Here is a 144,179-nt window from a genome sequence, read left to right as displayed (position 1 = left end):
AAATCTAACCTCTCAAGGACACATGCATAGGGAAACAGATGGCATGCAACAGACTGTTTAATCCCAAATCAAATAACCGAATCAGCATTTCAGAATGACTGCTAATACAGACACTTCTGTTAGAAAGTGTGGCCTAGACAGAGAGCTTATGCAACAAGATGGCCAGGAAAGCTTACACGACATACTAACAAAATCTAAAACTTCAATATTTTAAAAAAATATTTATAACAATTTGTTATAAACAAATCACTTGGTCTTTTCTGGGACAAATACCTTCATTTTATAAAACATCTTTATTTAGTATAAATAATATTTTAAAATGCATAAGTAATAAGTATTTTGTCATTATGCTTCAAAACTTGTCATTTTTATCATCTTCTAAAACCAGTAAAAAATTGGGTGATAGAAAGTAATCAAGGAACAAACTAAAAAGAATGGGCTTACTTAACATTTAAAAGAATTTTATGTCACAACATGGTACACTAGGAAGTCCAGAAAGTGTGAGCACAAGAATAGCTCAAGAAGCAATATCCTCGAGAAAAACAACAACTTCACCACCATGTGAAACCCACTATCTCTGAAATTACTGAATATCATCTTAGAAACACACCAAGGGAATTAGCTGCTTGCTCACATGGATATCAGAGGAGGAAAAGTCCTCATTTTACATCCTGGTATTAGATGTTGATATTGAAATGTTTTAAAATATTTATTTGACTACTAAAATAATTATTAAATTCTCAAAGACCCCCAGGTCACTTGCTGTATAACTGCTCACCAACAAAGCCAACTCACCTGAGCTTTTGTGAGCACCTCACCAGCTGCACACAATTGCACCAGGCTCTGTATCTGCCTTTATCCAACACACCTTCAGTTCTAAATACCATTTTGAGAAGCATCTCAGCCTTAAATATTACGAGTCTTACCACAGCTCTTATCTTCTACAACATGAAGTCAGCCTGTTGCCTAGTAGAAATCTTGAGAAACTAAGAAACATTTTAAAAGCAGGCCAATAGGACCAACAGCTGTGTTATGCTGCTGTTGAATTGCAACTTACTTGGTGTTGAACATAATAAAGGAATAGCTCTTATCCCCAGAACCCTATACCTTCAATTTAAGGGGCAGGGAGATGCTTTTTTAATCTTGAGATCAAGTCCATAACTTATTGTGTTATAATTCAGTGAAGGCACAAGGTAGAAGTGTGGGTGATACATGTCTGGGATGACCTTTTTAGTCAGCTGGCAGATGTAATCTAAATATCTTTAAAATAGTTTAGTGTACAAGGAATCCAGTATCTGGTAGCCACCAGCAAACTGAATCCCACATCTCTCCAAATAAGCATTGACCCAATTTGTCCAGCTGCAGTGATTTCATGATGTCAACAAATTATTGTAGCATACCATGTATAAAACAGACATTCATTAATAATTTTTGGGGATTTTATCATTAATGGCAAGAAGAAGGTCTTGATTCCTGAATTGTGGAAACATTTTATTGATCTAAACCTCTCCTTTTAAGGGCTACATTTTCTTTTTCCAGTTCCTTCCTGAAAACTATTGCATGGTGTTACTGAGTCATCTCAAAAGCAGGAACACATCAGCACTGAACAAGTCATATATAAATAATGTAGATCAATAGTTTTCAACATGTGGTCTGCAGACTCTTTGGGTTCACACAACCTCGCTGTGAAAAGGAAGCCTACTGCAGTAAGTTAACCTTTGCTGCAGAGATACATGCCTCTGCTGAAAAGTACTTGGGGATCCACAAATCAAAAAGGTTATAAGCCACTGATGTAAGTAATCTGTAAGCAGTTTTAATGCTTTGTAGATTTTAAATGCCATTTCCGTTCACTATTTAAACAAAACGTAGTGATTTAGGACCTGGATAATTTACACAACAGAGATATTGAAAAAAATCAGAGTATGATTGTACCAAACTCCCAGCAGAGCAAACATCAAGTGATTTAACAGAATAACGTTTTGATGAAGTAAAAACCTAAAATTTTGTACCTGTTCTAGTTTCATACAGCCAGCCCTTTATAGCTTATCTCCCTTGGTACGTGTAGTTCTTTGTTCTTGCTTACCGACAAACAAAAGCAGCAGAGCAAAAAAAAAAATTGGCACAGCTGGAAATAAGATGTTATCTTTGGAGAAATCAGTAGAATTAAACTCTAACAAAAAGCATACGGAATCAGTGAGACTGTTAAATATACACAACACAGACAAAAAAATAGTCTACATTTGTTTGAAGAGCTTATGGGCTCCCCCCACTCCGCTCCTGCCCAGAACTATTGAAAAGATGTCCTTATCTCAAGTACTTTTCACATATCAGAGAAGTGGCAAATTTCACAAAGCCTGCACTAATGTTTTGCATTTCCATTCCAAGTGAAATGCACTTCAGTAGGTAAACATGAGGATTCAAATAAAACTGTTGCTAGAGACAATGGAAAAAAAACCCAAAACAATGCCATTTCAAAATGCACTGATAAGTAAATCATTCTAAAAGCATTGGATAATGCCGTGGAACACGGAAGAACCAAGGCACTCAAAGCTAAGAATAGGGTTAGAACCATTTTTAGTGCTTAGATTCGGGGTTTGCTTTTGTGGGTTCCTCCCCCCCCAAATCTGCATTGTCCTTGACAAACAGAAAACAAGATGTTTGTATTATAATATTCTATAATTCTGTAGGTAATTAAGAGCATCTATGGAGAATAATCGCATCCCTCTTACAGTCTGAGAGCACGCTAAACAGCATGCACATATTCCGTTTCAAATTTTTCACACAGTTGAGGGGTGGGGGAGGTGGGGGGTGACTTGCTTAAGGAATATTTTGCCTTATTTTGCAAGCCCTGAAATTCAAAGTGTGTTGGGTTTGAGCACCTCAGGATTTCTATTCACAGAACTTATTAGAAATTCATAGACAAAGTAACTTCTCCTCTTACTGGAGTACAGCACAAGGGGTCACCATTGAGAACCACAGCCTCTGTATCCTAGTCACTAATTTAAAAATATGTCATGACTTCGCAAATGATGTATGCGCATGCCTAACTTCATATACTACCAGATAGTCTCGCTGGATTCAGCAGGGCCATCTACACTAAGTTAAAAGCAAGCAAGCTTTTAAGGCTTGGTGCTGTAAAGACCTACATATTCTCTAAGATGATGCAAATGAAAAGAAAAAAAACCAAACAAATAAGCAAGGTGAATAGTGTTAATTCATTCGTTAGAATGTTAATTTGTCTTCTAACCTATATCTACCCTTTCTTCACTAAGACTATTTTGAAAAATCTGTCAAGAAACTTAGACAGTGAATATTTTAAAATGAAATTATCTGAAAATCTCTGCATAATTGTTCCATACAGTGGGGGAAAAGCTTCTGATGGCAGTGCCTTACCAGAAACTAAGAACAGCCTGGGCTTGTTCAGTGATTGTGTGCTGTTTTCTGGAACAAGCACTTAGTTCCTGTGTTTCACTTCTGATCTGTCCCTCTGAATGGGACTTTTATTCTTGACCTTTTCACTGTAAAGTTCCCAATAAGTTATATGTGGTGGGTAGGCAGGAAAGAAGAGCCCTTAGAGTAAAATTAATTTTAAACATATAAAAAAAAAAATTAACCAAAAGAGATGACAAATGCAGTTTGCTGAGCACCAACACCATGCTTTTCTCTCATATAATCATGTCCTGCATCGTACTTCTGCATGCTGCCTCAGCTTCTGCTGCTGAGACACCACCATCTCCAGCCCTTGGCAAAATAATGTGTTGAAGTGGTCCATGTTTTTACTTCAGCAAAGTCCTCAACCATAAAATTACAGGTTAACCCAAGATAATAAAAACAAGATGTAATGTGTGTCCTGGGGTAGACAGAAGTTGGGCAGAATATCATTGTAATATTCAATTTTAAAAATCTACTTTTTACAAAAGTTCTTTTCAAATCTCAACTTACATATAAATGAACTTTGGTTCTGTTGGAGGTTGGTTGGCAAAATTCTCTATAGCCATATTGCTCTTGCCTGTATCATAATTTCTACAATTCAGCCTATTCTAGATTTTTTCAACAAATTTACTCTGCATTGTCAAAACCAACTGCTGTGTACTATTCTCAGCTACCTTGAACTGTGAGTACCATTGACTTTCAGCTTCCTCAGAAAATACATTCTCATTCTTCAGCCCTTGTCATAGTAACATTTTTGTTTGCCTTTTACTGTAAACAGGTGTTTCACTTTTTTTTTTTTTCAAACTGCCAAAAATAATAATGAAAATTTTATCATAAAGCTCTGGTTACCAAGTAAGTCTTAAAATAGTAGGGGTAAAAAGTATTTTTTTGCTCTCTTCATCCTTTTAAATAGCAGTGGGGGGTGGGGTGGGTAGAAAGATAATAGGAATAACACAGGAATGCTTGGCATTCAGGTTGCTTGTTTTTCTAAAATTGTTTACTTAATGCTACTCCCCCACCCCTTGGGTATACTTCTTGCCAAGACATAAACATTTATATTCACTCTATTTTCCAGTGGAACTTTTACAAAGCTAACACATACAGTATGCACTAAGAGCCACTTCTAAGCTGCAGGCAGAATAAAACAAATCCAAAAAGTAAATGTACCTTCGCAGAAAATTGTTGAGTAGATTTAAGATACAACAATAAACAATAAATAATAAAGCCTTTCTGAAAGCTAGAGAAGCACATGTGTCCTCTTCATTGATTTTATCACTTCATCACACACAACAAATCTGTGTCAACATGAGTGGCAAGTCTCTGAGGTAAAAATGTACAAGTCAAGGCCATAAAAGCAGACCACATGCTTAGGAATTTGTCTATTGTAACCATAATGAGGTGGCCTGCTGTCTCTAAGGAGACAATTCATGATCCAGCAAATGCCCAGAGAGAAGTGAAAGACTATTTTATGAATCCGATACAGTCAGCTGTAAGTCAATGAAGATTCAATTTCTTAAAGAGATAGAGAGGAAGGGAGAATTCATGTGAAAGTTGAGTTGTGAATAACCTGTTTATATGTAACTAGATATTGCCACGCAACAAGACTGTAACCTACTGGAATCAGCTCAGCTACTCATGTAAGTAAAGATTAATCATGTAGTTCTTCAAGAGGAGGTCTTCGATGCATAACACGATCTACCCTATTTACATAAATAGCATTTTTCATCACTCTATTAATCCTGGCAGTACTTCAGAGAGGTTGCCAGTATTAAAACCCATTTTCTGGAACATACTGAGAAATAAAAATGCAAAGCAATTTCTTCATATTTATACTGTGCCTTACTACTCTCCCACAATATAAAACTCACATTGGATGACCAAGCTATGCTATGACCACTGTATAAAGCGTGTAGCATTAAACTACAGAAGGAAGCTGCAGCCTAAAACCAACTGAAAATTAGGGTAACTGTGACTGTCATCAAAAGTATTATTTATAGAAGTCTGTTCAGAGAGTTGTAAACTCTCCCATTTCACTACAATAATTGCTAATAATACAGGAAAAACAAAACAAAACTTTTTGTAGAATTGCCAATAATCTGAAATGACATAGTGTGGGTTTAACAGAGCCAGTAGGGGACAGAGAACTGAATATAGTGTTTTAACAGACCTCCTACTTTGGACACAAGGAAACAGGAAGGGAAGAGCTGATTTAAGAGAACTGCAGAATAAAGAACAGAAAATGTGGGGTGTTTGAACATCCTATGGAAAGGGAATACACAGTAGAAATTAACATAGTTTGTTACTACCTACAACTGACAAAAGGGAGTCTTCTTTAAAAGGAAGACAATGCTGGAAGGGGTTTTTAATAATTCTTTTTCCTACCATAAGTTAAGCAATAATGAAAGAATTTTGTACACGCATTTGGAGATTTTGTTTCAAATCCTGTGAATACAGTTCACTGGCATAACTGACTCACAGAAGTTCACATGAAGTATCTCATGTCTTTAGCCAGCCCTCTACTTTCCTTTTTCTCCTTGTTGGTAGAGTGTTACATGAAACATTTCAGACTCTTCAGTAGTCATTCATGTAAGCACATTTAGTATAAAGGTTATTTTCAAATGCTTTCTTTCATACAGGCAGCTGAGAGAAGCAATACCAATATCAACAGAGTAGTTGATCATGAATTTATAGCCTATAAATGTGAGGGCATATGGTGAGACTCTAAAATGAATATCAAATGTTCACACAGCCTAACACAGATCATGAAGTGAAGTGTAAAATAGGACACAAGTGACTTAGATACAGTCATTTAGCATCTGCTCCAGCTGCATTAATTCAGGTTGGACATTATACAGTAGCATGATACAGACACAGACAAGCAACTGCACACATAAGACAGCTTGATTATGTCCTAGCCAACAATGAACTCTCATGGAGCAATCCTGAGTTGCCAGGCAGACATTCCCTCTCCATTATGTCAGTATTAGGTGGAACAAAAGCAGGTCTTTTAGTTATATCACTTCTGACTGTTATCCATAGTCCTCTGTCTTTCCTTCCTTACAAGAAGGCGAAAAGTTGTTTTCCAGGCATCACACCCAGTGCAATGTATGTAGCAACAGTAATTCAAGGTACTGCTTGTTGAGAGATACAGTTGATGGTAAAATGCAAATCAAAGCAGAGTCGAGAGAAGGTACCTTAAACCCCTGAAATTTTAATCGCTTCACCTAGACACTAGAACTGTGCCTTTGAAAAGTACAATCACTTTCTTGGAAAAGGACACATTGACAGCAAATCCAATTTGAAGATCTGGAGCCTTCACATCAGAAACAATCATCAGTCAAAATACACTGAGAAGGATAGGAGATGCTGTTTTCTGATGTACTTTTACCTTAGGGCTCATTATGAAGAAACTAGAAGCAAAGGAAGAATTGATTTCATGGTGCAAAGGTAGCAGTATCAGTACTGTCTTGACAGAGAGTAGACAGTAATCATTAACATAATTTACATGAACTGTCTGGGGGTCTGTCTTTCTGCAGCTTACAAAACTAGATGGCACAAAATAATGCTAAATAGAAGTGCTGGTTCTTGAGGGGACCATTTTAGTATGCTGCATGTTTGTTCACATTAGTCTCTGTAGTCCAAGCAGATGGATGTCACTCTGTCTCTCTCTCACACACACACACCCCCCACCACATTAGCAAGGCAGAAAAAAAGAATATTTTAATTTAGCACTACAAAGTTACTCTTGCCACCATTACCAATTAAAATTGATTGTTTTCACATCACAGGTAAGTAATAACTTTGTTGCTTTGGATCTACTCTCTCAAATCATCTAAACTCGGGGATTGAGTAATTTGTCAAGTCAAAACAAGTATCAATAAAAGTGTACAGAAGAATTCATGGAACTCCAAAACACAGGACCAGTACTGCTAGGCTTGACTAAAGAAATCCTCCTTGCCTTGTGATAACTAGCTTTTTGCATTTCTTCTCTTTTCATCTCCTATTCTTTTGTTTCACTGTTTTCCAATTTTCTCCTTTTTGCTTCTATTCTTTTAGGTTTTGAATAGTTGTGTAGTTCCCACTCCTGTTTCTTCATCCAGGACAAGTTAAATGGTTCTGTTTTTCAGCACTCTTTGAGCTGATACAAAGTCAGCTCAGAGTGTTGTCACAATTTACGGGATTAGCAACAAAAAGAGGAGAGTGGTCACAAGCACTGCTGCCTAGCCCTGTGGATATATGGCACTCCCTTGTGAACACCACAATCAGCTTTAAAGCCCAAAGAACCACTATTAATCTGAATCACAAGAATACACTTTCACTGTTGAAAAAAATGCTGTCTTCACCTTTGTGCATCTGCTCTCCATGCTCCAATATTGGCCAGGTTGCAGATGCAGAAAACACCATCTTATTCTAGATACAATGTAACTGATCCATAATTCTTGGTTATGACAAATATATAGAACTCAATCCTCAGCTATCTCCAGCCTTTAACAAAGGTTTTCAAAGAGTCATCAGAACAAAATAACTGAAATGTAGGTGTCAGGGACCTATCCAGTTTCATTAAGGAATATTAATCAAAATAGTAAAATACTTGGCAATATCAGTAGATTTTCTAGTATCTTACAGGTTGGTTTTGAATAGTTGAACTACTGATGGATATTAATGAAAAACTTTGAATTGCAGAAGTTTCATTATTCTTATTGTGAATTAAATTTTATTCTATTAAATAATGTAATTTTTTACTTGTTAAACTGAAACATTTCAAACTAGTCCATTACAGTGCAGAAAAGGTATCACATGGCTTCACTGAACATTCATGCAGTATGAGAGCATAAAGCTCAAGTGAACAATTTACAGAAAGCTGAAATTTGTTCAGTCACTTTTTGTTAATTTGTTAATTTATTTATTGCATACTTTTAGAATAGTTGTATAATCAACTTGTTTGATAGATAAGCATTTAACTATGTAACGCAATCGTTCTCTACATACAGAAATTTTATTAAATAAGCTAGTAGAGTTGGAGTGCCACGGATTTTACATTACAAAATTATGAAGAAGTTGGAAGCTTCAATGTTGTTTGCTTAGCAGTGCATCTTCATTATATCCAATATTGTTAAAAGCAAGTTTTGCTCTCTAATTAAGCTCCATCCTTGGCTATCCCATTGCATTTGCTCATGGCTACATACCAATTTGTATAGTATAAAGAATCTCCTATTGATTCTACAAAGTTGACAATTTGCCTAATGGAGGGCAGGAATAATTTGTGACTGACTTCCCTTCCTTTCCAAAGTGTGCCTCTACAGAATTTGCAGATGATGTACGATCAGTGCACATTAAGTTCAGAATGAAAACATTTGTCAGCCAGATATCTAATGGTCCATTTCGCAGTGAATAGATGATGTTCAAAATATGCCAATTTTCATGGGTCTTTTAATTACAGCTTTGATGGGAATGGTTTAGTTTACCTCATATATTTACCTAACAGGTACAAAAGACCTGAAATCTTCTTTACTCTCACATTCACCTTAAAAAGCTTAAATTTGTGGAAGCTAATCAAATGTATTTCCTTTCCAATGAGACTGAGAACTAAGGTCAGAACTTCAATACCTAAAATTTGAAATATTAGACTGAATTGAACACCTAAAAAAACAAAGGACTGGATTAAATGTAGAGAAAAGACAAATTTTCTCTCAGCTGTTTAGAAAGGCAGACTCACTCCTCAGCAACAAATGATACAAATATAAGTCTGCATCCATTTAGTTTTCAGCACTACTGAGTACCATATTAAAAACCAACACCTCTAATTCTAGTTACTTTTTTCCCCCACATTTTTATCCATAAAGAGGATTTTAAATGAATTCAACACTATTGTAGAATGTCCTGGTTTGGATGCTATTTATTAATTTCTGAAAACAACGTGCTAAAAAAAAAAAGTTCTTTTTAGAGAGATGAGAAGGCAATTCACATCCCTTGCCCAATTTTTTAATTCAGAACAATTAATCTGTTTGCTGCTTAAGCAAATTTAAAATCTCAGCATTTAATTTGCTCCAATATCTATGAAGTATCTTCACAAAGATTCAACCATTTGTGTTTCTCTCTACCTTACAAAAAACGTTTCAAAAATGGAAACACAGAAGCAGAGATTTCATGTTGTGTTAGATGCTGTCAAAGAGGTCTCTTTTTCTCTCCCTCTCTGTTGTTTCCAGCCATCCTTCTCTCCATTCTCCTTTGTTTGCTAAAGTAGCTTACTGACTGTAATAAAGGGAGCCCAAGTGTCAGCTTGAGACTGCCATGAAAACTAACATTCACATAAACCATTTTTTCCACTTTTGTTAAGCTTCTTATCAAAAGAACTCTTCGTCTCTCTCGCTCTCTTTTACTCTCTCTCGTCTTCTGTCCTTTTTAGGATATCTTTCTAATTTTATTGAGACTCCTCTGTTAAGGTACAGCACTATAGTTCAGTAACTATAGGAAAGTGAACCCAAAAGAGCCAGCTTGAGACTACCACAAACCATTTTCACTTCTTATGTTAACATTTCATCTCAAAGGACTCTTTTCTCTCTCTGTCAGTTGCAAGGCATCTCTTTGTCTCTATTGTGCTTACTGCGCTAAGGTGCCTCATTGACTGGAGTGAAGTGAACTCAAGCGTGCCAACTTGAGGCTGGCACACATTTTTTAATTTGGTTGAAGATGACACCCTAAAGGACTCAGTTTCTGAGCAGCAACGTTCCTCTCCCCCCTATCCCATGCCCGCTCCACTGAGGTAACTCCAAGACATATTTGTTATCATAGTGTTTTCTATGTTATGTATTTAATTTGACAGAATTTAATCGATCGTAACCCTGAAGACCATTGAAAGACACTTTTTTTTTCCCTCAGACCTTGTAGAGAACCTGGGGTACTGAAACAAAGTGAATACCAAATTGCCAAACACACACGGTTCCGTACCTGCCAAAAAGCTTAGAAAAACTTAAAGCCTGCTTTTAAAAGACATACCTCTGAAAATTAGAGACTGGGAAAAAGAAAAAAAAAAAACAAAACCAAACCAAACAAACAACTATCCAATCCCCCCACCTTACCCTGCAAAGTTTTCTGTCAAATGAAAAAATCAGTATACATTTCTAAGGTAAGTCCTAATCACTTTGGTTTGACCTTTTTATAATATTTCTCATTCCCTGGAGGACTTACTTTTGGTGATAATCTAATGATTAAATATAAAACAACTACCCTTAAATATAAAACAACTACCCTTAAATGAATTATGGCAACTAAACTCTTATCCCCGAGTGGAAATATGCAAGTTGAAAGACAAGGACCAAAACTGATTAGACTGCAAATTCCCAGGACAGTCAGCTGCTGTCGACACTTAGAACCAGCAATCCTTCAGAACCAAAATGTTGCACTTGAATAAAAACACACAAGAAATAATCCAGTATGCAGTATTTCCCATCTTGTTTGTTTTCAGTGATGTCCTTCACCTACTTTCTATGTCTTTCACAATTCCTGACAATATTCAGTTAACTCAATTCAACATTTTTCTATCTCTTCTGTACTGCTACAATCAGTCATACAGTTTTGAACTGGAAAACAACAAAAGAAATTTTGGATAACACTGAGTGTATCCTTCAGTGTTTCAGAGCCAAGCCCCCACACGTTGCAACAAGGAAGATCTATGAGTTTTAATTCCAAAATGCAGTCAAAAGAAGCCTGTTTATTTTTGCATAAATCTGAGATTAGCTATGAAGTTGCCCTATGACAAAACTGACCTGCAAAATTAAAACTCAATAATATTACTCAAAAATCTGCACTACTAATTTTCATTTTTTCTTTTTTGAACACCTGTGGATTCCACGAGAATTTCAGGAACACATCTGATGTTGACAAAAACCACCATAAGCAAAAAAGCGATCTTAAAAACATGCCAGTTAATTGTGAACACAGCAGAAGCTTTACATAGATGTTTTACAAGCTTTCATATACAGTTTGTCTCTGATAAAAGAAAACAAAACAACAAAAACACCTTTCTAAAAAGCCCTAGAGGAAATATGAAAAAGTTGTGGTTTCAGGACACACAAAATTTAATACTACATCTTGTCCATTATACCCCAATGCAGCACTGAGTTATTTGATTTCTAACATTGCCAGTAAAAGCCTTAATCTTGGTTGCTACACTCAGGGCCTTTCCTGCTCACTACCGTGCAGTAGTGCCAGATTCACTGAACATTCCCCAAGAGAGCACCATTCTAAAAAGTAAGTTCTGCCATATCAAAAGGCCTTTGTTTTTCCATTTGGGAATCATTCTAGTTGTCTTCTCACTTCTGAAACTTTAGAGTTCAGTCAAGTCTACATTTTTTAGGTTTTACAGTGCCACAGCCAAAAGATGGAAAACATGCAAGTTACCCTAAGGAAAAGGATCAGCAGAAAGGTGTAAGTTTAGAGCACAGAATCTAAAAATTAATAATGGAGAAGAGAGTAAATATGGTTTGTAAACTTTCAGAAAGCTTCATTTTCACACCGTGCTCTAATTGCAAACACTCTGACACATCAGTGCTTATTAATGAAACCAAATACCACAATTTCCTGAATAGTCAAGGTCAGGAATACACAAAAAAACAAACAAAACCTCAGAAAACCCATACCCAGACATGACCAAGCAGTGAATAACAAGAGAGCTGGTGATGATTTTCTAGAAAACTGACCTAACGTGATCCAGGTCCATTAAAACACAAGTCTGAGAGCAGAATTTCAAGAATGTAGCTAACGTTGCCAACAACCAGTTAAAAATAGTAAATTAACTGTAATAAACCCACATCACACCTGATTGTAAACAGAATAGTCATTTTGTATCGACATCTCATTAATTTTAATAATTAAGTCTTCATTTCTTATATGACTACCAACATACACAAAGTCACTAGTCTTCAGTCAATTCTTATGAAGAAAAATAATAAATAAACATCACAATTACTGTTAAGTCTGTGGGCATTCTGCCATTGTTGTTGGTAGAATTCCCTTTTCTTTAGAGCTTTGGGAGACTCTTAGAAGCAGAGACAGGTGTTTCCTGATTTTGGAGTAAAGGAATGTTTACTTCACATTGCACCAGTAGAAAAGCCAAGTTTCACAAGCTGTGACCAGGTAAATTAACTGTGGATATTCCTTGTGACAAAGCAAATGAGTCTCCTGGGGAAATGATTGGATGTGCTGTAAGCAACATCTTGTGTAAATTCACAGAACACAGGAAGTTTTCTGAGAACTTTCCTAGCCCCTTTTCTTCTTAAAAATCAGTTAATAATCAATAACTACTTGCCAGCAGGAAGCTAAATAAAATGTCAAAATGCTCTAAGCTTACAAACTTGACTCCAGTAAACAGCAAAATAAATACAACTGACCAATTTCGACCAGATTTCTTTGGCATTTTTCCAAAGATGTGAAGAAGCATGACACGAGTACTCTGCCAGGCCTCATGTGTCTGTGAATATTCTGTAAACAAAAGCACTTCAGCGCATCCCCAATCAAAGTCATACCAGCTGTTGTTCTTCCTGCACTTATTCTCTGCAGTAGAAATGAAGAAAAAAAAAATCACACTGCCTGGACAAGAAAGAAAAAAAAAAAAAAAGAAAAAATACCAGGCAAAACAACACATAGCAGGAAAAAGGGATATTAATGGTTGTTTCAAGAAGAAAAATTTGCTTTTCAGGAGGCATTTTGATACCCTCATAAAAGAGGGCCATGATGATGATGATGCCATAAAAAATAAAACTGTATCAAGGTAGGAATTTCATTTCCTTTTGACTCATGTAATTTTACCAGATTTGTGTTAAGTTCACAGTGCTTCAAGAAACAACAGAAAGACACATTAACTCTGCAGTAGTTCATAGAAACTTTCTGTGAGATAGAAAATGTATTCATGTTGAAAATATTGAGTCACTAAGCCCTCAGACTGCATTCCAAAAGTCTACCAGAAACATTTCAATCAAGAAGTGAGTATGTGACAGCCAGGCCATTTGGGCTAAAAAGCATTGTGCAGAATTATGTTGGGTGAATCTAGTGCCCTCTAAATGACCTCATATTACAGCCATGGTATTAAGTCACAAAGAAACCTGTAAGTAAGATGAATAATTTTTCTTCCCTTAAAAGATAAAATTTAAAAAAAAAAAAAGGAAAAAAAAGAAAGGAAAGGGAAAACTCTTAAGTTCCCAGTAAGAATGTTAAATTACCCCCTCTCCCAATGGAATGCTTCACTTTCATTTCGAAGTAGCAGTAAGCCTATTGACCCCCATGGTGTTATCCTTTTCACTGCTCTTACAGTACTTTCTTTAATCTCTTGGATCAAAGATTGGTCAATAAAAATCATCTCTGCTTTTGTGGGGAGCAAACAAACTGCACCGAATCCTATGATAATTTTAAATCTTCACTAAAATCCCTGAGAAACAAAACAAAAAAAAAATAAAAAGCAGCAACAACAACAAAAAAAGCTTGTATTTTGAATGATTTTCTTTTGAATCAATGCAAATAAAGCAATGTTATTGTTTTATACTTTTTCACACATATTGCAATAAGTAGTTTTAGGCCTTGAAAAACTAAACTATATTTAAAACCATTACACAATATTTCCAATCAAATGGTTTAAGTTCTACTTGTAGAAAAATCTCTGGGTCCTCCACAAAGGTTAAAAGAGTGGACAGTATTTTCACAACAGAAATATTTCTTGAAACAGTTTTCTATCGCAAGAAAACAAACAGCCTTCAGACTATATGGCGTCCAAGGGCTTTGTGTTACACCTTAGGTATCAAATCTAATGAGAATTTGAGCCAGGAAAAAAAAAAAAACAAAAAACAAAAAAAAAAAAAAAAACCACACAAATACCTCAATAGAGGTTTTTTGTTGGTAAAAAAATAAAACCCACAATATCCAGAGGTATTGTCTCTATGCTAATTTAGCTTGTAATCTAACTGATTTTTAATTCCTTTTCAACTTTAATCTATATCATCCATGCACAGCATCCATATTCTGACCTTATTATTCCAGAAGATATTTCTAATATCCATGAGTTTCCCTGTTGTCTAAACTGAAAGGAAGTGATTTCTATTTAGCTGAAACTCCTTAAAGTCATTCAAAATCACTGATTACTGCATCTTCTTCTACTCTGGGCTCCCTGATCAATGTTGAGCATTTCCCTCTTCCTGGATCTCAAGAAAAACACAGACTGTGGATGGTCCTTGTGATCTGGCTGTGACACAAGTACAACTTTGAATGTGTCCCCTAAGATATAGTGCCTGGAGGTCTTACAGCATGCCTTGTAGACAATCTCTTGCCATCACATTCTTATTGTCACCACCGAACTGTCCTTACTTCATTCATGAGCTGTTCAAACACACATTGCTCCCAAAAAGTTTCCCCATTTCACCCACAGTGTTTGCCTGGCCCTCAAAACAGGTTGTCTGCAAAGCTGCTAAGAGATTCTTTGTCAAGCACTCTTCTCACAATCACTAGTAACTCCAGTTAAAAACAACACATGTACGTGCCCAGAACATTTTAGTAATAATAAACAAGAATTTCCATCATACTGGGCTACATCTTTTCAAAGTAGAGATCCCAAACTTGGACCATGATTTCAGCAGACTTGAACCAAGTCTTAACAGTGCTATAAATGTCCTTACTTAGTAACAATTTCCAACTTGATTTTAGAGCTCTATGCCATTTTTTAGGTCACATTGAAAATGGATCTGAAGATTCAAAGGTAAAGGGGAATGTCTTCTTATTTGTTCAGTGTGGTGCCTTGTATGCACTGCAGAGTGATGTAAAATAACACATCAGGCTAAACACCACCCATAATTACTGAACTATAATCATTTTCTCACACATTTATTGCAAGGTCAAGAGTTATTCCGCTAGTGCTTTAATTTCAAATAACAGAACTTCACTTCCAAATCCACATCCCTCAACTCAAGATGCCAAAGCTGAGAGAACAGTTGGTGTCCACACACCCCAACCCTGTGTTAGATATTATGGAGTTGCACTCTGCATATCAAGTTCGGTCCTTCAAGTCTCTGGGAGAGCCAAAGATGTTCAGAAGGCAGATAAAAGTTAGGTAAATCCAGATTAGCCTAAAACATAAAGGGGAATCTTGCATTTGCTGCATGAACAAATTCCCCATGACTTTATTTAAAACTTTGAGCATAAAAGCAAAATACACTCCAAATCCTGAACAGTTGTGTGTATGTGCCCTCACCACACCTCCCACCGCCCCCCATCAGGGAACATTGTGTCACTTAGAAAACAGGTGAAAAAGTAGTTTTTAAGAAACTTAGGAATTAACAGGTTGTTACTGAAGAAACAATCTCTTGTTCCATGTTGTAGAAAGGGATACTGCTGCATGTTTCCACAGTAGTATCAGTGATATTAGTGCACAGAGAGGCTAACAAAAGGCAGCCATGCTGTCTGCTGCAGCACTAAAAATGGAGCAAAATACAGTAAGGTGAGAGGGAAAAAGCTTAACAAGCTAACTTCAAGATAAATTTTAATAGCAGATTTAGAAATATGAAAGTAGAATTTGATACTTTTTTGACAGGCTAACCTCACATTGATTCAATTACTTTGTTATAGTAACGCCAGGAAAACCTTCCTTTGTTTAGAGGTACTTCATCATGATTCAAAAAATATAATACATATATGTAATTGATAGTTTTTCCTAAATCTCAGTGCATTGGACAAATACATCACATACAGCAAGAAAGACAGACACACACATCTATCAATACATTCTTACTGTTACACCACTTATGAGATTTCCCACGCATGATAAAAGTAACTCACTTAAAATATCATGGTTTGGTTTTGTTTTTTAAATAAAGCACTCATACTAAAGATACTTCATACAGAAAATAGGTTGCTATTCTCTAAAATTGACTCTAATGTTAGCTGAATATTAATAAAATCCATAAACCATTAGTACATTATAGCTGCTTTGTTCTGAATTACATAGACCTTTTATGTTTATTCCTCAGTGAAAATGCATAAAAAAATTGAAATCCTCTCTAATTGTGCTCTCTGAAGATAGCTAGTAAAATCATTTCTAGCAGCAATAAATCAATTGTAGTATTAAAATGACCTGCCAGGTGCATCTTCTGGGTATCAGACTAATTAAGGGAATGTATTAATTGCAACTATTCATCAACACCACCAATGTTAGGTAACCCTTACAATGAATCTTTTTACCATATTATCCAGCAATGAAACTGCAGTTTGACAAAATATAGGGGGATTGAACAAAAAAAATGAAAGCTTAAAAAAAAAAGAGAACTATGCACAGATTTATTTATCACTTTGTTCCCAATTCTTTGCTGGTAAATAAACCAAACAGAAGAAGATATATGTATATATGTAATTTATACTTACACATACCTGTATCTCAGGAGAGATTTTTACAAGGTTTCAGATACTGATGTGTGTTTTTTCCCCTCCACCAAAATCTAATTCAGATATAAACTCATATGCATTTTCTGTAGCTATGACCCAAATTTGGATCATTAGGTCTTCACTGGAAATGACCATTTACTTCTGAAAGTAGGTTTAGTAGCATCTTCATTATTTTTTCACCAGCACTTATTTATCACTTTATGCATTCTTATAAATGCAGATAACCTAATTCCAGTCTATAGTTTTTATTGTTTGCTGATTCGCCCAGTGTTATTTTCCTGGCTAAAAATAAAAGCTCTTCTTCAAAACTTCTGATATGTTTTATCATCACCTTCTACAAACAAAAATTCTGGATTGCACAACAACTTCAGACATTTCAGGCAAAACACTGAAAGTTGCAGGATGAAGTAAAACTCCTACAATACCAATTTCTCTGCAAGCTTTTTAGTATAGAAGGTTAGGAAAGAGGGGGGGAAAAGCATACGCGTCTAAGTTCAATTAGTAAAATACACAAAGAATAGTAAATATATAGACCAAATCCAAAAGACACAAGGACAAAATTTGGCCCACAGTTTCAAAGTTCGCCTTACTCCCCTTCAGTGTGCTGTAAACACTCCTATCTGAGAGACTGATTCTTGTTGACTCACTATCTACATGTTGTAGGTATTTTTAAGCAACCCTGGTATTTCAGCACTAAAAATAGTTATATCTAACTATGGCTTTTCCATTGCCACCCCTCACACCCATGACCATCATTCTCTGTCCCAGGTGAACCAGAAAGTAAGTAGCACCTGTAGATCCACAGAAAGACATGTTCGTGCCTGGGCAAAATTTACCTTCACTTCTGTCTGTTTATCCATAGATGGTCAATAAGATACAAAAACTGGTCATACTTATGGACTGGTGCATGTACAGTTATATTAGAACATGTATCTCTTGGTTTTATTCAAAAGAAGAGGAGCTGGGGGAAGCTTCACAACCCTGTGGCTCCTGCTTGTGCTTTTGAAAAATTACTCTAAGTCCCCTTTCTGCAGAAAACACAGAGAATTATGCACTTTGTCCCAAAGGCCACGGTATTAGATACCAGCAGTCAAAGCTAGCACGTGAGACTTGGACATCAGCATTACAGTGCAGATGCACTGGTAGCAGCTTCCCAGATGACTTTAACCCAAGTGCCCAGTGCCAGGCAGAGTGTGCCAGGCCCTGGGGCTCGTGGCAGGCAGCCTGTCCAGCACCCACAGCCCCTCACACCACAGTCAGGTTGCTTCTCCTTCGCACACAGCTCTACAAACACACTGCAGTCCTGACCTCCAACACTGCTTATTGTGGGTTTGAATGTTTCTTGAACACCTACTGCCAGGAATTGTCAAAATGAATAAAATTGAAAAAAAGCGGTCTCACAGTGAAAAACAATTCATTTTTATTCATGACTCACAAGAATATACACCTTCCTACTTTTAAAGACTGTCAAATATAGAAATCTTAAAACTATATATAAGATCCACAATCAGCAATGAATTTTAAAGCTAGTCACCTGTCTCCAGCTTGTGTCAATATGACTGAAGAAATGCTCTCGATTGCCTTTGGTATTCAAAGAGTTAGAAATAGAAGTTCACAAGTAAGATATTGTTCCTGTCTCTCCCTTCACTACCCAGACTGCTTTCTGATCTTCCTTTTGTCCTCAATCCTTTCCTTATCCCTTTCACCTCTCTTTCTCACTCTCACTCCGTCCCCTTGATCCATCAGACACAGCCAAGCTATCTGACACCAATGCCTTAAAGTAATTTTGGACAGAAGCAAAATGCCCTAGAATCCTTAGTAATCCTCCTCAGATCCATGTACTGAGCCCCGGTTTGGCTCTTTTATAGCCACAAACAGTCTTTCAGCTAGGTAGCCTGGAAACTGAAAGCTGTTTCAGTAACAGAGGAAGGACAACAAGTCCTGAAAGAAAATGAGCCTGCTCAGGAAGGAGGGGGAAAAAAATCCGCATTCTTTTTCAGTGTTAACATTAATATAAGCTAGAATGAACAAACTGATCAATAAACAAAGGAGTTCTCTAACTGTAGTAGGTAAATGGGGAGACAGTTATGAGGGTAGGATCTGTTCTTTTGTTGCAGTTATGTACACTCAGCATCCTGATACAAGACAATGGTTTATAAACACCAGTGGTTTTGTGAATTATTGAAACAGCTACAGTGTTCTGTAGGCCCTGAGAAAAATGTCTTTCACCCCTTATCATTCCCCATTGAGTCAAAGTGTAGTTTTTGACATACCAGAGTGGGATTTTTCTTTGTCCTTTTCCAGTACAACTAAATCGAAAGCCATATGGAATTCAGAGAAGTAAATAAAAAAATAAAACACAAAAATCAATAGACTACTGCCAAAACCCTGTGGATCGTACTAAAGTCAGTGTTAAGATACCTTTCATGACTAAGCAAGAATCTAGAAAAACTGAAAAGACTGCTTGTACCACACTGAGTTACAGAGCTGCTTCCCCCAGGCTTGGTATGTACCAGCACTCACACTCCCCCAGTACAAAGGTAGATAGCAGTGACAGACTGTGGGTCCTAAAGCTATCTCACCTTTGAGAGGAAAAACTATTTGGCAAAATTGTACTTCTCACTGTGGCAATGTAATAGATCCTACTCTTTGCAGCCTAATATAAGGTCTTGTCATTGCACTATTTTCTAATCTTTTCATAGAATAGTAGAATCACTTAGGTTGGAATATACACTGAGCTGACATGAGCCAACACTTCCCAGAAAAAAACCCAAACAAATAAACTTCTGAATACATCCAGGGAAAGTAATATCTAGTCAAAAGCAATTATGCGCAGGCTGGAAGGTGTAAAGACCTTCCCCGGATCTTCGCTCGCGAAGACTGGCCATTATTATTTTTACTGAAAGAATGTGGCGATTTTTGAAAGGGAAGATGAAGGAGGAAAGAGAAGGAAAATTAAGAAACTCAAGAGCCAGAGGGTGTTTTTTTCTACCAAGGCCCGTCAGATTTTGGCAAGTAGCAGGACATGGAGCCAGATACTATGCACTCACTTCCTCACAGTAAGGGCTTAATTCTTCCTCAGTTCTAACTTGTGGTTTCCATGGTAAATCCCTGGGGACAATGGATATCAGAAGATTTGCATTAGACTTACTCTAGCATAATGAGGAGCAGAGCCTGACATCGAGTTGTAGCAAACACAGTCAGGTGAACTTACACATCTCTCTGCCAATGATGTTAGATTAGATTTTTGCAAGTTAAGAAAACAAAAGCTCACCCACTCTCTGCAATTAAAGTTATCAGCCCTTTCTAAATCTTCTAATTGGTATTTTGGGGGGGGGGGAGAAATACTGTATTAGACTTCTTTTTAAGAAAAGAAAAGAGACAAATCATCCTTGAAGGAAGTAGAACATACCTGTTAGTAAGAGCTACAATACAGAATTGGCAAGTCCCTCTCCTTCCCCCAAAGAAGCAATTTACAACAGTGAGAGAACGTAAGTCAGGGGATCAAACACAAGAGAAGTTTAAAAGCAGTTTCTGGCTGCAGTACTGATGCAACCTAATGGGGGCAAGAACAACTTAATGCCACACAAATCCATTTTTCTGGTAGGGCCATAAGGCTTTGAGACAACCTGACAGCTGATTCCACCTCTCTGGGATGTCAGTAGGCATTGCTCTTTAGAAAAGCACAGCCTAGACTTAAGAAGCTTTACTTACTCTTACTTCCTTGAGATGAATTACAGTATATGCCACTTCAAGAAGCAAAGACTTTCAGCATTGCCATGTCCGGTGCTCCTAGCATTAAGCTCTTAAAACAGACTGGAAATTTTTTTATAAAACTTGTGCTTTTCAACTCCATTTTTTGTTTTAAAAAAAAAAAGGATAGGGTAATATAAGTTTAGCAGATTAAATTTAAATAAAAACATACTACCACAAAAGCCATGAGATTAGACAAGTTCATGATTTTGGAAATGACTGATTTTTGACTGCTTTAGTCTGGTAATGACAGCTGTTTGAGAACCTATCATGAGGGAGATCATTTTCTGTTCATAACTGTATGCTCCCTCATAATTAATGGGAAAAACAAATCAGGAAGAAGAGTATATGAGTTTCAGTTTTGCTTTGTTTTGCCAAAACAGGCATCGTCAAGCAGAAACTCGACCCTAACTTTTGTGGATGACTGACTTCAAAACACATTTGCTTATTCTGCTTTAACAACAGTCATTATCTTCTTTCTCCAGTGCTATAGTATCGAGGTAAAATTTGAGTCACAACCACTCCAGACATCTGCCAATACAAATGGTACACAAGTACTTGCTATCCAACAGTCAGCGCTGTGTGAGAGGCCAAAAATCCTGTATCCCTGTTTTAGCTCTTGACTGCAATCTATTCTATATATGAAGACATATCTATAATCTTTAGCATGCACTAACATTCTATATCCTGTTTTCTTAAAAAGGCATTTGGCCTTATATACTTTGTCTACAACAGCTGCAGGTCCTCTACAAAGCAACATCAAATCCATATCCATGTATCCAAATAAAAATAAAAATCATAAATGAGTTTACTAGCCCCTTCATCTATGTTTGCTAGGAAAGAAAAAAAAAATCCTCTAAAACCTATCAATTCTAAAAATAACTCCTCCTTACCATGTTTGTTCCAAAAGATTGTTATTCTCCTTACTCCACTATTCTTCTCCAATACAGTTATTCTTTCAGTGGAGCAGCTGCTTTCCTTTAAGTTTTATATGCAGTTTTAACTTTTACTTATGGCAGTGCTTTATCCTTAATATAGTTGTAAAATATACCACAATCTCACTATTTTCATTTTGCAGTTGCTCTTTTTTCCTGAAAAGTGTCATCCTTCATGGCAATTCTTTAAACAAATGCACAAAGTCTTACAAAGTTTTAATTCATTGAAAATGTAGTTGTCAGATCTTATATACAAATGTAAGACAACTGTCAACTTGGAAAAAATTCTGTTCTTAATAACAAATCATTATTTAATTTTATTACATAGCTGAAAAATTCTAAACAAACATTTTATTTAAGCATATTTAAAATGGTTGGACTAGTTTAGCAAAACAGCTATCTATCTTCCACTGCACTGTAGCTATGAAAAACAATTCTTCAGGACTTCAGTGGCCTTGCCCAGTGCACAAGTCAAGCTGATTTTTGCTGAATCAGGACCTTAGTTCTAAATTATACCAATTTTTCTTTTTGCACTTCAGATTTCTTCTTAAAAAAAAAAAAAAAAAAAAGGAAGGAGGGGTGATAGTGGTGAGGTGATAAGGCAGTTTGTTTATCTGTTCTGAAACACCAGAATAGTAGAACCTCTGCCATTTGATTAAAAAAAAAATAAAAATAAATTTAAAAAATATGAGATCTACTTTTATCAAAAATTTTCAATAGAGTTGCTCTAGTTAAGAGTCATTAGTCTCAAAAATAAAACCGAAACACATAATTTCCACGGTGAAGAATAAATCAAGTATTAGATTAGCAGCTTAGTTACTTCCATATCTTAGAAAATATTTACAGCATCGTCCTGTACTGTTAGTTTTCAGTGCTCTGATAACAGAAAATTATCTGCAAAGGGGCACACTATAAATCCATTCCTATTGCTTTTCACTTTAATCATATCAGAAAACTAAGAGTTTCTATCATGACAAATGTAACTTTGAAATATTCTGGGCCACAGGAGCTAAAGGATTATGACAAGTTTGAATAGTCTATATTTTCTTACTAAACACTAAAGAACTGTTGCTGTTTGTGTTTCCCAGTTCCTATAAAAATACCTGTTCATTATGAAAAAATTAATATTTTGTTAAAGGAAATACTTACAGTAATAATGGTATTAGTCCATTTTAGAAACTAAAATTTACCCAGTATATTCTATTAACAAAGTAATATATTGCCACCGAAGTAAAATGTTACTCTCTCAGTACTTTTTAGTTGACACGACACTGTCATTAGCAATGTAGCTTCCACATTAATGTATCAATAGAGATACAAGTATCTCTTTAGTTGTATGTACACATATATCCACACATTTCATTCAGACTACAATTAACTATAAATAGATTTGTATTCTTGCCTTTCATCCTTTTCTTCCTCATTTTCCTCAGTAGACCAAACAATCAAGAATTGCATATTTCATCTATTGCCAGTGCCTCAATAATTATGATGGAGCTATGAAGGAAATTATACACTCTGCGGATGATTAAATCAGCCTAAACATTCTACTCTCATGATTCATTGTGGCATGAATGAAGACACCATATTCTTAGCCTTATATCTGTTCGGCTAATTTTCCTTAGCTTCTTTTTTTTTTTTTTTGCCTCATACCTTTGACCCTTCTTTTGCATCCCCCCTCCCCCATCATCTGTCTCTCTCCATTTTTCTTCTAATTAGGCCACTTCTCCATTTTTATTTTTTTCTGTCCTTCTTGGCCCAGGTATACTTCTGTCCCTGCTCTCACCTCTTTTCCACATTATCTCTTTCTAAGTACAATACCAATGCCACATTTTTTTCCCTTTCTGATTTGTGAAACTCTTTCTTCCCTCTGTCCCTGCCCAGGTTTCCTACCCCCTGCCTATGCTTTTCCTTTCTCCTCTATTATGATGTATGGTCTCTCTTGTATTTCTAGCTCTAAAGTTCACTGAGCTTTTGGGAAAAGAAAACTACAGCTGTGGTGAAACAACATAGGTTTGTCCAAAACTACTGCTGGCAATTTGATTCCGTTAGAAGCTTTGTTTATTCTAAAGTAATAGTATAATTGCCCTAATTCCTGAGAAACTAAAAATCAAATAAAAATAAAAACAGTTTAAAAAAAAAAAAAAAAGAGAGAGAATCGCTTGGAGAAATTCACTTAGAGAAATCCATTTGCCAGGAACTTCACAGACAGCATATGCTATAGGTGGTTGCTTTTTAGAGGATCATACAGCTCAACAGAAATTGCTAGACTTAAGTGATGTAGATTAAAGTATCTCTACCAACAACAAAACTGCACTAGCATAATTCAGGGTAAGAGCTAGTTCTTCAGGTATTTAGTTGTATGGTTATAACCCTCATATGTAACATACACCCTCTACATCTAGGCAGCGCAGCTTTTCTGACACCTAATGTTTCAAATCACGGAGGATTTTATTATAATATTTTGTTTGCAGTACTACATAAAGTGTAGGAAGACTAAGGAAAGTGATGATCAATTGGTAGTCATTTGTCAAGACCTTAGATAAAAGCACACTGAGGAAGAAATGTCGTAACTGTATATTGAGTCTCCTACTTGGTCTGTCTTGAAGCATGCTGCATTAAGGCTCTTGTAACATTATCAGTACTTGTATTCTTTCGTAAACCAAAATTACACACCTGCACAATGCACCTTACTAAACACCTTCTTTCTCAAGACAACTCTTGAAACTAAATGTAGTCGTACTTCTATAAATCTTTCCTGATTTGGGTTCTACATTTTAATTTTCTTGTAACCTTCTCATTTAATTTTTATAAAGACATTCCTATTTCTATTCCCACATTAAGTATATTATCTTCTCTCTATACATCTTTTCTGCAGAACACCCATTGTTACAAAACCCTCTACTGCATTATATCTTGCTACAAAAGACAAAACAAAAAAAAAGACAAGAAGATTCCTCTGGAAAATTAAGTAATCATAAATTATTATTAGATTAATGAATTCTTTCAAATGTTGCCTTTAGCTTTCTTTCTGTTTTGCCTAAGGGAAGAAGTCAAAAATAGGTCTTTGCAAAATAATCTGTGAAGTCAAACAGAGTTTTGTTGGATTAATAGCTTCACATTATAGCCTTAATATATTTTCCTTCTTTTGTTGACTAAAAATATACTAGTGAGCAATATTTCCAAAGTTAGGTATTCATACATTCAAACAGAAGAGCTGAGTTCTCAGAACGGCTAAACACCTTAAAGAAGTCATAATGATCACACTGAATACATTGAAAAGAGGCTGGCAGTTCCTAAGGCATAAAAGGTTTATTTGGGCATCTAATATTTTGGCACCCAGTATTAGAAGTTTCAAGGTGTAGAAATTTGAAAACCTTCACAGAGAAGATGTACTTGTGCATCAGTATATTAATGACGCCACAGAAACCATTGCAGTCAATTTATGGTTGGCCATATCTTCATATTCAATAGAAATGTACCTGAAAGCAACTCAAAACTGCAAAATCTGAGAAAGAATGAAAACTATTCTTTGCTAAAAAATGGTCTAAGTCAGCATTGCATGACACAACAAACAATATTTCATACACCAGTTCTAGAAGGGTTTTATTAAAGACCAAGAATCAAATACATGGAATGTTTGACTGTGTTTGAATCCTATACAGCAGATGAAGTCTTGCAATTACCTGCAAATTAGAAGCAGAATTTGAAATCTTGTATCACAGTAATCTACAGCCTTCTTTAGAAAAACTCTTTAGGAAGCACAAGCTCTACAATAAAATTATATTCCATTCACTGCACCTATATATTTTAGAGCCACTTTAAGATAAATACTGCTGTGATAAGAGAAATAAAAACATTAACAGTAGCGTTTCAGCAAAACTATTTTATTCTGAGAAGTTCTGCAGAAATTCCACTATGCCAGTTATATTTAATTGTAACATAAAAATTAAACACCATTTACTTGATGTAAAATTGGGATAGTATGTAAATTAAGTAAGTTTCAACTCATGTCTTCTTACTCACATCTGTTGGCAGTTTAAATAGTTTTAGTGTCATTAATTGTTATAAAAGTGCAAGATTTGCTGTATGCTTGCCACTTAGGACCAAAGGCACAAAAGTCTAATTGAACTAAGTAATTAGTAATTTGTCATTTCCTATTGTCAGCAATTACTTTCCATTAGAAATCCGCACTGAAAATTCTAATTTGAAGTGAGGTTTGCATTTTATTGCTGTCCATCCAAATTAGTTTAAAATTGACAGCTACATTTTCATTTAAAAAATTAAGGATATTAAATATGCTTGAAGACACCAAGGCATATTCTACCCCACTTGCAGTTGTGATAACATATCTGGACTCATAAGACGGAGACGGAAAAACCAAAATACTTCTTTCTTTTCTTCAATTACGAACTATGTACCAGCATTACATAGCAGGCCACATCAAACTCTTGCTCATGAGGATAAGACCCTTAATTGGTAATTTAAAAGGGTAATACAAACAGAGTATATGACACACAAAGTTCTATAAGGATTCACTGGATTTCTTACCCACTTTTACAAAAGAAACCAGAAATTTATTGAAAATGCACATATAACGGGAACTGAACTGAGTATTTTTGTGCTTTGTTCCAGAGGTTTTTCCTTGTGGTTATACTGGAAAAGCAATTTTTCCTTTGCCAGTTTTCAGACTTGTTAAAGCAATCAGCAGTGTTCAGTTGCAAATACTCATCATGCAGCATGAAGCAGGAGTGCTGCAGGTTCCTCAGAAACGCACAGGACTGATTAGCCATGAGAAGGTAGAGATTTATAATTAAGATGTATTAAATGGATATGTACCATCGCTTCAGGGCTCATAACATGAAACCTCTAAGCAGCAACTTAGAGCCTGGTGAAATACTTCTGCTGCCCAATACAACCCAGTCCTGAAACTAGGGGACAACTAGATGTGCCAAGAGGCAAACTGGTTCAACTTTCTTGGCAGAAAGTCAAAAGCAATAATAGTATAAATTCATCACTGTCCTGGAGATCTTTTGTAAGCAAGTTACAGACCTGAACACAAGGAGCATGGGGGTTTATTTTTTAAATGTAAAAAATGTTCAAACCCTGAAATAAGATCATGCTTAGTTCCAGCTGACAAGCATTTCAACGTAAAGCTAACAGTGTAGCAGAGGTTCATACTAAACATGATCAGAAGATACCAGCTGGATATCAGTCGCTATCCACTTGTAAGTAAGCTTTTCATAAAGCCACATACAGAACATAAAATTATATGATAATTTTCCACCATAAAATGGAGGAAGAAATTTGATGCTTAAGAAGTCAGTCAAGTGTGTAGTGATATTTTAACGTAGGAATTTACAGATTTTGAAAACTCTTAGGACCAGGAGACAACAGAATTGCACAATTGTGTGTCTAATAATAGAACAGTTATTAGAGTTAGCATCAAGCAAATTTGCACTTCAACTGCAGTACTATTGTACAGTGCCATCTTTCTTTTCTTAATTTATATTATATGATAATTAAGCTTTAAATCCTCCCATGATGATGAATTTCCCTTAAATAGTTATTCTACATTCATATTTCCTGAAAGCACACATCTTTCACTGAAACTCTCTCTGATAACTAGTTAATACACATCACAGATAACTAACACTCTAGATTAAGTGCACATTATTACTGTTAATTTGGAACATAATTCCCTATGAAGAAACACACCCACATGCTTACAAAAAACTCATCACAATTAATGCTATGACAGACAAAAGTGAATATTCTTAGTGATTCATCACTAATAAATAACAGGCATTGTTCACAACACTTTCATAGCTCAAGTAGACTGTACCAGGGAATCTCTCAAACAGACAGTATCATAGGCCTCTTTTCCTACACTGATTTAATCATTCACTAGGAATAGATTTTTTTATCTCTTTAGGGAAGAAAAACAGAAAACAAAAAAAGTTAAAAAAAAAAATGAAGGGGAAAATGTCATCTGGACCCTCAACACAAGTCCACTGGACTGGCAGAAATCTTAGTCCAACACCCCACCCACTTTTTACTGGAATCAGTTTTATTTCATACTGTATTGGTAGAAGATGATTATAATTAAATATTTGATATGTATTAAAGAAAAAACTGATCTCCAAATCTGTTTCCTAATTCCATGGGGTGTTCAAAGCTAGGGTTTGGAGGTATTTTCAGAATAATAAAGGTAGTGGTTACACTGCAAACCATTATTCTGCCTTTTCTGCAGCTGTGTTTAATTGCCAATAAGGCACTGGACAAAACAGAGAATTAAATTAAAAGTTCAATAAACACTGATCAATATTCTTGTAAATACCAAGTCTATAAAACGATCTCTTTAAATGTAGTTATACTACAGGTACCATGTAGATAATCTGCATTTGAATTTTAAGTGCTGCTTGAAAAATCTAGTTAAATTTCTTCCCAGTAAAAACATTTTGAATCTAGGAATGTTGTAAAAGTAATTAAAAAAAAAATTATAAGCCTGCCTTTATTCTTAAACTGTTGCTGTCTTCTGATTTCACATTAGCTCACAATCAGCTGAATAAAGAAGTCATCTTCTGTCTAACATGTAAATAAATCATCGGCTTCAGTTACTTTACCACTAGCTGTTTGTCATTCAGAAAAATAATGGTTAATCAATGACTAATCAATGAAGATGTGTAACGTATTAGTTTGCAGTCCTTCATCATCCTATTTTCCTCAATTGCCTGGGGGTTTGTGTTCAGTACTTACAGAATCGATTACAATTGTGAGTGATCATTCAGCTCATGTTGAGAGCTGTCAGCTGTGCTTTCTGCTAGGAGTTTTTACCATCCTGTTTAATACGAGATGCTAATATTTAGCTGCATCTGACAAGCCAGATACCGTAGCAGAAAATTTTATAAGAAGTGCTTAAGTAACTAATTGCAACACTACATGTCACTTGATGAAACTAAACTTTTCCTGACTTCACAATAATCATAAGCATTACCGACTTGCTGTGGAAAATTAAAGGAAAATAGCTGTCTGCTTGAGTCTGATCATGCCTGCAGGGAAGGCCTAAGAAAGGCAACTGACAACGATGCCTTTGTGCATAACTGCAGGGGAAAACAGATAATTCTTCAATTTTCATATAAACTGACATTCTTCACCATATGACATTCATGTGTGCACTCAATTTCCTACCAGAGGCACTAGAAAAGTTGGACCCACAGACTTTTGATATGTAACGACATAAATTAATAACAAAGGTTTCTATAACGAAAGTCATGTTTCACTGCTTGACAAGACTATTTGTTTTGAAGCAGATTTAAGCTTGTCACTAACATAAGGAGAAAAGATTGGCTGTTGTTCCCACACACACCCCAAATATATTGCCAATGTATAGGTTTATTCACGTTAATTATTGTTTTCATACTTCTGTTAGAAAATGCACGTCAATGGTAGTCATAGGGTGTGATGGTGGAAACTAATAATTGTTAATACATTTCATTAAATATTTAGAACCGAAAAGTATCAATTAAAACGGCAATGCGTTAAGTGAGCATTTCCAGTAGTTTTAGCTCCAACAGCTCCCTCTTGTGATTGAAATGTTAAAGCTCCCCTGACTAAACTGAACAACATTCGGGTGGCAGGCTAAGCTTACCGGCACTCTTTACATAGACAATATTAAAAAAGGAGCGAAAGATAAGTTGCCTTAGTAGCAAGTTGTGATAAGATATCTCTTTAATGTAAAATATTGCAACGTAATTCAATAATCAAGTTTATTATACAAATTTAATCTAGAAAAGTAAAGAGTAATTTCTTCATTAATTTAGGGAATATATCTCACCTAAGGATTCTTTTAATATTATAGGATTTTCATCAGTTACCTATTTTTAGCTAATTCAATCGGCACGGAAGATAGCATTAAATTTCAGGAAAAAAGCACTTTCTTACCACACAGGCTAAAAGCTGCACTAATACCCATAATACTGAAAATAATCAGTGTCTGGTTTTAACATAGTGCATAGAAACAATCCAAATACATCCTCTAATTCAAAACAGTCAGTGACCCATTAAAAATAGCTGCAAAGCAACATTATTACCTTGCTACAGAAAAGAACATTTGCAGTTTTAAATGTTATTTTGTTTCTATGTTTTGGTGCCTCATCTGTACTGGAAATAAAATTACCTTTCGCAAAAGAACACATATACCAGAACTTTTTTTGGTTTATATACAGATAGATTGATATAAACCACGAATTTCTAGCATGATGAAAGATAGCACTGGTGTATTGCATATTACTCCACAGAGAAAAAATAAACCGAATTAGCTATTAGTTACAAGACTAGAACTAAACAATTAAAAAAAAATAAGGCCTACAATGTATGTGTAGCAACGATCTCCCTACTAAATAACTAACTAACAAGTAAATACTGTAAAGAAATTAATTAAATAGTTGTGAAAACATGACAATCATTATATTTAGTTGACATTTTGAAGAAATTGTGTTTTAATTTAAGATCACTTGGCTAAGCTGCCTCCCAAGGATCTGAATAAAATAAAATACTGGTAGCTTGGTAGTTTCCCCCCAAAGCTTCCTATAAGTACACAGAAATATCTAGATATGGTCAATTCATCTTAGCAACATCTTTAACACCCACCCCAGCCCTCACCCCTTCAAAATGACAATACAAATAATTGCACTGAAATCCAAAAATACAGGAAACAACACTTTACACCACGGATGGCATTGTTAGTGCACACCCCTATTGTTTCACATTTCTCAAGGTCCTGCCGAAGACTTAAATGCAAATAGGCAAAACAGATCCACTGCCTCTTAGCTATTCGATGTCTACAGAATTGACGCATTTGGTTCAACCATTCAAGAACAAAAATACCCATCTGCTCGTATCAAGTTCATACTCTGAATTACCTTGCTTTGTCAGCTGACACTTTTTCCTTTGATCTGGAAGCCCCCAGCTCATGCCAATAACAGCCAGAGTATGGTGGCTATATGGGAATAAGTCTTCTCATTCATGACTTCGCAAGCCAAACTGTATTCTGATATTTCATTAAAATGCATTTCTAACAAACTTTTCTTAAGTGGCATCGCTAATCTTTGTATTTAAAATGAAACCTTTACACCAAAACATCTAAGCAATCATATTACATAAGAGGACAAACACTAATTTTATCCAAAAAATTGATAAGCCTTACGAACTATGATATGATTCCTGATGCACAGAACATTTTTCTTTTTTTTTTCTTAAGATATAATCATCAAAACAATGACAAATGAAAGACTCAGAAAAGGTTATGACTTGACAAAGTAACATTTTTAAAACTTGGACACCAATCAAATTGATATAAGTATCAGTGATGCAACACTTTCTGACACTAAAGTCTTTACCACTGTCTAAAATATATAGAATAGCCTATTGTGATTGCTTAATGTCAACTTTTGTTCATAAACTCTTTCATAAAAGTGAAACAGGGAAAAATGATTTAAAGCAGTTCAATTTGTCTATTTACCTTAATCTTTAACTATTCCCATATGTCTTAGATACATGATGTATGACTCGCCATAAACCGATTTTTCAAAGATATACAAGATAGAAAAAAGTCAGGCTTCTAACATTTTATGCACTGAACTTTCATAGACAGCTGGCAAAACAAAACACTTCTAGGCTTCAGAAAAAGCTTCAGAAAGGTTTTATGAAACATTTGCATCTCTTAAATAAGATACAGCTAAATATTTCATCATATAAACAACCTCAAGGGAGGAAGGTCTTCTTAAAAATTTGAATTAAACCAAAAAGCTGATGGCTGATAGAACAATTAGACTTCCATTTGGGAAGCGAGTGCCAGAGCTGTGCGCTCAATTCCACAAGCCAGCCTGTGACACTGTACATTAAAAATCACAAGCGGTGTAATCTCACTTTTATGGTCATACGCATAACTCAAGGTACTAAGTGCAATGACTTTTCCGGAGTATTTAGTAGCAATGCTCACTTTAATATGCATCAGTCTGAAGCACAGGGCAAGGCAACGTACATTTGCTTTAGTTTAACAAGACTCTCACCGGCAATTTAGAAAACAAGAAATACACTGCACAATAAAAGTGTCTGACTTACCTAGAACGGTCAGTAGGCTGGAAGTTTTTGTTCCATCCAAGAAGTTGCAGCATAGGATCCATTTGGGCATAGGAGGTATGCAGGGTCCCAGGCAGGATTACTAAGAAAATTATTACTCTCACTAGGGGGGGGAAAAGGCATAGAATGAAAATTTGTAGAGATGGGAACAAGTTTAGTTTTCTTTTATACAATAAAAATAATTTATAATTCTGTATAAGAAACAATCTTCCATTTATATTTTTAAAATTTCATTCACATTTTTTGTTTCAATTTGAAATATTTAAATAAGCTTACATTGAAAGATAGAATTGTGATTTTCATTACCCAAGACAGTTTCTCATATCATCAGGAGCTAAAGCTTTTCAGTTAATCTAGCAACATACATATTTTCTGTAATTTAGTGTCATTATGCATTTTGAAAACATTTGGTATCAGTTAGAGATAACTGAAAATGGAGGGGGGGGAGAGTGTGCATAATTTTTCCAAGACTGTAGTTTCAGAAACTTCACTGTCGTAAAAAGTGTTTGTGCTAAAACAAAACAAGGTCATATATAGAAGAGGGGGGGAAATATACACAAACACTTCAAACTTACAGCTTTAGAGAAAGAAAAATAGTTTTAATCCAGTATATATATTTATACATACATTTGGAATCCTAGAATTAAAATGGCTGGTTTTTAAACTTCAAGTAAGATTGAGAAACTGACTGCAGATCATGTATACAATGTAGGGTCAATGCTGTATTGAATTTCTAGACCATTTTCAGACTACCTTCTGGCAATGGAAGCATTTTGACCACTGACACTCCCTATGGGTATATCTGACTATCCTGGTACAATGCACCATTCCCCATTATTGAATCTACAACAAACTGCTGTAGGTTATTCATTGATTGAGTGTTTAAGTGTATTCTTTGGGAGCAAATGGAGAACGAAATCTGTAAACAATCACGCACACAAAATCAGCAGAATTCTTCACTTGGACGTGGTTTTCAGTTTCAGCACTTAATTATCTGTATTATTTGGTAAAAACTCTGTCACTTAAAATAAAGATGAAGGAATTTTGCATTTAAAAGTTATACCAAGTTACAATGTGGAGCTGCACATTTTCTCTCAAAGAAAAATTAAGCCATCATTGGCCAATATGACTACATAGGGACATAAGGTTTAAGCACATCTGCCATACTTTACGCTAACATCTTTATCCAGATCAATTACAATATGCACTATCACTGTTAAATAACCAATATAGATGCAGACCACAGCTCTATAATATTCCTATAATGGAGGTTAGAACAGATATTAAGAGCTACATTTTCATAAGCTCAAGCAATAATTGTGTGTTCTTGTATGCCTGTGCATATCTTCAATCAAGCTGTATTTTGATATCACAGGAAAATGTTCCTTTTTCTATTTTCACCTGTGCAAAACACTCTCTCATACATATATAGCTCTGAGTTCATTTGTACTGTTTGTCTGTCACTATGTATTTATAGCTATTGCCCAAATGAGCTGTTCATACAGTCCCAGGGAGTTAAAAACACAAGATATTTGAAGCTTATTTCTTAATAATGTTCACCTTTGATTCAACAAAAAAATATAAGGAAAGCAGTCATCCTTAGAATACATATAAGTTATATGATTTCAACTTAAGAAACATTTGTATATGTCACTGCAGTACAAAAGCATAATAAAAAAATTTACATTTCCTACCATTAAACCTTTAGGATTAATTTTACCGTAAACTTATAAAGAAGCTTTATTACTCGCTCCCATTCTCACTGAAAAACTGCAACTACAATAATACTTTTTATTTCAAAATGACACCCAAACACCAAGAACACAGGAGTCTTTGTCATGTAAGGTCCTTTGCATATGCATAGCAAAGATTTGACCGTCCTCCAAAGAGATCAGAGCTGAGCAGTTTCAACATACGTTGAAAAATGGGGTTTTTTGTTCTATGAACAGAACTTCAAACTACACCATTATTCTGTTACACTGAAGTATTGAAGAAGGATGAGAACCTGCACCTCTGCGCACAAAGATATTGTAATCTCAGTTGTGCGTAACTATGTTTTACAAAAAGTCTGATCTGTCTGTAAATCACGTAGGTATGCAGATTCACAGACAAGAATATGTTTGAGTGAGGCACAGCAGGACTCCACAGGTATCATAATTGAAGTATTTTAGCTGCTCACATACTGCAAGTCACAGAATCACAGAATAGACTGACTTGGAAGGGATCCACAAGGACAATGGAGTAACCAGACTGAGCTCATCTCAGTCCATCCACGCTCTCCTTTTCCTACTGAACCCAGAAATGTGTGTCTGTATTCAGACTGCAGGTTGGAGCAAGGTCTTTACAGCAGAGAGACCAGAGAGCAGAGTTTGGAGAGAACCTTAAGTTCACTGTAAATCCAGAAGGATTCCATTTAGGTAATCAGGGAGTAACACTGCAAGTTGTACCATGGAGAGCATCTGCTCTGCAACTCAGAGACTCCCAACAGGAGCTTTTGAGTGGACACTCAAGTGTGTTATTAAATTGTAGCAAGGTATCAATTTCCTCTGCTGTCTGACAACGTTCAAATTCATACCTCCTACCTCTCCAGGGGACAGCTCAGCCATCTGCCAGCAATCCTAGTCTATCCTTTCCCTTCCATTTCATTGGAATCGTGTGCACATATTTGATGGCTTGGTGTGTGATAGGACAGATTCATGTTCAAAAACACAACAGTCACAGCCTTTAGCCTTAATTCCATAGATGTCCAAAGCTACACAGAAATGGGATTCAGTTGCAACCCGTTACACGTATTTTTGTAGGAATCCTAGAATATTGTGTCTGATCCCCAGCTGCCACTTCAGAAACATGCAGATTTCCCACAGTACATCTTTTGGCCAAATACAGGTATGTTGAATACTCCAAGACTGTCGGAAACAGCACAAAGTATCTATACTTTGACACAGCCTACAGTTAAGCCAGCAACAGCCCATAAAGTTCCCAGGGCATCTCAGATACTAGAAGCAATCTAACCACATTAGTTTTCTTGAGATGAAATCATTAGTACAGCCAGAGTAGCCACAGTTATTGTGGTTTCATTTTTTTAGCCTGCAGTTCAAGTATCTCTTTACAACACTCACTGGACTATGGAGACTTAGACACTTGCTCTGCTTCTAAATATGCCCAGAAGCATCTTATTACTGAGCACTGAGCAACCATGGATTCATATAGCCCACTGGAAAGCTGCTTTTATGAATGAGATTTCATGTACTTTGTATAAAGCAGTTAATGGGTAAGACAAGCAGTTCTCGGAACAAGAAGCAGAGCACAGATTCCCTATTCCTAGTAGAATACCCCAGTCAGGAGTCCTGCTTGTTCCCTTCAGGTTAACACTTTTTTTTTTTTTTTCTGCAAAGAAGGGGAATGAACAACCTAGATATAGTATGACAGTAAGGCCTCTCAAAAAAAACAAAGGAGAGACAGGTTTCAATCTGATATAGGTTCAAGTGTCTGCCAGTCAGACTGATACGCCTTCTGCTGAACAGTTCATATCAGTGGATAGAAACTCCTTTCAAAGGAATATCGTGTTTTGGGTTTCTTGTAAAGAAAGAGTTCCCACGATCAAACAACAAGAGAAAACTCAAGGTTAAAAATATCACACAGAGGTACATGTTCAAGGTCTGAAAAATTAATGCAGTACTTCAATACTGTTTGTAATCATGATTCATGTTGACTCATTTAGATTGTCCCCTTATAGGTATCTTTCCATAAACAAAATCAGTAAATATTATGGTTTACAGCATCAGTATATCTTTATTGGTCAGAGATGACAAAGTGGACGTTTCATGTCACAAATGAGACCCCTAAATATCAGGTATTTTTATATCCAGTGTCATAACATTTGTAGTGTGCCCTTTAAGGGCATGTATACCTACAGGTCCAAACACACAGCTGTGTGGGCTATATAGAGGACTTGGAAGAACTTCAAACCTCACCTTAAATCCCTTGTGGCTGACTAACTTGATGTAAATGTTATATCACAAGGTTTCCTTTGGAAACCTTTGGAAATGAGGGCTCATGTCATCATGCAAATTCTAATAACGCTTCAAAGTAAGGCAATCACAAAAACAGTTATAACAACAAGAAAAGTAAAAGTTGTTGGGTTTCTTTGGTGGTTTTTTATTTGTTTGGGTTTTTATATGTTATCAATAAAGTTCTATAGCACTGATAACTATGATTTCTTTGTAAGCTCATCTTGTAATCTAATAACAGAAGTATATTTTAAAAAACATCACTCTAGTGCTTTGTATTCTTGTATTTTAGCTGGTTGGTGAAAAAATAATTTCTTCTTCTGCATACTAAACACATACAACAAAGCAAACAACATTCATAAAGAATTTTTCTTTTGGGACAGTTGTCTGCACATCCCTGTCTCCAAATTATAAGAACATGACAACCTAGGGTATTCAGCACCTTTGTTCACAAAAATCTTTTATGTTTTTTTTCCCCATCCTGAGGAAGACATCAAGACAGCATATAATCACCTTGTCACTATTCCAGTCTAAGTGTGGACAAAACTTGTGCTGTAAACTTTCGGGAGTGGGGCTTAGTCATTTAACATTTCATTCCCCAAGTCAAGTTTGTTGATTTGTTTAAAGAAATTGGCTCTGCTGCAACATTAATTTCAAAGTTGCTTTGTTTTAAAAGTAGGGATTGTCTTATATGAGAGCATCAGAAGAGCCACAGGAAAGATGTCCGAGCCTATTCGGGTAAGCTGGAAACTGGCAGGGATGCAGCATTTGCCATTACGGCTGTGCCGGAAAGAGCTCACAGACAGGAAGTGAAAAGCCTTGAGACTGCACACACTGCATTAGCTCTGCTCCCTGATGCATATGTATTACAACATAGCTTTGAAATATATGGTTCCTTTTCCAGTCATAATATGTACTTTCTATAGGCAAACACCCGTAGCATCCTATGTCAAATATTCCAGCAGAGAAAGTCTTCTAGAATGTCCACTATGTACATGTACAATAAGAAATGTCATTTTAGAAAATTGATAACCAAGTGCAAGCAACTGTTTTATGCTTTCGTTCTACCAAATGCCTCGTTACCTGCTCCCACCTGTTTTGTTGTGCCTAAGGGAGACTTCACTGACAGCTGAAAAGAAATTTGTAGCCTGGTTGCTACTTAAGACCGTAAGCTGGCTGTGGCAGAGAAAGACTTACATCTTCAGGGAATACCACTGCCAAAAATATGTTACTAGGATCATCCCATGCTTTATCAATCATGTGTTAGTAGGCACTGTGTTAGGAACTACAGGGTAAAGGAAAAGTTTGCTTTTCAGAAATAGTCATAGTCAAGAGAGAGACCAGTTATTTCACTTTCCTGTTTTGGGCTGAGAAGAATGCATGAAACACATGAAACTCCTCAAAGACTATTTTGGTCCAGTGTAACTCCATAGCACTTGGAAGTTATTAATCATCACTTTCCTATCAAGGAAAGCTTCTTCAGTTCCAATTATCATGGCCAGGAATTTTGTCCATCCAGTAAAATTCTGCAGTAAGGAAGACTTAAGGAACAAATATTTTATTATTGCTCTGTTACTGCTTCTAGTGAGCAATTTAAGGAGGAACAGCAGAGGCTAGCAGGACTTGCCAGAATCCTGGTGAATTACAGACTCCTTCAGGTGGCTGGGGATCTAGATGATTTTTAAGGTCTCTTCCAAACCAAGTCATTCTGTGATTTAGGTTGGAGAAAACCCTCAGACCATAGAGTTCAACTGTTAACCTAGCACTGTCAAGTCCACCACTAAAAATGATGAAATATATAATCTAGTTGTCTCTGGACAACTGTTAAAGTCTTTTATGTGTGAGATAACAGCTGAGAATTAAGTAAGACTAAGAATAACCTCAGAGACCTATAACAGGAAACCTAAGGAGAAAAACCCCTCAGAAACAGCCTTTTGAAGTGACTGAGCTCTGATCCACCTCAAGCCCAATAAGAACAATTTCCTCATCCATAAACTATTTGAAGAGAAAAACTGACAGTTAAAAGGAAAGATTTCTGTATTTTCGAAACTTTATTACTTGCAATTAGTAGATTTTTCTGGGTTCAAGATAGTCCCTTATTAATTTAAGAATCTTTTCCACCTTAAAGGTTTGTTGATCTTACATTGTGACAGATTCAAAAGGCCCAAAACAGAATAAGTGTAAGCATATATCTCTAAGAGGTACTAATGGAGAAAAGTAATTTTAGATGCTAGACTATGACACCTGAATGCAATTAAGTGACTTCCAAAGATGCTGTATTTCTTTTGTATAGAGTATAAATGAGATGAGTGTACTTTTTTTACACCACAGCTCAGAAAATAACTGTTGATCTAGAACAGCTGGAAAAAATTAGTTATTGACACATCAGTTTAGAAAAGCCTTAATACAGAAGGACAAGGAAAGGGTTGCATGTTTAACATTAGCATAACGGAGTGACACTTATTGCAAATTTAATTACCTAATATGCATATTTGAAAGTTGTCTGAAAATAATCACTGACGACTTATGGTAGTTACTGAAAAATTAACAGCTCCAACTGCTGAGGATTACAGAGGCTGGCAGAGGCAGTGCTTGCTGCTATAAGAACAAAGGGAGAAATTGGTAGGAACATGGGCGTATTTTAGCAAACTAAGGCAGTATTTTTGCTGAGGTACCTGGGGCAAATGGTGGGTAAATAGTTCTGATGGGGGATAACAGCTACAAATAATAGACCATGGTAGACCATGAAGAACTTTCTCTTCCTTCTTCTAATAATTCTGTTACTCCAAAGTTGGTAAGAAAAAACCAAGTATGTCTAATGTGGTGGGGAAATCAGGAATGAAACATAAAGCCACCTGTTTGCTGCTCACAAAATTGACCCTTTACTAACCTATGACAAACTAGTAAAAATAAATAGACTTTGCCTGTAGCCAGCTAAATGCATGAGGTGAGCAGGGATGCCCGTGATTGATAAAAGATACAGCACTTGGAAGCCTTGGAGCAAAGAGACTAATCCATGAAATACAAAACAGAAGAAGGAAAAAAAAAAAAAAGCCTCCCAGATGAGACTGCAAGCTCCTCCCAAGGATAGGAGCTGTATAAATTTTATCCCATGCTTTTTTTATCAGAAACAGCTCTGATAATGGCACATCTATATTATTGTCACAGAGGGACCTGCCACATAAGCACTATCAGCTGTCACATTAGCTTAGTCAAGACTAAAAAACAACGTAAGACTCCGCAAGAGCTATTTTACTCTCCCCCAAAAATACTCGATTGCTTCTGCACTGATGTCAGTTAAAAATTACTGCAAATTAAACAAACATAAAATTATATACATGCTACTAAGCAACAGAAGTCAAATTCAATTATGCTTGGTTTCTTGGTTCAAATATTGCATCATCAGATAAAACAATTCAGAAATTAGGAAGTTTAGACTGTGATTATATTTACCCCATAAAAATAGCTGCAAATATTTCACTAGAACTATTTACATAGAAATGCAATTGTGGTCCAAATAATCCATTTTTACCTATTGATTTCATTACCTAGATAATCTCTAAATACTAAGGCATAAGATGACAGCCAGAGTCATACAATAGCACTGTCTTGCCCTCCTTTCCATTGGCTAGGATATGAAGTTATCCAAATTAGGACTACAGAAATAAATGAGGGTTCTACAACAAAATCTTTCCTTGCCTTATTTATTTTCAACTCTAGCATAAGTGAGGTCATCTTCTCTGTAACACAAAGACTGGACATGGAGAAGAGCCCATTTCAGAGTTTTTCCCTTCATTCAGGAAACTAAATTAGGGTCCTTTCTATGCCACCACTCTCCAGCAAAAGGGAGTCCATAAGGCATAAATGACAAATTTGCAAATCAGAATAAAATAGTGTTTGATTTCTTAGGGATCTGAGCAAAGAAAATTGCTTTTGAGCGATCTACTGCACAGCAGGACTTTGGTTGTGGTTACTTGCAACCTGCTTCCTGACAGCCAGTCATCCATTCTGTGCTCAGTGAGTCTCAAAGCAGAAGGAAACACTGTCCTGAGTACTTGCTGTTAAAATTAAACTGCTCTTTAACAAAATGAGAGGACATCAAGCATCCAGCCCAATTAAAACATACAAGTGAATCACTTTAAATGCTGTTTAAAGCACACTGAATTTCTGATCAACAGAAGATTGTTTTCCTTCACGCAGAAACAACTGCAAAGGGAGCATTTGTTTGAGATTGAACCTCCCAGTGCAAGTTTTAATGTGTTGTTAAACTTGGCCATTTAAACCAGAACCAGTGAAATAAAACTCTGATGACTCTTAAAGATTTTAAGATTAATGCAGGAGGAAATTACCTTGCCTAGTCATGCCTACTTTTATTAGTACCCTGCAGTTGTGTTTCATTTTGGATTTGGCAAAAGTATGATTTGAAAGTCAAGAAGGCAACTCCTTGCATTTTGTATTTAATTACTGAACACAGAACAATGCTAAAGCTGCATTTCCAAAGTTTGTGGTGCTGTGATTTGCAAGTTCTACTTAACAAAACTGCAATCTGGCATTATGTCTTATCATGACCATACTGAAAAATGGCATGTGTATTCTTTATTGTATATGTCCAGTAGTCATTATATCAGCATTGTAGAATTTGACTATTTACTTTATTATTTTTTAGGCTGCATTTATTTTTAATACAATCAAACAGATGCAGTGTTCAAACACTTAAGTAGGCTCCACTGATTACATACATGGGGTACAAACGTTGGTATTATTCCTAGTGTAATACATTCAGTTTTTATTGTAGCATGTAGTTTTAAAGAGAGCGCTAGTTCCAGCTTATAGTGAAGTTGGTTTTATTTATAAAGCTACAGTGTACAGGGAATTCATTAGCAAAACGGCAAAACAAACTAGACCAACTGGGTTAGAGAAATTCTAAAACATTTATCAGGTTCTTCAGATGAACTGTACTCCCCTTGGCACATCCCAGCACACCATGCAGACTTCTCCCCCACTCTCTGCTCACGAGTGCTACACAGCTACACTCTAGCACAAATGTTCCAGTGCCCTATCATTAGCTACATAGCTCAAAAGATATTCAGTATACAAATTTAATTTTAAATTAAATATAATCTGCTGTTTACATAGGCCTGCCTTTAAATGCAAAGCTGTACTGAATGAAGCAATTTTTTCACCTCCCTTATACTTTTATCCTTTCTCTACCACAAAAGTAAGCCTCCAGAAAGTGTCTCATCAAAATACAGGTATACTAAATAGTAACAGGCTGGTAGAAGGCAGTACACCGGTGAGAAAAACTGAACAACAATTTTTGTTTTAGCACTGGTGAATACAAGGATCATACAAGAAGGGCATTTGGTGCTACATGATTACATTTTACTAGTTGTTCACATAAACAAGAATTGGAAGAAACAGATGAGGAAGCAGTAGAAAATACCTAGATATTTCCCAAACACTTTTTTCTTCCTTTTCTGGCTAAAAAGAAAAAAAAAACCCACACAAAACAAAACAAAACTACAGAGAAGACAGTGAACATTTTTAAAAGTACTTTGAACTCTTCATAAAGAAACATGAGACAATTAGTAAAAATCCTCCAACGTATGAAATGTTTTCATCATGAAAGAAGTTAATACATATTGAGATTCAAACTTCAACTATGAATTACAGAGTTATTTTAGGGTTTTTTGTAGTTTTTAGTTATTTGCGTGTGTGCACACATTTAGCAGAAGGTGAGTAGCTCTACACAGAGGTAAGTAAATGGTGATTGCCTGAGTCTGTGCTTAAACCTCTCCAGGTTTAAAGTTTTAGTAGTACTCAGCATCATCAAGCAATGATTTTAGGAAGAATATAATGTGTAGATTTTCCATTTGTAAATAGCAAAGATATTTTTAGGAAGAGAGAATATAATTACTGAAGCTGGAATTTTGCCAGGACATTGGCCTTAACTTTCTTCCTCTTGCAAAGAGGTCTGTGAAGACTTTAATGACCACAGGTGGTCAGGACCTTGAATTTGCATCTTGTCTGAAAGACCTGAAGTGTGTTATGCAAGTATGCATGAAAAAAGAAAGTCTTGAGCTGTCAAAGGGATAACTCTTCTCGTTAAATTTAAATGTCAAGACAGACTTACAAAAAAATTTAATACAATCTGATCCCTGGACTCAAACTCAGTGAGCACTTTTCATAAAGTCACTAAAAAAAAAAATAAACAAAAACCATTTCAGATGTTTTAATTTTATGTTACAGAAATTTTACATGCCTTCACTGCAGATTAGACCTTCCTCTGAATAAAAGAAGCAAGAATATCAGCAATTTATTTAATGCAGTATTTTGGGGTGGGGGAAGAAACACATGGAGCTAGAGAGATACAGAACATGATGCAACACTTGAGTACACACTAGGAGGGCCAAAGAAGAAGGCAGTTAATCACAACGATAAAAATTTATTTTTATATTCAGAGCCCTTCACTTAGAGACAGGGGAGAGAAAAGCTATGGAGTTTTGCAGTTGCTTTATCCAATAAATCACATTCATTGAGCACAACACACCACCGCAATGCCCAGTCAAGCTCTAAATGATAAACTAATTCAGCCTGCTGTCCAAGGGACACTCGCCCCAGGGTAAGGAAAGGGGACTCTTGTTCTAACCAAGAGAAAGGACTCAATGTACACTGGAGTCTTTACTTCAAGAAGCAGCTGTCAAGCAATTCCTGACCCCAAATTCTAGCAGTGGCAGGGACAAGAAAGTTTTCTACCTGCCAGCTCCCTTTGGGATCAACCCTTCCTCTCCCTGTAATAAGACAACACTGTGCATCTTCCAAGCAGTACAGAAAGCTGCCAGAGCTCATGCTTCTGAAGACAATGTAGGAGTGGAGGTAAGCAGGTGCCTGATGCAAATTTAATACTCTGAGAAAACAGTGAGGGATAGATACATTTGGATATCCTGGAAAAATGATGTTGCTGTTCCTACAACAACAGCATCCATCTCATAATGTCTAAATCAGCCCTTCCCCACTCCCTCCATTCCTCAAATCCAGTCCCTACGATCACTAAGATGATTTAAATTCTGCTTAAACCACTAAGGCATCTACTGTCAGCTGAACATCTAGTAGCATCAGTCTTATAAAACTGTATAAATATTCATGCAACTTCAGACTTAATATGGAATGCTTTCATGAACACTTGCTGCAATTCTCCAATTTCCTAATTTCGACCCTTTGCTAATATTCGTTGGGGAGGAGACACCAATTCCCTCTTGCTTTTGCTTTTATTCCCTTACCAACTCTAAAAATTCATTTTGTGTGACTACAGTATAATTGTGACTACAGTACAGATTATTTTTTTAACTCATCTTTAAAAGTCTGTTTCTTCCACTTAAATATTCCCAATGAGATTTGTTTCTTCAGATAAAGTCATCTTTGTTACTGTAAGTAACTAGGATTGGATGCAAAGAATGGTTAGACTTCAGCAATGCTTTGGTCTGAGTTATTAGGTGCTCGAAGATAAATTCTTTACTTTTCTTTCTAAGGGTTTCTGGTCATATGAAGCCATCGAGTTTATTACACAAAACATAATCCCATCTCTTTGAACAGAATAGAAGGAAATCAGGAAAGGAAGGTTTATAGTTTTATAGTGGAAGACTTTAAAGTCACACCTGAACAAATAAACCTAAAAAAAATTGTCCCTATTTAGCTGATAGAAACAGGTTATGTTGTTGGATCTGTAGGTTTGGAGTTCTCACACTACTGAATACAGTTGCAATTAAACTGAGTTTGCACTGCTTAACTATAGCACGAGAAAACCTCTTACACCACAGTGCATTTGCAGTCCTGGACAGCAACTGATTTACTTGGCCAACAGTTACATTTCCATTCACACATCATTAAACAAGTATTTAATCACTCTCTCCTGCAGCCTGGCACAAGGCAGCTTGTACAACCAATAGCTCAGGGGAGATGTTGTGGTTGCACTGCCAATGGTTGGGCAACACTTATTGATGTAAAACTGGGATAAACTATTTCCAGGGTTCCTGCCATTGCAACGTACAAGCCTACACTTCAAAGCTTCTCTCTGTACCCCAAATATTGTGTTCACTCTACAACAAGAAGGAAACAGACCAAAGCACAGAGCACAGTAGAACAGGGTTGGGGTCATCAAAAGAAGCAGCAGTTGTATCACCAGCCAGGTTAGCAGACTCAACAGGGAAGTTGTATAGAAAATAGAGGACATTAGAAGTAATGAATTTCAAATTTTGAAAAGTGCAGACAGAAAAAGGACAGATGGAGCAAAACCTAAAAAAGAAAAAAAAAGGAAAAAAAAAAAACCACAACCAAAAAACACCACTGTCAATTATACCAGGGAGGCACGACAAGTATTTCAAAGAATATAAATAAGAAGAGTTAAACAGTGAGGGTTGGAGGGGCAGACGTGGGGTGGAACAAAAAGAAACAACAAAATCATCAAAGAAAAAAAAAAAAACAGCACCCAGCTATTCTTCAGGCACACTAGCAGTATGACAGTTAAAGTCAGGATGTCCAGAAGCAAAATTTTCCTGAACTTATGCCCAAGACTAAAAACTCAGAAAAACCGAGTGTCCAAATATATTTGTAAAACTCTGCTCACCAACAGTGGTGCTTTTGTACTCAAGATACTTCAATAGAGGTACCACAGACATGCTATTTGTTCTCAGACAACTGCAGGAGAAGTACAGGGAACAGAACAGAACATAGGACTCTATGTTAGCTTTGTTGATCTCACCAAGGCTTTTGATGCTGTGAGCAGAAAAGGTCTGTGGCAGATTTTGGAACATTTAGGATGTCCTCCCCAAGTTCCTCAAAACGATCATCTCGCTTCATGAGGACCAGCGCAGTCAAGTGAGACATGGTGACGCACTTTCTGAGCCCTTTCCAATAGCCAATGGTGTGAAGCAAGTCTGGGTTCTCGCACCAACTTTATTCAGTCTTCTTCAGCATGATGCTCCAAAGGGCCACGGCAGACCTCGATGATGAAAACGATGTCTACGTTTGATATCATACCGATGGAAGCCTTTTCAACCTAAGGCGACTCAAGGTCCACACTAAGACCTTAAATCATCTTGTCCGTGAGCTGCTTTACGCTCATGATGCTGCCCTTGTCACCCACACAGAGGGAGCTCTGCAGAGTTTAACATCCTGCTTGCAGAGGCTGCTGAGTTTTTTGGACTGGAAGTCAGCTTGAAGAAGACAGAAGTTTTATATCAGCCTGGACATGCGGTGGTTTGTTGTTTTTTTTTCAATTATTTGGTTTTTTGTTTGGTTTTTTTTTGGGGGGGGGGGGTTGGACAACACAACACGACATCTTGCAGACCTACTCCATAAAAGCCCCAGGCCTTCAAACACAACAACAATTGCCAGAGGGCAAAGGGACAAAGAGGCTCTCACACTCTGCCTCACTCTCAGAACACCTTGCGGGACACAAGGACACCTTGCAGATACTCTTTTCACACAGACTCCTGGGACTTCCCTAGCTCTTCTAGGAGATATGTGACTTCTTTAAAACCTGCTAAGCACATACTCAACATTAAGAAGCACACAATATTTCTATATACTAAATTGTCATCTACCAGCTTTTCTGAAACCTTATTAAGATATTCAGAAGTTCACTCACAGTGGAAGATCCTACTTTTAAAGCAAACCACATCACTGGAATCAAGTATCCCACAAGCCACCTTTTACCCAATGGAAGCAGGCAACCCCCAAGCAGTCAAGACAGAAGATGACCATTAATTGCCATAACTACACCATGCTAAAATTATTTATGCCTCTAACTAAGCTATCCATGGGTTCAGCTAACTCATTCCTAACAACCACTGTGAACAGAGAACTGATAAAAGGGACAGAAACACTACTAATTACTGAAGAATATTTTTTCACAAAAGACCCAGGAGATATGTAACTTCTAAGACATGAATTTAGGAGGAGCTGAAGTAGAAGAAAAGATCAGAACTAACATTCATAACTCTACAGTGACAACTGTAACAACAAAACAAAGTAATAATGTGTTTTGGGAATATTACAGTTTATTCACTAATAGTCTACCCCCAAATATTGCCTTCATGCTCCAAAAATGATAATTATCTGTCTCTTTCTCTGTGCCATGAAGGTTAGTGACCTTGTCGCTCCTCTCCTTGTTAATACTTCCCCTTTGCTCCACAGGTCCAATCACCTTTTCTTTCAAATTGCCTAATTGATGAACATAATAAAGTTAAGCTCAGAGCAATTGTTCTCCACCTATATTTAATTTTGAAGGCTTTTTGCTTCTATTTCAGACACTAAGTATAGCTTTGTCTTCAAAACCTTGTTTGTCCCTCCCTCCAAGCCCGCCTCTATATCAGTTGTTTTCTTATCAGTCTTATCAAAGAGACGAGGAATAAAATTTGTTCAAACTAACTAAAAAGTTGAACACCATGCCATTAGTACATTACTTCTGCCTTCAGATATGTGGAAAACTTTAGGTAAAGAGCCAATTTATATTTGTATGCAGAGTTCCACATTAAGAAAATTCCCTCCTCCTCAGTCCTAGAAACAAATTTACCATGGCTGCAGCAGTAGGCTTTATGAAAAGCAAAACAAAATTTTTTAAGTGTTGATGGTACACAGTTATGGGATAAAAAAAAATCCAAAACAAACACAAAACAGACCTTAAACCTTCTTCTACCTTATTTCCAAGAAAACTGGGACTCCTAAGATATCTTAGATCCTTTGAAAAGATTGATAAAGTTTCTGCTGATATTATCAGATTCTGATTTAAGTCAAACCATCATTTAAGCCAAGAGATTCAGTCCTTCCCTTTCAAGTACAGGGTACTGATGTCAGCTAACATTAAGAGTCTCTCAAATGCATATTGCTCCAGTGTTGGGCCTTCAGGCACATTGAGGTAGGATAATTCAGTGGTGGGGTTCAAACAATCAGACTGAACCTTTTAAGTCCTAATGCACAGTACTGTATTCTGGAAAGATGTGTGTACTCTATAATATCAGTGTCTGACTGAGTAGTTGGAGACTAAGTATAATTTTGAAGTTTATCATTGAATCAACTTTTCATTTAATAGCTTTATTTTTCCTTCAGACTGGTACAGATGTTTCAGGTCCTTTCCCCATACAAAGTAACTCAAGTTATACATTCATCATGCTTTACTATTATATACTAAAGCACAATAAGTTTTAATATCTAATCCAATATTAGCAATAAACTACTCCAAATCACTTCTGTAGCTTTCAATTTTAAATACTTTGGAAAGAAAAATAGCTATTTTTCAGATACGGCAAGATTAACCTATTGCTTTCCTCCCCCCTCAGTACTTTGGGTTTATTTTATTTCTCCTGGAAGCAACTATTGATTTATGTTTGCCAACTTGTTTGTCACTGGATAGGCATCCTCAGAGAAGCACGCCAAGCTGTCTGAGAGCTGTAGTATCCCTCCTTTCCAGGTCTCAACATGCTCATAACTGAAGGTGCCAATAGTACTGAATATTATGATTTTAGATAGCAGCTTTACCAGCAGCAAAAGAAATCACCAAACTCTGTTCAACACCTGCAATACTAATAAGATCTGAACTCAGGTCTCTTGAGGTGAAAGGAAGAATATACCAAGCCCACCATGTTACCCATCCCTCAGTGTATTAAGATATTAATTAGTCACTTTACTTATTAGTCAGTCAAAATATGCTGGATTGAAACAAATTAGATTTTTAGTACATATTTCATACACTGGCTCAAGTCTTGCAAGGATTTTCTTTCATTATTTATAAGATCATGTGCTGTCTTCCTGCTGAAAATGAGATGGTCTGCATGAGGAGAAAGGTAAAAGAAAAGCAGAGAAATGAAAATCATATATTCCCTAATGATATTTAAAAATAGAAATTTTGCTACTGTTACATACAGCATGTTCCATCTTTTGAGATTTAATGGCTCTCTTGTGGTTTAATGGAGAATTACTTTCAGTAATTGATTATTAAAATTTAAAATTGCTAACCATCTTCATTATTAGATGAGCGAACATGTTATCCTTGTAATTAAAAAAGCTTGAGATTCACTTTCATCCTGTTGACAGAATGGGCAGATAGGCTCAGCACTCCAGTGCAATAGTTTCAGGGTTCTTGTTTGACAAAAATAGCCAGAGCAAGCTATTTGATGGGGAAAATACAGAACATCCACAAAGATTGAGTCAAATATAAGAACAGAGATAAAATAATAAAGGGTCCTACAAACTAATTAAAGTTTTTCAGTCCAAACTGTCACAGGCAGAATGCAAAGAGTATTTTCCAAAGAATTTCAATTGAGTTTAGGGAAAAAAAAAAAGTATATTGTTTGTCCTACAAATAGATATGATACAATTGAATTTTTTTTCCTAGGTGTAGGGCTATTTTCACCTTTTTCAGTTCAGTGCTGGACTTGCTACCTGCAGTAATACAGACACATGTCTGGGATGAGTGTGAAGACTACCATCTTCCTGCTTAAGAAAGCCTTACTGCTGAATGAAGCAAAGTAGATGGATCAGGTACCTTCAGTCTTCCAGACTGCAAGGAAGGAGAACTAATTTTAAAATGAACTCTTAAATACAACCCAAAGAGCTGAGGGTTTGCACAAGAAAACTAATTCTTTGGACTTTCTGTTAAGACTAATAACACTTTAGGTCATAATTTTAACGCCACAGGCAGTTAACTTTAATACCATAGGTAAAACACAAGATAAAAAGAGTTATATTTATTACAAAGTTTTAAAATTCATAAGGATATTACCTTTCTGGAACTGTTTGCATATGCTGTCAGTTCCCACCCTTTGCAAAATGATACAAGACCACCTGAAGCTCAAGACTGTTGCACAGTACCAGAACTTTAAACAACTAAAATGAATCATTTCATCCTGTTTAACAGTAGTCTCTTTGCCAGAGATGTCACTTGCATGAATCTATTGCTGTATTTTTTCCAGTTTTCCCAGCAAGATGAGAAATTTATTGCCTACGTTACTTCTCCTAAAAAGCACAAAGACATTTCCAAAATATATTGCAAAAATGTTGTCCTATTGTAATTAGGGAAGATCTCTTTATGGCACGTTCTACAAACCTAACAGTATTTACAGACACATTCTCCTGAATATTCCAAGTTCCATTTTCTTCCCTTCAGTTCTTCCTCAAGACCATTCTTTTCAAATCAATGTGCAGGAATGCTACTCACTGTATGCGTATGTCAGCATAGGCTGCACCACCTCAGCACAATGCAAGGGCAGATTCAGAATGATTAACAGGAGGCATTAACATATCACCAGCAACACCTCGGGTCACAACACCGACAATACTGTCAAAATATACCATAGAGAGAAATCCCATATCCTTAGCAGGGTATGCTCCAGTACATGATGCATAAAGTAAAAGCAGTTTTCCTCCATATAGTTACCAGCAAATGAAGAACAGCAAGCATATTAACGGTAAAATATGTACTTTATTTTCAGTGTTAAAAGTATCCTGAGTGTCTGTATAAGAGTGTCTGTATCCTGAGCGGATATTGCTGCCTTTTCATTAGTGCTTGAAGGTGTCTTGTACCACATCCCTCATCTAATGCTACAAGAATTATGCATGAGGGGCATTGAACCATAGTTTGAATCACAGAGCAGAACCAAATAAACTCAACTTTCTAACTTCAGTGCATCCACACTCTACTAGCTAAAGTTCACTACTAAATACAAAATGTAGAACTGTCTTCATCTGGTACTAGAGAGCTCCTTTCTGATACCGTATCCATAGGTCTTCTTCTACTTCTACTTCTACTTCTAGAGAAGTATTCTTTAGGGATCCATTCCTATATACACATTATTCTCATGAGACAGTGGACTTTAAAGACATTTCCAATTGGAAAGGAAAAATTAGTACTGTTTTCCTGTCTAGTAGCTTGCAAGATGTATATAGTCATTCAAAAAGCCCATGGTTTGTTCTTAGATGTAGACAAACTGGAGCCTAAAGTTTTGGGTTATTATTTCATGAGGCCTGTTACATGTATAGCTCTACAAATTCCCTACATTTTACATAGACCCAAGATTCTTTTCCTCCTCCAAATAGCAAAAAGTACTGTCACTATAAGTGATAGAATCACAGAACAAATTAGAATAGATTGCAAAGAGTGATGAGTTCATTATTCAAATTTTCTTTTGTGAACCATTTTGCATTTTTATGCATCCCTCCTTTTAACATTAGACATCTGGAGACTCTCTGGCAGATAAAATTCCAAAGTTAAATTATTTCTGAGTGAGCACTGTCGGGTTAGGAGCAGGGAATTATAAATTCAAATGTCAATAGGATTATTTACAGGAGTAGAGCCAGAAGAACTGTGTCTTTAACTATAAAAATCAAGTTCTCCCTGTGATTTCAAAAAATGTGGAAGTTCTTTGCCTGTGATATTCCACAGCATCAGCAACCCTGCTCTGCATTTTACTTCATTATGCCTGCACTTCATACCAGCTATTTAATACCTTAGCATTGCAAAGATGAGGACCAACTTTCACTCCCTTTGGTCACAGGAAAATTCATGTCAGAGAGGTATTCTAATGATAAGGACATGGATGGGGTTGAGAACTTTAAACAAAAAATCCTGCATAGTTCAGTTTTTGGCTTCATCCCGTGAGACACAGAACACACAGGATATTGCCAGATATCTGCAATATCTTAAAAGATATACCTACTTTTGTGCACTCAAAACATCATCAGATTACCTGTTAGGCTCTGATTCCTACTGAGGTTAAAGTTTAAACAGAAGGATGTGAAAAATTAAATGTGCTGATTCATTTAAGCAGGTTATTATGGATAGCAGAAAGTATTTCATAGCTGTCCAAGGGATTATGCTTCATGTTAGTCTTGTATTCTTCAGTTACGTAGGCTGGGAGAGATGGTATCAAATGGACTACATTTGGTAATCTCCAAATAATCCCACAACAAGTACTTCAGTGGGTAAGGTTGGAGGGAAGCAGGAAAGGGTCAGGTGGACACAAGACTCAGAAGTTTTATATAAATAGTAATCCCAGCATGCTTCATAGAGCCTAAAAGCTAAATCAGAGAAGGTGGGGGGGAGAGGGAAAAGCAATTTACGTTTGCCGTAATCTGCCTTTTCCTTTAAGGACATTGATTCCTGATTAGCAAGCTCTACCATAAGCAGTGCCAGCATGAAGTATCTCCTCAGATGTAAATATTATAACTCAGGTTTGTATGGGAGTAGATGGGGGGTTGGGGAGGGAAAGTGGGTAGTGAGTGACCAGTCCAAAAGAGAACAGATACATGCTTGACCAAAGAGCCTCAAAACCAAACAAACTATCCACAATTTGCATTCACACAAAGCTAGTGCAAATACGCATACAATCCCATGACTGTGTAAAGCACATGTGAAAACCCAAACCTTGTGCATGCTTGTGTTTTTTTTTCTTATGTAACTCATCACATTCTCCTGTTTGAAAAGACTAAATCCCTATGAACTTCACCAAAGGATCTATTTCCATAAAACACTTATTAAAATTACAGATCGCTCTAATGCAGTATGTCATTAACTAATGTTGTTGTGGCTGGATTACAAACCCATTGTCACCTCCACACGTGATACACCCGATATCAGTTGGATGTTTGGCTCTGTGCCTGGCTACAGCATGGGAGACCCAAACCTTCAAAGCTGGCCTTGTGTCCTTCTTCCCTCCTGAGAGGGTTTCTCCTTGTCCTTACATGGCTCTGCTGTGCTCTTATTATAGGAACAGAATACCTAAAACCTTGTGCAAAGACAAATAAATCTCTACCAGCCAAGACAGGGTAGAAAGGAACTAAGTAGGCAACATATTTTTTCCAGAAATCCATTCAACTCACCTTTTCCTTCACTTAAATTTTGTAATGTACATGCTTTGTTTATGCATGCAGGAAATCATTTTTTGGTTCCAACACACATCACCCTGCCCAAGCTGATTTCCATTCCACTAATATTCTAAATGACTAGTTTATAGCAAGCAACTTCTTGGATTTTATAGTTTTACATATAATGAAGCAAAGAAAACTAATTGTTTTCTTTTTCAACTGAATCAGCTGAAATTACGTGTAATTGAACATGGATGTTTCTGCATCTTAATCAAAGAGAAAAAAATTGGTTCTTAAACTTTTTCAGAAGCAGTATCAAAAGTCTGCTACTACTTACCACAAAAAGCTGGGTTTATATTTTAAAAAAACATATTCAAAAATACAGAAGCATTTACAGTGGAAAATTCTACATTAAGTTTCCCAGGGAGAAAAAAAATATCAAAGCAGGGAAATTACTTTCAGCAGCAATTACAATCTCAAAGATGAGAGAGAATACCCAAGAAAACCCCACCACTCCTAAAACTCCATTCATCCTCTTTACTTCTGAATGGGGATGAAATCTTACCCTAGTGACATTTGCACTAGTATTATATATTGTTAAACAGAATCATCATAATTCTTCATTCATCTCTACATTAATTCAGTCAATGAAAGAAACCAAGACACGGCAATTAATGTTTCATTTACGAAAGGATGCGTAAGTGCTTTGGTAATGCATCAGGAAGGGGTGATTGAAAACATTGGTATGTTTTTTAATAGCTGAATACCAAGATGTACCAAATTCACCCATTACAGCCAAAATGCCAGTTTGAATATTGTCCCAAAATGATAAAGGGGAATGGTGAAGACTTTTGAAGACTTTTTTCCAGATAGTGCCAGTGCCAGAGACAGTTACAATACAACCTTATCCTACTGACATCGTTCAAATAAGCCTGAAAAACAGTACTCCAATTAAATTCACAGTTTCTTTAAAAATAACATCATCTGATAGTTATAACAGGCCACAAGAGACCATTTTTCTCCCTGTTATGCTATAGTCTGTATGTGCTCTAGATTTAGAGGTCTGTGCCACAACTTGTGCAAATGCAGTAAAGCAGAGCATCACCAACCGAAAATAAGATTTCATCAAAAGAGACTTGGTTTATTTTTATAATAAACTATTAAATGATTGAAATGTTACAGTTATCTTTATGCAGAAGGTTTCTGATAAGTTTTTCCTTTCTGTTGTTGTAACCATGACAATTCATAACTATAATATAGCTATCCATTTAAAAATATCTCAATTAACATAAACAGTGTCAACTTCAGTCAGTTTTGATCTTGCTGCAGGGAGTACAACCTTCAAAAGATAGATAATTCTGTCAGTTAACTACATTTTCATACCATTGTAAACCAAACAATTGGTTTACTGATGCATTCAGCAAACACGATTTATGAAATTCTCCCAGTTTTTCCATTGCTTAAAATCTATATCTGCTCAACTTGCAGGATCTGCTTCAGCTCGCTAAACTCCTCCAAATCCAGTTCTATTACAGTGCCAGAAGAATTTATATATAGTTTTACTTTCATAAACCACAGGATACATGGAGCTCATCTGGCCCACCAGCTCCACGGAACTCAAAGCTCCACACATTCATATGCCTTGGGACAGGGGACAAACACAAAAAGCACCTCTGGATGGTCCTGACTTCCATCAGTTCTCCAGCTTCCCACCGTCACTGCACAAAGAACTCCACTCAACCCATCAAGGACAACTATCAGGATATCAGGTCTCTCTCCAAATCATTACTAAACTATAAAAAGGAGTCGCTTGGGTCTTAGATCAAAGTACCACGAAGATCCTCTATCCTATATGCTCCCATTCCTCTGCTTTTGTTCCCCTTTTCCAGGAAAAAAGAGCCAATGACCCCCAGGTGACAGGTCCCATTTAAGTTGTTCATGAGCAACTTGCGAAGGTACCAAGCACCACTGCAGTAAGATGTCACCAAACAACCAACTTTACTTCCATTGTTTAAGCAGAAGAGGTGGAAATAAGTAAGCAGAACAAATTAAATGTACACAGGTAAGTCCAAAAACAAAGAACATATACCAATGCTTTGCTAATTACACAATAAATCCACCACCATACAGCATATATAGATATATATAGATGTTATAATTACAACATCTAACCCACAAAATTTAAACAAGTTTTTCCCCCTTAAACCAAACAGAAAATGTGATGTATGCACACACAACTAATATATTCTTAGTTCTTTATAAAAATCACAGAATGTAATACAATAAAGTGTGCAAACTGAGGACCAAGTTCTTGCCTGATAGCATACCCAAAGCATAGCCTTTGCACCATGGAAAGAAGTGATGGGCACACAGTTTGTGCAGAAGCAGACAAAAACATGTTGGTATCAGATGTTATTTCATGGGAGGCACAGTGAATGCAAGCATTTTTATTTGCTCTCTCTGCTGGAAATACTTCTTCCTCTCTACAATACTTTATAGATCTTGTCATTATTTCTTTCTGCAAAGAATCAATGAATGAGTTTTGTTTCCATTTATTTTGTTTTATTTATGGGAGGTTGAGAGGGGTTTGTTGGTTTGTTCTTTTCTCTATTTTAATTCAGGGAGGCACACATACATGGACACGTACACCCCTAGTCACTAGCTAGACACCCTACATTATAAAATACTCTTGAACCAACAGGAGAACTGCATGGTTGCCTGCATTTAAAGCTAGAAAAAAGAGCAGTTAAACTGAAGTTAACTCGAGTTAACCACAGTTAACTGTTAATTAACAATACAGTGCCTTGAAAATTACTCATTTCTATTGCTCATACCTTTTTCCATTCCATACATTTTTGCAAGTATTACAATTGCAACACTGTACAATTTGGAACATTTACCACAAACATCCAAACTGTATACTGTTTAGCACTCAAAGTTTATAATTTAAGGAGCATGACCACTCCTAAATATACACAGAATACCAAGAATATCAACTATCACTACAAAAAATCAGTGCAATGATTATAAAAATATTCTGACCTCCGAACTTGTGGGTAATGCTTAGTCATGAACTCTATGAGCATTTTGCTATAGTTTTATATAATATATCAAATAGTTTAGATTACAGATGTTTGGTTTCTCAGTTCTGCCCTCTGGAAGAGTCCTGAAAGCCTGTATCAAGTCTCAAACTGCAGCAGAGTATGTTACAGTTCCCTGCTGTGCTACGCACACTGACATGAGAAGTGCAAGAGAACAAGGACAAAGCTTTGCCTCTCCAGCTCTAACAGTGCTGGAGTGCCCCATACAACAGCCAAGATAGCAAGGCTTTTATTCAGCTAGACCAACCTAGAACCTAGAGTATAAACTGTCCCAAAAAAAGGACAGAGTCTCATCTTAACTGAGAAAATTGAACTACCATGTTTTATCCAGAGCTAAAGTAGTGTAGAAAAGCATTTCTTCCTGGCAGTCACTGAACTAAGTACTGCTTCCAAAATTGATTAGGTGCAGAATTGCAGTTTAATAGTTGTCTTTGCATTTGGAGAGGGTTGGAGGAACAACAGACTGAAAGACAATTTAGCACTGTAAATATGTGCCTTTTTGCACACACACTAAAAGCTGCCAGCTCAAATGAGGTGTTTTCCCAGTTTTGAAGAATTTTAAAGGAGACATCATTTTGATTAAAACCCAGGGGAAAGCAGAAGCCATAAGAGCAGAGAGAGAAGCTCCTACTCAGAACAGGGAAAAACAAAGATCCTGTTGTTCATAACTGCTCTGATCCCAGGTCATGTTAGCTTTTTGTGGCATTAAGCAACAGCTGTTTAAGAAGTGTCTTTCTGCAGCCCAGGGGGACAAAAACACAGCAGTGTAGATCATTACTTTTCTGATAACACTAAAAAACCTAGGGTACAGTTGAGCTGCTAATAAAGCCTGCAAAAGCCGTTCTCTCACACCCCACATACTCTTCTGGTGTGTCTTCAAGGCACAGTTACTCCTTTTTAATCATATATTACCTGTTAGCAGCTCTTAGTCAAAAGATTCCCAGTCTCTCTTCCTTAGCTGTATAGGAGGTAGCTAAAAGACTGGGTGATAGCTTTCTCCCTCAATTCCTGCAGAAAAATCTCAGCCTCCAATCCCCAAGTCACAAGTGTCCCTCTCTGCTCAGGGACTGTCACCACCTATCTTCTCTTGTCTGGTTGCCCAGTGTATTTGATTCTTTCTCTCCTGAGCTAGAGCTGAATGCAGTCTTTCACGCCTGCCTCCTCAGGGCTTGCAGACCCAAGACTACTCAGCCAACCAGAAAAGTTCCCCAGCTTCTCTTCTACTTGGTGGAAAGAAAGTTGTTCCATAATGCCTACCTAAGTAAGTATTACTAAAGCTTATGACTTTTTTGAATCTGCACACCACTTTTACAGATTTTCATCAGTAAACCAAGTGCAGATTCATGACCTCTTTCCAGTCTCTCCTGCACTGGAATTTCGAGTGCAATAATTGCCACATTTTGTTTCAATAGGATTTTTACTGCTATTAAATTTAAACTAAGTATGAGTTGCAAATTGCTTCTAGCCTAGGGCAGACACATCTTACTCCAGGGCTTAATACTTTATTTGACCCTAGTTTGACTTCATATCAGGATCTACAAGACTAATCAGACAGGTAGCTTCAAAGAAGCATCAGGCATTACCTTTTCAGGCCTTTTTCTTAGAAATTTTTTCTCTAAGAACAAGCACAACATGAACGATAGTCAGTTTAAGAACAATAAAGACTGCTTCCACAAGCTTTTCCTTTTCTTCCAAATAGGAATTTGATTCAAGGACCTGCAAGCCCTCTGTATAGAGCAGTGACCTTATCTAAGCAATGTTACACGTAAGGCAGTAACACAGGTACTACGAGGTAGAATACCAATGTGCACAAGGAGCTTAATATGTGCAATACTCTATTTATCCTCTTCAGGAATTCTAACCTCCTACAAACAAAGTCAAGAACAAACAGGAACTGCACCTATAATAAATATGCCTAAAAGCAGCAATAGTAATATTTTGCATTTACAGTAAACTCACTAATGCATGAGGATGCACAGCCCTTAAGAGACCTGAAAGCTTGGGATCTTTTCATTCAGTTCACTGTTTAGCATCTGGAAGGGCTATAGGAAATCTTTTCCCTACACATTTTTGACCCTTTTTCCAAAATTCAGACACTTAGTATCTTATATACTGTGATAGATGAAGCTCTTTTTCACCTCTGTTTGCATGCCATCCCTAAAACTCATGACATTATTAACCTCTGTTTTTTAGCATCTAATAGATGTCACTAGAAAAACAGTTTTAATAAATGCATCCTGGAACATTCATTTTGGATTTAAGGTACCATATGCAAAAAGGAAAAATAATGATAAGTGATAAATGGGATAAAGATTTTAGGGAAATTTTATTGTATTTAATTAATCTACCATTTTTACTAAGTTGCTTTCAAGTGAAATGGCTTTTTACCAACTCCGTTTGAAAAGGTTAGAAGGGTATTCCCTGAGCTACAATCATTAGCATATAGATGTCTCTAAGTGTTAATTTCTGTTTTCACTGAAAGAATGTAATTTAAAATGAGGCCCTTTCAAATCAGTTAACTTTGGTCATTTGAGAAAGATAAGAAAAACGGACTCAAGCATGAACCCCAGCAAAACCTGCTTCTTAAGGATAAATATATGTGACTGTTTAAGAGCCTCCATTGCCACATGCCGTAAATGATAGAATTCAGGAAAATTACGAGAAAAGGTGGTTGATGGGATTAAAGTCCTACCACTGGGTGATAGAATCCATTAATAGGGATAACAAAAAAGAAGGGTTATTTTTACAGTTAATTTTTAAAGAGAGTTGAAAACCAGTCTAGAAATTAGAGTGGTGGCAATTAGTTTTATACCTACAGCACAACTCATTGAATTTCTTCTCTTTCAGTTTTATGCAACAAAGGAGGAATAATTTAGGAGCTGATCCATCTTCTAAATTAATGAATTGTATACTAAGTGTCATCTTCAGCCAGATCAAGTTCAGGAGTGCTTTGAAGTTTTTGTTTTAAAATAACCTAATACATGTTCAGTATGATGCACCATGAACCTCTGACAAAGCTGCCCACCCAGGCATACCACCTGCCCTAAGAAAAGAGGGTTTCTCTTCAGCAGGTTTCTGGCATATACACACCACATAAGATATTTAATAAAGGACATGGAATATTTGTAGTTAAACATCTCATTCTCCACCACAAAATCATCATCACCAGAACTTAACTTCCCTGAGATTAGATCTTTCTCCAGAGTGATCCTTTTTTGCTTCAGTGTTTTTAATTCATGGAGGAAAAGAAACAACCAATCAACTTCAATGTTGGAGAACACGTTTTCTTGCAATAAACGTGAAATTTGGAAAGTGAGTTATCCTTACTACATAGATATTCCACCTGTTCTGGCAAAGCTACAAGGCTTTTGATTATATTTAATTTGCACCTACTGAAATGATCATTACCATATTTTGGCAAAGTCCTCAGAAAACATTTGCTCTGAACATACCAGGATCTGGAAAAAAGTCAAACCCGAGCCATACCATTGCCTTGGCAGCAGGAAGGCCCTCAGGTGTGGCAGGTAGTACAAAGGAAACCAGAAAGACCACTCTGTTTTTACCCATGCAAGACATCATTATATTAGGGAAGGAAATAGCACAATGATCACAAAGTCAAAAATAGGAGTCAGTAAGAGGAAAGTAGTGCCTTGTGAGCCTTCTTTTCAGAAAGAGAGAGCAGCAGCAGCCAGAAGACAGTCTGACAGATAAAACTGAAAGTCAGACCATGCATACATCAAAAATACAATTCAAAAAGATCCCACAAACCCTCGTTCTGCATTCTTATTCATCAACAGAGATTAATGGCAATGTCTTTCTAAGTTATTTCTTTTTGCCACTTCTACAAGTTGCTCCATTAAGTCAACTGAAGATTTGTATTGTAGGCTATATCTGATGGATTGGTCGAGAGAAGTCAACATTTTTCCTTACATACAATTGTTATCTTGTTTCCTACTTTATAAGCAAACCCAACTAATTATATTGAAATAGGATTTAGGTTGCAAAGCCACAGAATATCCTGACTTGGAAGGAACTCACAAGAATCACCAAGCCTAGCTTCCAGTTCTTCACAGGACATTGCCAAGAATCACACTATGCACCCAAGAGCATTGTCCAAATCCTTAAGATCTGTCAGGCTTGGTGCCATGACCACTTCCCTGGGGAGCCTGTTGCAGTGCCTAATCACTATCTGAGTGAAGAACCTCTTTCTAATAACTAACCTAATCCTTCCTTGACAAAATTTCAGGCCATCCCATTGGGTCCTGTCTCTGATCACCAGGGAGAGATCACCCCCTGCACTCACCCTCCTGAGGAAGCTGTAGACTGCAATGAAGTCTCCCATGCCCAGGCTGAACAGACCAAGTGACCTCAGCCACTCCCCATACAGTTTCCCCTGCAAGACCCTTCACCATCCTCATAGCCCTCCTTTGGATGCTCTCTAGTAGATTTATATTTTTCATATATTATGGCACCCAAAACCACACACAGGACTTGAGGTGAGGCCACAGTAGCACAGAGTAGAACAGGACAGTCACCTCCTCCGACCAGCTGTGCTTGATGCACCCCAGGACATGGTTGGCCCTTTGCTGAGTCATGTTCCAGTTGCTGTTGACCAGGACCCCCAGATCCCGTTTGGTGGAGCTGCTCTCCAGCCTCTCATTCCCCAGTCTGTTAATGTACACCCAGGGTTGCTCCATCCCAGGTCCAGAATAGATCATTTGCCCTTGTTAAACTTCATACAGTCGGTGATTGCCCGGCCCTCTCATTTGTCAAGATCTCTCCGCTTTCAAGGGAATCAACAGTTCCTCCCAATTTAGCGTCATCAGCAAATTTAGTATACCTTTGAGTCATGCACCCAAGTCAACATTCAGCGAGGGAGGAAATACTGCATTAAACAAGCACTGACAGTTACACATGGGTGTAGAGTCCTGTTTTGAGTTCAAACGAAGTTGTCTTTCTGAGCAAGGTAATGTCAGTGCAAACTTTGCCCTCTAAATACTCTACACAATGTGTCGAGATCAGTCCTCTTGCCTCAGCCTCCCTCTCCTCTACCAACAGCCAAAATACAGGCCAGCTGATGTCAGCTGTAGTATGGATACAAGACTATTTGGACTTGGATTAAGACCAGCAAGATGGTATATGACATAAACTGAACAGATGGTAAGAACATTCAGCTTTGATATTCTTTTTTATCCCAGTCACTTTTCTGCATCAGATCTGCTTGAGATATGCTGATTATGCAAACCCTGAAAATGAGCTTTATCCTCTTCAGATAAATATACATACATTATGCAATCTAATATTGCAACAGCAAATATATAAGCAGGCCAACCCCTAGCTGATATTACTATGAATTGTTCTAATAAATCCAGCTTGTTGGAATAAGTCATGCAATGGCACTGCAGGTACTTCAGTCTCTGGTGTTGGTTATGAATTGGTCACAGAGGGAGGGATTTCCCACCCACAGAATTCTTCATAAGATTTCCCAAATTTACACTATGTGTGAACACTATCTACACTGCATATTGGTTTCAACAGCCCTATTCTACAAATAAGAAGTATTTACCTGTAAAAGGTTGAGTGGAAGTTATGAAATCATCTTCCACAGCCACAAGCCTATCTATGCCATCCATTGTCCAGTGGTTTAAGCGAATTCTAAATTAAGACTTCTATTTTGGTTTCTAATCTGAAAGATATTAAGGAAATGAATTTACTCTCATTTACATCTCTGAAATTCTATTTTGCTTCATAAGCTTTCCTACATATAGTTTCCCATACAGTTTCAAAGAGTTCAGTACTTGAATTTCTTCACATCATCTCTTCCACAGCAAATAATGTAACTGTGTTTTTAGCAGAGCTGTAAATAAAAAAGTGCCATCGTGTTCTGTATATTTTGCAAGGCTCTTCATATGTAAGTGGAATCCTTGTGCTCTGTTCTTACTGTCTACAAAATGTACACAGTCTTTAGAAATGCAGATAATCAAAAAAAGAGCCACTAGGGAAACAAAGTAATAACATTAGCTAATGCCACACAGTAATGTTTATTTAACAAATCTGTGTTGCATGCCTGACATTTCCCCTGGCATCAATTTATTTTGTTTTGCTTTTCTCTGATAGCAGCACAAATGCATTTAAAATGTAAACTTATTTTACACCTACCAAAGTGTATACACAATATAATAAAAACATATACGTCTTTTTTAATATCTTATGGGAATACATACTGGAGATGTGCAGAAAGCCCAGCTGCCAAAGTAAACTATCTAGATTATGGAAAATGTTCATTTTTAGCTTTTCCAATAGCTACTAAAACTGCAATTGTCAGTGCACTGTACATCACTGCATTATGTTATTTATAAAGTGCCACAATGTGACAAAATGATGCTATCCATCAGGATCCAATCTTAACTGAAAGTGGCAGGGGAAGTGGAGTGGATGGAAAGATATCTTCACAGACCATTCAAACTGGCAGTTTGGAGTACTTACAAACGGCAATTTTCAGAAGTTTAATTTACTGGTCATTTGTAAAAGTGTACACAAATGATTCTATGAACCAAATTAGAAACAAGAAGTTTCTACTTTCAAACTTCTCTGTAATCAAGCTGTCTCTTGCTCCCCTTTCTTACCAGCCAAAGTTCAGACTGTGGCATTCATGCCACTCCTGCTTTCTTCATTACAGTCCTAGATTTATCAGCCCTTCTTCTCAGGATCAGTACCTTTCTTGACTTAGAAAGCCAGACCAGTTAGTTGTCTCCAATAAATCCTCTTTAATTTCCCTTTTCCTTGTTGTGCAGCAGTGTCTTATCTTTGCTCTCTCACTGGACTTTTTCAGAACACTGAAATCCCCAATTATATATCTTCTAGAATATTCAAGACAACACAAAAGATAACACTGGACAACAAACCAAGTAGGATGACATTATCTTTGTGTATACCAACATGCTACTTCTCCAGTAATTTTTTTTTTTTAATAGAGAAAATAAAGAAGTGTCATTAAATTCAAAGTAATGGGAAAGAATAACCCTGAGGCATGCATATTCAGTGATTGGTGAGAATGTAGATACTACCACTATGAAAACATCAGTTCAGTGCTCAGAGGGCAGAAAAAATTAGCAGTGTATTAAAAACTAAAGAAGAAAAAAAAAAAAAGGAAAAAATCCACATGCACAAAAAATATCAAAATATTAAGCAGCATTGCAAATCCAAATAAACACAGACATTTCACCTGAAATACAGCTCTGATAACCCCATTAAAGAGCCAAGGGGAATATAGAAGACATTCAAAATTCAACTCTTCCACTGGTCTCTTTCCCAGCTAAGTACAGTTTCACCCATGTCTATAAAGTAACAATTGTTGAGGTAAAGGTGATGATGCATCTGCACCTGCTCACTATTTGTTGCCTATAAACACCTGGGAAACATATCAAGCAGCATGTTTTAAAAGTCACAAAGAATTTCATCCAAATAATGAGAAGTGCTACTCTTTGCCTGAGACAAGGTGGAAGTCAAGAGCATAAATGGAACCAAACAGTTGCCAATAGTTCATGGTCCAGCAGTAACTAATTAAGGACAAGATGCAGCCCACTCTAAGAAAGTCTCTACTGACAGACTGGTTGCAAAAGGAGGCACAAAAGGGAGGGTTCTTCCTTATAGTTCTTACATCCTATTCCTTCTAACAGCATTTAGAATTGACTGCTGGTAGGAAGAGAACATTGAGTCCTTTTGACTTAAGTTAATTTGGAGACATTATCAAAAATCATAATGATTTATTTATCCTACCCAGAATTTTGGGATGAGGAGAGGAGAAACCCTTACTCTCAAAGTAGTTGCTCCTAGAGGCAAAGGGAACTTCTCCTTTCAAATAGTTTAATCTCATTTCTTCAGTGCTCTATTGTGTTTTCTCCATCTCTCACACAGAACCAGTCAGCTTCCATTTCCACCTCTGACAATCATTAGCAGTTTTCCAGGTGCAGGAGCTTGGGGCAGAAGGTTTCACAGGAGAGGGGATACATCAAAATTATTCCTTGATCCAAAGGAAATAATAGCCTTCAACTAATTTGCATGGGTCCATACTCTCTAGTTATAAGCCAAAGTATTGAGGAATTGAAAAATGAAAGTAAGCTGACTGGAAAAGGAGGTTTAACAAGGAGCTATACACATCTAGACAGTTTTGACTAGACTATGAAATTAATACTACAAGGTTTATGTTTTGTTAAACTATCCTAAAGAAAATGGGCCTAGATATAGAAGTTATTTTATAACATAGAAGTCTTACTGCTATTATTGCCTCAGCAGAATCTGGAAGGATATGCTGCCATATGGTCATACTTGCTCAGTTGCCCAGCTCTATTTATTTTCTCCTCCAATACAAGAGCAGCTTGTTTTCCACCAAAAAAAACCAAAAAAAAAAAAAAACACACCACACCTCAAAACAATTAAGTGAAAAAGTATTAGTCTAGGCATGCCCATATAAAAATATCACTGTTCACTTATTTGACTGATAACTCCAGCACATGGCACAAAAGAATGTGAACTCTTACTCAAAGATATAACATGTTTTGCATTACAAAAACAAGTCTGTACACAATAATAGTCACAGCTGGATGCCAATAAATGTACTAATATTCCATCAATATATTTGGCACACTGCTATGCTCTGTTAGTATGTACACAGTGCATAGGTTATACATCAGAATATTTTCTGCTAGGTACCAGTAGTCTAATTCTTGAATAAGTTCATGGAATTATTTTTGAGTCTGCCATCTTAAAAATAGTTTAATGCCAATGTTTGCTAAAAAGCAAATAACTGAAAGCACACTTCCTTCTCTGACCTCAGTGTACCACATCAGTAAGATTCTTTCCCAGCTATCACCAGAGTCAACAATGAGTGAATTGGCAGATATCTCAGTTTTGAAGTGGAAGATACCTTCAGTGTCAGGTACCTAGTTCTTTGGTACTCTTCTCCACTGTTTCATGTACTCTTGCTCCCTATGACTTCTGCAGAAAACTGTAACCTTGCTCAGTCAGAGGAAAACTGAAAATCTTACACAAGTAAAAAATTTTAGTCACTATACTTATTCCACATTCATCAGCATGACACAATGAGCCTTTAGTTTTCCTTCTAAAGATGTTTTTTCCAGCACAAACACCAGGCAACGTAGAGGTGTTTATGTCAGTGTAATGTGTTACTGGCTGTAAGCTACATTGCTTTATTTCTCATCTTCAGTGACAGTGTTGTTTATCCTCATACAGCATCAATCTAGTCCTTTCTCTGCCACAATTGTTTTTCCCAGCCTCTTACTTGCCCTTGCCTAGATCTGTAATTGATTCTAGTCCAAGCTCAAAAACTTGGACAGTTACAATCAAGATTTCCTATTGGAAGCCCACGGTGTAGTCATTCTATGATGTTTGAAGTGCTAGTTGTTGACGATGTGCAAAAGCCACTGCTTTTTGAAGCCTCACTTTTTCTTGGTTTCTACTATAGAAAACATCTCCTATGCATAAAATCATAAAATATGCTCAATTGGAAGGGCCCCTCAGAATCATCGAGTCCAACTCCTGACCATGCACAGGGCACCCCAAGAGTCACACCATCTGCCTCAGAGCATTGCCCAAATGCTTCTTGAACTGTCAGGCTTAGTGCTGTGACCACTTCCCTGGGGAGTCTGTTCCCGTGCCCAACTATTCTCTGTGAGAAAAACTTTTTGTCTGATATCCAACCTAAACCTTCCCCAGCTCAGCTTTATGCCATTTCCTAAAGTCCTATCACTGGTCACAAGAGTGAAGTTCCTGCCCCTCCTCTTCCCCTCATGTGGAAGCTGAAGATCGCAGTGAGGTCTTCCCTCAGTCTCCTCTTTTCCAGGTTCAACAAACCAAGTGCCCTCAGCCACTCCTCATGCAGCTTCCCCTCCAGACCCTTCACCATCCTTGTGGCCTCCTTTGGATACTCTCTAACTTGGATGCATCAAGGTTTGGGTTTGTTTTTGTATCATTGAACACCTAAAAAATTCTCTATATACACTAATACTGGGGATTGTTTCCCTGCCTTGTTTATATCAAAGATACCAGAATGTGTTACAAATCACAAAACAGAGGCAGAAGTCTAATTCAATACACAGGAAAGCAGTACTATCTGGAGACTGACTGAGCATTGCTCCTGACGTTCTTGATTTAAATAATCAATTTACTCTTATTTCTCTTCCCACTACCCACAAATAACATATAGTATAATGAGAGATGAAAATCTGTTTGCAACTAATTAGAGATAAAGAAGTGCTTCACACAAACAGAGTCTTCTTTACCAGATGGTTTCCACTAATATTCACTAATAAAAAGCCTGTTTGAGGAAACTTAGATTTACTTAGATTGGAAGAGGCAAGAAACAGTACAATTACGGCAGCAATTAATTTCATTAGAAAGATTCTGTGTCAGTACTGTCCAGGAACTCTGTAGCTTTTACAACTACCTTTACTCTGTGCAGATTTATTTTTTGCAGTGCAAAATACCTGACAACCTTTCCGTAGCAAAATTGTATTTTTCAGTTTTAAGTGGAGTCCTATCAACATATGAACGTGCATGTATTAATGTGAATCCTTAAGGATTCAACTCATAGTTCTACCTCAGTCTTTCAAAGTAAATATATCAAAGTAAATATACTATCTACTTACCAAAAGTTTTGAACCACGTACTGACAGAAGTCAGTCAACATATCAAAATCTCTCATAAATACTATTTGTATTGGCAAGGTACTGATTTATCTCAAGTGTCATCAAATTATTTTTGCCACCAGTTCTTTGTCTTTCCTGTTCTTTATTACATCACTAACCAGACAGGAAGTCAGAGGAATATATTTTTTGTGAAAACTATTTTAATTCAAATAGTAGAGGAAACAACACAGTGCTGGCCATTTGTCAGATCTGAGGTAACACAGAAGCATGCACTCCCTTCCTAAGCAAGAAATTATCACCATTTAAAACCTGGAAGCTATTTGCTAAATGTGACGAAATACAAGTAATTAAATTGTACACACACATTTTGGATATGGACAGTAAACATAAAAAATACCTACATACTCAAAAATATATTTAAAAAAAAAAATCACACTTTATGTTTCTTAGTGCCCAAGGTCCATTTCAACCCATGGTCTTATCCCAAATACCATTTTGGCTCCACCCACGCAGAACAGACCAAGTTAATCCTTCTTCCTTTCCAGTGAGAAAACAAACCTGAGGTCAGGACTGATTGTTTCTTTTGCCTCAGAGTATGCATCCACAGGCAGAATACTCAAGTTTCTCTCCATACCAATTACACTTACCCAAACTTGATTAATAGGAACTCTGTACTTGACTGAAACCAACTTAAATATGTGTGTACCTTGAATGTTCTCTGACAGAAAGGTACTGAAAGAAGAGGCCCTCTGAGATGATCTTGTGCTGTCTGTGAAGACCTTGTTATATGTCCAGGTGGAGTACAAATAGAACAAGAAAACCACTTCACCAAATCTAGTGGTAGAGCCAAGAGACTTAAACTTGTATCATGACTCCTGGGAACTCCCAAACTTTTTTGCAAGGATAATGTACACAAGTGCAATTTAATGGACAGGTGACTTTGTTCGAAGTAAAAAGAATGGAATTATTCAGCTTATTTGAAACTTTGAGCCTTTATGTAATGTGTGCATTTTTAAAAATAATCATTGGCATTATGAAGTTAGTGACATCATGAAAGGCTCTATACAGTACTTTTTAAACTGTCCCAGTTATATATGAAAAGAAACTATAAAAATCAGAATGAATGAACAATTCTTAAATTAGTACAAGGGCAGAGCAACAGCTTTTTTCAAAAATGGCTTTTATGCTGAACATGTTTGCAGTTTTCAGATTTATGGGTGTAGCTGTCAACATGTATATTCACTTTTAGAATATCGTCCTGGCTTAATGAGGACTCCTGGAATGATTTCCTTTATTAAAAAGTTAACATGCTTACATATGTGGTTTCCACCTTTCTGCCTTTTTTTTTTTTGGTAAATATCTATGCTACTTTTCAGTGGAAATATCACAGCACAGTTTACTTCTAAACTTCACAAAACATTCAGCTACTTCAACACTTCAAAGTCAGCTTCCAATGAAACTTTCAAGTAACAAGTAACAATTGCCAAAGCTAAGTCTTAAGAAGTGTAGATCCATATCTTCATCATAAGAACCCTAAATCCGAAAAGTCACAAGACACTGCATTTTAATTACAGCTACATGGCATCAGCAAATGATGCCATATTACTGAATAAAAATAAGACTTATCAGTTTCTCCACCTTTGCTCCAGTCTCATAATTGCAGCCCATACAATGTGTATACCTCATTTCTTTGTCTCACCATCTTCCCACCTGCCTCCAGTTTATGCTGTTTGTATTGTTTCTATTAGGCAGAGCATAAGAAATTCAGACTCCGGTAACAAACACACCCCCCTCAGGACAAAATCTCCCCTACAACATCAGGATGATGAGTGATGAGCTGAGAATTATCCAGTAAAAATACCAGTGATTCACTAGCTCAGAATTGCTCCATGGGACTCCACGGATGACTAACAGAGTTGATGGGAATTTTCAAATTCATGCACATCGCTGCAAGAATGCCTCACAGTTATGGGTCAGACAGACTCGTCCCCTGCCCCAAGCAGCTGAAGAAAGCTGTTCTTTTCTAATGTATTTTATTTCATCTTATTTACTTTTCCACTTTTTAGGGCTTTTCAGGGTTCAGATCACTTGGCTAAGCTGCCATAGTTCTCCAGCTTTTACTTGGAGCTCGTTTCCTCCAGATTCCTCATCATCACTGTTCTCTTCTTCAGGAAATCTCTATTTTTTTTTTCCTCCTCTCAAGCTGCCCACAACCAGTCTGATAGACTATAAAAACAAGCCACTCCAGAGGTGACCAGTTACCTCAAACCTGATTTTTTTTTTTTTTGGTCTATATAACCTAATATAGCAGAATTCCCCCTCCTCAAAGGCCCAGTCTTAAAAAATCATCACATTTGTGATGAGCCTGTACAACATCAAATACATCTTTCTCCTACTAGTACAACTTTGAAAGATGGGTATGAATCCATTAAGTATCATGCTTTCAGCACCAGATTCAGCAACTTTAGTTACAAAACCAATGCTGCTTCCAGATTACATAAAAAACTTGTTCAAAGAACTATAAACCTCTATTGTATAGAATAATTTCTAGTAAAATAAATAACCAACAAAATTACTCGAGATTAATTTCTGCAAGTAATAGAAATATAATCTAGAAAGAATTATATACAGAGAGAAACAAAAGTTGAAAGCCTAGAAGAATATCAATAGTTAACAGTCTTGCAACTCCTGGGATAAACACGACAGTAAAAGCATATTCATTCTTCCCTGTGTTTCTAAACCCATGCTGAGTGATATGGCCTTATTTCAAGCTGAAGTAGGAGCAGAAGGGGAACACACATTCCTGCAGACAAATAAGCATTTCACTTAATTACAGAACAACCTAGAATTCATTTGCTGCAAACTTCCAATATCTTGAGCAAAGGGATAATGTAATTCAGCTGTACTTCTCTGCCATGGGGAGGCCCTTATAAGCACCACCTGCACTGCTGGTACTCTGAATTAACACGTTAGTTTTATTTCTAGCAAAGAAACAGAAACAGATCATTCCCTAATCTACAATGTTGAGGAATAAGGAAATTTTTCTGCAAAAGTATCATACATCTTACACTTTCACAAGGCCAAGGCCACTTCAAATATAGATTCCTACTGCAAAATCTTTCTTTAAGGAAGGCTCGGTGCTGTCACAGGAGAGATTTGATTGGGGGTTTTCTGTGGTTTTTTGTTATACACACAATACAGGATAATAAGTGTAAATAGCAGTATCAATGTACAAGAGAAAAACATTCTTAATTTTTAGTTCAACTTCATATACTGCTCTTCATTTACCTCAAAAATAGAGATGGATATTGTTCAGTCACAGTGAACCCAGTGACCACAGTCCATCATTAAATATAATATCAGCTACAATTTCCACTTCAGCACCAATTGAAGTATCACCTTATTACACTTTGTGAATTTCCACAAGCCCTCCAAGTTATTTTTGACATCTTTGACTCTGATCCTGCCAACACTTACACACATTATCTTAAGCATACTGAAATCCATACCATTATGCACAGCACACAAAGAAGTACATGCATAATTTCAGAAATGAGGACTTGATTAATTGTTCAGCACAGAAGCAAACCCCTTCAGACATGATGTGTACAGCGGGGGGGGGAGGGGAGGGAAGAAAAAAAATCACTCCAATACCATATCTATTGTTGTTCCAAGTGTTAGCATCTTTTAAAATTTTCTCCATACCCTTCCACCCTCCTACACATATCACCTCCTTTACATTCTCCTTAAATGCCTAAAAATAACTAGCTATGCATATGGTCTGAGCACCACAGCCCTATACCATGTAACTGGGGAGAAAGTATTTTAGTTTGCATAGTTGACCTCACATCCATCATCAGAAGATATTTTTCCATGAGTTATTTTCCAGACTCAGACATTTAGCATAGGCTGTAAATTTGGCAATTGCAGAGTTCTGCACAATTCAGGAAAAAAAAAAAAGGTTTTTGTTTGTTAAAAACCCCACAAACTACAAATAAACAAAACAAACAACAAAAAAAACCAACTTGTGAAAGTGGTTTTTTTCCCTCCTGCACACTCTTGCACTGTAAAGGGACTTAAAACTGTATATTTAATTTCCCTCAGTTTAAGGAGTTTTCTTCATTTTAGAAAGTTTTCACTGACATTAAAAACCAGTCTAAACTTATGATTCCACTTAGCAGCATACACTACACCATATTCAGGATTGCAAGACTAAGGACATCTTTGTTCAGCTTCAGTCACAATGAGAAAAGCAGCAAACACCTCAGTCAATGTGCTCTCAATTTTTTCCTACCAACAAGCTTTCCCTAGTTAATGCCCTTTCCTCTGCTCCTTTCCTTTCCTTAACTAAATAGCTGGTATTGTGAAAGGGGAAACTGAAGTAACTTTATCAAAAGTAGTGTTTGGACTTAGAGCAAAAAAAAAAAAAAGGCAAGGGAAGTTGTACATCTGAGTCAATGTGTGTCCAAGAGTACTAGAGAAATGCTTTCAGAGATTCTTCCTTCTGCTAAGGAAGTTCTTAGGTCACAGTCTCAATTTCTCACCATCAAAGAGGCACACCTTCTATTTTACCTAAAGAACAACCATTTTACTTAGATTTATCCTCCACATGACCTCCTAGCCATGTAAAATCAGCAGCGATTGCAATACAAACACCACGGTTGGGTCACAATCTTGTAAGGGCTGTGCTGTAGTCCTGTTGCCAACTACTGGAAACACGTACTGCACTTCATGGATCTGAGGCTATACTATAGAGCCTAACACTTTATTAAAAATAAAGACACTCTAACTTATGAAGTTTTAAAAACGGGCAACACAATACACGCATGACAACCTCCACTCATTGTTTCCCCCTCCCCACCTCAAAACCCCAGTCTTAAAAAAAAAAATTTTACTTACTGTTCATGCCAACCTCAAGGCTCAATGCACCTCCTCCCAATAAACACATTCTAAGCAAATGCAACCCACACCCACTTATTAAGGGAAACTCATTAACTCTGTCAGTTTTCAGCTGGTGGGGCTCATCAGTCTCACCTGAGGGGCAACTCCTTCCTTTCCAGGAGGCAAAGGGCACCACAGCATCTCCTGGGCTGCTGACACCCCCCTTGTCCAGGGCTCCCAGGAGAAGCTGGGGCAAGCCCTCACCTTTCTTCCAGCTCATCCACAGCAACCCGCTCCCATGGGGTGCCTGGGTCCATCAGCCACGGTCTTTGGTTGCACTGCACCAAGCAGAGCTGCAAGGAGAGGGGGAGAGCAGTGACCTCTGGCTCTCCCAGCTGCAGTGCCTGAGGATGCTGCCTGCCCCACCCCGCGGGGCACAGCACAGAGGGATTGCAGCCCGAGCTCAACCCTGCACCTCCCTCACACACCCGGCCTGCTTCAGCGTGGCCAGGTCTCGTCACCTCCCCAGCCTTCTCACAGAGGTGCTACAAACCACTCACACACCACAGCACACACCAGCACATGCCAAAAGCTGTGCCATGCCAGCACTGTTGGCTGGTGCCAGCCACCTGCACTGCCCACGGCCACAGCTGATGCCGCCACCCAAGAGTGACCTTCTGCTCCACCTACTCCCTTAAGGGGCAATAAAGTAATTTGTTTTCTTCATGGGAAGGAGGACAGGCCCATCTCCTCCTGAGCCACACCAGCAGGTTCAACAGCCCCAGGCTGCTCCCACTCATCCCAGGCTCTGGACGGTCTCAGCTCCCCCACTGTGAGAGCAGAAGCCGTGCTCACCACGCAGCACTCCACCTCAAAAAAACTGGGGGGACAACCTGTTTCACAAACTCCACTTGCATTGGCCACACTGCCCCACAGTTCCCTGTGCCATTAATGCACATGTACCTTCCTTGCCATCAAAATCCTGGGGCTCCTCACATGCCTAAAATCCATCATGTGCTCAAATGCTGTAGAAACTGCATCTTGATACGGGTTTAACTGTAAAGTTTAGAGGAACTATCTGTATGATCAGCGTTAATCACATCAAGTTCTATTTTGAAAACACTACTCACTAATTGATAAGAGTTTTCCCAAATTGCTTAGAAGATTAATAAAATAATCAACTTAGCAGAGGGGAAGAAAAACCACAAACTATTCCTGTAAGGAAATCACTTTATTGCCTATACATGTGAATGAGCTGTTTTAATGCTCAGGTTCACTGCCTCTTCTGCATTTAATCTCTTCTCTTTTATGTCCTACTCTGATTTTTTTTAAAAGACTTTCAGGCTTTATAAAATTAATTATACAAATCATTAGTATTAAAAAGGTAATATAATGGTTTCAAGAACAAGCTTCACAGACTATCTGCATATTTAATCATCTCTGCTAATAAATTTTTAATCACTCATTGAGTTCAGGTTCTTGTCTTGAAGCTTAACTTGATAACAAACCTAGCAACTGGTAGAACTAATTGGTACAGAGTAAGTGAATAATTTATAAGAGGAAAAAGCACTGGGTGTTCTGGAGGTGTGCAGAGACCACAAGTCACAGATATTTCTGAGAGGAAGCATGAAAACAGTGGCTGATTACAGGAATTTCGTGATACACTGCTGACATCCAGAGGCCAACAGTCAATACTGTTCACATATGTGAGCCAGGCTGTAAAGCCAGATTCATTAAGTTTTAAATATTCATGCATTTCATTAAAGTTAACATTAATTGCACTACCATACACATTGATTATGCATAGACCATAAGTGTTTAACCTCTGAAAGCTTACAAGTATATTCAAGTAATGGGGTATGTCCCATCTTCGATGATTTCAGTGAAAGCTTCAGCTACAAAGTGGAAATTAGAAATGGAATGCATTACAGTATGAGTATTAGAACAGTAGTTTGAAATATCAGGACAATAATAAAAACAATTATTTTTCTAACTATACAGAAATGCTGTAAATTGCTTTATATTTTTCTAAACTAAATTAGTAAAGGTAACAAAAGTTACAAATCAGATTTCTTCCAGACAAGTGCTAGACTGATTTGCAAGTTTTATCTAATAAATAGGTTAAAACAGTTAAAACTAATTGGTGACTATGTGGAATCTGTTTAGGTGAAGATGAGTAGCTTTTGCCAATGTAACAACAAAAAAAGACCATTTTCTTGAAATTAGCTGATTTTAACTTAAAAGATACACCTCAAGACCATTGACACTACATACTAATTCTACCCCCAAGGGAAGCACGAAATGCTACAATTCTTAAACCAGGATGTAACAGACATTTGACACAAATTCAATTATCCTTGAAAGATACCACTTGCAGTTAGTTACATACATAATCCTCTTTTATTTAACGAGTTAAAGCTCTCTTTCAAAACATTTAGTTGGATGACTTGAAGACTTACAACTACATTTCAAAAAAATTCATTAAGTGACTTAATAAGATTGTTAAGTAAAAACATTCAGAAGTTTAAAAATGTCATTTAATGCTGTCCGTGTAACCTTAATTCGGGCCATGTATGTATAAGCGTTATGAAAGCAGTGAATTAACTTTTAATCTCCTTTGAGCCAAGAAGATTTTAAGATTTGAAACCAAGGCACAAAGGCCATGCCAACAAATACAATGCTGAGCTTTAGCGCAGTCTCTGAACTAGCTCACAGCTCGCAGCGCATACCCCTGCAGGGCTAATTACCCCAGATAGCGAGCTGGACTCCAGCAGTTATGCTGCTTCTAGTACCTCTGCATGGCAAGCTCACTTCTCTCTTCCTGGCACTTCACTACACAGACACACTCCCAGAACAGAAAATTTGAATTCTGAAGAAAGCATGAGAAGTTTTTCAAATACCATTCTTCAAACTAGGTGTTCTGGCACTGATTTTCCATCAAGTTGAGGTAAAAACACATCAGTTCTTAAAGTACTAGAAAAAACCTTTCTGCAAATAATACCAGTTTCTATAGTCATTTTTTGGAAAAAAAAAAAATCTATTCCTAACACTCCACGAGGTAGATATAACATTGTCCATATATTGTAGAGGAGCAAACGTTAGAGACAGATAGACTGGCTTGCCAGAAACCGTGCTGATTACTGCCTGAGCTGCTAACAACTCCTGATTAGCCAATTCTCTTTGTGAAGGTGAGCACCAAAGTGTAGTATTCCTCATTAGATGTGACAGTTAACACACTGAAATTCTGTTTAAATAGCATTGCCTACACCCTGAAAGAACTTTGTGGTCAGAAATATCCTGGGCGGTCTCGCAAAAATTCCTTGCTGTTTTTCCTGACCAGAAAATATTGGTTTCTAGCAAGTATCTTTCAAGTCACATATCAACCACTTGTACCATTTAAGATATTTGGAAGTAGTCTGGGATATCACAATATTGGGGCTTTTGAGGAGTGGTATTTGGGGAGGTTTTTTACACATTAAGACTACCACCTTCATGCTTCTTTCTTTAGTAACATTTAGACAAGGAGGTAGCCTAGATTTTATTAGTTTTACTTGTTTGGTCTTTTCTGGCATAGTCACAAATAATCACAGAGTTCAGGAAAGGTATGCATGTTCCTAGAAGAGATAATGTATTTTAAGCAACATTTCTGTTTAGACTTTAATTAAGAGAACTGTCAAAATGCAGGAAGCAGTGCTTTGCAGTGTAAGAATTTTTGACAGTTAAAAACTTTCAAATCTGATGCTCATTAAGCAACGACTTGGTTTGGGGGGGGGTATTTATTTCAGTTTAGTTTCGGTGGGTTTTTTTCAATTTCACTTGTGAAACAAGAACTGGAAAAGCAGGCAAAGCTTTTTGATGGTTGATGTCTCTCCAATGTGTGACATAACACCTACACTCTCTTTTCTTTTCTGACAGGTCCAAAGGTGACAGGTACTCACTCACTGTGCAGTTATCTTCTCTACCAAGCATGCACACTTAAATACAAATAAAAATTATGGCAAAGCTTTCAGATGTCCAAGGAGAAATGGATTACAGTAGACAATTTATTTGGCCATGATGGTAAAATGCCTAGGGATGCAGAGAGTGTTTCTCATCGTATATCAATACCCAAAGTAACACTACCTGAGAAGTAATCACATTATTGAAGTGAATCTGAAGAGGCTTTAATTAAAATGGTATTTTTTTGTTAAGTACAATTTGAACTTTTATTTGACATTTAAGAGTTAAATTTATTAGACTATAAAGAATTTTACAAGGCATTCCTAATGTAATGAGCTTAGGCACCACATATGTTGCATCTTTGGTACACATTAGGAAAAGTAGCTTTTTTAATGAGCTTTAAAGACTGCATATGCATACCAGAGGAAAAGGTCAGTGATGTGTGGATCAAGTTGGTAAATTAAGTATCACAGTATTATGTTATTATGCCTGCCTTCCACAGACACACAATAACAAAACCATAGGCTATAGTTACCATACTATTCCAATCCTTCCATCTACATGGCCTTGTCAGCTTACACACACAGGCACTGCTGTGCCTCGGGTCCAACTCACTCCATCCCTTGCCCAGGCATCCTTTACCTTCTCTGCCCAGCAGCTCCCACAGCAGAACAGATGGTGTGCCTGACAGTCAGAGAACCCAAGCAAGCACAGGAAGGGGGGCTGGATTCAGTGTGATGGCCCATCTCCAAATACCACCTTTTACTCCAGCTTTTGCCTCACACAGAGATAGCCAGGACAATGTCCTGAACCCTCATAACAAGATCAGATCTCTTGGACAGCAAAGTATCAGGACAGGGATGCCTCTTTCAGTTCAGGCCCCACTCCACCTGAGTTTTTGTTCAAGGGTGGAGCAGTATCATCTCTCTTTCAAAACACAGATACCAAAAGTATTTCTAACGCTATGGTCCCAAATTTGACTTGGTCTACCATCTCAGTTCCTTTTAGTTGGAACATTAGATACTTTGTAATCTGCGAAGACTGGTTGACTGGTAGCTATATTGACATTTTTATTTCGTGATAAATAATAAAATAAGCTAGGAACTAACTGCAAATACACTTTCACAAGGTTTTCAGCAGAGTCAAGTCCACTGAATTTACTTTTATTTGCAAGTACTGTAAATATTGTTAATTTGCAAATATTATGATATTACCTTTATATTTAAAGGGCAACTGAAGTTGATTCCCTTCTTAACTATGAATCCACAGTACTTAACAGGTCTCTCTTTCCCTCTCTCTGTGTCAGAGACTATAGGTACTCACTAAACCATGTTATGTACTACATAATAATTTATGCATGTTTATACATTCCACAGCCAAGTAAGTGACACTCCAGCTCTGTACAAAGATATAGATTTAGTCATTAGAGAAAAAAATCCTTTAAAATATTACAACAATAATAGCACAACTCAATACAACTGAGCAGTTATAAGTGGTTTTAATGATTTTTCACTTTTTGGATATGATAATCCTCAAAGTAGCATTCAAAAATATAGTGCAAAATATTTATTCATTTTATTTACAAATAAAATGTGCAGTTCAGCTTCTTAACCTCACCACAGTAAATGTTATTCTTCTGTGTGATGAACAGAAATTATGAGAAACATTTATAGAGACAAAAAGTTAATTTTAAACCTAAGAACAAAGATCTTTCTTCAGTTGTATTTTTATAGGAGATAGACAATATTTTTCAAAACTGTTTTCAGTTGAAAAAAAACAAACCAAAGTACAAGACAACACTAAAGAATTACATAGGAAAGAATGGTTTTTTAAAACCATAAAGTTACTTTTGCTGTGACAATCACAAAGCAAAGTTCTTATCTATATAGAATATAAATTTTTTTTGCAGCTTAAACATAGAATCTTTAAAATGTAATGCTTTTCCCCCCCTTTTTGCTATACAAATTGCCTCTAGGGGAAAAGTATTCCAGTATCTTCCTTTCCCTCTGATGAAACAACAGATGCTTTGGTTAAAGAGCAATTCGTGCGCAATAGTGTTTTAACTTGCAAGGCAGAACTCCTTTATTAAGTTGGTAGAATTCCACTAGCTGGATGAGATCAGTAAATCTGGTATGACCATCATCAAGGGTATAGAACAGCTTCCCATCATCTTCCAACTGTAAAAATGAAAAAACAATATTCAATAAAATCCTCTTTTGCTATGGTATTTCTTCCTGATTGGAATACTTCTTTCAGAAGTGTTCTTATAGTTCAATATATTCATAATACTACGGCTACTGAAAGAAGGAAAAATACAGTGATCATTCACACCAATATCAAAAATACAGAAAAAAAAAACCAGAAAAATAATGCGTTTTTTGACTTCAAGTACAAACCAAAAAGGAAAGAACAATTAAATAAGTATAGGAATATTCTTTCTGCACAAACAATGCTACTTTATGCTTTGGAATGATAGCTGGAGTTAATATGAACTCTGAGTTTTTACAGAGGGACACAAACCAACCAAGTTTCAAGTTACTCGTAGATAGATTCCAACCTTTGCTCCATTCACATTCCATGATTTTCTATCACTTAATTCGTAAGGTGTGATGAGGCTACACACCAGTGCACTGGGGTGTGCTGGATGGTATCAGCTGCACAAGACACTGCCCATCACAAAAGTAACATGCTTGATTTAGTAGCATGTTTTTTCTTGTAGGGGAAAAAATTGCTGCAGTTCCAAATGCATGGATTAGCACAGATACAGAAGAGAAAGAAGAAACTTCAGAAGATACCTGGAAAGATTCCTTTTGACTTGCAGATGCTTAAAAATTTACAATCCGTATTTCCCTATTCTAAGTTACTCAGTGTTAGCTCTTGCACAATTAGGACTGCACTACTGACTATATAATTTCTTGATTTATTTCCTCTACTGCTGATATGTCTAATATCAAGAAACTTTAGTGGAAAAGCGACTAATTAATATCCTTGTAAATAGAGGGGAAAGAACTTCTTAAACTATTTTTAAAAAGAAAAGGGAAAAAAAGATACTTTCCAAGATTGACAGAGTAGTGAACAGAAGATGTTGAAGTAGGGCTAGCACAGAGCAGCAGATGGTGTGCTAGAGAAAGATGCAACTACCCTACTTGAGTACTGGGGAAGGGAGAAGATATAATTAGCTCTGCTACCTGTAATTATGATTTCTTATCTGCAAGCAGCTGTTGAACTGCTTATGACTCGTGGTTATTCTACCCCTTTCTACCATGTCTGGAAGTAGTTTGTAACTTCTTTATTCTCAGACTTTGGTCAAACCAGGTCAAACACTGCTAGTTAAGGAATTACCAATGTGTGCATGTGTAAATTCCTGTGCTCCAGCCAAGAACCTGAAAATGGATTATCGTTCAATGGACTTTCCTTAGGTATGCAATTTTCCTGCCAACAGACAGCAGACAAGGAAGAGTTAACAATTCAAATGTCTAGTTTCCTCCTCCAGGTTAGTTCCAAACCTTGAAATGAATACCAGACAGATTGCTAATTCTAAAGCTATCAATATTTTGCAAAACAAAAACTCACATCAAAGTTATGCTGCCCAGGAACCTAACACCTTCTGCAAGCTAGGCTCTTATGAGAGAATATTTATTGGAAAAAGACAGCCCCAGAACTGTGTATCAATTCTACTTTTTTCATATGTACTACAGAAGAGCTAATTTAGGGATAGACTACACTGAAATTAACTTGTATAAACTCAGAGTATAAAGGCTGAAAAACACAGTAAAGGATCCTGAACGTATCCCAAAGGTTTTCTTTTGAACTTTTTACAACCAATTTGCTACCATCCACCTGCAATACCTGTTGCACAGATTACCAATGTTAACATGAGATGCCTGTTAACATGGGTGATGCTTGAACTAGGCAGGTTGCATATCAGGATATCAGCTACAAGCCCTAGGTAAGGCATATAGAAATGTGGTGAATGATGACAAGGGATTAACAGATCAGAAACAAAAAAAATTTGCCACTACACAAATTTCTACTGAGAAACAGCAGAATCTCAGGAGAAACAGCAGAAACTTCAGCAGGAAGAAACATGGACGCTAGAGTATTACGTGGTCTGGAAGAAAAGTTCTTGTGAAGAGAGATGAAAAAGCTATGGGTCTGCTCAGTTATATCAAGCATCTGTGACCAAAACACATAATGCTTAAGTGTTTCTTATCTCAACAGAAGCAGCATGTAAAGAATCCTGCATAAACCACCTTGAGAGAGAGTGGAAGCAATGGAGAAGCCTGGCTATTCTGTCAGAACTGGACAGGATGTTTGATGAAAACTGATAGAAATATGATTCCAGTTTAGGGAATTTCAGCTTACCTATAAAGTGGATGGACTAAATAAGGATATCAGTGTTTTGGGTTTTTTTACAAAATTGTCCCGCTGAAGAAGACCTGGACATGAATACATCATAATAACATGAATCAAGAACAGAGGTCAACAAAATATGTTTGACTACAAATATTGAAACTATCCTGAACAGATGAGTCAGTGAGATATAGACACACATCGTAGACAGTCCAAAACAGATGACTAAGAAATAGTGCACATACTGAAAAATGAAAAGGCAACATGACCTCTATTAATACATGATTCTTCATGCCATCAGGGTTGCTTCTATTCCTGTTGAAATAGATTTGTCTGCTTTTTCAAAAAACTTTTTTGGATTTCACACTGCTAGTCAAGCTTCAGAACAAACCAAAAGCAAAGATCAAAAAGGTTCAAGTATACTAAAGAATATTAATTCTATTTAGTGATACAGGTTTACATCTTCCATAGAACAGCAAGACAAAAAAAAAAAAAATCCATCAATACTCTATCACAGTTATTCAATTGTTTGATTTTACAAACGCATACATAAACTGAAAAAAATTACTTACTGGTACAATTTGAAAATGCTTTATTTTTAATCCATGACTCAATGACAATACAAATGTTTTGGGGTTACTTTGGCTATCACGTACCAGGAATACCCTAAAAGAGATCGAAAATTTTCACAGTAAGATCACTTGAATCCTTTTGTAAACATTCAGTTAAATCTGTTTGAAATTCATTACAGTAAGTATTAGTGAAAAGCAAAAATAATATCAATTATGTAAGTTAGGCTTTTAATCAGTATTTCTTTGCAAATGTGTCACTGGAAATACTTTCTCTTCAATTCTTCACCTTGTCTATTATGTGAAAAACATGCATTCTCAGAATAAATGACACTGTAGGCGTTAGTTTTTACACTGCATAGAATTACAATGCATCTCTTCAGACAGAAAAGCACCCTCAAAGTTTGTGCTTCAAACAAAAATTTTTTTTTGGACTCTGACAGTTATCTAAATTGCAAGCATTATAGGGAGAGTTCAAAAGGTAGTTAAACAGGAATTTTACAGAAAAGGTAATGAGAGACATACCAGAATGTTTTCCACATCTGGCCAATACTCATAAATGCACACTCACTTCTGCACAGCACCAAAATTCCCACCAAGACATAGTTACATCCTGCTTGCTTTATGGAATCATTATTTAAATGACAACACTTTCAGTGGCCAACAGTGCCACCACAACTACTTGACTGATAACTTATTCCAACCAGGACATTGACAAACAAAATTTTGCTGTAATTTTGATAAAATAATCTGGTACAGGAAAGGATGATTATCAGTATGAGATAGTTTTCATCAAATCCCCTGGTTTGGAATATCAGCAGAGAACAGTTTGGTGGACAGAGGGAAGTACCTGATAGACAACTTTGTAGCGGAGAAAGTATGAACTGCTTGGACTGCGCAGGTCTGGAAGTGTTGTAGCTAACCAATGTACCAAAGCAGGGAAATAGAGGGGCAGCCACTGGCAAGCATGCTCCTCTTTCAGAACACAAAAGAAATAGGCAAGATGGACTTGCAGGTATCAATCAAGTGAGCATTAGTGAACACCTACTTTTGCCCCACCACACACCAGAAATGAGAGCCCAGCTACTATACATAAAAATAAAGAATTTCAGGAAAAGAAAGCCACCAAAGGTTTACAGTGGATTTTCACTGACTACCGGCACGGCTCCAAAATACCAGTTTCATTCTCAAAGTTTGTAAGAGTCCTACTTTTCCGAAGTAAGAAAATACCTGGAATTAAGAAATTTGGAGTAAATAATCATTACCATTTCTATCAAAATCCTTATCCAGACTAATTTGGAGCTCTGACAGTAATTCAGTTATTCCAGAGGGATAACTGCCAACTCAGCATACTGCAAGTACAAGTACAAGCCAGGCGTCTCCACTGCCGCGGGCTCTGCGAGCTGGCTCGCTCTCCCCACCTAGTGGCCTCTCAGCCTCTCCGGGACATGAAGGAAATTGTTCAGAACGCAGTTACGATAAATCATTTGCATTAACCTAAATATTTTATATGTTTGTCATTAATGACAAGTGTCATTTTATTCAGAAAAATGACACTTTGTAAGAATGTGACACTTTGCAGATATCCAAAATGGGGTGTCTATACCCAAGTACTGGGATCAATATTAAATGATACACAAAGTAAAGACATTGATTAGGATTTATGTTCCCACTCATCAGTTCTTTTAAAGTATAGTTGCTTACTTTTTTCCTTAACAGCAAAGATAAGCAACATTTCTTATCCTTCAGATAAAAAAAATCTTTGCTCTTTCCTAACTTTCTCACAATAGACCTACTTTAGCTGTCAAAGAACCTTTAAAAACTTTATTATGAAGAAAGGGTTGTAGTTCACAGAATCTTAGAAATGTTGGCTGGAAGGAGGTTTTTAGACATGCTAGATGACTCCAGTCAACTGCTCCCTAATAAAGTTCTCTTTTTGACCAATTGCATTTTCTCATGGGCTTTTTGGTAATGCTCTTATCCCATTTATCAACCAGATGCTGATCAGCTCGCAATCCTGTTAACCATTTATCACTGAAAAGTCTTCAAACATCCTTTAGAGGGTAAAGTACAAAATCTACAACACTGTTATGTAAGCTTCTTTAAGAAAGTTGTTTTCACACCAGAACAGTAGATCCAAAAACTTTATTCCTGCATAGCGTGCCTTAAGATTGTTGCTGTCCTTAATTCTGTTACTGCGTTATCCAAATACTGAGACTACTGTAGATCCTTTATATAATAGTCCCTTTATCTTCTATAAACCATCACGAACAACATATTGGTACATACGGTATTACAGAGGCTCTACTACCTCTGTCATATATGCATGAGAATTCCTTGCTTGGGATCACCTTAAAAGGCTCAAGATGGATTATTCTCCCTGCCCCCACTCCCAGAACAGTCTTAATATTCCCATCAGAAATGGCTGTATTTCTAGCCCTAATTCGTTCTTTCGGCCCATCAAAAAACACAGCATTAGTCACATGATGTCATGTATTCATTACCTCATTGTCACTCCTGAATATGTATCTGACAGCATATGAGAGCTCATACTACCAATGTTCTAGCCAGTTCTAGACAGTCCTCACAAGAATATCATCCTTCCCAAAACCACAGTGCATAACTATGAATAGAGCCAAGAATGTCACGTAAACAACACTGTACTAAACTAATGCTAACAAGGTATTCACTTGCTTATTTCAAACACCATTGCTCTTTACTCACCAAACCTCCTGGGTTTCATTTACTGTGTAAGAAATACACTGGAAGATTAGCAGGCCTGGAATGACATCCTGCTCAGAAATATATGGGGGATGCATCCCCATGTCATGTCCCTCTCACGTAACAAATGCAAAAATAAATGCAGAGTACACAATCAGTTTCAGGATGATTAGCCAGGCCTAAAAACAGGACCCCTGAAATTAAAAAATAAATAAAAATACAAAAGTGGAAGACTAATTAACAATTCTTGCACTGAGTATGACTGTTTCTTTCCCCCTTTCCTTCCATTCACTTTTTTTTTTTTCCTGGAACCCTTTCTGTAGATGTAGAAAAGAGTATTACAACATACTTAGCCTAAAACTGAAGGAATTTAACCAGCAATTGATGTTCCAGGTACTTAACTGAAAACAGACTCAAAGAAACTGAGAGTTTTATGGAATTACTCACTGAATGAAGGAGGTCCAAGTTTACATTTAATACAGGAGTAAGGATAGAAATACAGGAATGAAAACCAGGAGGATCTGAACAAAGAATACGTACTTACTTTGTAATTTTTTTTAATTAATATTTAAATGAGAGAAAAATAAAAGCCTTATCCTAACGTTTACTATTTACTATTAAAGGATGATACAATTTTTAGTCAACTCATGTGAAAAAACATACTTTCTTTCAATGTCTGTCCCAGCACAGTTCATCTCAGAATAATCTTTTCAGGCTTGCTTTCATACTTTCATCACTAAGAGATACAAAAGACACTGGTGCCAAAGTTGACAGTTCCCAGAGAATATTGTGCAAATACAGAGCCCAAGTGCTTGGCTCTGAGCGGACATAAGTAATCGGTCAGTGACAGAATCAAAGTCTTAGATCACCACTTTATTGCTTCCAAACGATATAAAATAGAAACCAACAGATCCCCAGACAGCCCTATATAAAAGACTTTTTATTCCTATTAGGTTAGTGCAAACTCCTCCTTCTTCCAACTCCTCTCCAATAAAAAGCAGGAGTTGTTGACTAGGAACACGTCTCAAACAAGCTGTGTAAAGAATTAACTTACCCATCTACAAGTCCATGCTGCAAAATAAGTCTCTGAGCCTCTTCTCTAGAGATTTTATGATGAAACCACGACTGAGATCTGTGTATAGCTGTAGAAATAAAGATCTATGAAAAATATTTTCCCCTTACTGAAAGACCCAGTTATTGCATTTCTCTAGCAATTAATTAACTCACACATACCCATGTTAGACATGGCAATAGGACTACCATGTGAGTTGAGTCGGAGACACCCTCTCCTCTGTATGAGAGAGAGAAGTAAAAACATGATTTCAAAGCTTTTCTGCTAAAACAAAAAGCAAATCAGCAAATACTATTCTGGTAAAGCAAAGGTGTTTATACCCGCCATGCTAATCCTTCTTCAACTGCAACTGAAAGGGCTTCCGTTGGATTTTCTATAATTCTGCTTCTGTGTCCTGAGAAATCCATTGCTACTAAAGAATTTTCTGAAATGCTTCTCTGTAACAAAGAAAAATAAATTAGTTTGCCCATTTTTTTACAAGATCCATCATTTAAAAGTGAGCTTCTGAGAAAACACTATGTTTTGTAAGTGATGTTTCAAGTATCGGCAGTGTTTCCCATCAGAGCCAAACTCATTTTACCCTAGGGAGTATTTGTAATTCCAGTATGCTGCAGCAAAGCTCAATTTTACAATGTGGCAGGACAGACCATCTTTCTGCATTACTGCAATGGATGATAAATACATTGCTTTACCATAAACTCTATTTATATTTTTAACTATGACTAGCCCTTTGCATGTCAAAACAAGTCATGAAACTGTTATTGAGATGTCCAAGTAAAAGGAAAAGAAGAAAAAATATAAAATTCTTATATGCAATGCTCAAATTAAAAAATATTCAAAATATTTCATTATAAATGTCATAAATTTATATATTTGATACATAAACTTCCACTCAGATTTTACCAGATTTAAGCATTGAAAACAGCAATTTCTATTGAGTATAACTTCCATTTTAATACATCCCTTCTAACTCTTATCACAGACTCAATAACTGCAGCATCAGTTATGAAAAAAAAGCTTGTGTTTTTTTCTCTCAGTGACAACAGAATGAAAACATTGAAGTTTGACAAAATAGTCGTAAAAATCACCAAAATGTTTCTCAGAAACCAAGGTTTACAAAACCAAGTTTCATATGGATTGTAATGGCTCAAATGCTGGCAGGCACTGGAATATCTAATAACTAAAAGAATATTCTAGCACTCTACCAGTTAAAGTAAGATCTATACACAAGAGGCCCAGATTTCCACAGGGTTAGCAAAACTTCCCAGTCCCAAAGCAGCTCGGTTTTGTTCTTGGTTACAATCATGAATACAACTAGAAATGGAAGAGAGCAATTCCATAGTTCCGGGTAATTCCTGATACTGTAACTAAGGTCTCTCTGAGTAACTGTAACTTGCAAAGAACTTTGCAAAAGTAAAAAAACGAAGATAAAATAAAATGTTTGCCTCCAGCAAAGTGAAGGAAACTTTTTGTAGCTGACATGGTTGAGAGTTATTGAGGAATGTGAAACATGGAATTGACTCCCTCCTGAAGCACATTTATTAGTGTGTGCACTCGATCCCCAAGTTTATTCAATATGGTGTTTAATTTGTGAGTTATACACAAGGAGAAAAACAGTGCCACTGTTAACAGTGCTTATAGATTCTGCCCGTGTTAGAAGCTCTGGGAGCTAAATGCACACAACAGTGTAAGAGGAGAGAATCAGTAATGGCTCCCAGGTCCACTGTAAGAGCACAGCTGCCAATTGCAACAGCTTCACAGAACTCAAAGTAAAGACACAGTCAGAGTATTAAGCACAATTCTGAAGCCATGCTTATCAGCAATATTACTGAAAACTATTTTTGTGAATGCCTGTAATAGCAAATGCGGGTTTTAGGCATTTTACTAGCTAGAAGTATAATAAAAACTAAAAATAAATCCGCCATAAAATCATTGTCACAAGTCCCTGCAACAAGTAATTTTTATCCTGTTTAGCCAAAAAAAACCCACAAAAGGGATATAAATCATCCATGAAAAAGTCTGAAATCAAATTACTCCTAAAGAAGTGGGATAACATAAGATATTAAAGAAAAGGACAATCCCAACTATCTGACTGAGGAGATGGACACATAGGCTGTTTTTATTCCATAACCCAGTCCTGCCAAATTATGATCTTCCTCTGAAGTCCAATCAGTATTACACCACTTGGAATTCATCTCAAGCACTTCATATTTTATGATTTAAAAAAAAAAAAAATTAAATGCGAAGTATGCTGAAGAGAATTTTTTACAAATTGCTTATTCATCCTTTACAGCATATGTAACCTTAAACACTTTACTTCTCTTTTAATGCATTTATAGTTCTGCTGCTTTGTTTTCAAAACCCTCTTTTCATTCATTTTGACAGAGGGAGATTTGACAAAGGGAAAAAGCCTTTTAACTACTCCAAACTACCCAATTTATATTAAGTAAGTAAATTAATTTATTAGCTCTCTAGTCAACCCTGACAGCCCTAAAGATTGCAGCAAGCATTCGCACATGCAAGGTTTGGAAGGACCAGTTCAGTAGTATAACTGACACAAGTCACTTAAAAACAGCATGACGGCAGAAACATGTATTTATTTATTTATTCATGGAGCTACTGTGGGACCTACCATAGATGATAAATTCAAAGGGCTGCAGCCACTTCTACCGTGATATGGTTGCATGTAATTCTGATACAGCTGCATCCCATACTAAAACCAGAAAATAACATGGTTAGCATTTTAAATTGTAAACTTAAGCCAAGTAAGCTTTTTTTTCAGATGTAAAAGATAACACATTCTTTACTTCACCATTAAAACCCGACACAAACACTGCTAGGATAAGGAAATGTACATCATCATTGTTCCTCCTGCCTTTATAAATGTACACTCTGCATTAAATACCACTCACTTAATATGCACTCTTACCTATTCCTATTCTGTCACAAACACAGACACATTTTTAAAACACTGAAGTTCCCTTCTTTTGTATTCTTTTTGCTTTATTCAATGTTCAACAAACTCACTGAATCCAACATAGTTGCACAGAAGTATATGCTTAATGTTAAATATTTTCAGGACTGAGGCATCATTTCATCCCCTACAAACCCCTCAGCAATTTGGTCTCTCTCTGTTCATTGGGATAAATATAAATAAGCTTTCAGAGTACAAAACTGATATTGTTATTGCGTGGAAACCTAAAATTATGTTACTTCTTTACTGCACAGCATCAAAATATCACACACTCAGCTTCAGCAAGAAGTTCACTCACACAGAAAAATTACCTTAAGCAACCTAATTGCTGTCATCCAACAGGTCCTACTTTGTTCATCATCTGCACAGAGCTGTTTCAGGTCTCTGGTTCCTCCTGATTTGTTAGGCTAGAAGGCCACAGCACATTTTTTTTTAGCATTAATGCATATCTTGAAGATAATACCTGTTGAAATAAAAGCCACTAATTCTCCTATTTTATAATAGACAGCTGAATATTGTTTTCAAAAACCTTAAAGAAACTTAAGCTTACCTAAAAACTGTGGCTTGCTTTAATATGTATCAGAATAATAAGCTTGTACCTTAAAGCAGAATCCATAGTTTGTTGGTGCTCCAGAAATCTTTTTGCCTGTTAAAGACATGTACATATCACTATTGCTGAATTCACAGAAAAACTGCAGATGCCTTGGCTCCTAAAAAGAAAAGCAATGTAATACAGTTAGACTACTTTTAGCCAGCCTCTCTAGACAAGAAACTCGGAAGAGAAAGTAATTATTCTGTTCCAAAATACAGTCTTACATACTGCAGTTTTAACTGTGACATCATGAAATCTAGAAAGAGGCAAGTCAATATTAATTTTATCACGCAGAGATAAAAAAAACAAACTACTTAAAGAGTTTATTCTTCTTGAGAGGGAAAACCAACAAACTACAAATGATATAGTTTTTGGGATAACTTCAACTAAATTCAAGCCATAATAATACTAGATTAGGAGTCAAATTTTGAGAACAATATGCATTTCAAAAATCAAAATAAAATATACATTCACAATCTGAAAAACAAAATACTGTAATAATTAGGGCCCAGTACTATTCCTAACCATTATCTCCACCAGCTAAGGTTAATTATCTTAAGGAACCAAAGAAAAGACATTTGCTGAAGTATACAAAACCAGCTCAATGAATACCCTGGCATTAATTACAGCAAATTCAGAACAAGAAAAAAATATTGGTTTAAGTAGTTTAGCTGCTTAAAAAAGGTGTCTCAACTCCGATGTTTAATATGATAAGATTTAAAGTACCACCATGAAAAATTTGAACTAGTAGAATGAAAAACTGTCCAGTGACAAATTTTGAGAACTTCCAAAGTCATCCTGTAAAATTTCTAAGTTTAGATAATCAAGTGCTATATTTGCTTTTCAGAGCATCTACTCGTACTTCAGAATTTTAACTGGTATTTGAAAATTCATTTTAAAAGGGTACTCTGTTAACTGATTGGAAAAATATTAACCATAATGAAGCAAACTTGTCAGGCAAAAAGAAAGTACAGTTTCTAAGACAACACTTTCCCAATTTTATACCTCATTCTCTCTCTAGAGTTTATCTATAATAAACTGGGTTTTTTTAATTCCTATAAATTATTTAGTTATAAAATTTTTTTATTCTTACAACAAATGACAAATAAATACATCTTTGCTCTGACCTCATAGTTCTGACTCTCTTTTTCCTTCCTCCCTTACCTTAGAAGTACCTTTAGTAGAAAAATAAAGCCCAGATCTTCTCAAAAGAAAGTACAGTTTTTTCCACGATTTTTTTCCCTGCTCCTTTGCATGCAAATAACCATGAATCTCAGGATACGTGCTGGAGCTTAGGAACATCTGAAAGAAAATATCAGACTTCCATTTCTCTTTTCATCCAAAACCAGCTTTCCGTTTCATTAACATACACAGGACTAAGGGGAATAAACCCCTAAATACACTATCACACCACAGTAATTCAATTATGATTGCATCTAATCCCATTAACAGTGCCTCTGATTTAAAGCATGTAGAATGTTACACAACTCCAAGGTATGCTAAGCAAGTTACATATTTATATGGAACATATGGTTTGAAATGAGAGCATTACTTCTGCAATATGTTAACTTCAGCAACAAAACCAGTGTAAGAAGTACCGACCCCATGCTTCAGACCCTGTTTATATAAAACTGCTAATCAATGCTACCAACAGAAGAAAAAAAATATCCCTTCCCCAGACCCATGTTACAAACCAAAGAAGAGAATTTATCTTGAGTTAAAATTATTCAACAAGAAAACCACAAACTCTGAATCACAAATCCATGGAGGTCAGGCATTAGCATTTTCAAAAGGAGGGAGTAAAGGTCTCAACACCTGAAGTGGTACTGAAATTAGAGCTTTAGTTGAACCAAAACCAGAGAGACTGAGCCAGTCCCCAAGACAGGTCCTGCCTCTACTCAAGATACTCCGTGGCTTCTCTTCAGCCATTTCAATGAGACATTGTCAGAGTGCAACACAGCTGTTATCTTGCTGAGGCTTAAAACAGTTCTACTCAGGCTGCAAAAGTACCCACCAAAAGCTAGCAACAACATTAACTTTACTCTAATTCCTTGTAATGCATTAATTTTTATCACTCTTCTTCCAATAAAACTACTCAGAACTATGACTCTAAACATATTAACCCAGAATTCTTCTATTTCCATATATATGCAAGGGAATCTGTGTTACTGCCAAGGTCTTTAAAGGACCTTGCCCCAGGCTGGCCTGTGGTATCACAAATACTATCTAGGCTCACATAGAGGTAGGGATCAAAGGGGTTTCTGTTTGATATCTGCAGCTTTCATGGCTGAATTTTCTTCCTATCCACTGCCATTTCCAGAAAATCTGATTTGAGGAATGAAGCAACAGATTACAAGGCAAGAGACAGACTGGCCATTACCGGACAGCAGCAGAATGAAAAAGTGAATGTGATTTTGGAAGTACACCAAGTTCTGTGGCCACTAAATAATGCAAACTAACCAAGATACATAAGGTTTCTTTGACGTTCATTGTTTTCCTAGCTTGCAGTGAGATGCACAACTGTACCACCTGCAGACCAACCTGAGCTGGTGAGAATGAAGTACCATGGGCAGGCTCCACTGGCCAGGGGAGTGCCTTGGCCCACAACCAGGAATATGCTATGAGCAGCTTCACTGCTATTCATCCAAATAGTTAAATTACAGCAAAAATAGGTACATCTATCTACATGTGCTGCTGGCACACAGCTGTCTGCAAATGTAGTTTAAGCTATTTTAGCCACATTGAAGCAGACGGGTAGGTCTTGGTAGGCGTTCCAGCCTGTTAATCTTCCATTTGCCACATATTAACAGGTTCACTGGTGGGGAATATAAAGGCTGAATTGAAAAAGTATAAAATTCACAAACAAAGTCAAATGGAAGCTTTAGGATAATCTAAACGAGTCAATGTATGCAAAAAACAAAAGAGCATCTTTTTAGGCTTTAATATCTCTGCTGAAGCTGAAAGGAGTGGTTGGCTTCCTGCCTGCACAAGTGTCTTCCCCAGGATTCCTGCCATAAGAGCTTCAAATCAGAAATTCTGTCATGAAAAACACTTTTCTTACTCAGCAGACCAAAGTCGAGGAGCAATACAATGCTAAGCTTCAACAGTAACTGTTGTACCCAAGCTATCAATTAAAATAAAGTAGCAATAATGCTAGGAAAAAGGCAATCCTAAATCCATCTTTTCCTTTCCAAGACAGCTGAGGACTCTGTGAGAAAATAGAACATGAACAAGCTGTAGTCAAAACCATTAACTGTCAGAAAGATGAGCAATAAAAATATTTCAGAGTGAGAACTGAATGTCTGTAATAAATGCCAAAAATGAACAATAGTAGAAAAGATACCTTCCTTGGGATTCTTTTGTTGCAAGTTGGTTTTGGTCAGGTTTTTTGTGGCTGTTTTAGTTTGTTGTTTTGGGCTTTTTAGTGGAGGTACATGCAAGTTTACTATAGAAGGGAACAGATCCCTGTTTATGCAGATAAGCGGTAATCATTATAGGACAAAAATAAGCAAAGTCTTCAATACTGGAAGAAAAGGGGGGAGTTAAATGATGGTATGCTGCAGACAGGGATTAGTGGTCACACAATATGCAGAAATAAACTTGCACAACTTGCACCCTCTTCCTCACAGAGTGAAATATATAACATGATATGTAGAGTGGTGTCAAATGCCACCGTGTCTTTCAGATACTAATACATAACAGCACCAAGGACTCAATTACCATTTGACTAGCTGTAAAACCTAACTAATTTAAAACCAATCCAAATATAAAACAAAGTAATTAAATGTCTTTTTAAAAAAAAAATAAACCTAAACAAATAAACAAAATATCAAATCTATCAGAAAGTGAAAAAACATTGCAGTTCTCAGATGAATATAGTAATAAAAGCTGCAGAAATCATGCGTCACTGAATGCAATAAAGATTGAGAGCTGCACTCCTAACTATACAACTTATTTGTTCTGCATCTTCAACATTTTCAAGGAGAGAGTGGTTGCAGAAACAGGAACATCTGCTAAGGTAGATGCTTCTTGAGCATTTACAAAGTGTTTTGAAGAGTTAAAGAAGCCATGATTATCCTAAGACTTTGTGAATCAAGTTGAATTTGATGACTGATTTCTTCACAGACGTGAGACAGCTGGCCACAATCCAGACCAATGATACTGGGAATGACCTGGATTTTACCCTGAACCTGCTGAGAAATTTTCGGGGCATCAAGTAATTCTAGTGAAGAACTGATTCTCATTCTCAGTATTGTCTCCTATAGACTTCAGTCAACCTGAGGAGTTTAAACCAGGAGAAAAGCCAAGAAAACCTAGAGTGGAAGATGGAGAAAGGCAACAGGCAGATTAAAACAACATCCAGGAGATTGACAAGAGACTGCAATTCAGTGCATGGCTATTTCAGCCTGAAGACTGGAATGGTGGAGTCAGGTGAAAAACTAGCCAGGGAAAGAGAGACTTGTTGATACAGCAGAGCAATTAAAGACATTAAAAGCTTGGCTCTTAATAATAATAATCTTAAAATCTTCATACTACATTCATTTCTTGACATATTTTAAAGCATCCAATTTGCAAAAATAACCTGAAGCAAGTTCCAAATGATCCATATTGCCTAGCACTAGACATGTACAGAGTGTTGTGTCTCAGAGCAGCTATACTGTAATCAATACAGTGACACACTTCTTTTTTAGGCTAAAGATCTTCACAGCAGCGATTAAACCTCTCTCTTTGGTATACACAGACATTCAGTATACCCCAGACCTAGTATTGTTACTTAGCACATGCTAAATGGATAAGAGACAGATGACTTCTTTTTGGTTTTGTGGCTCTGTTCTACAAAGATGCTCTGATTTAAGGTCATCCACCAAAATACTCACTCTTTTACTTTCAGTGAAAGTCAAGAAAAACATGCCCGAAAAACATTTTACTTGCTTACAGCTCAATCCACAAAAAGTTGTAATAGTATCAGAGTGGTTTTTTAATCACTTGTAAGCATTCAGTTGTTAAAACTAATGTCTCTCTTGATACTTGACTAAGCACATCACAAATAATAATGCAAGCCCATTAACTTGTCTTAATGAGAGTTTCCAAGGAAATAGTGACTCACTGTAAACAATTTACCCAACAGCTTCTGCTGAAACGTGCACAACGGCTGCACAATCCACCAAGGTATTCTCTACTTTGTGCCTCCTAAGTTTTATTTGATGAAATACAATTAAACATACAATACAACATAAAAGAGCAACAGAGGAGAGTTTGCAACATATTTTTCAAGCTATCAAAATGGCAAGTAACTAGATACATTTAGAATTATTCTTAATCTTACCCAGAAGCTCTGCACATGTTCTAGATATCACAATATGGGCTTAAGGAAGTTCTGTGCAAAAGTATATGCAAACTGCTCCCTTATAAAAGTATCATTTTTTTCAAATGACCAAATTATATTTGGAAGAAAAAAATATAAATTTATATTAATACAGGGGACAGGATTTTCTAAATTAAATGTTTATGTTAGACTACTAACTATTTGTTATTTAGGTAGCAAAAGTAGACCCATTTTCAGTAGATATGCAGTACTTTTGAAATTACAAAGATTTTATTTAGGTTTGTAAAAATGACTTTGAGATTCCAGTGTGTGTCAAATTTAATTTCCAACATTTTTTACTACATTTCGGATAATCTTAACCTCTTGATTAGTATTCATTTTTATAAGGATACAACTATTTAATACAGAGAAATCCTTTGAGAATTAGTTCTTTAAAATGTTTTTCATTTACTGGTGGATGCTAAGGTAGACTTTACTATATAGATTTTTTAAAAAAATGTAATTTCTGTTTCTTTTACTTCTACCTTAAATATCCTATGTTACTATGTTGCCTTTCCAGTTATTCTTGATCACCAAAACTCATACATAGTGTTGTTGTCTTAAGACCAGTGGAAGTTCTTCTTCTATTATTTAATTTTTCTAGTGACAAGCAAACAAGAGTGATGTGTATGCTTCCACCTTTATTACTCATTTTTCCCCTCTTTGAAAGCAAGACGATGATCCCTGATATGGTCATTCTGTATTATCACTTCATTATTCTCACTGTAAATTAGAATCTTGTGTCTGCTTAAAAGATGACTAACACTGAGTGACCTACCATAATTTTTTTTGAAGGCTACAGTAGCCTTCAAGCTAACAAATCATACTAGTCAGTCTAAATTTTCTACATGTTAAGTTTAACCATTTAGCTCCTTTTTATATCCATTTGTATCACATTACAAGTTCTTCAGTATTCTACCATACCCTTCTGCTAAGTGTGTCCTGAGTACTGCAACACTTTTTAAGGAAAAAGGGTCTTTCACCTAAAATACCCAATAAAGATATTTAACGTTTTCACTGCATTTTGTCTGTTTTGGTGCTTCTTGATTCTGAAAGAATGTGCAAGTTTGCAAGTGTGGACATATAATAACTGCCTGAAAAGGACTAACATTTCGTATATCATAAGGAAAAAAGTTATTAACCATGTTTTGAGTTATTCAAAATAGAGCAACAGATCCAATAGCAACAAAGAACTATGCTCACACAACACAGACAATGGGAAATTCTGAGCTATGCTGGCTCATCTTCACTGAGGGGTTACATACCTGTAATATCCCAGAGTGGCTTAGAGCAGCATTTGTCTCACTTGGAAAAGATATCATATGATCTGGAAAAAAGTTCTATAACAAAAAAAATTTGTATGAAAGTTCTGTGAAAGTAAATATAAAACTTTCTATCTCTTTTGGATGTCCAATTTAAGTTCTCAATGCAGTGCAAGACACTGCAGATTCCCTGATCCAATAATTTAAGCTTACTTTAATGTCATCCCAGAATTTCTGACATCCTATGTATTATTTGCTGAAAAACTTAGAATTTTGAGAAAACATCAATGGTCTCTGGAATAGAATTTTCAGACAGCAGTGCAAATCATATTGCAATATTTGGGCCTCATATTGCAATATTTGAGCCTTAAGCGTTGTTTTTCTGGTAGTAATTTCTATTGCTGTTGACACACAACTTGCCTGGGGATTAAACATGCTACAAAGTAGGGAGGATATACACCAATGTGCTAAAAAGTATATTGTTTTTTATTGTTTTCATTACACTAGAAATAAAATAAATTTTAAAAAAACAGTAAAAATTTTGGAATAACTTCCGTTAATACATAAGCATAAGTTCTGGTGTTTTTTAATTTTCCACTTTGTATGATATGAATTAACATAAAAATCTGACTACATCAACATGATGGGATTAAAAAGTCCACATTTAAAATGCCAATTTCATTATGAAGAAAGCTCAAGACCTGCAGCTGAGGAGTTCAATATAGTCATGTAGATATGAACCAGACAAGGGTTTGACCATCGCAAATAATGTTTTCTCAAGGCCTGGAAAAGTTTGAAGCTAATATTCCCTTGGCCACCCAATGCCCACTTTTAGTAACACTGAACTACTGGTAGGCTTAATTCATATAAATTTATTCTGATAAAGCATTCTTGCTACACAGTGCTCAGAAGAATCACTCAGCAGGAACAGCAAGAACTCTGATGAGCTACAGCTGCTGACCCTACTTATAGCTGCATGCCTGCCACACTCCACAGCTGGCTCCACTCACTGCTTAACCAACACATGAACTCAGTCTTTGGAGGCAACAGGCAGAAACCAATGATAGGAAGTCCTGGCTGAACATAAGGAAGAATATCTTTATTGTGAGGGTGATATCTTTATTGTGAGGGTGACTGTGCACTGGAACAGATTGCTTGGAGAGGTTGTGGAGTCTCCCTCACTGGAGATATGCAAGAACTGTCTAGACACAATCCTGTGCCATGTGCTCTAGGATGACCCTGCTTGAGCAGAGAGGCTGGACCAGATGACCCTGGTCCCTTCCAACTTTACCTACTTTGTGATTCTGTGAAAGCTTCTTTACTAACTACAGACCATCTCAAGCTAAGAAATTTTTTACTGGTGTACTGATATCTCCATATGTGGGGAGTACATGATTTGTGCATGTTTGAGGTGACTCAAACAAAAAACCTCTCAGATCTCTTATATTTTTTGGTATTCTTATATTTACCTTCTTATCCTTTTCACAGGTAGATAATTTGAGTTCCCTTCCACTTGTTACCTTTTCAGCCCTCACATATTTCTGTTGTTTCTCCCTTTGACATCTGAAACGAGCTGGCTTTATAAGAGACAGCATTAGGAGTGGTCCAAATACACCATGCACTCGAACAACCAGATGGTTTCTCCTGCTGAGCCAGGACTGCTTCCACGGCCTTTGCCATCAGCCAAAGTCTGAATCAGCATTATTAACCTTTGGCAACAACCCTAAGCTACAACTCATCTCTTCTCTTTCCATTCCTTATGTACACTTACTTTGGCTTCACTTTCACTTACCCCTAATAGGTTACGGCTGCTCATGGCCTTTTGTGTCAGTTGTCATTTAGCTGCAGCTGGGAAAAGCTGCCAGTGAGCAGCACTGGGCCATAATATTCAATCTGCACTTCAACAATAAAATCATCTTTGCTACAGGTACCTCTCCTCACATTGCTGTTTTGTTGTCACTTGACGGAAAGTTCACTCAATTGCAAAAAATTTATTTTGTTGCAGGTCCGTGTGCAATAAAGTTAAACCCATTGCTGACCCCCTCACTCCCAAACAATAAAATATTGAACATGGATGTTTTACAATTGCAACAAAGGGACTGGCCAACAGTTATATGCACTACAATAGATTCCCACATTTCATATATTCCCTCTCAATAATTCCTTTTGACTCACATTACGCTAACAACTTTACACTCTGCCTGTCTCTTTGTAATAGAAAAGACTATTTCGTCTTTGCATTACTTCACAGATATAATGTTAGGACTTACCAGGGGATTTTTAAAAAACTCATACTTGGCATAATTTTTTCTAAAATACAGTTTGGTTTCCTCTTCCATTACCCAATTTGATTGAACTTCCATCACTAATTCATGGTCTTCTATAGCTCTTCCTGTAAAAAACACAAACAAATTTTAAAAACCAAACAACCAAACAAAAAAACCAAAAGCAAATATCAAGCTCATGAGTAGTAGAAGACAAAGAACTCTCATGATCCACAGATGAAATGGAGCAAAGTTAAACTTCAACTGAATTTAACTCCTTTTTCATTGAATTTAACTAATACGTGAGTCCATAAAGACAGAGATTAAGGATGCTATATGAAAATCACATTTTTTAACCAGATTAAATGAAGCAAATAAAACCATAAAGCAATTCAGAAAACAGAAAATACCCCAAAAAGAAAGAAAGAAATGAAAGCATTTTAAAATCTTGTACAGGCTTCTCTACTCCAAAACACATTCTTTAGATGGAAGGATAAAGAGACCCTAAAGAACTGATGCTCTTACTTAAAACTAGCTTCTTTTTTGTTGTTTTTTTTTCTTCCAGCTTTATAGAGAGAAAATGCTCCTCTGGGATGACATTTAAAACTCTTAAATGGCATTGTGACATTTAAGAAAACACCATTTCCTCAAGACTTACTTCTTGGCAGAAAAATAAGACATTCTGCATCACCCCAATGGATGGGTAAGGATGCTGGTATTTCTTCATTTTTAAGGTGTCACATCAGAGAATATTTTACAAGTGAGTCAACTTACTTTCCTAAAGGAACTGAAACACTGAGTTAGTGCCCTCCAAAACATAGCCCTGTAATCAAATCCCTAAATGTTGACATAAAAAAGCTGTACTTCAGTTGAGGTAGATCATTTTTCTCTTCTAGACTGGAGAGTTTCTACCTTCCTTTCTGTGTTCTTTATTATTACTGTCTCTAACATGAGAAGTACCTCTTACAATCCAAAACAGTCTCCTTAACTATGGAAAGTAACTAATGCACATAAAAGAAGATTTAATATTGAAGTGCATGACACCTTTCAGGTAGCCTCCTCTCTGGCCACCCATCAAGGAAAAAAGTTTAAACTAAATAAAAACCATAAAGCCATTGCTCAGTATTATTGCACAGATAGTGCTTTACAAGCTTTCCCACAGGCTACCTAAGAGAACGCAGAGAGTGAAATCAAAATGAGAGACTGAAAGACACCAATGATCTGCCTGGCCAAGGCACTATCACCTACTCAAGGAGGAGCCCTGGAACACGTGTTCAGCTGCAGAAGCAAACAGAAAACTGTTTACAGTCAACACAAAAATTTCTCAGTAGAAAAGGAAAAAATTCAGGATGAAGACAGTACTTCCCTTGAAAAGGACAACAGTTATGGCAAACTGTTCTGTTTTCAGAGCCTGCCTTGCACAGGGGAATTGCACTAAAAGTATGGGACTCCCAGCACCAAGGTACCTGGCATCATCCAAATATAGGCATGTTTCAGCTGTCCTCAGTAATCTTAGACAAGGTGAAAAACATTAAAAAATTTATTTGAATTCAATATGTTAAGACAAAGAGGACACATACCAGAAACACACAGTTCTGAAATATATTGTCATTTATAAGGCTGCAATAATTGTTGAACTTCAGATATTTGAAATAGCGCCCAGGCTACTGCAAAGCTTTGGGGGTGGGGAGGAAGTTTGAGCATCCCGGGTGACAAGGCATGGGCTGGGTGCAGTGTGGGTGCTCCATGGCAGGCAGACAGGGGTCACCAGCCAGTGCCCCAGGAAGCAGGACCGCCTCACCTGCCCACTCACCCTGAGCCAATTCTACCTGGTCAGCACCTGCCAGGCAATACAGCAAGGACCACGACCATGCTTAATGTTCAACAATACAGCTCCACACCAAAGGGCATATATGTTTGTGAAAACTAAAATGTAGAGACTATGGGTTTATGCTTTGGTTTAGGTGGCAGTTTTGGTGGTTTTTGGTTTTTTTTTCCCTTTTTAAACCTTCACAGTAGATACTTCCATGCAGAAATGAAGGCATAATACAGTGATGTAATTAATGTCTGTCTTGATTAAAAGTAGAACGCTGTGCTCAGCTCACTGAGATTCATGCAATTATATCTAATTCAGGAGTATTCAGACAGCTGTTAGATGTTAAAGAAAATGTTCACTAATTGATGGATGAATTATTAATCCACATCATAATGGAATTTACACAGACATACACACTCGCTCACAGCTTTCATTCCACTCATTCCTTTCATTACCAATTCACTTAACTTGTGAGATGAAAATGACTGTCCAAATTTACATGAGTAAAACACGCAATAATAAATAGCAAACAATCCAAAACTAACTCATCATTTGAAAAATGTTTGTTCAAGCTACTCATCCAGTTCTTAAGAACATACTTAATGCAAGTCAAGATCAATATCTTAAACCTTTCAAACAAAATCAGATCTAACAGTATCATAAAAATGATTCTATTATCATTCGGTACTATAAAAAAAAATAAATAGAGGATATCTCAAGTTGTTCCTTTCCTTGGTTAGCAGTGTTGAATTGCCAACCTCATCATCTAGGAAACAATTTTACTTTTAAAATGAACCCTTTTCTAGAACTATGTTGGAAGCAGTTGGAGCAGTCAGAAGACTGGATGGTTAATGTAGGTCTCCAGCAATTTTGAGAGCATCAGAATTTTAGGAAAAGCAACTTCACTAATTATTTGATATTGAAATCCTCCAAGAAAACCTTCAGATTGACAAAAACAGATTATTTGGCAAAAAGTGTACTATGCAAATAAATAAACCTGGAGAAACAGTGCCACTATTGTTCTGGCATGGTTTGTCTCTGGTGTCTTCTTCAATAGTTACTGCACTCCTTAAACACCAGCTACCCTATAAAACACAGAAAACACTTTTGCTATTTATGTAAAAGTGTTTTCTAAAGCCATTTTGCTACATCCTCTTCTATAGCAGTCGTTTACAGCCCCGACCCAGATTTAACTCTGACCTTACTCTGAGTTGGAAGCATCTTACAGCTGATATATTCAGTGCAAAAGGTTACAAATACCTTTGAAATGTTACAAAGCAAGAGAAGAAATCTGAAAAACGTTTGTGGTTGCCTTCATAACATAAAGGAGTATTAAAGGGCAGAAACCAGTTTTAGCTCTTGTAGTTCATCCTTAAAAAACAGCTGTTGAACACAGCTGAGTCAGAGATGCAGAGTCAAGTTTATTTTCTACAAATGTACAAGGCTGCATTCCCTACATACATACAGAGAAAAGGACTTTTAAAACAGCTTTCAGACATATTTAAATATCCAGGGCTGGGGGGAAGTGTGTGTGGGTATTTGGTTTTTTGTTTGTGATGTGTACTCTTTTTGTTAAATCAACAGTACTGGAGTTACCAGGTACCAGTGCAGTCTCTTCTGAGAATTAAGAACTCCAAGGAGTTTCCTACATATTTTAGAATGCAGGAAGGCCTCCAGAACATCCTCTTTCTCAAGCCACACTTTACACTAGCATCTGCAACTGCCCTTGAATTTGCAGAAGTACTACATTTTGTAACTCCAGTCCAGTGCCAAAGTTCAAGAATAATATGCAAACTTTGGGTGACGTGAAATTAAAACCAGATTTTTTTATGGCATTTGTCTCTAGTAGATTTTTTTTAATATACTTTCCTATCAAAACTATACACAATACAGTACAGAAACATAGTGCTGTAAAAGGAATTAAGATTGTCTGGAGTTTCAGTTCAATACTATATCCCAGCAGTGCACCTCTAAACTCATCTCTTGCTGAGAGAAGTCTTTCCTGAGTGCTGCATGTTTTACATCTCTAAAAACATCCCATTCCTCACTATAGTTAATTTGCCTTTTTGTTTTTATACTGCAAAAGTACACCTATACACTTCAAAAAAGAAAGAGACCAGGAGTTATAGTTATGTTCTGAAACCACAGATTACACCTTTGAAACTGTACAATAGAAAAAGAGTAGAGGAGTACTGTAAAAGAGGAAAAGAATACACTAGAGGAACACTGATGATGTGAAAGGAGTTCAGAACATTTTGTTTCCAGCAACTTAAAATACTACACATAGAGTCACTTCAACACAGTTCATTGGTCCATATCTGGAAGTTTAGAAGAATGGTTTAGGTCTGCTTTTTAAGTAGCCCTGTCCCAGAGTTCACCATAAATCCAGCCAAACTGATTGTATTGCAGGAAAATACTGACAGCCCACTCTGATGTTGTTTCTGAAGACTGAGTACTATTGTCCAGGTAGAATAGCACTGTGTAACTGCTTTCTGTCCCTGATGTCAGAGATTCACTCAGGTGCCCTGGGAACAAACAGGATTTTATCAGCAATGAAAACAACCCCAGTCTTTCTAGAGATAAGCACGAAATACCAGTAAGAGAGGAAGGACTGCCAAAGAAAAGCAAGGAAGGGTAAGGAAGAATTTGCAGTGAGAATCTTAACTGTCAGTGTCTTCCAAATCACTCTTACAAATGCAGATCAAGCAATGTGAGGCAAATATACCATAAAAAAATCCACTTTATAGTTGTGCTTTCAAAAAAAAAAAGAGAATCAGAAGCAACAATCCCCCAGAAGAACAAATTCACACAAGACTTCCCATCATTTTCCTTCCAAGCCTTTCTCTTGAAATTGTACTTCTATGCGAAAATTAAAAACCAACACCATATTTACCACCATACCATTACAGAGTATTGGTCTTACCTAAACCTGTGTTGGTAAGTTGTTCAAAGAGAGTCCAGCTGTGGTCATCAATATAGTGGTTCTTCAATATCAAGAGCTGACAAACATCCCTGGCTGTTATATCACTTGGTACTTCCAAAGCTCTGCTAGTATCATCTTCACTATACACTTTGATTACCTGCAATAAACAAAAACTCTAAAATATCCGTAAGTTTAATCTTTGCTTCAGTTATTCCAAATATGTTCCTCTCTCAGCTTCATGACTGAGACAAGAACCCATACACATAGAATGCAATATGAAAGACAGCCATTCCTCTCCAGTGCAATGGTACAATTGAGAACAAAACAGCCGAGCAAAGCACATTCCGCTTCTAAATTTGGCTACTGGACATCCCTTGCCACAGGACACTGGACAGACTGATGAATTCACTTTAAAAAAATGTTAATGAAGGGGTAAATAAACATGGTGAAACTATACATTCTTAAGTAAGCTGAAAAAGAAATCACAGAGCATAAACAACTCAAGAACTCTATGACTGCAGAACTTAGAAATATTTGATAAAGGAGTTAATTCAGAGAACAGCAATCAGATTCGAGATGCTCATAATACTAAGGTAATAAAAACAGGAGATGCTACTGAGCGGCTTCAAATTTTGACAAGCACAGGCAACCTCAGTATAACGGGTGTTCAAGATACTTTTAATTTGTCTCAGAAATACTCCTCTCAGTTTATTGAATTTGTCCATATCCATGAGAATGCAGGACACACCTCACCTGGACTTTACGCACAAAACCTAAATACCATTGTAAACTCTTCATTAAACAGCAAGATATAAGTTCTTACTTTAAAGACAAACAAGCATGTTATCATCAGTCAGTCTTTAATTGCTGCCTTGCTGAACACATGATCATTTCAAGCATCTAATCAACAACCAGCAATGCATTGTTGCCCTAACTTTTTATGGCAGCTGCTTCTCTGGTTTGTGTTGAAGTTGGTAGGAAGATGAGGCAGGAACTGATACTTATCTCCTGCCACCTGCTTCTCTCCTACTAACGGCAAAAATCCAAAAATAATTAAAAAAAAAAATCCGGTCAGCTCACTCATGTTTTCCAAACTCCAGATCAAGGAAAAACAACTCCATTTGAAAGCCACACAGAGATTTTAAAGCACACTGATGGCCTAACTCCTCTCCAAAACACCTGTTTCTCTCAGTGGAACTACATATACAGCAATTTTTTTACAAACTAAATAAGCATGAAGTTAGTGAAGATTTGTTTTAATATTGCAGCTACTAAATGATGGCAGCTCAAGAGTTCCACATGATATTAAGCCACCCTTGCCACAACACCAATCTTCAGGATATGGGAAACATTAAACTCAAGCTCCTAAAACACTGAAAAATCTCTTTATATTCATGAATCAACAGCCTCAAACTTGAGTCTTCCAGGGTAAACAGGCATAATCTACTTTCCAGATCCACTTGGAAAAAGTAGATCCAAGGTTTCCATGGGCCTAAGCTGCAGCCCAGTATTTACATTTAGTATAAAAGGTAAAAAGACCACATCGCTATGGATTTCAGTACTGCCAAAACACCCATGGTTGATGCCTACAGTTGATTTTATAGTATGTCTGTCCTTTGGCAGCATTCCCACTGCTAAGCAAGAGAGACCGGCAGCAATGCAGCCTGTTTGCAGCAGAGTCTGATTCCACACACACAACTTAGAAGTCCTACTCCAGTCACACAGAAATTATGTTCAGCCATTCGGGATAAACTGGCATGAAATATTTAAATCCCTTCAGAATTTACAAGGATTCAAGGATTAAATTAAAAGAGGTGTCTGGTAGGGTGCACTGTGAATGGGATGGAGGGCTGTGGAGGTGAGATGACAAAACAGCATCCCATCACCTTAAAACATGTCCTTCTCTGGGCAGCACCGAAGGTCAGGGACAGTTTCATTAGTCTCTCCAGCAAGTCTGTTTCAGTCTGAACCTAAAGGATTTTACAAGCTAAAGTGCCAGAAAGGAGAGACAGTATAGAAGGGGAAAGTAAAGGAGAGAATTAAAGCACCTTTCCAAGTGTTGATGACCATTTTAAGTCTCTTCCAACTGAAATATTCTATTCTGTTTCTCAATATTCTCCCAATACAGCCAGGGTGGGAATCCACTTGAGCACCCTGGCTAGGGACCCTATGGCATGTACCAGAAACTAAAGTTTTCTCCAGGCACTCATCAAGTTTGGTGATGTGCTTGTTTTACAGCAGGAGCACGTACAGCCCATGCTGAGGCTCTTGACAGATGATTTTAACAGAAATTCCTTTTAAAAGGGTTAAGAGTTGCAGTGCAGATGACTACACTCTTTATTGCTGAAGAAATAGAAAAAGACTTTTTAAAATGCTGAAGACAGCAACACAAGTCATGATAATGAGCTGCCTGTGGCCATTCAGCTCAGGGAGCGGGAAGCCTTGGAGGTGGCCTTGGACTACAGGAGCACGGCTAAAGCAAAACAAAACAACACAACAAAAAAACAACAAGAAAAAAAAAATCAGTTTATATTCTCTGTGAGTATTCTCTCTCAGCTTTCCAGTACAGGGAAATAAATCCTGTGCAAGTCTAGGACAACAGATCACTCCAGCTCACAGCTATGACATCTGCTACCTTATAGAACACAAACGCTGTGCGCTTTTTCTCTTCCTTGCAAGAGATTCAAATGCAGCAGGAGACAACAGACCTAACAGACCATCATCAACTTCTGTCACAGTTTTTGCCTAATGAATTAAACGTGATGGTGCAAAACTCATTAGTTAGAGTGATTTTTGAGGGTTTTTTTCAACTGGAAGTCGCTCAGTCTGCACTTTCTGTTGTGTTTTAAAGCAAAGTCTCTTGTAGGATTTGCTGGGAATGTAGTTATTCCAAGGGAAGTGGATCAGATGAAAAGGATAAATTCAAAACCCCATTTTTCCTTGGAATTATGTTGCAATACTTCTATTCCTAGAAATAGAGGATGTTTTAAGAGTTAAAGGGTGGAAAACCTATGCTAAAGATGCAGCTGTGCTGACCTCCCATAGAGATGAGGAATCTTGAGTGACCACTTTATTTTTATTAGTGGTTATCATGATGCATTAGGCTGGTCAGTCATCTCCACCCTGTTCCATTTTCCTCCCTGAAAAATTTGTCTGAGAAGTAGCAGATAAGAAAAGAGGTGCTAATTGAGAACAAGCTCTCATTACAGTTTCATTACCATACACTCTCAAACTTTGTTCTAAACCAAGCTGTTTCACTTTCTTTGACTATACCTATTAGTAGACAGAAAAAATTACCTCAGTAGCACTCAAATCTTCTTTCCTCTCTAGTTTATAAATACAAGGAGATTTCAATTCTTCCCAAGGCCAGAAAAAGAAACACCTCAATAGCTTCTATTTAAGTCACTGGAAGTAAGAAATAAGCAGGTCCAAGATCTTCCTATCAGAGGAAAGCACCAACTCAGCATGACAAGCATTAATCATTTTCATTGCCTATGGGAGCAGTCAAGGAAGTACAGCATTCCTGCATGTCCCCTTTCCATTTTTCAATATACTAAAAATCAGCCAAGATCCCAGAAGTATGTGGAACACATCTTTATCCCTCAAAAAAATTATTCTTATAAGAAATGTTGCCTCAAAATAAAATATATTACTGTTTATATTTCACTAATCAAATTAACTCAGAATGTAAAATAGATGGTGACAAGTATTTTAATACAGGAAAAGGTAGTAGCTTTCATACTAAAAAATAACCAGAAGGAGAAAAAAAGCCAAAAAGTGTTTAAAAGAATAAATAAAAGCACATAAGGTAATCAGCATGGGAGGAGGGAGGAGAGAGAGAAGCAAGGTTGGACTCTACTCCCCCAAGTCTTCTTCCACACTCAACTGTCATCTCCACTACAATAATTAAATAATGTGTTCGTAGACTTTTAAGAGAGGGTGTCCAAGTCTGATTCTTCAGAATCTTCATGCCATCTGTTTCGGAAGTTCCAATCTGCAGAAACAGCACAAACATATGCCCTGCAGTGAGGAATGTCAAATTTCAAACCAAAGTCCTAACGTGTGAAAAAAGCCAGGTAGAACCAATAGAAAAAGAACCACTCAGCCCATGGATTCCATATTTAGGTGCCTACACCAATATGATCTGACATTTATATGATTCTTAATGCTCCTGAAAAGCCATTAACACAGTGGGTAATCACCATCTTTAAAAAAAATAAAAAAAAACCAACAAGCCACATTTATTTATAAAGATAAAAGTACCTAACTTCAGCTTGTGTTTTCTAGAATTATTTCCCCCCATGAATAAAACACTGCACGTTTCTGTAGTTATAATTTCAGTCACATTTACGTTAAATACAGAGTTATTGTGTGCAAAACCAGGCCTTAAAAAGTCTCACACTCCAGGGTGCCATACTTTCCCTGAAATGCTGCCTGATACTATGCTAACCCCTGTCTTTAGTGTTAACTATCAGGCTATTTGCCTGAAGCATTTGTTCAACTCCCAACCCTGCTCCCTGCTAAACAAATTTTTTTGCTTATTGATATTGGCAGAGGGTAGGGGAATTTGAAGTGTATTTTAACTACAGCAGAGGCACTCAGAAATCTCTAGCATTTTGACCTGTTTTATGACTTCTAGCAATAGTCTCTCTTGATTTTAGTGAGAATAGGCAAAATTCTGCATTCGCAAAAATATTTAAGAGGTTAACTCACAACTGGTTGAAAACAAATAGCATGTTAGTAAAGCTTACTGTCTTTATCAGTTGTGAAGACTTTCCCTTTAAATATCCTGGTCTACAATTAAAATGCCAGTTTCCAATATTTCTTCCAAAGGGAAGATTTCCAGGCCAAAAGGATTCACACAGTTTTTAGAAAGCTACATCTGTCATTAAAACAAGGTGCACACAATGTTTAACTGCAGCAGTCCTGACTTCTTTTTTGGAACACAGTGCAGCTTCAAGAGGCGGAAGGAACACTGTTCCTATATAGAAAAATAGTCAGTACCTTAGGTGACATGAGCTTAGGTGACATCTCCAGCATGCACAGACTCCCTATCAAGGTATTTTTCTAGAATGCCTTGCTTTCTTCTCAAGGTACAAATCAGAAAATTTATTAAAAAACAGCCCAATCAGGCAGATTGGACACCTTAGAAGTGATCTGAAATGAAACAAAACTGTCGTCTTCTTCAATAGGACCATCAAGACTATTAAGGAAAAGTTAAGCACCTGTATGGCTTGTGAAGACATATATTGAAGACTCAGAAGACTAATTTAAAGAAAGTGAGGGTAAGCCAAGTCACTGAATAAAATGACAGCAAAGAAGGAAGTAGCTTTCCAAAGGAGGAGGAGCTGATCTTCCAAGTGACCGAAAGTGAAGTTTGTATACACATATCTATTATTGATAGATCGAGATTGCAAGCACTAAAAGATATAAAAACTCTATTAATCAATTATGTCTGTCTTGCAATGAAACCAAAGTGCCACAAAAGGAAGAGGAAAATCTAGGAATATTGCCCATTTCCTATCACAACCTAGAAAAGTCTCATACTTTTTCCATAATCTAACCATTTTTAAAATGACATTTCAAAGAGCAAAAAAAAAGTTAATTTCCAGCCTTTATTTCAATATAAGACCACAGACCAGGTCAGTTTCTCTAGCAATTAATGAATTTGTTGCTTCAAAAGACAATGAATCTTTTCATACCTAAATATTCATTTAGAAGGTATTGAAAAACTTGGTTAATTGCATGGAAACAGTATGCACGTATTACCAATTAAAAAAACTTCTACTTATTTTCTGTAATAGTCTTCTGATATTTTACTAAGGCACTATGGTAACTGTGTATATTATGTAGCCCATAAAGTTATTCCACTCTGTCAGACTCTTGGTACAAACCCCATGCCCTACCTAATCCAACCACCCATGACCATCCTGTGAATGAAAAAAATCACACCAAAAATAGCAACTGAATAGCAATTTGGTGAAGAACTAACAAAAAATATATTACCTATAGGCAAAAAGGTCCAATTCTTAGTTTTAAAATATGAACTTCCCACCTGACTTTGGGCAAGTCAGTATTAGTCCCTCAGTCTCCTCTTTGCAAAATGGGGCAGGGGAAGTGAAATCTGTTTCTGTACAGCAAGGTAACAGATTGAACTCATTAAGATTTGTAAAGCACTTAGACTCCCTCAAATGACTACTGCTTTAGATGTGTAAATATGTTATATTATAAAAAGTGAGGTTGAATTATGCAGATTTCCAAATTATAACAAGCTATGTGTAAAAATACACAACAAAGTTCTTTCAAACGAAGGTTATGACAATCACATTATGATACTGGAGCAAATGGCAGAATGAGGACAATGCTGACATGCAATCATGTCAAAGACAACGTCTTTGACAGTAAAGTCAGTAAAACTGAAGAGAAACAAGGTTTGAAAGACAGCAGGAAAGTCAAAATAACACTATTTAATCCTGAATTTGATACATTCAGTTTTAGGATACTGGTCAACAGAAACAAAATATAGTATAGACAGTAATAAAATAGCTATAGAAGATTTAATTTCCCTGTATAAAGCTGAACAAAATGCAAAGTCTAGAGAAAGCAACTACCACACTTTGGAACATTAAATCACAGTACATCTACTTTTAGAGCAAAAAGTGAGATTATTGTAAATTATAAAATAACTATAATACACTTGGCTCAAAAATTTACTATCACTGAAGAATTAAATAACAACAGCTATATTTTGAAGTTCAACATACTGTAAGTAAGAATAGAAGTAATAAATAGATTAAAAGTGAAAGACTTATCAACAGCCATTACCACCAAGGACCAAATAAGGAGTGGGAAATACAAAGAGATTTATAGAAGTAAAACTCACAATAAAGTCCTTAAAAAGAATGTAGATTATTTATAGGAAAGGTGGGGGTGGATGGGACAATTTATTTAACTAGAATAATTTGAGAATTATTCTGCCTTACCAAAAATTCTTTTCACACCACAGAGATTGCAAACAAAAGCAGCTAAAGAGATATTTCAAGTACAGCTGTTATGATGTGCGTAAATAACCAGAAAGTTGTGAGGAAGTTTAAACATTATCAACAAAAATTTCAAATAATACAATTCCATGGAACAGCAGAAATGAAAGAAAATTAGCAGACTTGCCAAATGATTAAGCTGTCAAAGGAGCACTTATACAAGATAAACACACTGCAGAGCAGCTAAATCATTTATTTGCATTAATTATTCACAACGGATATGGAAGAACAGGTTCCCAGATCTAGTCTTTAAAGGTGAAATAAAATTGCCAGTTTAAATAGAGGGGACTCTGGTAATGAAAAGGCAAATTGTTAACAGGAGGTTATTCAGTCTAACATTTAAAGAAACTTAAATGGCAAACCTCAACATATCCTGACACCAATTGAAATGGAGGCTTAGGCTCCACCTATTACTTCATCTGATGTGCACAGAGTATAAACGTCTGTTCAGTCCTGAGAAAGAGGAAAAGCCCAAGGGCTATTGCAGCATAATAATTCTGGAGTATAGCTTTGTGAATTTGTGAGTCACCAGTGCCTATCTGGCAGATAGGTAAGAATCCATTAACATTGTCTGAATCCGTCTCTTCCTAGAAGAAAATCTGCTCTTAAATTTCTGAAAACTTTTCCCCGTCTCGTTCATAGCAATTCCTAGAGTGCTTTAGAGTAATCATCATATTATGAAAAATGTCAGTGGGGTAATGCAGTTCACACTGATTGGTACCAATAACTTTTCCCAAGTTCTTCGAACAAAGACCTATTATGAAGATTAAACAGTTATGGAGCAAGAGACTGCAAAATAAAGATGAACTTGGAATGAACAGTTCATTTTTAGAACAGCTGTCTATTGCCAAGTAATTTCAAACTCTTACTCATACTAACCCTTAAATCAGAGTGGAGGACCCATGTCTTACAAACCATGACAAAAATAAGTCTTAGTTATTTTTCTTTACATTATTGAGTAATGCTAACTGTGCACATTAACATCTGACACAAAGCTATTTGCAAAGCCTCTTGGCCCTAGGAAAGGTAAAAGGTTCCCTATTCCTGTCTTCTTTGTATCACTTACAGAGAGCTAATCCAATGTAGGTCAGTGTTCAACTCCAGTGCACAGTACACACGGCTTTCCAGTTAATCTAAACCCACTACACAGACTATTAGGAAGTCAAGAGAGTTTTACACCTTCCTAGCCACTAAGAATAAATAAATAAAAGACAACATCCCAGTGAAACTTGGGTAAAATTCTTTAACTAAGGGAAAGTAATTTTAAAATTCAGTTGAGACCACGACATAATCCAACTTCCAAATAACTTTATTTGTACACAAAGCTATTCTCCCTTTTAGCCATGCATCAGCACTTCTTAGTGTCAGAATCACCACACTCTTTCATACAATTCAGCTCATATAGTCCACCCAAAAGAGCTCAGTTGGCTAGGCTAAATATACATGCTTTACGACCCATTATCTTCACTCAGAGCTACCTTATTATTACTCACAAAACACACAGAAAATTGCTAAAATAACTAGCAAGGTACAAAAATCATCTTGGTAGTGGATAAGAGTTTCATATTTTGCCCCCAAACCAAGCCTTTTATGAAAAAACTTCAAAAGCCTTATTGTTTGATTCAAAGGAATCAATATTCAGATCAAACTTGACTGTTCAGGTTAATAAAAGTTTACTTTCACATGAACTTTTCTTCATGAAAACCTAATTTAGTGGAGGTGACCAGCTTATTAGCCCTATTAGTAAACTTATGATATTTAGTATCTTCAGTTCTTTGCTTCCACACTGCCAGCTAAGTCTTAACTTTAAATAGCTTTTATATGATTTAATAGTAATACACAGTTTTACCTTCTACTATACACAGGAACAATATTTAGAATGTACTTACCATATACTGATGGGAAAAGAATTCAGTTAGACTAACTGGACTCAAAAAGAGGGAGGGGATGGAAAAATCATAGTAGAGGAGTCAAAGCGTCTGACTTCAGAAGGAATTTCAGTATTTCATTATTTTTTAAAGAAGTTAGTGAAATACAAAATGAATGGAAAATGAAAAAAGTTGCCAGTGTACCAGTGGTTTCAACCTCCAATCTAGAAATATGGTAGAAATTATCCACATACTACTCTACTTTCCAAAGAAGTCATGTATGAAGACAGAGGGAGAAAGAAATGTAAATATAAAGCCAGAAAAATACACTTCTGTTTTTTGTTTTCTGTGTACAACAAAGTTAAGGGCAAAATGTTATCAGCCTCATGTTTGAATAGCTTGTCCCTATTTATGTCAAAGCACATTATTTAAATGAGGCTTTCTGTGTTTAATAGTGCAGTTTGTCCAACATATCCTTCGCTTGTCAGAGATAAATAGAATGCTGTGTTCCAGCACAAGAGAAAGCAAATCTGTTACTGCCACGTTCTGGCTGCAGTCTATGTTTCTGAAGAGATACCAGCTATAAAAAGAAGTACACCTATTGTTTCTACCAGGTTTTTCACACTATGTTGCTGGTTTCTCAGTAGAGCAGATCTCTTGCTGAAAGTGAGAAAGACCAAGTCTCTGAATAACACTGTTAAGAGACCAATTATTTTCTCATTTCCTTTGCAGCAGTCCTGAAATAGATTTTTTAAAGAAGGGGGGAGGGAACAGATTTTTTTCTTAAAACTCCTTCACTTTGGCAATTTTATACAGAAGTTTAGGCTTGAACTGCAACACAGCTTCAAAGAGAAGAACCCCTTCCTTTGTCATCAGCTCTGTCAGCTATGTATTCCCATGAAGGTCACTAGAGGAGAAAAGAATGTAGACTCTAAGATAAAGAAAGTTTATACTATTGGCTAAAGAAGATATAGTTTGGAAATGTCTGAATTTCTGGAGTGGTAGAAGGAATGTCCACAGTAAATATGACAAAGGTCATGTAGGTTAACCCACTATAACAAATGGCTAGTTTAGAATGCTAAAATACTTTGCCATTTGGTATAAGACCAAAAAAACTTACTTTGATGGGTCAGACTATAACACCCTTCCAGTCGAGTATTGTCATCTCTGGGTATCTGTTTCTAATCACCAGTGGAATATAACAACAAGGTTTAACTGTTGTAGGACAGCTATTCTGACAGAACACTTTATTCCTCAACGCTTCTGAAGTTTTATTTTATTCACATAGCATCGTTCCCTCTGGCTAAAGCATAAAATCCAAATAAAGAGTAAATCCTGAAATAAAGCTGGTAAGTCTACTCAAACCATGTAAAACCTTCAACTATACCCTGTTGTGTTATTACAGTTTTGTCAGCAATTTTTGCCAACAAATCCAGACTCCTGAAGGGACAAAAAAAAAGACAAGGGAAGCCTGGGCATGGAAATCAGGTCCTGTAGTTATTGGCAAAATTGTCATAATCACCTGATGCATGAGACTAAAACAAGTGAACAAAGTGAAATAGGAAGATAATGGTAAGTAGTTGATCAGTGAAAAGTGGACACTACAAATTTCAGAAAGTCAGTCTATTTTGACAATGTTTACATCTACTCATTTGTTCTAAAAGGAAAGTAAGGTATGTAGACTGCATAGTCTTCAGTCATACAGGAAAACTGAGAAGCCAGTAGCACATTTCCCATCTCTGCACACACTGTGATACTCCACATTCAGAGGTCTTCTGGGTTGTCTGGCTGCTGCTTCTCTTTCCCACACACAAGTCATATTCATATTACCATAAATGTATTTATGCATTTTATTTATGATCATCCTAAAAGTCTTGTCAAACAGGATACCCAAAAAGATGGTGACAGACACCAATCCAACAAGTTATAACCAAAAGAACCAAAGGAAAAATCACAACACTGAGGGTGTGCACATGCAGCTGGTGGATAATATGATGAGCTACTGAAGTCTGGCTGTCAAGCTAATACAAGACAAGCAGAGGGCTATTCAGTCTAGATACTATTTAATTGCTAACCTCTTGGAGAATGGAGTTAACTGGTTCAGAAAAGCAGTCTAAGTGGTCTAAGAAAAAAGTACCATGTTATGTTAGGGCAAAGGCTGTCAGTAGAAATGATACAATATGCAACAAGAGTGATGAAAAAGACTGCAAAGAAATCAGACTACATTAAAGAATAGTGGAAAAAAAAGAGAATTCTAGTAGGATAGAATAAAGGAAAAGCATTATGGGTGTCAACTGAACACTTCCTCCCAGGTCTCAGTTCTTCATAAGAATTTTAGTGGTGTCAAACAGAAAAGGTATCAGCAAAAACACAAATTTCAAGAAGTTGTAACCATAGGGATGTACAAAGCATGGGAAAGAAAGGGATGAAAGATGCCTCTCCTAGATAATATTTTTTATGCCCAGGCATGAGTATTGGTAAAGATATTGGTCAGCAGTCCAAGACAGCCATTGGGAGATGCCAGAAAAAGGAGACGAAATATAAGAACTATGATGAAATATGAGAAATACGCTGAGAGCCTATCAATTCTGGGTCAAGAAGCTCGATGTGTGTTCTTGGAAAGTGTAACTTAAAAGTTTGACTCTCCTTGCTTTGTACTGTTCCCAAGGCACCCATTATAAACTGTACTGCAGCAGAATAAATCTGTTCTTATATAACTATTTTAAACTATGAAAAACTGGTTGCCTTGGAATAATGTAAACATAAATAAAGGGTTGAAAGCAACTGAATAAGGACAACTTCAAAACAGAAACTTCAAGAAGTCACTGTCAGTGTAAGAGACCCAGATGAAGTGGAACCAGGCTAAAATTTCCAGTGTTACAATATAATTATATTGGTTCAGGAGTTTTGATCTGTTGTGAGCTGACCTTATCTAGACACCAGGTGCCCACTCTATCACTTCCCTCCTCAGCTGGACAGAGAGAAAAGCCTATGGGTTAAGATAAGGGAAGGGAGAGATCGCTTCACTAATTACCATCACAGGCAAAACAGACCCAACTTGGGAAAATTAATTTTACTACCAATCAGATCAGAGAAAGGTAATGGCAAATAAAACCAAATCCTAAAACACCTTGCCCCACTCCTCCCTGGTTCCAAAGTGCAACTTCACTCCCAATTTTCTCTACCTCCTTCCCACCAGCAGCACAGGGGGACAGGAACACGGGTCGCACTCAGTACCTCACACGTTGTCTCTGCTGCTCCTTCCTCCTCAGAGGAAGGACTCCTCACACTCTGCCCCAGCTCCAGCATGGGCTCCTCTCCCCACAAGTCCACAGGTCCTGACAGGAGCCTTTTCTAGTGTGGGCTTTCCACAGGAGTCACAGCCTTCTCCGGGCATCCACGTACTGTGGTGTGGAGGCCTCCAAGGCCCTGCAGGAGGATCTTTGCTGCCCTTGTTGGACTCCATGGGCTGCAGGGGCACAGCTGCCTCACCATGGGCTGCACCATGGGCTGCACCATGGACTGCACCATGGACTGCAGGGGAACCTCTGCTCTAGTGCCTGGACCACCTTTTCCCTCTCTGACCTTGCTGTCTGCAGGAATGTTCCTCTCACATATTCTCTCTCCAGATGCAGTTGCACAGCAAACTTTTTTCCCTTCTTAAATATGTCACCCCAGAGGCACTACCACTGTCACTGAAGAGCTCAGCCTTGGCCACTGAAGGGTCTGTCTGGGAGCTGACACTGTTGGACATGGAGAGAACTTTCTAGCAGCTTCTCACAGAAGTCACCGGTGTAGAGCCCCTGTCCTCCTGCTACCAAAAACTTGCCATGCAAACCCACTACACGATCAGTCATAATTCCTTCTTCAGGTCCTTAAGGCAGCTGTTGTTTTTTTTGGCTGGTCTTGCCTCTGTTCCTGACCCACAGGCAGAAAAACAAGGAGTGGTGAAGTATGGGGCATGGGCAGTACCATAGCAACAGCATTAAAATGAGGAAGAAAGTGAGTTTAAATATGAATAATTCCTTGGTTCAATGTCATGAATTTTCTTTGTATTCACTGATGTAGCTTCAGTTTATGAAAAGTAAAGAAAATCTAATTTTTCAGGTACTTGTTTATGTTTTATAGCATGTTGAGAGTAACACACAGAAGACACATAAGTCAGGGAAATCTGATTTTTCACGTAACACTGATGCCAACACCTTGTGTGCTGTTTGCTGAGTTTCTCCCTTCATATACAGGATTGCAGCATAATCAGTAGAGGGTTTACTTTAGCAGAAATAACTATTCAGCAATAGCTCTTGATATACTTCAAGGCTAGATAACACAGTCGGAAGGTCAAGTTCTGACTTCTTGAAGCCTAATTTATTCAAGAGGCGACTAAAGTACTAGAGCTAGGAAATGGCCAAGCACTTTCTTCAATTGATGAAAAAGCTGAGGTTTTTTCCAAAGGATTTCTGCCCACAGAAAAGGATTATGAGCAGAGTAGGGCACTAAACACTGCCAATTTCCTTGGTTACTGTATGAAGAATGTTAGATGTTCAAAGAAGGCAAGAAGAAACTGAAAAACATATCAAAGATCTGTTCAAGAACTGAAGACAGAGAGGAGACAGGGTGCAACATTAATTGTGCCACTAAACCTTGTCAAACTATATAAAGGACAAGTAATGACCAAGTGTATTAAACCACTGAGATTTTAAAAGACTTGTTAAAAAGCTCTGTGTGCTTCCTACTCAGCCACTCATGCACACACACACACACACACATCCCTACCTACCTTTCAAGACAACTGTGCAGCATAGTGCTACACATTTTAAATTCCAAGACCACTGATGATTTTGTGTACAAAATATCCTGTAAAATTTGAGTACTTGTAGACACTGGAATGTCACAGGACAGGAAAAAACCTCCCTCTCCCCGCCCACACCTGAACCATAGGGACTGCTAAAGTTAGTGCCATTTTGATTTATTTTATACATGTGGGATCATTTTTATACACAATAAAAACAGTAGGAAGCTTTACTGGGTTTATGCTAGTTAAAGTAGGAAATATGACTGGTCAAGTGGTACATGATTGCTATATCAGAATCCATTTTTAGGTGCCTGCCTGAGTATAAAGAGTACATATTAAATGCAAAACCTGGTCTAGAACAAGTATTGTATGACAGAAGACTGAATTTTAGGCAGTTCATTAATCTTTTCATAGCTAACATGAAAGTTGTATGCTCCCTCAGACAAGTATCTGATGTAGATACTTGTAAAGCTACTTTCACAAAGTTTTTCAGTATTAAGAGCAAGCAGGAATTTCAGATGTCCCAAAACAAAATGCAGCTATATTAGCACGTGTTAGACACACAAAGCTGGTAAGACCTTTCTGTGAGCCTATTGACTAGCTTGGTCTTCTAGCAATTTTAAATATAGCTTCTTTCAAAAAACACACTAACCTTCTCCTGAATTCAGTTTGCGTCTCTGCCCATTCCCATGTATATTCCCATCCTTCTCAGCCTTCCTCAGCTCTTGTCCTGGCTCAAAATCTTTTGTTTGTATCAAACTCTGCAGATACAGTAGTAGCATATACTGATGTTTTATCCTAGTAATTTATCTCTAAGACCTAATTCTATACTGAATTTCCAGTGAGGCCAATCTTACTGCTTTATCATGGTTATCTCCTTTACTTCTTTCAGACTCCACAAAAATTCATTTAAAAAATATTCTATTTTGAATAAAATCTTCAAATATTTCACCTCAATCACCACAGGTTTGCTGACCACTATCTTTAAGCCTTTAAAGCCCACTCTCTCCATCTCTCAGAAACCGCTCATCTGTCTTCAAAACTTCACAGGATGTGCTGTATTATAGAAACATTTTATTATTGTATTACAGACTCAGAGAATGGCTTGGGTTGGAAGGGACCTAAAAGATGATCTATTTCCAACTCCCCTGCCATGGGTGGGGACACCTTCCACAGATCACAGACCACATTGCTCAAAGCCCCATCCAACCTAGTCTTGAATTATATTATTTATTATTGCATTTCTTCTGTTTTTATTACTGTAGAAAAGACAAAAAGGGCATTGGAGTTGTTTATGCATCTTTAAATTACTATTTTTCAAACTGTCCTTACAAAGAGATGTTTCACACATGAATGCTTGGTCTGCCTCCAGTTATTTTATAAAAGGTATCCATTTAATGACCCCATTATCATGTCACTTAAAGTGCCTTATGTAAAATTCCTGGATTAGCACATTGGCCTTTCATCTCAGGGAACCCAAATGCAAAACTGAAAAATTACTTTCATGCTCTTAGCTTTATAGACAGACATTACTAATTCTCGGTACAATTTGGCTTAAGTGACCATTTTTTCCTTGGGAGAGGGGTAAGTGTTGATTAAAGCATGTGATTTCAGGCCAGAAAAATAGACTGAATAAAGATACAAGAGAATCTTGAAATTTGCATGCTTACAGCAGCCCTAGATTTGAGCAATCTAAATCATATCCTCATTTTCTAATCAATATTTCTTCCATTTAAAAGACACTACACAGTCTCTTCAAGAATCACTGGAAATTATTCAGCTGCAATACGTACTGCCTATGTACACAATGCTTCTTAACATCATCAACCTAGCGTGCTATGAAGCTCCCAGCTCTTGTGGAAAAAACCTACAAGTCTCTCTGTTTCTACACCTTGCATCCAACAGCAGGTGCCCAAGACTTCTACTTATTATATAACAAATCCAGCAGACTTGTGTTTATACTGAATAAATGATTGGTCTTTAACTGACTGTAAAACAGGGTCTTGGATTCATTATGATCTTTCAAATCTAATTTCTTAAAAACACTTTTAGAGGAGTACAAAGTTATTCATAGAGAACATAAAGACATTTACTCTGAATTGGATTAATTATATGTCTAGCCTATACATGCTATAAATCTGGTTGCACTAGTACTCAATATACATAATTCCCCATGCTCATTAAGTATGTAATTTTCCTGTCTGTGCTAAAAGACCCCTTGGAAGCTAAACAAGGCCTGGTAGCTTTAGCTAAAAATATATTCCTGAAGAATGAAACACGTCAAATGTGAGAAGTAATTCACATCAGACTCTAAAACAGAAAGGATGAAATAACTGGACAAAGTATATTAGACATTTGAAATGAAAATGAGAAAAAACCCATGTGTTCAAGAAATTGGCTGAACAGCCAGATTAGCACATTGACAATGCAAAATTTTACACTTTGGGAGGGAGAAGAAATACAGGGGGGAAAAATAATTGCAATTTTTGCAGTACCATAATTAAACTAGACTTCTTACAAAATTACCCACTCAGTGAATTTAAGAAGTCATGATTTGGGATGGTAGATACTATAAAGTAATACTTCATGATATAATGTTTAAGTTTCTCTTGACTATGTAGAGTTAGTGTAACATTTCTACTTTTCTAAGTCCTTCTTGTGCTACAAGAAATAGAAATTGCACTCCTTTAAGTCAAAGGTTATGTCTAAGGTTCTAATGTCCACAAGAAACAAGAACAAATTTACACATGCACCTGTGTTACCCCTTACCCTTACAAGCATGGCTCGTCTGCCTTCCTGCCTTCCCTTCCTGCAGTATTCCAGTTCTAGAAATTAGAATATTGCTACAGAAATAGCACAAGCACCTTCTAAGTAGAAAAAAAGAGATAATTTCAGGAGGAATTCTACATGAACAGATAAAACCATCACAGGCATAAACAAGTCTATTAAATTTGGCATAGAGTGAGGACATATGCCTTCAAGAATTTTTTGCAACAGTAACCCAATAGCTACCTACCTAAGGCAACATCCTGTGCTGCTTCCTCCTACTACTTCCATTAATTTTATTTTGGGCTTACAAAGTGCATAGATAAAGAGAAGCAAAGCCAGTAACTGTTGACAGCTAACTTGATAATAGCATGAAAAGAAAAAAAGAGAGAGAATGCACAGAAATTTATCTTACTCTGAATTTATCAAAAGAGAAAAACTCTTACATTTCCTCAGAGAATTATTCTTACCTCTCAACACCAAAAAAAAAAAAAAAGAAAAGAATCCATTGAAATATAGAGTACAGTTAAAACTGAGTTTCCTAGACTTCTGAACGCTAGATTGAGCAAAGTTACACCTCTCCCCTCCCACACAGCACCAAGTACTGCTGTGTGCATATCAGAAGAGTCTAACACAACTTCATGCTGCAAGAACAAAGACCTTCCTCTTCTAACATGCAAATAACAAAAACCAGACAAAAATAAAATAACTATGACAACTGAAGATTTGAGATCTGAAGGGCTGTTAGGGGGAGGAAGAGAAGAGGATGGAACCACAGGATTGAGAGGATGAGAGTTGAAAAGTTAAACCACAATTTTTAAAGGAATATTTTTGATAAGTGTAACAGAGATAACACTGTGTAAGAGCACATCTTGCACATATCAAAATCTGCAAGTTACTATACCAGAAAAGTAGTATGTTTTTCTTTTATTAAAACAGTAGTATAATCTAGTCTGTACAAATCCCAATAAAACTGTATGTTCACAGGCTTCTCCTTCAACTCAAACAGTGAAATAATCTAAAAGAACACCACATATCCCAAATCAATAAAAGCTCTCTGTGTTCATATACTACTTTAGACCCACTGGACTTATGCCATAAGTATATACTGTGTTCTATGTAAATTGCTCATGAGAACCATTTAATACTGTAGTAATATTTCAATGAACTCTCATGTTTCGTAATGCTGGTACATTAAAAGCCTCAGAGTAACAGAAGAGTCTATTAAAAGTGAGTCAGGCATATTATGCAGCAATAAGTTTTTGAAAAATATCTACACATTTACAAAATAAATCGAACTAATTAATAACTTACAGCTTGTTTGAACTTCTTCTAAGTTAATATATCTGGCTCAGCAGACAGTCACATTTCCATACTTTATTTCCACGTGGATTTTTAACTTTATAGACACTCCCATGCATAGAGTTATCCTAAGCAATCCTACTGCACATAGATGTAATGATTTTTCATGGCTTCCACTTTTTATTAACACAACATAAAAAAAGCAGGAACAGTGGCTATGGAGGAACACTACAGTGTCACCCTAATTCCCAAAATACCTGGTAACACTAATAAGGTGTTAGCCAAAAAAGGTAGGAAAAAGTATGTTGTGTTTAATGGTGGTGCAAAACCTGTGGAAGCAGACTCCAGTAATCCTTCATTAGGAACAGTACCATAGCCTTCTACAGAGGCATGCCTTAATGTAATCATGACACTTTATATTTTAAAACTACATTAATTTCTAAGAAAAATCATTTCCTGTACAAAGTACAAAACTATAGTAATAGAGGAAAAAAGCACCAGTAAAAAAAATTCAATTATGTACACATAATATTTATGTATATAATGCAAACATATTTCACATGATGAAATAAAAAAATCTATGTTTATCAGAAAGGAAACATTCTTATTACACTAGAGAAATGAAACAAAAAGTGAAAAAATAAATATAGCCATGTTTAAATGTTGTTACCAACTCATACTAACATCAGAATTATAAGACTGATTTAAATGCCATACCCTTTTCTGCAGAGTTATTGGCATAACTGCAGGCAATGTTGCTCTTCTGGAAGACAAACTCATGCCTGCTTTTCACAGAACTCGCCAAACTTCATCCAGATGATAACATAAAGCAGAACAAAGTAGTTAGCAATACTCCTTGAAGCCTAATTTTCTCATAGCCTAAATATTGAAGAGCCAGCACAAAGAAAAGACTAAGGCTCCAGTAAATGTCACTCCATTTATGCGAATTCAGTCCTACTCAAAGCCAATGACAGGAGACACTGGGGTAGGGCAGACTAGAAATCAACCAACCAAAGAGCTTGAAAACTTGTCTTCTGTCCTTGGAAAGGCCCACGCTGATTATCTCTGACTATAAAAATAAGCAGAACAACATGCATTTCTATCACTCAGAACTTTGTCTTCATTGTCAAAACAAAAAACAAATCATTAAAGACTGCATTCTAGCACTTCACACTGAGTGGTTACAGTCTCAGGGTTTTTTCCATGGCTTTTTCCAGCAAACAAAACACACTTAAGCACTCCTGATCTTAAGGTTTCAGGAAAGTAACTGAGCATAAGAATAGATGCAGTGAATCCACAGAATTCAATTTTCTGATTCTTAACTAATTGTATTCAAAGCAGAAGCAAAACACCCCTTTAAGTAACACAATTTCTACTTTTGCAATGCAACCCAGGCCTGAAAATATGGTACATAAAATGTTACAAGTGAGTGAAATGAAGGCTGCTTTATGAACTCAAGTTTTTTATCACCCCTACTCACATAATTACTTCATGTATCAAAAATCTGCATAGCAAATCTGTTTACATTAACATGGCTTGACTAAGGAAATTGGGGTTTTTTCTTTCCTTCTTGATCAGAAAGGGTAACATTTTGCATTGCTTACATGATAAGGCAAGCTATAATCTTTTTTTTTTAAAGGTCTCATAATGTGCTTAATAGCAGAAAAACAGTTTTCTGCTTTTATGCAGCATGACTAAGCAGTAATCCTATTGTAAACCAAATTATTAAACAGATGTAAACCAAATTATTAAACAGATGCAATACTGGGTATTTCTTTTATAACTCTTGAACAAGCAGTTCTCATCACAAACATGGTTCACCGTACCTGAAGACTCAGGAGACATTCTGAAAAAATTATTTGTACTAAGTATTCATAACATCTCAAACAATAACATATCACATGTGCAGGCTCCTGTAGCTTCATAGGCAGTCACTGCAAGTATATTACTGGGCACACATCTGATGTATATGTCCTATAATTATTCAGAACTGACTTGCTAATCCATGCTAGTTTCACTAGATCGATCACATTTATAATGTTTTTCCCTCAGTAACTGGAAATCAGCACACCCTTTAGTAATCCAAAAATATCTAGAAAAGAATCTCATCTCCAAGCCATAAGAAACTATACACTGGCAAATTAAAAATTAACAACTCGATTGCATGTAATTTTCTGTTTTGTAGGTTTTCTAAATGGCAAAAACATAACAAGTCACTGGGGCACCAAAAAGATACTTTAGAATCTATGGATTCAAAGCATCTATTTTCATCCTAAATCACCTTCCTGAAATCTGAAAATCAGTAGGGTTTAAGTAAGTTCTGTTGATGAACAAGAGGAGCAAACACCGTAACTACAAAAAAAAACCCAAAACAAAACCAAACCACAAAAACAAACTCCCTCACAAAAACTAATACCTGCATTGCACTGGCATTCAACCAGCAGCTCTCAAATAGTAATAAAACACTGCCAAGGAATAGGAAGTAAAGACAAATATTTTCCTAAACTTTCAAAACCTGTTCTTGATAGAGACACACAAGAGGGAAAAAAAAACTGATAAGAAACTGATGCCAAGTCACAAAGAGAATTTCTTTGGAGACAGACATTTGATCCTTGTTCAGTTAGCTTTAAAACAAGAGCTTTTAATAAAGATATGAAAGCAGGTAAAATACAGCAGATACTACCCCTTTCCTTGCTTCAATTATAAAAGTTCAGTTTTGACTCATTTTACATTCAGTCTATAGCAGTAAGAGATCCATAGCAACTAACCTTCTAGGTTTAAGGTTTATTGACTTTTCTTTTTCTCTCTCAAACTCCAGTCCAAAATCCTTACGACTCTTTTGAGAAAATAAGTATTCCTGAGATCAAGTTTAAAGTGTTAATTCTGTAACATTTGGAATTAACAACCTTTTCTACTACAGCTATGATAAATGTCAAGTATTTGCAATTTTACCTTTCAGGCACACAGTTTTTATTTCCTATGGGAGCACGTTTTCAAAATTCTATAATATAGCTCCAAAATTTTGCTGTAAGATTTAGAAAATAATTGTGGTACCAGAGCCTGATCCTGTAGGCATTTTACTCACAGGAATATTAAACATGCATATGTTTGCAGCACCAGGAAAAAAAACTCCCTCTACAATCTTTTTTCCTTGGATCTTATGAAAAAATGTTTGGGAAACAGTAGCTGCAAAACTTGGAGCACTGCATTACTGACTTTATTGGGAAAGAAACAAAAATAACCCAAGCCATTTTTCCTTATCCCTGGGTACTAAAGGCTCTTGAAATAAAATTGACCTATTTGTCTGCAAGGTGAAGCAAAGGTTTATTTTCCTCAGTGAAATTATCTGTATTTTATTTTTTCCAATCAGATATAAAGACCAGACCTATTTAGAAAGTAAGCAAAAACTTAAGTGTTGATTTGACTTGGTAATAAAAGTCCAATATTCAAATAATTATTAGATTTTAAATAAAAATATTATAGTAATTTATGTATACTAATGAAAGTAAACATCAGTTGCACCCAAGAGTACTAAAAATAACATTAAGGAATACTTTCTTTTCTTAAATTTCACCAACACCCATTTAATAAAATAAATTTAATAAAATACATCTCAATTTCTAAGTACAAGCCTTGCAGAAGCACTTCACCATGAGAAAGTCAAGAGGAGTTTTGTTGATAAATATGAGATACAGAAAGGCTTCGAAAGCCAATTATGCCTTCAGGGAAACATATATAACCACTTTTTTTTTTTTTCCTACAGATAAAAGATTTGACTTGTCCATGGCAGGTTTGCAAAGAATTTTGCTGAGTGCTGGTGGACAGGAAGGAAATCAGATCCAGCTCACTTGCTTGAGAGCTCTGTAAAATGACTATGTTTATGCAGCTTTTCACTCCTATTTTTGTCACTAAGCTACAGATACAGTTGTGAAAACATTGTGCAGATACTTTATAGATACTTCAAAATATAAACCACTTCTACTTCATGCCACTTAAGAAAGCAAGACTAAATGAAGTGGGCAAGAATTGAAATGCCCTTAGTAAATTAATAGCTCTAAGTAAGGGTTTTATAACAACATATGGAATAGAGATACCCTGCCAGTAGAGGAAGGTCAGTGATGTCCTTAAGGCACTGAATATGGAGTCACAAGAGCTGATCTATTCCTAGCTCTGCCGGATATAATGCAGGAATGTGAGCATTTATAAGTAACAAGAGCAAATCAGACTCAGTTTTTGATGATGAAAAAACCAAAATCTAGAGAATATAATTCCACTGAGGTTTATAAACACTTTGATGCTATTTTTTGTACTTATTTTTCTTTAGCTAAGGCAGCAGTTTGTCATAAGACCAATATCAATCAGGTAAGTTACTCGTGGTGCTACCTGCCCTTTCTTGAGAGAGTGCTCCCGTCTGCCTGGTGCAGACAGTCTCTTTGTCTCTTTGCTAGAAGAAGAGTCAGTTATTATGTGACCGCAGAAACACGTACAGGGTGTTTTTACATAGGTACATTTACATATGTTTGATAAATAACCAGTTTCTTTAAAATCACGCAACAAAAGAAAGGTTTCAAAGTGATTGAGTTGTTGTCTTTCTACTCCTTTAGTCCCTTACACAAAGAAATGTAGCAAGATCTTAGACTTCAAATAGAACATAACAGCACACCCTCTTAGAGGGTCAAGATATGCAGATACAGCTGCACAGACTGTACTACCTGTAAAGCAACATATATATAATGTACCTAGGAACTTCACAAAAAAGTTTGAGCCACTGTGATCTCTCCTGTCTATTCATGCAATTATCCACCTATTAAATGCTTCTAATTTAAGAGACTGCTGCACCACAAAAAAAGAACAAGCACAATTCATAGTTTTAGCTTTCCCTCTTCTAGCCTTTGCATACACATCGTGCTGGAGCAGTTTAAAGCCAAAGCAAGATAACCCTGGATCTCAAACCCTGCACTGAAAAGCCATCCCCAAATATGCCCTTTTTTAATTCTCAGCAGATCACTGTCCTCTTGCTGGACAAGAAACATGTACCACATGTACTATAAACTCCTACATTTTAAATTCTATCTTTCAAGTACTAACCCACGTGTCAGCTTTCTTCTTCCCCCTGGTTACAGCTGTGGATATAACTGAGTCAAACTGGCCCTTAAACATACCTAAAATAAGATTCTTGGATAAAAATTCTCAGTGACTGTATTTTCTGACAACCAAGATCACAGGCTGGTTGTATTAGAAAACAATTCATCAAGGGTCAGTTTTTCACAGGAAAATGTGTTTAGTAACACATACAGAACCAAAGCAAAGAGAAACACAGGTTGCAGAAAGACAGTAAAGGGACAAAGACACATAAAACAGAATATCAGTGCCACAGCTGAATCACTGGCTTCAGTTTTACTGTCTCCATATGTTTGTCTTCTGAAGGAGCTAGCTTTATTTGAGAAAGAGAAGCCTTTCTCATATTTGTATTTCTTTTACACAGAAATCATCCAACAGCACTCAGTCAAGCAAGTACAGGAACTCCACAAACCATGTACTTTCCTCATTGCACATTGTGACCACTTGGACTGACTTGGTAATAATGTATTTTCTATCCTGGAGTCACAAAGCATGTATTCTCTTATATCTTATTTAGACAAGTACTAATGAATTCTTTCCCAGGTCACGATTTTCAAGTATAATCCCTACTTCAAAATTGTAATACTGCTGGAATAGTTTAGGAAAATACTAAGAGATTCATATGAATGAAGGCTTTATATGAATGTATAAGCCCCAAATACAATGACTGAGAGTATTTTTTCATCACTTCTCCACAATAATTGTACAGAAAAAGCCTAGACCTACTCAGTCCTTTCCTGTCCAATAACTTACACACGGCAGTTATCCTACAAATTCTTCTCCTTTAGACCTGAAAAGATGAGTAGTTTGTTTAATAAACTCATTCAGGATTTGGGAAGTCTCCATACCAGAAGAAAAATAACATCCAACCATGATGACTTCATCATTCAACTGTTCCGATGACCCATACGTTGAGAAATTTTCAAAGAAAAAAATAACTTTAAAATATAACTTAATGAGAACAAATAGATAAAAGTATTATGTGCTAAAATACAGTATAAGAACTAAATTAAAGTATGAAAAGCAGGATATTGACACTTTTGCTTTAGCCCTAATGAGAAATTATTTTATCAGGCAGAAATTGGGCAGATCCTGTCTGCTTACCAAAATGGAAGGGTTCACACTGCAAGAACAATGACAAATATCTGAACCTTGCCCTTTAATGCAGCTTGAAATTTTGCAGATCAAAGAACAGAATGCAGTTTTTCACCCTCACCAGTTCTCCTCACAAACTTGAGTCATCTTAAAACATTGTTACACGTGCTCCTTGCAAAGCTTTTCAGCTGCCTGTTTTTGCAATCAACAGGTTCAAGCCTGATAGAAAAGTACACTGATAAAGTTCTGTCAGCTGAGTTATATAAGAAAATCCTTCTATTGCATGGACTTCCCTCTCACTACATAGCAGTAAATTCTAGTGATTATAAGAATAAATTCTTGCAAGCTTCCAGCCTGTTTCTCAACAGCTGATACCATTTCTGTGCCATTATCAAGAGCTTGCAGCTGTTCATAAACGCCAAGTCTTAATGTAATCAGTAACAGGAGTTATCATAACATAACTAATATAAAAAGGCTATTTATAGTTTAAGAATGCAGTAATTGAAAAATCCCATTCTGATCACAAGGCAATCTAGTGTATCTTGTTTTCCTGTGGATATAATATCAAGTTAAGAAGCAAAAGGCAGACATACCAGTATGCAGCATATGCATACATACCAGAAATAGGCAGGAACAACTCATCAGTATCCTAATTAGAAGCACAGGCACACCTCTAAGATAACCAATATACATTTCTCTCTTGAGACTTAAGTATTAAATATCATGTACACTATTGGGCTAAAATATGAGCTGATTAGCTGCAAATGAATGTTCTGTGACTGAAAGGGGAGAAAAGAAAGTTCACGTTGTTACTAGAGCAGAGGTCTAATTTCTTCTCCCTCTTAATTCCTCCTCCCACAGCTGCCCTTCTTGAAAAATTTTCTGTGGCCTGATTAGCTTTTTTTGAAAATCTTCCCCTTTGAGGTGACTCCCATCAGGAGTCTGTCATGAGAGACACACTTAAGTACACTGCCTTGTAGGTTTCCCTTTATTCATAAATTAAAGGCAGTCATAAAAGTGTGAATGCCCTCAGAAGTAGCAACTTTAAGTATGTTGAAGACAAGGAGAATATGGACATTGGGCAACTGTTATCTCCCACTTATCACTGCAGCATTTTACTGCTTGCTAAAGATATATGCCATCTTATTAATAGGAATAATCAACTGCTAGAAAAGTTTGGAAACCCTAAGCTCTGAAATCCCCAACTGGAAGACGTATCAACTCCTGCCTCTGCAGACACACAAAAAGAATGAACATCAGTTGTCCATAATGGGATGCCCTTCCACTGCCTGGCCATCGTGGTTCCTGCTATACAAGCACCAAACCCAAAACTACTATCCTGAAGATACTCATCTAAGTGGTCTGCAGCTGTTAAGACACAGATATCTATTGTCCTCTACTACACAGTAAGGTAAGAAGAGTGAGAGATCTGAGGTTTATTGTCAGTTTCTGTACTTTTTCTTACAAAAGGGAAACAATTAGTCCAGTTCTCATTACAACTCTAGCTTGATCTCTTAATCACATTGGCACAGCATAAAGATTACCACTGCAGAGAGTTAAATGAAGCAAAAATTCTGAGAGAACAACAATACTGTACTAGTGGCTCTGGAATTTCATGTGAAAGAACAAGTAAGTTCTCAATTATTTATTGTAGATAGATACAAGACAATACACATGTATAAAGAATATAAAATTGTTTAATCAATCACAAATATTCAATACTATTCTATATGCATGATCAAGTTAATTCCACCTGGTGGACACTAACCAGGTGTAACTGCGATGTTTATATGGACATATGTTTTGTTTATGTAAAATCCAAATTATACTTACTGTGGTAACATTTATGCACAGAAGTAGGATGGAAATATTCCTCTTCTACAGCTCTCAGGTTCTTATATGAGTAGGTAATAACTCTCAGAACATCAGAAATGCAGCAATGCAGGGATATGCTAAAAACTGTACCAAAATTCCTTGCAAAAACTGATCTGAGTTTGAGCTTCATTCTTCAGTTAATACCCCAACACTAGGATAACAAAATCTTATGACAATAAAAGCATACAAATTCTATCATCTTACTGTAAATGTACAGTACACTACTTGGTATTTTCTCCTTCTTTCGCACAGCTTTTAATTCAAAGGGGGTTGTAAACCTTCAGTATGAAACATCTGTCAATTTTACCAAACCTGTTGCATTTAAGGTAATGTAACTATTAATCATGAACTCCATTCATGAGAGTTTAATCTTTTAATGTCAAATTCAATGAAACTGACTTATCAAAAGTGACTCAGCAGCATTAGAGAAATTCCCTGCAGTTTCACCCGGCTTTAACAGTCAAGTCAAAGGAATGGGCACTAATCCTAACCCTAACCCTGCCCTCATCACCTTGTAATTACAAAGTACTTTAGAGATATCACAAAATCAAAATACCAGGTAGTCAACTCAGAATTCAAGAGAAGAATATTAAAGAATCACTTTTTGGAAAATCAAGGTTTCCAAATTTACAGAGAAGGTTTTCTTTGAGGCTGATGAAGTCTGAGGCTGACTTTGAGGCTGATGAAGCCCAAAACAATCAAAATCCAAAGGATTATTAAAATCATTCCAATCTGACAAACAGTGGGGAAAATGTCTACCAGAATCTTTGACAGTACTGATGAATTTTTTATTTTATACAAGTACAAATTGCAAAAATTTAAGCCTAACATTTTCCTGATATAAGTAGATTAAACAACAAGCTTGCAGAGGTAATATCTTAGTAACAACAGAAGTTAGAATGACCTTGTTTTCTTGTATAAGAAAGGAAAAAAGAGAAACAAACATGCCATTTTTGTGAAGTTAGAATGTTTACAGTCTTTGTTTGGGTTCTTTTTGGACAGTAACCTATATATGTATGAAACATATTTATTTATATTCATTTAATATATGAAAATATTGAAAGTTCACAGTTTGACTGAAAGCAAATAATTTCTCATCTCTGAAAGAAAGATACACCAATGCAAAGAAGACAAAGTAAAATACAAAAAGAAGAAGAAAAAAAAAAACAAACAGATGATTATTCTGAAGTTTCCTCAGGCTGATGTATCAGACAGCTTGTGCTAAGGCACATCCAGTATAAACCAGGCAATATTCCTGATTGCTAAAATGAGAAATTGTTCAACCTTACCTTCTATTTTTACTATATAGACAAGTGACTTTCAGTCACAGTGTTAAGATAACTGGTCAAAGTACAAAGGTACATGCATTAAAATAGCAAGTTTTAATGGGTCTCTAAATAATTTTAATCTACTGTAATATCAATAAATCTTTCCTTGGTGGGCAGGTACAACCATGTATATGAAGAACAGAACAACAGACAAACTGGAGCAGACCACCAGATGTTACAACACAAAAGGGAGTCCAACTGAATCCTTTTTGCAATTCTTATATTAGAGAATTCATGTAAAAAACCTTGAACTCCTTAAGTTGTTTTTGTACAGAATGTTTCTACTGTTAATCTGTAAACCAGTTGGAAAGACTTTTTCCCTTCCCTTCTGACTTTCAAACTCTTTTTTGTATAATTTCAGGGGAAGACACAGGAAAAACTGATAAATGTTTAGAGGCTGGAAAGCAAAAAGACTTGAGAACTGATAAAGGAGGCTATGTGCAATGCTCTCCAACTTGGAAGGAAATCTAGTAAGAAACAGACAGACTGGAATTACAGAGTAAATTTAAGTAATGCATCTTTTGGTTGGAAAAGATGTCTCAGCCCTCGGAAATTACTTGGAAATTCATGCATTATTACATTTCAATAAAAAAACCTTTTGTTTTCGCACTGTTTAAAAGTCGAGCGAAAACAAATACATCGGCCAAAAAATCCATCACAAAAAGGTCTAAGAACCAAAGACTTAGACATTTACGTCTGCTAATAGAATTATATGCAAAGTTTTGAAGAACGAGGCTTCAAGAAGGTTCATTAGAAGACTGAATTATAGGTGTAAAAAAACTAACAGAACTCCAATTACAACAGTCAATGCTCAATATTACTCATAAACTTAGAATAGCACACATTCAAATAAACATCTCGTTGACATAAAATTCCTTTTAGCTCTTCTTTGTCAAAAAGCTTTACATGAAAATCTTTCTTAATACAAAAAGCAAAGCAATGTTCCACTACAATCACGTGTATTTGAGGTCCCTATACAATTGATTTCCTGGAAAGAACATTGTGAGTATATTTGGATTCTACGTGATAAAAATATCTACTTGTTTAGAACATCAAAAAAGACAAAGGTGGCAAGGTAAAATTTCAAAGATTTGAGTGTTCTTCACCTTGAGATTTACTTGAGTTTTATTTTTGCACTTCTAATTTAATTTAAAGAAACAAGGCACTAATTACCTTGAACTACTTTTGTCATGAAACACTTTTTGGCTTATCCTTGAGCAGGGCAAGATCTGTCACTGCAGTGCAAATGATTCAGGTTTTGTTTTCAGAAAGCCTTACAAACTAAGCTTTCATAAAACTACAGTAACCTCTTCTTAGTTCATTTGACCAAAGACAACCAAAAGCATATTAAAGAACAGAAAAAGTTTTCTTACAGTTAATATTTTTCCCTACTAATATCTATTTTGATCATAATTAGGGACAAAAGTACAAAGTGCCACTTCTTAGGGAACACAATTAGATTTTTCATACAAGTTCACAAACTCCACCTAATAACAGCAATTGCTTGATTCCTCAAAGGAAGGCAACATTTCCCACCATCCACTAAGCTGACCATACTATGCTGGACATGAGGGGAAAGTTGGGGGTTTGCCTGTTCAGGTAAGTCCTCCACCCTGAAACATGAAATTCAGCTTGTTTGAATGCACTTCACAGAATTATAGAATCATCAAGTCCAACCATCAATGCAGCACTACCACTGTGACCCCTAAACCACTAAACTGTATCACACAGATCCAAATGCAGATGCCTTTTAAAAACCTCCAGGGATGGTGACTCCACCACCTCCTTGGGCAACCTACTTCAATACCTGATCACCCTAACAGTGAAAAAGTTTTCTCTAATATCTAATCTGAATCTCCCCTGTCTCAGCTTAAGGTCATTTCCTCTAGTCCTCTCACTGTAGGCACAGTAAAAGAGACCTACCCCCACCTCAATGCACCCTCCTTTCCCAAGGTACCTCCTGAGCCTCCTCTTCTCCAGACTAAACAAACACAACTTCCTCAGCTGTTCCTCATAAGACATGTTTTCTAGACCTTTCACGAGCCTTGTGGCCCTTCACTTCAGTATCCCCAGGTCCTTTTTAACGTGAGGAGCCCAGAACTGGACACAGAACTCAAGGTGTGGCTTCACCAGTGCTGAGTACAGGGGTATGATCACTTCCCTGGTCCTGATGGCTACGCTATTCTAGATGCAAGCCAGGATGCCTTTGGCCTTCTTGGCCACCTGGGCACAGGCTGGACCTGGCACTTGGTCATGTTGAACCTCATGGTGTTGGTCTCATCCCATCAATTCAGCCTGTCCCAGGTCCCCCTGCCGGGCCTTCCCACCCCCCACCAGGCTGACACCCCAACCTAACTTGGTGCCATGCACAAATTTGCTAATGGTAGACTCAATCCCCTCACCTAGATCATCGATAAAGATGTTAAACAGGACTGGGCCCAACACTGATCCCTGGGGGACACCACTAGTGACCAGACGCCACATGGACGCAGCATTGTTCACCACCACTCTCTGGGCCCAGCCATCCAGCCAGCTCTTAACCCAGGGAAGAGAACACCTGTCGAAACCATGGGCTACCAACTTTTCCAAACTTCTTCAGTGAAAGGGTGGTTAAGCACTGGAACAGGCTGCCCAGGGACATGGTGGAGTCACCACCCTGGCACTGTTCAAGAAGCAGCTACATGTGGCACTTAGTGCTGTGGTTTAGTTGGGCGTGGTGGTGTTCAGTCAAAGGTTGAACTCGATGATCTTTTCAAATCTTAATGATTCCATGGTTCTTTGACTCTAAGATGTAACACCCTTCCAAACTGCAAGGGGGAAAGAGATGGGCAGCTGTGTTGATGAGGCAGACCAAATACTGTTCAGAGACACAGACATCCTACTTCCCAAGCACAGGGGCAACTCACTATTCTGCTAGGTGGCTTTTACCTATTTATTTTTATAAACTTATTTTCAGTGAGTCACCTCAACAAACATGCTGTTCAAGTAGCATGTTCAACGTTTTGAGAGGCTTATGATAAAAGATCATCAGAAGACAGTAAGAATTTCAGCTTAGAAAAACAAGAATTCAAAATAATGTTAATAGTCTATTTAGAAGTAGAAAGATTTCAGATGTCACAGGTGCTATGAATAAGAGAGCAGATACTCGTGACAACTTCTTTCTTCTCTAGAAGCGGAAAATCTTTTCTGGAGAGAAAAGCAAGACAGAAGAGGCTTTTTTTTTTTTTCCTTTTAGAAACACCCATTTTGATAATAGTTACCTACAAGACATAAGTAGAAATTCACTCTGCAATTTATCTTTACTATGCTTGAAATTAAAAGCACAGCAGAAAAAGAAACAATAAAAAAATCAAGCAATCTAAAAGAAGAATCACTGAAAACGTGTAGATCATCAGAGAGGCAACAGAAAAAATTCTGGCAGCTGTCAACACTATACACACAAAAAAAGTGCTTGAGAGTAGATGGTTTCTCTTAAGAGTTAGGAAACTATCAAACAGTAACAGTAACATTCACGACCTTGGAGGGTATATTCTATGAAATTTTTGTATTTGGATAATGTAGTTGCACTTTCCGCTGCTACAAAGTTGACAAAATAAGAGCACAGGGCGGAAAACACAACATTTCCAAGCACAGTTTCCACAGCCACTTGTGGGAAGTCAAAATCACAGCCAGTTCACTTCTCTTCACACACCTGCTTAGCGTTCCCTCTCTTTCCTTCTAAAACTTGAGCAATTTCATTAACCTATTAGAAGACTTCAACCTGAATTTCAAAGGTAAAAGTTTAATTTGACAGTTGCCATTTGGCCTTAACCTTTAATAACTTGAGATGAAGAACATAGGAACAGTCATGCTGAGTCTGACAAATAGTCTGCTTAGCCAAGTACCATTTCTCCTGCAGTAGCCATAAACAGACACCTAGGTGAAAGGCTTTTTGACAGAAACCATGGTCTTGTTAAAATGCCTCCAGAAAAATAACAGGAAGACTTCTCTCCATTTTTCTGGTAGCTGAAAAATGGGTCAGGCCCTCCGCAGACACAAGCATTACATTAGGTCACTTCTGTCAGGAAAACAGTTGTTCCTGATCCTGCTTTTACCAGAGAAAACACTACATTCCTAAATGGAAAACCAGGAGAAATGGAAGGACTGTGAGCAGAAATCACCACAAAAAGTATCACAAGAACCTTTATGAAGAAGCAGAAGTACAGTCAGTGAAGCTATGAACTTCAGCTTCTGAGAGACTGAAGTTAACACTTAGATGGCTTAACTGATCAAGCCAGTCAGTAATGGTTAACATGACTGGCCACAAAAGCAGATAGTTGACCTTTGTGTGTTAAATCTTGCTTAGAAAATCTACCCTCTATTGCAAGTACAAAGATTACCACAATGACTACAATTTAAGCCTGCAACATGACTAATTTAAAATATTTTTTTTAATGCAACTTCTAGTCCTTCTGTTCTGAAAGATAATGTTACCAACTCAGTGTTTTGCCTGCCTCTGTAGAGACAGTCAATGCTTCCACATTGCCCTAGCACAGAACTAGCACAATTTTACTCCACTGCCTTAGCAATGCTTCAGATTAATATTTCTTTTGTAGGAAAGGAACTAAAAGCAATAAAAGTAGTCCAGAAAGACACCACAGTTCTTTTTAGAGAACATACAAAAAATGGCAAGATAGAATTAGTGCAGTTTACCAGCCACATCTATATTTTTCACTGGAGCATGGGGGATAAGGCTCCTCCTTAAGGTGGCACAACTTTGCTAGCAAAGTTCTCCAGCAGGTGCACAGAAACAGTCATAACTGGTCAGCTTCAGAAAAGTTAACACAACTACAAGAAACTTCAACTTTCAGATAATTTCTTCATGAAAATCTAAAACCTGAATAATCAGCAGCAGCATAAGTTCTTACACCTCCAATATCATCCCTAAAACAGTTAAGACAGTGATCTTAAAGACCACTAAAAAAAGAGAATATAAAGGAGACAGTACTCCAAATCCCACAGATGTTCCTTGTCAGAACTCTTTCAAGTCTCGAGATGAGAAAAGAGAAATGAGACATGCAAGCTTTCAAAGAGTGAAACAGATCTTCGACACAAATAATTTCCATTAACTAGAAATTCCTCCTCCTCTACCCCTGCCCAGGATAACAAATACACTGTGTGGGAACACTATTGCCAGAGCACTGCCAGGTCTGTCTACCCACTCAGATCTTCCCTTGGCGTTCAGTTTAAGGTATTTATGAAAATATAGTAACATCAAACATACACAGAAAGATGTAGATGATACAAAAAATAGCCAAGTACACAGCATTTGCTCCTTCCCCATCAATTCAAGTTTTATCCTATTATCCTAGCAAAATTAGACCATCAGACAAGCTGTTCAGTGACTGTTAAAATCCTCTGTTCTATAAAACTGATGACAGTAATTGGAGGTGGGGAGGAAGGGAAGAAAGAAATTAACTTCTCATTTAAGGATATAAAGTACTGCCTGCCTGCCCCTGGTTCCACTTTAACCGAAAAATCTGCAGAGTCACACATAGACTCTGAGAAAGAACAGTCATGTCTTAAGTCACACATTCCAAACCCTTTTCTACAATCATCAATGACCTATAGAGAAAATTTCACAAAATTAACAGAAATATGGAACACCTCTAATAGAAAAATAATTTCATAAGTAACTGAGCTTTTCTTCAAGCTTTCATTAAAACACTTTATAAATTGTCAAATAATAATTTATACATCTTACCTGCTTTTTTCTTGAAGTTGCCTTGGGCAACAGACTGGCTGACAAAACTGATGCAAACGGCGAGCAACACAGCTCAGGAAAAGGATTTGGAATTGATGGGATCTCCAAAATATTGTCATCTTTTTTTCTCCTATTTCAACAGAATACATGATATCAAGTGATAATTGTAACAGCTGCTGTTAAAATTGCAATATCCAACCACAATACAAGACTAAGGCACTAAGACCATCATACTTCCTGGTTGCAGCAATTAGCTTTCTTTGTGCAGTTATTTTATTTAATCAGTAGGCTGAATATATTAACATACAGTGCCTAGCACTACTTGAAAGCAATCCAAGTATTCAGCTCTGAATATAAAGTTGTCTGAATATGTGTAAGTCTTTGCAGAGTAAGAACACAGATATATTTATATTGGCTTCTAAGGACATTAGTAAATATTTTGTTGTCCCTGTGTTTATGCCAATCCCTATGTACACATATTACAACAGTGGATGAATGTAACTTCTCAGTAAAACTTCCCAAGTATATCACAACAGTATTTTAAACAAATGGAAACTTTTTTTCACCAGGAGTCAAAGTGACTGACAAGGCAAAATACTGCAAAGCAACACATTCATTTCTGTTTTCAGTTAGTTTTGTACTTGAATCTCCACAGCTCCATCATAAAATAAATGTCTCAATTGTTGCTGGTTACTTAAATAGGATTGTGTCAGAAGTACCACCAAGAAGCATTTGCAAGATTAGTGAAGATAATCACTACTGTACTTGCTGAAGAGCTCAGTTATGCACTGGTTTAAAGTATCACATTAATAATGTGGTTGTTTAGACTGCTGTGTACATTATAGTGCACCGTTTTCTCACATAAAATATTGAACAGCACTTTGCCTACTTGATTTCATTTGGAGAGCAGCACCCAAAGCACTTGAAGTATTTGCGTCTGCCAACGTGTGAGTTGATGGTTCCAAGCTTAATATTTTACTTTATTGTCTTCTTTATTATCATTCCAGATTTCATATACTAATTAGAACAAAGTATGGAAAACCATCAAAGCAAGGTAATTATACAGCACGAAGATGTTTTCCAAAGTGATATTTAGCTGCAGAAGGAGCAAAAAATCCTGTAGGCAGTTTTAAGGTTTTGTAAACTTCAGTCTACCAAAACTCATCAGATGCTTCACGAAAAACCCTAGCTCCCAGCTTCCTTTACGAAGAACAGAGACCAATGCCTTTAAGAACAGCCTGAGAGGTAAAAAGCAGGGTGCACACCGCTGACAGCAATTGCAGCGGCATCGCTCACGGTGAAGCGGTTTTATGACACGAATATTCTGAGAAAGGCACTGCAAGGATAAAGTAGCGGCTGGCTCAACCTGACAAGGCAGGCTCGGCACTCCGGCTCCTTTCACCTTTAACTGGGAAACCTCAAAAAAAAAAAAAAAAAAAAATGGGTGGAGGGACACACACGGATTCGCAGCGGAGAAAAGTGTCTGCAGGGCCGGGAAACAACTTTTGAGCTCCAGGGAGGCGCGGGCCGGTCCCGGGCCAGGCAGCCCCCTCCTGCGCTTCGCCCCGAGCCGCCGCTCCCCGGCCCCCCCGGCCCCGCGTCCCGCCCGCAGGGCGCTGCGGAACCCCGACGGCACGGGCGGCCCTCGGGGGAGCGGGGGGCGGCGGCGCCCGCCCGGGCTCCGGCCTTACCTGTCGGGGGGCGCGGGCGGCGGGTCGCCCCCTGGGGGTCGGGGCGGCGGGCGGGGGAGCCGCGGGGGCCGCCGCCAGCGGGTTCCGCTGCCCGCCCAGCGCCGGGCACATCGGGCAGCGGGGCGGCCATCGGCGGCGGCGACGTCCTGGCGGGGCGGCACGGCCGGCGAGCGGCCCCGGCGCTGCCGGGCGCGCCGGGCGGAGGCTGCTCTCGCTCCCGCTGCGGAGGAGGGGGAGGCGACGGGGAGCGGGGAGGAAGCGCCGCCCGGGCGGCACCGAGCGCCTTCCCCGGCACACGTGCGCGGGCGGCGGCGGGGGCGGGCGGCCGCCGGCTCCGCGCTGCGACGGGGAGGCAGCGCCTGGGGCGGGCGGGGGCCGAGCCGTGCCCTTCGGCCGCCCCGCAGGCCCGGCGGCGGAGCCAGGCGGGCCCGGCAGGTGCGCGGCCCCGGCGGCCGAGGCCGCGGTGTGACCCCGCGGGGCCGGGGCGCCGAGGGCAGCGGGAGGCCCGCCGAGCGGGCCCTGCCCCCCGGTGCCTCAGCCCCTGCCCCGAGCGGGGGTCCCGCAGCCGGCGCTACCCTCGGCCTGACACGCGACCTCGTGCCCCGGGCGGGGCAGCGGCTCCGGCCGCACTCCGCCGGACGGGCCTGGCACTCGGCTCGACGCCTGACAAATCATTAACTAAGCTGCCCCGTCCCTCTGTGCGTCGGGAATTTGTGATTATGCCTTGGAGAAATAAGGAATGACCGAGGCGGGGTAACAGACCCATTGCCTTGTACCAGAAAAGCAGCTCGTGGGCTCCTGGCTGGGCTCAGGACCCACGTCCAGCCAGAGCTCCGAGGAAAGGGAAGAGGTTTTCCCTCCCCTGCAGCCTGCACCTGCCCCGCTTTAGGTACACAAAAACCTTAGTGGCATTTCCGTGACCCTCCTTATCAGCATTTATCCTGTTTCAAAATACAAAATGCCACCTGGCTGTACGAAGAACAGTTTGATAGCACCAAGCAGAGTACGTAAATTTGTGCAAAGTAGTCAGTTTCACAGTCAAAAAAGGAAAGACCAGCCCCCGGCAGAGACAGCTGGACGTAGAAACCTTCTGACTGTCCTTGGCATGCTCAGGGGCAGTAACTGAGATGTCAGACTGGTGAAAATACAGAACACTTTGAGGCAATTGCTTTGCTGTTTTCCTGAACCCACTGAAGAAATCATCACACACAAGCCCAAATTTCAATTCTGGAGAAGGATTTTTCTGTCACAGAAGCAATACTTACGGTTTTCATTTTGGCTGAGTCACAGATGATTTTGCAGGACATTTATTTTCAATGGAACGAAGGATTCCTTGTCCCCTGAACAGCTCATTCTCTTATGCTGACAGCAGAAATATAAGTCTGAGTTGATTAACAGTTCTTACATACAGAGTTTGGCAAATATATCAGGAATTTTACAGGGTCAGACAATTGACTGGATTTGCTCACTGCTTGTGAACAGCTATCTTTTTACACAACTGCACAGACTAGATCACGGTGGTTTTTTGCCTAATTGATTCACAGGCATAAACATGGCATGTCTCAAAACAATAGAAGGAAGGACAACTGGTATAGGTGCTCTAGGTAGAAAACTTAGGTTGGCAAGAGATAAAAACGTGCAGGTGGCAATTGTATGCTGATATTCATCAACATTTAAAAAGTTCAGCCACAAAAAGAAATTATGTTTTTAACTTTTCACCTAGTCTGTGCAACTTGTTACATAGTTGCCAGCTGACATACCTGCCACGTTTTTGTCTTTGGCTTAGTCATGTAATTGTTTTAAAAGGCCAGGCAAATAAAAAACACAATTAGAAGGAATAATAGCAAATAAATTAAATACTTCTATTTTTCTAAATAGAAATTAGCTAAGAATCTAATTAGTCATGACAGCAACAATGCCACTTGTAGGAAAGATCAACAAAAAATGCTATTATAATTTCACTTGCACGTAGTAATAAATAAATTAAGTTTTTTCATTATCTCATAACCTGTCCTGATCCTTGCTGCTGTCAGTGTTTTCTATGGGAATAGCACTGTATGTGGAAAATACAGTCAGTGGAATACAGAGGCAAAGAAGGACCTACATGATTGCTTCAGTGTAGCATTGGAAATGTTGCTTAGGGGAGAATGTGAAACTAAAGGTTCTCCTGACTTACTGTTTCTCTTTGCAAATAACTCTAAGAATAAAAAAGGCTTCCTGAGCTTGGCTAAAGATATCTGAGAGCATTTGACCCAGAATCTGTGCAGGCGTAACCTTCTGTAACTCTTTGTTTGAATAAGTACAAAGCCAGTAATCTCTGAACAATTAATAGAGTTAATATTAAAAGGCTGGCAGATTCCTGCTAAGTCCTGACACCAAAATATTTGTTGAGCTGTGTGACTTGATTTCCTTTTCATAGTAAATACACCTAAACTGCCTAATGTGGTTTTTGATACTTGCTATGCTTGTGCAGCACAGTGGTTCTTGTTTTAAGACTTACCATTCCCCTAAAACTAAATTTCTCAGCATTCTTCAATATTCAACTCAGTAAGTCTGGGTTTTTTTCCCCCTCTTTTAATTTAATCTTTGTTAGTCCTAATCAGGTCCAGGTGTTTACCAAGTAAAATTAAAATATACGTTGAGAAAAATCTCAACAGATTCAAGCTATTCAGTATGCACCCCACTTCCAGAAAATCAAGCTCTTCAGTTCTCAAAAGCCTATGTGCTGTTTAAAATCACAACACTTGATTAATGTGACAAAATTATGCCTTTAATTAGAGTAAACTTTCACAGTTATTCCTGACAGAGTGAAGGTTTAGAAAATCCAAGCCACTTGTGATTATCTTTGAAAACTGTAGAGGATTTTTGTTGGATTTTTTGGGTTACCACTCCACACATTCCCCCTTGCTTTTATCAAAATATTCACAAGTGGTTTTGTATGTATAATGGCTTTACCATAAAAGGCTTCACTACAATTTCTTAAAGATGGTTACACTAAGAAAACTAATGTCATACTTTACACCATCTTTTCTCTTAGCTGCAGTAGTACACAGGAGAATTATCTCTACTGAAGTACAAGACTGAAGCCACAGAAATAGCTACCTTTTCTAGTGCAAGGCTGTAACCAGTCATTAGTCTTGTCTCCCCATAAAATGTTTTCTCTAAAAGCCCCCCAAAATAAATTGCATCAGAAGTAATGATACAGAGGATCACATTAAGAAAAAAGTTCAGTAAAAAAGGCATGCCCCAATTTAAATGTATTTATCAACTTAATGGACTTAGAATACGTTGAACACATATTATGATCCTGGTAAAATGAGCTGTGCATTCTTGTTCTTGAGCATTTCAAAAGCCCATTTTAAACTTTTTAAATGGGCCCAAGTACTTCATGAGAGCCAAATTTATCCATTGAGCATTAGTAGAGATACCACTAGCTAACTCCTTGGCAGTAGTCCAAAAGTCTTTGAAAAGTATCTGTGATTGAATGTTTCGTGAGGGGTCTTTCCTATTACAGCTCGCACTGATGTTAAGTTTAGAATGATTACTAAAACGTGTATCTCTTATTGCGGATAAGGAAAAGGTTCCAATGGATTAAATCAGTACAACCTGTCTCAGTCATTCCCACAAGCTGCTTTTCAACCTAATCTGAAACTCACTGTGGGTACAGTAACGCAAATTGCAGCACAGTAACACTCTGGTGTTCCCCCTGACTAAATGCTCTTTTTCAGTACTTACTATCAAGAAGCAGATTTGCACTTGTGATTTGCACTGTGACAGCTTTGTCCTCAGACAGAACATCCCCCGATGGAATTTCGCCTTGAGCTGTAACAAAGGATCAGAATTAAATCCTGTGTGGGGTTTTGAGAATAGGAATGATACCCTTCAAATCAATCAAATTAAATCAAATCAAGGGCTTATGATTTCTGAAAGGTCGTTGCAGCTAAGAACAAATAATTAGGTTCAGTGTAGGGTTGACTGGGTGGCATGTAGGGCTTGTGACGCGCAGGTCAGACAACGTGACATACTGGCTTCTGCTCCCTGCACTGAGGCTGCATCAAATCAGTCACTCAGCAACATCTGTAATAAACGATGCATCTGCAATGGCCAACCTTGAACTTCTCTAAGGCATCAAGTTTCCTCCTAGAGAGAACTGTAATAGTCCAGGGTGCATATTACATATGTATGGATTACAGTGGCTAGGTCTGCATCTAATGGTAGTTGAAGGTTGTCAGTTCACTTCCAGAAATAACTGCAGCAGTATATTATGTGGTTCATTTGTCCATAACTACCCTTAGTACCACAACATCTACTGGACTAGATGTAATCTTCTGGGTAGTTATGGACAAATGAACCACATAATATACTGCTGCAGTTATTTCTGGAAGTGAATTGACATGTGGATGACTTTAAACATCACATAAATCTATTTAGCTAAATTAAACAGACGATGTTTCACAACAGCAGAGTACTGCTGATACTTTTTACAGCCCTATTTCTGTAACTCCACCTCACACAAAGAAGACAATTTCTGATCTTGCATGCCCTCCAAATCCTGCACAAAACCCCACAACTATTATGGAGGGAAGGTTTCAGGTGACTAAGTTATCTATGGTACTCCTTGTGTTTATCCAGCACATAGAAGTTCAGTTTACATAATGTGAGTTGTTGGGAAATCAGATTCAAATCCTTAATGCTAATCATTTTGTAGAGTGAGAAACAAAATACAAGCATTAACCCCCACAGAAAAAACAACCAACCAAACAAACAAAACCAAAACCCAACAAACCCAAACCAAAAACCAACCAAAAACACCAAACAAACCCAAGCCAACCCCCAAAAAACCCCAAGAAGAAATGTAGAGGTAAAATGACTTTCTACAAACAGCCACAGTCTCAGCCATTTCTGAGCTGCTGCCAAGGACACTGAAACAGCAGAACCAGACAAAGCGCAGTAAGACTCTCCAGATATGTGCAAAGAGGAAGACAAATGTCAGGTTCTTTTGGGCTAAAAGAAACAACATACCTGCTCAGACTCAAGGCAGGCAGCATTCCACTTCTGTTATCAGTGTACAAGGATGCTATATGAAATTTGAAGATAAAATGGATTCTGCATTTTGAAAAATTGATGTCCAGAGATTCGTTTGCCTAAATGCAGACATCCAATACCAATTTAGATACCTATTCTACCATGGCCCAAGAAGGCATGGATTTCCTGTTCATCCTATGTCACGTGTGACTGTCCAGTGTGGATGTTTCAGATATCATTGGGCATTAAATACGGCAACAGACACTTGTATTTAGGTGCCTGGATTTCACTCATATTGTTTCTTTGCTGCTTCTATAACACACAGCTTATAACAGACTATCCACGACTTTAAGAAACAAAGTGAAAGTCTGGTAACATTGGACATATTGCAGTGTAAAGGTGGATTTTGGAAACTTTCGTCAGCTCTAAGGAGATTTTTCTCTAATTCTAGGAACAGTAAGAAATTTAAAACTTGTACATGTGCTTATCTGCATGAATGTGAAGGGAGACGTAATTCTTTTCTTCCAAAATCACTAGAAGAATTTAGCCCAGATTTGTACCCCCAAATTTGCACCAGCCCTGGTTGAGCAAAGAAATTTCCAAATCAATCTATGTGTGCATGAGCAATTTAGAATACCTTGAAAATGGGTTCTGAAATGGAAAGCTCTGCTGAACCCTGATGATAGAATCATTATGTTCCTGCCAAATGACAGAAACCAAACAAATGCTTATCAGTCCAGCTGGAATTCCTAAGGTAGTGCCTCTGTATGATAACATACCTGCCACCATTTTAATACATCACCTGGTAGGACGTTTAGTACTCTTTGGAATTAATCAATCACACAGAGAAGGCCATTTGCTCTGTCTCAAGAGTTTTTCCAAGAAGTCTATATTCAGGAAATGAGATATTCAATAAACCTTTGAAAAATCAACCTACCATTCATATTTTAAAAGCATTGTGCTGACTACTTGGAAGTTATTATATTAAAAGGTTATTAATGCAAATCTCTGTAATTCAGGAACCCTATCTAACAATGACAGTTTCAGCACTTATTAAGGACCTAATTATCACAACATCAGTGCACCTAACATTTTAATGTATTTATTCCCTTCATACGGATGAGTAAATGTTTGCATCTTTATGTGCCTGAACACATTTAAAAATTAACCCTAAGTGGGTAGTCAGAGTACCTGACTGTAGACATGTTACAGTCTACAAGTAAGGCTGGCCATCACCAAGGAGAGAAAAACAGAAGACTCCAGGGGTCAACTAAAAAACCTAAGGGGTTTAGTGCTGACAGCCATCCCAGGATAACTTTTTGTTTCCTCTGAATACAGGGAAAACCTAAGGAGAACTGCCTTCTGACTTGTGCATCTCATTTTGCTGTCAAAAATTAAATGCAATCTGTTTGCTAAGTGATTTTCTTAAAATCTAATGGAATTTGTGGCTGAGCGAGGAATGAAAACTCATGAGTCCAAAATTAGTACTCTAACAATCAGGCCATCCTTCTTTGTATAATAGTTTCTTGTTTCTAAAAATATAAAAAGGTAAAATGCATTAATACTTTGGTACTCCAAACAATAAATCAGCTTTAGATCTGGTCCAAAAGGCAATTTTCCTTTGAGCTGGAGAAAAAAGTACATTTCCCTTTGATTTCATGTTTATTGAAGCTGTGCTCTGGAGTTGTTTAGTAGCTTCTCTATTTCATTTAAAAAGTGGGTTTTTTCTAATAGTCCTAATTTTACCATGACAGATAGAAGAGTTTCATAACACTAAATGTAAGCAACCTTCTAGTTCACTTTGTGTATTTATGAAGGAGATATTACACAATACATGAATAATAACATGCAAGATAATACCAGACAATTGTGTTACACATAATGGCCCTATAAATTCTATTTAACCATCAAAAAGTCTTACAAAATTTCCCTTGGGAGATTGAGGGGGATTGAGAAAAACACTGGCTACTGAACAAGTTCATAAATAATTTTCACCTGACTTTGAAGAAATTTAACATTTGATGTATCTGAAGTATTTGGGAAGGATCATAAACTGAGATCATATCTAAAATTAAGAAAATTGTTATAGCCACTCAGCCCTTTTAAATCCAACCTTCAGTGTTCTCCTTCAGTTCCATAAACTTATCCCAATCCATTATACTTGTCTGAGAATTCAATATGAGAAAGCAAAATGGTTTGGGGGCTTTTTTTCACATTATTTGAACTTATTTTATAAAACAGTGACAGTGCAGTTTTCAGACTTAAAACCCCCTTGAGCTTTCATCACTCTAATACACCTCCTTCTCATAATGTCCAGATCTTCATACATCCACGCTCAACATAAATTTCTCATACTTTCTTATGACTGGATTTCTCTGCTACTGGATCACTCCAGCTGACATATCCATTCCACAGATGGACAAAGCATACAGTCATATTTCTGTCAAATTCACCACAGCACATGATAAAGAATCTGTAGTAGCTTTATGCTTTTGTGTTTTCATTATGGGCTGTGGGAGGACAGACAATAACTAATATAGCAAAAAGCCTACTGGTGAAAGTTCAACCCATCGAAAACCTCTTAAGAAATGTGAACTAACAAAGTGAGTTTGAAGATTCTTCTTTCTGTGGCAACTCTTCAAGGCCTCAAGCCCATTTTGTCTTATTGTCAAGCCATGGCCACAGAGCCAATAACACCTGTTTATCATATTAATCCAGGATGTATCACTGAGAAACTTACTAACTGACATATAGTATTTTGTGCAAGTCCCTTAGCTAAACTCTAATTGATATTCCCCAGCCTGCATGGTTTTAGTTGGAGAAGTTACTTTGCAGTAGCTGGAGGTGGCCCATTAAATATTGCATTTGATCCAATGTAATTTCAGTTCAGCAATAGGTGAAGAGAGTTAATTTTTGCCTGGGATAAGTTTTGTTTCATTGCAGCTTGGATGTTTGAGTTTCCATGGGGAGTAAGAAACCACCATCTAATACAAGACTTCCAAACATTTTACATTTAAAATGTCTTTAAAAGAAAGGTGTAAGATATTTTATTATAACAGTCCCTTTGGAACATTTCTCCTTTTGTTTATTTAAAGGAAAAATCTACCATTAAGTGATTTATTAACATATTAAAACCCCATTCCATTTTCTACAGAGTTTGGCTGGCTCTCAAGCAAGAACGTAGGCTTCTATTATAACATATTGGGAGCTTTCAGAACCAAAGCAATTCATAATAAATTTATTCAAATTGACACATTTCTGGTTACAATGTCTTCATTATTTCTTCAGAGTTATGAAACATGCATTATACCACTGTAACCACAGTACTAGTCAAGGAAATCTAATTTTCTGTGAAGTCTGTTTGTACAGTCATCATGTAGCTCAAGGCATACATTTGATTATTTTCTTGTACTGTTTCTTATATTGGTGTTATTCCAAAGGCTCTGGTGATATTATTACCTCATTACATCTAATTCTAAAAAACAGTCTTGCACGGCAGGTTCTAAAAATATATCGCTACATAACAAATTAGAAATAATTACATCACTAAAATCTATTAGGCATACTTGAAGAGAAGTGTATTTCACATTATTTTATATATTTCAAACACTTTTCTCTTTAAGCAGTTACATGCATTTTATCATCATAGCCAGCAAGCTAGGCAATATTTTATTCAATTCAAATTAAAGCTGAATTAAATTAACACAGAATAGAATTCCTGAATCATGAGAACACAATCATTAAAATGATCAACATAAACCAAAAAAGAACTTTTTAAAGCAAAATCAAAAGGTTCTCCATAAGTATATTTTCTCTCATACTTTATTTATTAAATTCTTCTAACAAGAACGAAGTGAATTATAATCAAAAAAAAAAAAACAAACCACAGCTGATAGCTTCTTTTACAGCTTCTTAGGATGGAAAGGTTTTTTTCTCTCTCACTTTGCTGTCAGAAATGAAAGCCTGAACTGCAATTATTAAAGGTCTGAATTTGCATTTTTCAGCAATCCAGAGAAATGAGAGCAGCTACTGTTATGAGCATTACCATTATAAAGTTCTTTGTATATAGAGCTTCTAACAAAGTTGTTGGTCAGCTGTTTGTTAGATGCCTTGCCAGTCATCAGATAATCTTATTGTAGATCAAAAAGAACAGCAAATTAAAATGGTAGTTTTGTATACTCATAGCTGGTAAATCCTCTGTAAACTAACGCAACCGGACGCAGTGCCCAGTGCTAGAAGTGAATGCAGGAGGCTTGCAGAAGTTAAAGATATATTATTGGATTTGTTTGTAAATAGCTATTAGGATTTTTGTCTCCAAACATAGTTCTCTTTTTCCCTAGTTCTTCTTGTTAAGCTGGCTGGACTGGACACCTTACAGAGCTAAAAACTCCCTTAAGCCCATATGTCTCAAGCTTAGTGTATTTTGAACAGCTATTTGAGGATGAACACTGAAGTCAAAAAGACCCCTGATAAGATCTTTTTGG

The 144,179-nt window shown here is 37.1% G+C and overlaps 1 protein-coding gene across 1 annotated transcript; it reads right to left on the bottom strand.

The window, feature by feature from the left end:
* Nucleotides 1–75,691: 75,691 nt before the first annotated feature.
* Nucleotides 75,692–134,815, bottom strand: GRB14 (growth factor receptor bound protein 14). Its single transcript, XM_050339756.1, is given in 15 exon segments — nt 75,692–76,315; nt 79,064–79,157; nt 82,836–82,923; nt 83,015–83,072; nt 83,174–83,290; nt 85,486–85,566; nt 86,139–86,234; nt 86,427–86,537; nt 87,584–87,721; nt 93,050–93,124; nt 95,317–95,438; nt 100,050–100,206; nt 132,980–133,109; nt 134,671–134,728; nt 134,731–134,815. Coding segments are annotated over 15 exon segments (1,542 nt in total). The 5' UTR covers nt 134,801–134,815; the 3' UTR covers nt 75,692–76,168.
* Nucleotides 134,816–144,179: the final 9,364 nt, after the last annotated feature.

Source organism: Myiozetetes cayanensis, unplaced genomic scaffold (assembly GCF_022539395.1).
Source record: "Myiozetetes cayanensis isolate MyiCay16 unplaced genomic scaffold, myiCay2020 scf9, whole genome shotgun sequence".
Lineage (NCBI taxonomy): Eukaryota > Metazoa > Chordata > Aves > Passeriformes > Tyrannidae > Myiozetetes > Myiozetetes cayanensis.
The sequence above is the reverse complement of the archived record's forward strand: the minus strand, read 5'-3'. Positions and strand labels throughout refer to the sequence as shown.